The following is a 144,179-nucleotide window of genomic DNA, read 5'->3' as shown; positions in this document are numbered from 1 at the left end:
GGGCACCCAGCACTCATGGTCCACATTCATCCGTGCAGACAAACACTCATACGCAAAATAAAAACAATTCTATCTGCATGTTCACAAGCTAAGAGTAGGCAGGATAGAGTAGGGAGATGGCCCAGTGGTTAAGGGCACCACAGCTCTTCCAGGAGAGCCATGTTTGAGTCTCAGTGCCCACACAGGGTAACCCACCAATGCCTGCAACTTCAGCTCCTGGGATCTTACGCACTCTTCTGATCGCCAAGGGCACCTCTCTCCCCCTTGTGTATGTGTGTGTATGATGCACATAAATAAAAGATTCACATAGTGAAGAAGTGTATGTACAAAACTAGTCAAGATTCTCAGTATGGGGGATGGAGGATGTGGACACATTTCTCATGATAGTAGAAGAAATGCATCATTTCCATCTCCCCCCCATACAGTGCAATTTTGCTACATTCTTACCACTTATCCCAACTTAATTTCTGATCAAACTGATTTCAAACTAACATTAATGAAAAGAGATAAAGAAGGACACTTTAGTCTGTTCAAGTGAACGATTAACAAAGAACACATAGTTCTACAGAGAAGCACCAAACACAGATGCTCTCAGTCTCATAAAAACTGTAATACGAGAAACAGACGAGCCCAACTTAGTATGTGATTTCAGAACCTCTTTTTTCTCCAATAAACAAGTGATCTGGACAAAAAGAAAAAAAAAAAAAAACCCGAGATCATACAACAAGAATAACAGACGATTCCACACAAACACCAAGGAGCACACTGCCTGCCTGTGCTCCCATTCAGCAGCTCAAGTTCCTCTAAAACACAGCACATACCGGGATATAAGACAATTACCCACAAGAAATGAAAGAACCGTGTTTATTCTATCTCCCTCAGTGAAACACAGCTAAAAATTAGCAGCAAAATGGGGCAAGTGACTGCAGGAAGTCACAAAGCCGGAACAACACTCAGTGGAACAATGGTGGGTCAAAGAAGACATTTGGAAAGACATGTAAAATGATCTGGAATTGAATTAAATGAAAACATAACACCTACAAGGTAAATATTATATATATATATGTATATATATATTAATCTTTAAGTAGACACACACACACACACATGCTCACACTCATACACCCAGACACACACAAAGCACAGAGCACAGATAAATGTCTTAATGATGTGAAAGACAAGAACACACCAAACCATAGCCAGCAGATGAGAAGAAAGAAGACACATATAGATCTACGTACAAAGGGGCACCAAGACGTCTATGGCTGGTCAGATAATGGCTGAAGCACGAGGGTATCCTTATGTCTGTCATTGGGTTGAGTTTCTCAGTCTCCAGGAGTCTGTGCACTGACTGCAGACTGGTTTGCCATCAATGTTAAGTTGTGCTGTGGTGCAATCAGATAGGATGCAAAGAGTAATTTCCATCGTTTTGAATTTGTACTGTGTGTGTGTGTGTGTGTGTGTGTGTGTGTGTGCGCCATAAGACATGATCTGTTTTAGAAAAGCTTGGTCTGCTGAGTAGAATGTGTCTTATTTGGTGTCTGGGTGAAATATTCTATACATATGTTAAGCCTTTTTGGTGAAATATATCGATCAATTCTCATGTTTCCCTGTTGGTTTTTGTCCAGATAACCAGTTTATTAGAGAAATTGGGATGTTCCTATTACCTAATATCAAAGGATTGATGTTGTTCGGTGTCTTAACATCCACTAGTACCTTTCTTATGAAACTGCTTGTGCATATGTATTTAGGATAGTAATGTCGTCTTGGTTAACCAAGCCCTTGATTAGAATGAAGTCTCCCTATTTATCTCTTCTGATTAGTTTCAGTGTGCAGTGTCTTTGTTGGGTATTAGAAAGACAGTGCTTGTTGATTCACAGTCTAATTGAATTGGAGTTTTTTCATTTATCCTTTTACTGGAAGGTGGTGACTTTCTTTAAGCCTAAGCTATATTTCTTGCTTTTTTTTTTTAAAGAATTATTTATCTTATGTTTAGGAGTACACTGTAGCTGCCTTCAGAAGAGAGTACTGAATCCCATTACAGATGGTTGTGAGCCACCATGTGGCTGCTGGGAATTGAACTCAGGATCTCTGGAAGAACAGTTCATGCTCTTAACTGCTGAGCCATCTCTCCAGCCCCCCTCAGTTGTATTTCTTGTGGACAACAGGTAGCTTATTTCTTGGTCCATTCAGTCAGTGTGTGTCTTGGAGTACTGAAGCCATTGATGTTTAAAATGATCATAGAAATGTGTGTGTAAATCACAGTCATCTTGATGTTGATTTCCTGTTGTTGTTTGTTCTCAGTCATACTTAGTTTTTTTTTTTTTTTGTAATTATTGGTTTATATGTCTTGCCACACTTTCTCTGCTGTGCTTACTTTCTTCAGAACAAAATTTTACTTCCTGTATTTTCTTTCCGATTGTTGACTATAATTTTTAGGCAGTTTATATTGTAGGAAGTTTCTCTTTCTCCTTTAATTATGGTGCATCATATTGTTGGATATATTAATCTAGGATGGTCACCACAGTACTATAGGAGTTGAGATGCTTAAGTCCAGGATCTCTGGCTTTCTGTTTCTAATGATAAATGCTCTGTTATTGTGATGTATTTTTCCTTATATGTAACTTGTTTTTTCTCTTGTAGCTGTCAATACTTTATTATGTGTGCTTAGTGGTTTGACTCTTGACATACCTTGAGTTTCTTTTTTAGTCCTATTTGATTTTGTGTGCTTCTTTTTGTCTGAATAGGTGCATTGTTGCTTAGTTTGGGGAAGTTTTCTATTGTCTTGTGTATGCCATTGATTTGGGACTCTCCTTATCTATGTCAGCAATTTGAAAGTTTGGGGGTTTTTTGTTATCCCCCATTTCCCTTTTGTTCCTTTCCCACGTTTTAAATTCTTTATAATCTTTGTTTATTTGGCCTTGATCCTCTCCTTTATTTTCAAATCCTAATGGTCTATCTTCTTGATTCATTCTCCTTGTAAAGTTTTGAGTTACTGTGTTTGTCAATTCCATTTTCATTCCAGCATCTGCCTTCCTTAATGTTTCTATCTCCTTACTAAACTCAGTTCTCAAGTTCTGAATTGTCTTCACCACTCCCGTCAGCCTTATTTTGTGTTCTTTTGGGAATCAGGTATTTCTTCTAAGTTCTTGCTCTTTAATTTTGGAGCTTTTTGTTTGTGGCGGTAAATATTAAAAAGTCTGGAGAGATGGCTCAGCGGTTAAGAGCACTGACTGCTCTTCCAATGGTCCTGGGTTCAGTTCCCAGCAACCACATCATGGTTCACAACCATCTATACGCTTTTCTGGTGTGTCTTAAGACAGTGTACAGTGTACTTTCATAAAACAAATAAATAAACCTTTTTTTAAAACTTTCAAATTTAGAAAAAAAAAACATGGAAACCTTTTATCCCAGCATCTGTGGGATCATGTGGCACTGTGGAGTATCTCTAACTTAGCAGCTCCAAGCTGCCTCCAAGAACTCAGTTGTGGTTCACTCCACATCACTGCATGCTGTTTTCACTCACTTTCCTCCACCGCCCAGTAGAAACATGACTCCACAATCATTAATTTATCAAACAGGTTTATACATTAAATCCTCAACCCAGAAACCCTCTACACAATAAGTTTACAACCAGCGGACAAAGATATAAACTGCCCATCTAGATAAAATAAATTGACCCATAGAAACTCCTAGAAATACTCATAACAACCTCATCAATCTAAGAATGCGCCAAGAGAAACATCTACATCTGCTTCCATCTTGCTTCCTCTCCAAACCCCGCCTAATCCCTCCTCTTCTGTTTTCCTAGACTTTTTCTAGACCTAGAATGTTTTCATCCTCCGAGACTTACTGCCAAATAAGGTCACCCTTTCTTATTCTTTCTGAATTCTGGCTGGCTAGTTCAACTCTGCTGTTCTGGCTCAAACTCCTCTCAAGGATGACTGACTCAATCTGGCTTTTCTCTTGGCCTCTTGACTAAATTGTTCTGCTTGGCCTCATACTAACTTTGGCAACATGTTCAAATCTTCTGGCACATTCTCTGGCTAGTTCTCCCTTCAACCAGTCTCTGTACAGCTGGCCTGGTTAAACTGCCTGCTTCCTCTCTCCCTGCACTGCCCCCCAAGTAGCTTCCCTGTCCTCTCTCCTGAGTTGGGTATATCCTATTGTCAAATCTTTCTCTGGTTTGTCTTTTTTTTCTGCCACTCACTTAGACATCGCTTTTAAACATGGATGCTTCTTTCTACAAACTAATTTTATCTTCGTTGTTTGGGATTAAAGGTGTATAGGAAAGGTGTGCCTATATTCCAGCCGAAGGAATTAAAGATGTGTGTTAGAGCTGAGCCACACAACAGTTTTTTTTTCCAGTAACTGACAGCATCTTGAGATTCAATGTTGTGATCAAATATCCTGCAACATGCACGTGTATGTGCATACATTTGGAGACCAGAGGTAGAAGCCAGTTCTCAGTAGCTCCTATCTTATTTTGTGTGGTGTGTTCACACCCAAGGACATTCCTATTTATGAGCAGAGGCCAGAGAAGGGCACTTGAGTGTCCGCTCTATCATTTGATACGTATTCCTTTGAGACAGGGTTTCTCACTGAAACTGCAGCTCATCAACTGGCTTACAGCCAGTGAGCCCCGGGGATTCATCTGTCCACCGCCAGCCACTTCTGGTTCCCACAATGGAGTTGCAGGTGTGTGCCACAAGCGTGGGTTTTTACATGGGTGCTAGGCTCCAACCTCAGGTCGTCATGCTGTCACGGCAGGCACTCTTCTGACTGAGCCGCCTCTTCTCTTACCTTCGCTGCAACTTTGACCTAGACTGTAAATCCTAAAAATAGTTTCTGGATGTGTTGCTCACTGCCAGAAAAGCCAGTTAGGGAAATGTTTAGGAGTGTGGCAGCTGTTACTTCAGACTACAGAGAAGATGCTCTCAGCCTCTTCCTGCGGGCCGTTTGTAGAGGAGTGTCAGAACCAATGCTAAGCAGGTGGCAGGTCAGGAATAAAACGAAGGCTCCTCCAGAGTCCCTTCGGGTCTCTAAGGGTCCCTTACCAGGTTCCTGATTGAAGAATGATATATTTAAAAAAGCAAGCACCAGAAAGCAGCAGAACTCTGAAGGAACAAGCACTGTTTACAAACTAGAGATATAAACATTTATTTCACAACTTTGCCATAATTTTTCAAAGGAGACATGTACTAAGGACAATTAAATCACTGGGGCGGCCAAAGCTGAGACTCTTCCAAGCAACAAGGATCAGATGCACCACCACACTGGCCAGCTTTGCTTCACTTAGAGCCACCTCCTTTCTTGGGGCCGTTAGTCCTTATTTCGTGCCAGATTTTCACTAGAGGCTCCCTGTTCTTCCAAATGAGGTCATGTCCATATGTGATATACCATCTGGAGAAAGACAAATACGTCCAATGTTCAGGCAATGAGACCTCACTCATGAGGTCATGCAAACCTCATACCATTACAGGACCAAGCTGCATTCATTAAAAGAAAGCTTGCTTTATGTGAGTGGGTGTCTTGCCTACATGTATGCCTGTGTGTCATGTGTGTGCAGTGACAGTGGGAGGCAGAAGAGGGCACTGGATCCCAGGAACTGGAGTTACAGACAGCTGTGAGCTGCTCTGCTGCTGAGCTGCCAGTGCTCTTAACTGCTGAGCCATCTCTCCCGCCCAAAGGTGACACTTCAAATAAAATGCCACAGTTACTCTATGCAACTAAATAAAACAGGTAATTTGATAGGAAGCTTTGGTATTTGTGATATATTAAGGATAAAAGCAAGCTGGTCCCAATTGGGCATTTGAAACTATGTGGCAACTTTACATGGTTACTTAAACATTTTTCTTTACACTTTGGGTCTTGGGGAAGAAGGCACGGGTACCACAGTCAGTGTGTGGAGGTCTGAGGACACCCTGTATACCCCAGGGATTGAACCAAGTTTGTGAGGCTTTGTGGAAAATGTCCAAAGAAATGCCAGGTGTGGGACTTGCTAACAAGGACTGTAATGGTACATACCTCCCGCCATTTGCACCTGCCTATGGGCAATGAGTGGGCCTTGATGGGGAGAGTTTAACACATACAACTGCTCAGACATCTGATTAGGAATCACCAGGTCAAGAGTGGAGCCCAAACTCGAGAGCCCCACGCTCTAACTGCTGCACACTAGGCAGCATGCCTTCACCACCACTGCGAGGCTGTGCAGCTAACTTAGGGCCTCTCAGCTCTTCAGAGAAAGAGGGCGGCTTCTGGAGGTCTATGGGTGATGAGAATGGCAGCCTAGGAAAGCACCTGCTCCTGAAACCTTGATTTTATGCTCATTTCCCAACAGCCTTCACATTCCCAGAGGCAGACACCAGACCTGACTGACCTCATCTTTTCCTGGACACCTGACGTCATATTAACAGGCACGGGCATGATGGCCGTGATCTATGCCGGCAGGGCAGGGGCAGGTGAACGTGAGTTTGAGGCCAGCCTGATCTACATACTGACATCCAGCCAGGGTCTCAGAGCTCATGAAAGATTTCAGGAGCTGGAGGTAGCTCAAAGACTAAGAGCACTCAGTGTTCTTCAAGGACACCGGGGTTCCATTCTTAGCATCAGCGTGGCAGCCCACAACAATAAGAAAGTCCAGTTCCAGTGGGTCTGATGCCCTCCTGTGGCCTCCGTGGGCACTGGTAATGAATGTGGTACACAGACATACATGAAGGTAAAAGAGTGATGCTCATAAAATAAATATACCTTGAAAAGTGCAGTATCTTACATTGGTACCAAAATAACAATATAATATACACGTGTAAATTTTTTAAAGGGTTTGACTTACACCAGAATCTTAATTCCTGAATACAGATGAAATCTGCTCATGAGAACCGGTACAATGAAGCACGTCTGTAATCCTAACACTCGGGAAGCTCAGGCACGAGAACTGCCATGAGTGAAAGAGAGCCTGGGCCGAATACTGAATAAGAGGTCAAGAAGGAGCTACATGAAAGACCTAATCTTGGGGCTGGAGAGATGGTTCAGTGGTTAGAGCACTGACTGCTCTTCCAGAGGTCCTGAGTTCACTTCCCAGCAACCCCATGGTGGCTCACAACCATCTGCAATGGGGTCTGATGCCCTCTTCTGGTGTGACTGAAGACAGCTACATGTTCTTACATAAAACCTTAAGAAAAAAGAAAAAAGACCTAATCTTAAAAAGAAATAAAAGACACCAAAAATAGGCAATTAATGCAACTCTTTAGCACTAAAATTCTCTCATGAGTGCAGAAAAGAAAATAACTGCCCCAATATCCAAATATAGCTGTAAAACTCCTCAGAACTCTCCATAAACAGAGATCTTTCCAAATCTTCTGTGCCTACTACTAGAAGAGGAACCAAGCACTCAATGTGACAGATAATCGGTCATACTCATGAATACGGATTAACTGGTGAGGTGGCTAAGCCCAAGTTAGGAAGACACTGTTTTGTGTCGGGGACTGAATCAAGGCCCCCCTGTGCTGGGCTGAGCGCTGACACTGAGCTACAGCAGCATTTAAGGTGCTCTGCCGTGTGCATGCTTGGACAACCCACCCCTCTGGTGTTTTGGTTTTGATTTTGGTGAGGAAGGGGTGGGGGTTGAGACAGGGTTTCCCTATATAACCCTGGTTGGCCTCAAACTCACAGAGATTCACCTGCCTCTGCCTCCTAAGTGCTGAGATTTAACATGTGCAATAACACACCCATCCAAAATACCCACTGTTTCTGCACTTTCCCTATCTGTAGAACAGAACACCTCAGTTTTAAGAAGGTACATTAGCCCTTAGCTCATAGAGTTCTATGAGAATAACAGAACTAGCACCCCACACAGCAGGTTCAATAGCTTTGTTGTAACTCCACAGTGTAGTGTGAGAGTGCGCATGTGTGTGAATGTACACATGTTGGGGGGTGTGTGTGAGAGGTGTGCATGTGTGGGGGTCAGATGATAACTTGTAGGATCTAGTACTCGACTTCCACCATGTGTATCCAGAGGATTACGCTCAGGGTATTAGGCTTGGCAGCAAGCAGCCTTACACACTGAGCCCTCTCGACGGCCTCAGATTCTGAATCTTTTCTAAAGGCAAAGATAAGTCCTTGAACATGACTGAGATCCAGCACATGAAAAATAGTTCAGATTAGAACAGCAAAGAGAGAGGGTTCCTCGGCTTTTCATGACACGGACTTTAAAGTGTATTTGACCCTATTTTTGTGAGGATTAAAACAGGCCATGTTTAGGATAAGAAAAGCCTATCAGGGAAAAGATGCGATGAGTGCAGGTAATTGTCAACTTCACAAAGCACAAGTTTGTGTAGGTCGGAGTGCCCCAGACTGCTGACGGTGCCCTGCGTAGCTAGAGCGCACGCTAGTCCTCGCTCACGGGAAGTTGACACACAGCAGCACTTGGCTCCAGGGCACTGCCTCCTGCAGAATGACTTACCGTCCCCTGGAGCGCAGCAGAGGAGCTCTGGTGTGTGCTGTAGGAAGAGGCTGTGGGCCTGTGTTCCATTCTGTTCTACTGTGGCAGAGCCACTGCCATTCCCGAGACTCGGTTTCTATCCAACAGGAACCCAAGGGCCTATCCTGGTACTTGCAGGCAACGGACACCCAGCAGCATCGGTCTGGAATACGGTCCTACCCCAGCCTCTACCCAGACACACACATGCAGTCCAGGGGGAGAAATGGCTGCACCAGCTCAGTACAGCAGTCAGATGGGACCAGTGGGGGGGGGGGGGAACGGGACAAACAGTTCGGCAATTGGTTACCCTCAAACTTACATTCCAAAGAGAGCTCCCCCAAGATGTGCTGCATGATCAAAAAATTTCCATCCCAGGATCATCCCAGCTGTATCCATGGCAATGATGGCTTTTAAGGCCTAGAAGCCAGGAAGAAAAAACAGAAATGGTACAATTTCAATCCCTACTTCCAATTTAAGGGCAGTATTTCAGTCCTGTGTGAACTTTAGCCAGGTACTCACATTGCCCGCTGTGAAGGTGAAAACGGGGAGGAAGATGATGGCCAGCCTCCCCTCTGGGATCTTGGTGCAGACAGCTGCAAGCACGGTCATGATTGCTCCCGACTGCAGGGGAATAAACATATTGATGAGGGTGGCACAAAACATGTGACCAAGGGCTGCCTCAGCTCTGAGCACGCTGATGCACTCCACATCTGGAGGGGAGCACAGATCTTAAAAACGTTCTAATGTGAACGTGCACAGTATCAGGGAAAGGGACCCAGGTTGTCACATAATGCTGCAAATGCTCCCTGGGAACGGACTGTGCTCTTGCTACAAAGAAGTAAAATACATCTTAATGAGCACGTGAACACTTAGTTAAACATGCTGAGTACTGGCTGCTCTTACAGAGGACCCAGGTTCAATCCCCAATACCCACATAGCAGCTCAGGCTGCCTGAAACTCCAGTTCCAGGGAATCTGACACCCTCACACACATACAAGCAGGCAAAACAATGCACATAAATTAAAAATGATAATAGTTAAAAAAAAAATGAAACAAATAAACAATTATCTCTAACAGCTCCCTAACCAGTAGGAATAAACTATGGGACAATTTTTTCTTCCTATTTAAATTTATAATAGCTGTGAGGTATTTTTTCGGGAATACACCAATTTAACAAATTTCTCTCAATGATAATCAAATTTCTAATTCATCTGAATGATGAAAATATATCAAAAACCCAATCATATGCCCTACTTGACATGATACACATTCATTCAAATATTTGAATTCTAATGTAGCAGGTGAGATATTATATATTAGGGGTTACAGAAACAGTTCCCACCTTCCTGGAGTTTATAGCAAGGCAGGAAAGACATCTAAATAAAGGCAAGCAATACTGAGATCAGAAGCAGAGATGCTGTGTGCAAAGAGCACAAGAAAACCCCAGGCTTGGGGCAGTCAGCTCCAGCCAAGCAGAGGACTAGGAGACAGGAAGAGCATCCTGGAGAGCACTGTCACAGAGCCAAGGCTGGACGTGAGCTGCACAGCTTGGCAGAGGACCACGATGGATGGGCACGTGCAGAGCAGAGCAGGTGACAACAGCACACAGGCACTTGCTCCAGGGTCCCTAAGGAAGTTCACAGCACAGACACAGCTGTCCACAAAGTGTTTTCCTGCCACTCATCTCAGTGTCAGGTCAGGGAAGACGGTAACTGACAGACTAAAGGAGTCCGCAGTGGAATGTCTCAGCACAGACTTGGTAAGAACCCGCTTATGGTCTACAGTCAACAGTGTGCCAGTGCTGACCTGAGCTGTGACAAGTGAGACGTGGCTGCTGGAGACATTAGCTATGACATACACTGCCCCTGCCAATAAGTATAATGATAAAAACCAACAGGCCAGAATAATCAAGAGGTAACAGATCCCAACAGAGCACACAGCATTTATAATTAAAACATCTTCTTACACATGATATACCAACTTTAAAAGAAAAACACAGTATAAAAGTTGGACAAGAGTTGAGACATTCACCACAAAAAAGGACAGACACCATGTACCAGTAATCCTAGGACTGGGGAGCACCACCTAACACTCCCACTCAAGACAGACAAACTGACTGAATCTTGAGGAAAAAATTAAGCCCATAGTTGCTTCCCTGTTTTGTTCAAAACCCTGGTGGCACGAAAAACAAGGATGACCTATGGGAATGTGGCAGCTTTTAAAAGCCAAGAAAAACAGAACAATTCAATGTAATACTTGAGCTTAAGGGAAACATTACTGAGACAACTTCCATAATTGAAATATAGATTATAAACCAAGCCGAATGGTGCTATGGGTATATAAAGATATCTGTGTTTCTAGAAAGAATATGTCCAGTATTTAGAAACAAAGAGACACAATATAAGAAAACTATTCTTGAGGATATATTCTTGACAATCTGTCTCTGCCTGTAGAAGCACTTCCCACTGATACCTGACGACCTGAATCTAGCTCCGAGAACCCAGAGTAGAAAAGAGAAACAACTCCAGAGTTGTCCTTGGACATCACATGCACACCATGACCCATGTGTGCATAGGCCATGCCCAAGTGCACACATATTTTGCAGGCAAGGTGGCACATGCCTATAATCCCAGCACTTGGGAGGTAGAGGAAATAGGACGAAGAGTTCAAGGTAGCTACTACATCTGTCAAACATCACCCTGACTACGCACTTGTATCCAGGATATATCAAAAATACATTAACAAATTTAATTTAAACGTTAATGAGCAAAATATACATCAAAGATGATGCATAAGGAATAAACACAGAATCATTAATCAGCTACTGAAGAAACAAAATTGCCAAGCACCCCAGAACTGTGAATAGGTAAAGGCGTGGAGACTGGGGCTCTCCAGCTCTGCCAGCAGGAAAGTACAGAACAGCACTGTCAATGTGCTGCCAAGTCTATAGGTTCTTAAAAACTGACATATGTACCATATGGCCTGGCCATTCAACTCAGAGAAATCAAAGTATATGTCCACTCAAGGGACTGTACACAGAATGTCCACACCATTTGTTGGTTTGTTTTGTTGTTTGAGACAATCTGACTAAGTAGATGTAGCCCTCACTGACCTGGAACTCACTATGTAGACCAGGCTAGCCTAGAATCCACAGAGATCTGCTTCCTCGGCTTCCCGTGCACACCACATGCTGAGCACAATTTGTTTTTGCTTTTTGTAAATAACAGCCAACCCAAGTGTACAGCATTTACTAAATGGAAAACTACCCACAGAATAGACTTAACACCCATAGAGAAATACTTTTTATTTATTTATTTTGAGATGAAGTCTCACTAAGAGCTCAGCCTGGCCTCAAATTCAGTCTTCTTACTTTATTCTCTGAGTAGCTAGAATTATAGGATCCACCACACCCATGTTGGGATAAATGATTGGTACATACAGCAATGGACACACCTCAAGATATCAAGGCAGCACCTTGCCAGGTGGTGGTGGCACAGGCCTTTCATCTCAGTACTTGGGAGGCAGAGGCAGGCAGATCTCTGTGACAACTATAGGGTCCAAGGACTATACAGTCAAACCCTGTCTCAAAAGGACAGACAAAACAAACAAACAAACAAACAAACAAACAAAAAAAAAAAAAAAAGGAAAGAACCCGATTCCACCAGGTTACACTCTGCTCTACACACACACACACACACACACACACACACACACACACACACACACACACACACAGTGGCACACCTACACATGGATGGACACCAACACAGGTAAAAGCTGAAGTCTAAAATTCTCAGTGTTACAAGTGTGTAGGCTTATTACTGCACTGACTCTGCAAGATACAAGGTAAGAACAGGGTGAGAGTGTGGGATCTGTATTCATTTGAAACTTTCTTATAACATAATCAATCACAATGAAATTTAAAATTAAATCAGAAAATATTTACAGTAGAAATACTTACTGCACCAAGTGAAGGTCCATATCTTCCTGTGGCAACTTTACACACATAACTGACAAAATTGGAAATAACACCTATGAAATAAGCCACATTTCAACAATTTAAATATGAAAAATATTTTTTCCTTTTAGACATACTAGGGATTGAGCCCAGGCCTTATCCACACTAGGCAAGCCCTCGTTTACTATACCCCAGCCCTGAGTTTCTGTATTTTACACTCCACTCCAAACAGTTTAATAGTATTTGGTTTGCTTCTCTTCTTTAGATTGTGTCTTACTTTGTTCCTCGAGCTGGCCTCAAACTTGCTAACCTCCTGCCTCAGCCTCCTGAGTGTTCGTTCGGTTTACAGGCTATACTCAGCGATGGTGTAAAGTTTCTCTGGGATCAATCTAAGGGTAGCAGCATGAACCAAACCCTATTAGCCCTTCAGCTAATTTACAGGGCAAGGTCCTGGATGCTGTGCCCTTTCTAAGACCCTACCCACATTACTGAGTGACACAGGGTATTAACTTTCCCTTCAGTTATCATTCTAATCCCAACAGCCAGTGCCCACTGTATCAACTACCTCACAACAACCTGGGCTGACTCCAGACATCAGGCCACCATAGGTCCTGTTGGCTTTCATTTGTCATTAGAACTAATTTTCTGGTGCTAGCGATCCACTCCAGAATCTTGAGCATGATGGGTAAGAGCTTCACACCATTCAACTGTATCATCAGCCCAATACACATGAGCCTCAGCACGCACTCTAATGGCTAATCTAGAGAAGTCTGTCAAGGAAACACACTGGGAAGATGAGCCAAATGGCTAAGATAGCTGGGAATCTGGAAACCATCGATCTATAAGATGATTTGTCTGAACTGAAAAAACCAAGGTCCAGTGAAATTAAAATGTTGTTTAAACAGTACTCTAGTCCTGAATCTCTCCTTTACTAATTTAAAACAAAGCTACCCAAGTAATTAGTGGGAACCTATCAGATGAGAAACAGAAGGAACCATTCTATTTGTCTATCTCTTCTCTACACACAACTTGATACATGAGTCCATCCTGAGGGTGCACTGTGTACTGTGCACACACTCATTATACACGTGTCCATCCTGAGGGTGCACTGTGTACTGTGCACACACTCATCATGATCAATCCTCTGTCCCTTCTGCAGAGGTGACTCTTACACTTCCGACATTTCCGGGTAAAGCTATTACCTGCAGACAGGTACACTGCCACAAACTGCTCTTGACCCAGAATGTTCACGATGCTGGATGAGAAGCTCCACAACACATACATATTTGCTGCCATGTGGAACAAGGAGAAATGACTGAACGTCGACAACAACATTGGAGAACAAAGAACCTCTACAAGAGAAGAAAATATTTGGTAAACATGCAACACATGGTCATTACACTTTGTTTTAAACTTGTCTGATTATTGTTATTAAATCGAACATAAGAATTCAAAATGGTCGGTTAAAACTTAAATAAAATGGCTTAACAAAGCATAATTCAAAGGATAAAAATGATCTTAACAAATGTTTCTACTTAGTAAGTAGCCAATTATTTCAATTACAGACACAAAATTACATGCAATACTTTCCTCAAAGAACAGGCTTGCAGTAATTATAGATCTTAACTAAGAAAAAAAAAACTGTTTTAATTTAATGGGTGCCTTGCTTGCCTGCCTTGTATGTCTGAATTTGCTTGGTACCCATGGAGGCCAAAGAAGACAATGGATAACCTGGAATGGGATTACAGGCAGTTATGGTCCACCATGTGCTGCTGGGAATGAACCCTGGTCCTCTGACCATCTATTCTGGAATGCTCTATGTAGACCAGACTGGCTCCCACTGTTTCTCAAGTAATGAGATTAAAGGCTATACCACCACGCCCTGCCCAGATCTTAATTTATTAAAAAAGAAAAGCATCGACTATGTGTAAAGTGCCTTCCAGGTATCTGGGGATCGCAATAGAAGAGAAACAAATAGGCTTCACCTCTGTACTCTGTCCATAATTACTGACAAATAACTCACTTTTGTAGCATTTTAACCAATAAAAAGCTTATTTTTCACATTATTTGTATATCAAAATAAGTTCACACAACTCAGACTTACTTGATGCTGGGTTGGATGTGAAGTATCTGATCATAGTTCGATGCAGAGCTGGCACTCTCCATAAGCAGAATACAAGGGCATTTGCAGCTATGATGCCTAGAGAACAGAATTGAAGGGCACTAAAAAAAGAGCCAAGTCAAGTCCACCTGACCTTCTTCTGCCACAGCCACATGACCACACTATATATTTAGTAAGGGACAGCAGGCCGAGGAAAGCAAATGCTAGCAGTGCTTTTAGAGTGTCAGGAGGTCAGAGGGTTTGTGGACAGTTGCAAACACTATGGAAGAGCTAGCTTTCTTAAAGGTTAGTTACTTATGGTGCCTGTGATACTCTGTATATGCTCAGCCCAGGGAGTGGCACTATTAGAAGTGTGGTCTTTACCCAGAGCTCCCAGGGACTACACCACCAACCAAAGAGCACACATGGAGGGAGCCAGGACTCCAGATACATATGTAGCAGAGGATGGCCTTATCTGACATCAATAGGAGGGGAGGGAAGTTTGATGCCCCAGCACAGGGGGATGCTAGAGGGGTGAATGGGTGGAGGAGCACCCTCACAGAGGCAAAGGGGAGGTGGGATCAGGGATGGGGGTTGGTGGAGGGGGAATGAGAAAGATGGATATCATTTGAAATGTAAACTCATATAATGATTTTAAAAAAAAGGAAAGTGTGTTGGAGTAGGTGTGCCACTGTGTAGGTATGGGTGTGGGATTTAAATTTAAAACCCTCATCCTAGCTGCCTGGAAGCCAGTATTCTGCTAGCAACCTTCAGCTCCCCCTGCACCGTGCCTGCCTGGATACTGCCACGCTCCCACCATGATGATACTGGACTAAACCTCTGAAACTGTAAGCCAGCCACAGTTAAATGTTCTCCTTTTATAAAACTTGCCTTGATCATGGTGTCTCTTCACAACAGTAAAACCAGCTAACTAAGACAGTGCCACATACACAACTTTATGAGTCATTCTTGCCTTCCTTGCTATTCCTGTTGGGTTGTGTGCTCCAGGCATATAAACTTTTGGAGCCACTATATCCAACCCGATCTATGTATGCCTTTTTATGTATAGTATAAACCACTAAATTTTATACTTCTAAATAGTGAATTAAAAATACATGAACTAAACCTTATTTAATCTCAGAACTTGTAAGGCAGGTGGATCTCTGGAGTTCCAGGCCAGTCTGGTCTACACAGAAAAACTCAGTCTTGAAAAACAAAACAAAAAAGGTATAAATTGATTTAGACACCTTTAGTCTCTTGCTTTTTTCCTTTACTTAAGACTTACGATCCCACTTTAACAGCTAAGCACAGGATCACATTTTGGGGATAGACTTTTTGTTGTTGTTGTTAAAGATTTATTTTATTTATAAGGCTACACTGTAGCTGTCTTCAGACACACCAGAAGAGGGCATCGTATCCCACTAAAGATGGTCATGAGCCACCATGTGGTTGCTGGGAATTGAACTCAGAACCTCTTGAAGAGCAGTCAGTGCTCTAACCACTGAGCCATCTCTCCAGGACTCATCTACCCTGTACATCTTCTCTACTTGAAGGAGTTGCCAACTATCTCCACTCCAACAATCCAGTTGGTAGCAAACATGAATGTCTACAGCAGCCAAAGAACTGAACTCAGGTTTGGCAAGAAGGCAGGTTCAGGAGTCGCCTACTGAAGTCACATTGTGACTAAGTGATAGGGGGCTCAAGAGGAAACCCAAAGAAATCCACCTTCTACCCCACAACGGAGATGGAGAAAAAGTATTAAATTAAGATAAGAAAATAGAAAAATACTAGGGAACAAGCCCACAGCAGGGAGGCAAAGCCCACCCGAGTGACAACTTCCTCCAGCAAGGCTCCTCCTTGGAGGTTTCAGAATCTCCCTAAACAGCAGCACCACCTGCTTGGGGCCAAACACAGAAGCCCATGAGTGATACTTCATACTCAAACAACACCACCAGCAAAAGCCTATTCGGCTCCCTGAAAAGCCAAAGAGCAGGAGAAATATTCTTCCTGGGGCTAGTTTAGGGTCCCTTCCACGAGACGGGCTGAAAAGTCTGAGCAGAATGAGAAAGTAGCCGAAATGCGAAAGCAGCAGGGTCAAGTGTAATGGAAGAACAGCAAGAGCACATATGCCTTTTCCCTGAGCTCAGAGTAGGCTCAGTCAGTAAACTGCTTGTTAGCGAGTAATGTATAAGCATGAGGTCCTGCTGTTTAAAAGAAACAGCACAAGAAAGCAGCGGTGATCCCACATGGATACACGGAGCAAGTACGCACCATTTTTCCCTGAGCTACTTGAAGTCTAGGGAGATATTTCTGAGTATAGAACAAGAAAACTTCTGAAGCCAGGTATGGTATTTCCCACACACAATCCTTCTTGGGAGTCAAAGGCAGGACAATAGCTGCAAGTTCATGGCCAGCCGGTACTGTACCAAAAGACCCCATTTAAACAAATAACAATAACAACGATTAAGTTTCAAAACAAATGTAAAAGGAGCTTTCTTTCTACCCTACCCTTAAAAAGTGCCTTTTCAAGAACGGCCTGAGATAGAACAGCTACACAGGGATGCCAAATGGAACATGGGCTACAACTTGTCCTTGCCCAACAGACTCTCTGCCTCTAGAGATGGGACACAGCGCAGGCTCCTCACCAACTGCTCCCATCTACACACAGGCTGAAGAAACACACTTCTCTGAACTAAGAAGGTAAATGCTTTGCAAACCTTTGCAAACTCTCCACTATCTAGATTTGCTTTCTCTCTCATCCTGCCATCTGAAGAGCCTGCTTTCAGTCAGAAACCTTTGGCGTACTGGTGCTTTTGTGCTTTTGCTCTGTATGTGTGAATAGTCTCAGACAGCTTAAACTCTCTAGGTCAGAACTTGTTGAGTTCTTTAAAAACAGAAAAATGAAAATAAATATCCCACATGTAGCCATCAGAACATTAATATCCCAGGGAAGAAAGTGAATATACAGGCTCTGGGCTTGGCTCCTGGCACTCACATGGTGACTCGTAACCACCTGTAAGTGCACTCTTCTGACGTTCAAGAGCTCTCACAAACATGGTGCTCACACATACACTCAAGATACACATAAAATAAATATGTATATTTTTAATTCTGGGTACAAAGTTAACTGATTATTACCCCAGATGTTGTAAAGCTAGAAACACTATTAAGCATCGGGTGATATCAGCTCGAAGACCATTTCCTCGGTTTTTCCAAAATCTTGTAGCTAATCAATTTATCTGATGACCATCTTATTTGTGTTACTCAAAGTGCGTTATATTCAAGTTGTGCTGAGTATAAGTGCTTTCTCTATGGCTATTTTCCTCATGACAAATCTCCAGTTAAGGGGGTAGAGGGACTACTTAATCAATAAACTGCTTGTACAGTAAAGGGCTGAGATCAGATCACCAACACCCACATAAAGACAGATGTGACAGTACACACCTGGAATCCTCACGTGACAAAGTGTAAGGATAAATTAAAAACTTAGAGTAGACTTTTGGTTATTAGTGCTGTGTGTGCCCTCAAGGTACTAGGTGTTATGAAAACGTGGCAGTGAGTTCAGAACAACAAAAGCACCTTCCAGAGAGAGCAATGCTAGTTATAAGCTTCAAGGCAACATCTAGTTCCAATGTGAGAAAAAAGTAAGCCTTCACATAGAAGAAATGGTTGGAATTTTAAGTATATATAAATATATGCCAAGGACATCAAAGGAGACAATATACCAATAAGCCTGCCCTGTTTGAGCGTAGGCTGCATCTGGCTACTCTCTAGAAATCGTGTTTACTATTTACGTAACCATACAGAACCTACAAATCCATTTCCTTGAGCTTTTAAGTCCACCAAATACTGTGAAACTGTTACTTTGAGAACTCAGATCTGTCTTTCCACAGAACACAGAGAAGTGGCAAGCGTGTGGTGCACTCCTTTGCCTCAGCAGACTGGGGCAAGCAGATCTCAGTTCTAGGCTAGCCTGGGCTACAAATTCTGTCTCTTAGCCCTCAAATTGGGGGAGAAAAAAAAAGAACAAATCAGCACAGCGGCAACAGAGTATGTGACTCACATTCACGTTTAAGGGAACCGTCTGAACATGGTTTAATAGGCAGGAATGTGGGCTTGGGTTTAAACTCACCTCTACTCTACTAGCAGCTGAACTTCAAAGGGTTCTTTGTCACCCATTATACATGTGAATAAAATTCTCAAACAATAAAAAGGGGAAGAAAAGTTCTTTCTCTGGAAGCCATGTACAAAACAGAGACAAATTCCCTGCACCCAGCCTGAAAGTACAGAGACCCTCGTGCACAGAAAGCACTTCAATGTCTCCTTTGGCCTTCTGTATTCAAGGCTGGCTTCAAACTTGTTATGTACCATTAAACTTCTGATTTGGCTGCCTCCACACCCCAAATGCTAGGATTGCAGGGACATGCCACTTTGCCGTTTTTGTGCAGTGCTTGCAGTTGAACCCAGGGCCTTCCCAGGCAAGTACTCTATCAAACTAAACTGTATCTCAGCATTCCTTCATCTTCTTAAACGGTAAGTATCAATGACCCATCAACTATGTATTTGGTCAATAGTGTGTTCTGTGTAAACTAGAACCATTCACACCACACCCCTCTGTGGGTCTTGGCAAGGCCTCTGATCTGCTACAACCCAGACTGGCCTTACACTCTTCCTGTTCCTGCTACAGACGAGTGTCACCACACCCATCTGCACACTGTCCTACACTATCGTGTGGGCGTGTAAGTACAAGGATTCCCTGTCTTCTAAGCCACCAGTAAGCACGGTATGGAAGCCATCGCCTGTGACATACTGTACCTTTTGGTTTGATTTCTCCTCCCTTGAATGGCTAAAACGTGTAAGCTAACACAAACCTGTCACAGTCCGCTGGCCATCACTTAGGCTATTCCACCACTTGTTAATCTAAAACAGAAGGAAAATTGCATATGACTCTGTGAAATAGTTCAGACTCTGGGGAAGCTTGTCCTTTTGTTTGTTTTGTTTTGTTTCTTTAGGACTGACACTATTTAACAAAAAAAAAAAATTATCTATCAAACAAAATATTTTTCTTGTATTATATAATCTTCAGAAATCTTTAAAGTAATTGTGGCTGTGAACAAGAAACCTATTAGCCCAAATTTATCTACCACTGTGATGCCTTTCTGTTCCAGCATTTGTTTCTCAGTTTTAATCTGAAGGACTGGAACTTCTTTAACAATGTTAATTTCATGTCCCCTGAGCACCACGATCCTTTATTACTTTTAGAAAAGGTTTACTGTCCTTGATCAGTAACTGATTGCATCCAATTGTCATGATCTCCCTTTATGTTCACATATAATTTTCAGTTTAACACTGCTTTTACTGATGAAGAAGGCTTGTAACAATTTCCTAGTTATAAGCGTTCATATAAATGAGGAACTACAGGAAAAAGAAGCTAAATGCTGAAAAAGGTCCAAATAACATCTGTAGTAAAAGAACAGCCTGTTAAACATAAAACTGAACACTGAACAATAGAATGTGTTGAGAGGCATAAAACTACAAAGCATAATGGCTGGAATCAAGAGTTCACCGCCACTGTCTTTAGACACTGTCTTCTGTGCCGCGGTCACGTGGAAACATTTAGGTCTGCACTGCCATCTCTTTCTAGAAAGCATGCTTTAGACTCAGACACTCTCCACAGCACCGCTGTTCAGACATTATTTCTAAACTCCAGTTTCTGCTAGAATGAGGTCACAGGACAGCCACAGCACTGTCATGACCGACCCACAGTGAAGCATGACTGTCACGCTGCATGTAGCAGGGACCAAGTGGGAGTTGTCCTGAGTTTAAGATTCTAAGGACAGGGTGTGGTGGCACAGGCTTTAATCCCAGCACCAGGGAAGCAGACACAAGCAGATCTTGGAGCATCTCAGGTCAATTTGGGCTACATTGTAAGCTGCAGAACAACCTGAACTACACAGACAGACTCTATCAAAAACAAACAAAATTTAACTTAAAAAAATAATAAAAGATCTAACAAGGAAACTGGAGACACGGCTCAGTGGCTAGAGCAGTTGCTTCACAATTAGGAAAACTGGAGTACAGATCCCAATACCTTTTTAATAACAAGTTTCAAGTGATCCAACACCTACTACTGTCTTCTGCCACACATACATGTGAGCATATGCTCATATTCTCTTCATACGTGTTCCCACACGCATACCCACAAGATATGCATCTTAACATAAAGATATGTATCTTGTAACAAAAAAAATGGAAAAAATTTACAACAGTGCTAGGCATGATAGCATGCTGAAATCCCAGTTATCCAAGAGGCTAAGGCAAGAGGAATGCTCAGGCCTAGGAGTTGGTAGATCTGAGCAACATGGCAAAACTCATCAAAACACGAAGGGGTCGAAACTGCTTAGGGGTCAACAGCACCAGCTGCTCTTACAGAGGACCTGGGTTCGATTCCCAGCACTCACGTGGTGACTCACAACATCTGTAACTCAGGTTCAAGGGTGACCTATTCTGACTTCTGTAGGTGTCAGGCATGCGTATGATACACACACATACAGGCAGGCACGGCATTCATACATAAGCATAAAATAAATTTCAAAAATAAAATTCTAATTATAATTTTCACTAAAATTGCACCTTTTCCTTTTTTTCTCTTTCTTTTTTTGGAGAATAGGGGTCAGGGGTGGGGGAAGTATCACCGTAGAGCCCTGAAACTCATAGATCACCTGCCTCTGCCACTGTACCTGGAGCCATGTTTTTAATGCAATAACATTACTCAGTCCAGAAGATCTTACATTTCAGAAGGCATTTTGAAATAGTTAGGGATCAGACATATTCACGGCTTGCTTTATAATAATCTAGTAAGGGTAGAGAAGGGACATGAAATATAAAACTGGCCATATGCTGGGAACTGCTCAGTGTGCACAAAACGGGCTTCACAGACTGTCCTCTACTCCCAATCTCCAGCTTTCCAGGTCTGACACAGTACCCAGTTCCCTCCAACACAAGGACACCCGTGTGCTGAAAGCCCAGCTCTTGGGAAGAGGAGGCAGGAGGATTTGAAGTTAAAGGTCACTCTTGTCCACACTACAAATTCAAGGTCTCAAGAACAATTCCAATTATGAAACTGAACGTGACTTTTATGCAGAAAGGCATCCAAAACTAGCAAGCACTGACACATTAGTATGTATGAGATCTCACTTCTGCAATTGTCACTGTTGAGTTCTCAGCACTGCAAGTTCAATGATTTCCAACTGACATTAACTAAGAGCTTGCTGTTGTTGAGGCTTTCCTCAAATTCCTGGACTCAGATATCTCCAGGTAGCAGAGACAAAGGCCCATGCCACCATGTCAGGCTAGGACATCATTTTCCATACTGTACTCATAATTGCTTCAATTTTCTTTAATGGACATGGATTTTAAATACCATAACCTACCATTTACTTAACTATTACTTAAAAAGAAATCTACTTTGGGATTAAGGTTTTATATAAACATCACTTACAACGCTTTCAGCATGTTAAAGACTGAGACATAGCTCAGCAGTCAGGTGACTTGCTGGACTATTCAGGTCCCAGTACTCATGTCAGGTGTGGCTCACAATCCCCTGAGACCCCAGCTCCAGGGGGGCAATGCCCTCATGGCATCCACACAGGAATAGGAACAAATCTTTGGGAGTTGGAGAGACAGCTCAGCATTTAGAAGCACTGCTCTTCCAGAGGACCAGGTTTCAGTTCCCAGCATCTACGCGTGGGTCATAACCGCCTGAGCTCCAGGTCCAGGGGATCCAATACCTTTTCTGGCCTCTGAGGGCACCACATACACATGGTACACAGATACGCATGCAGGCAAAACCACCACACACATTTATTAAAAAGAAAAAATTTTAAGAGCTCAAGAAACAGAAACCAGAAGGTTTGTTGAGTCTGTGCAAAGCCCTGAGTTCAAGCCCTAGCACCAGGGAAGAGGCGTTGAGAACAAATGGCTGTGGAACTAAGTGTGTCAGCCCATGGCCTCCGTGCTCAGTATGGAGTGTAGGTAAAAACAGGTGTGTGTGGAATGTCCGGAGAACTCAGGTAAGAGAAAAGAAGGCCATCTGTTTTATACAAAGTAGATGTAACTCCACAAGCTCTGAATGCGTCTCTTTCTCAGACTCCATCCCTGAACAGTTAGAACATAATGCAGTGGGAACTGACCAGTCATAAACCCTGTGTCACTGGGCAGTCTTTTGAAATCCACTTGATGGCCGTCTATAAGGTCCATAATCATAATCACACACACACACACACACACACACACACACACACACACACAGAGAGAGAGAGAGAGAGAGAGAGAGAGAGAGAGAGAGAGAGAGAGAGAGTCTTTTAATCCCTGAGACCCTCACTCTAAACTGACTCAGTAAGGTGAAGAAAGTCAACACTGGCAGAAAAGGGCCCCAAACCTTTCTTAACAACTTGGGTAGAAGACATAATTGTAACGGTGTGGGTACAGCACTGCCAAACATGCACTGTAAATACCCACTGTGTCATCAACTTCACCTCTATGGACTGAAAGCTGCCATTCAGTAAGGACACTTTCTAAGGCCAGACTGCAGTAAGTAGACTCTTGCTGTGTAAGCCAGTCAACCCACAAAACCCACCACAAAAATGTGTTCTTCAGCTGGGCCTGGTGGCACATGCCTTTATTTACAGCACTTGGGAAGGAGAGGTAGGTGGGTCTCTGAGTTCCAGGCCAGTCAGGACTACAGAGTGAGACCCTGCATCTAAAATAAAAGCTCTCTGACCTCCACTTAAATGCAGTGGTACTCACACCACCCTCGCTTCCTCCAACAGATACAATAATAAAAGCTTAAAAATAATAAGAAAGAATACTCTCTAATTAATCACTTAAAAATTTCGGTTAGCTAGGATAAACAAAGCAGTGTTTATTCTTACCTCCTTTCTGAGGTTTCCTTCCTTTTGTGGCCGTATGCTATCCAGCCAGTCAGCTTTTATGCCATCAAAATAACTCTGAACCCTGGATTTCAGTGACTCATATTGCCAAATAGCAGCTGACCCAAATGCACATCCTGTGAACTAAAGAAAAATATTTAAATAATTTGAAAAAGAAATACATGTCCCAGATAATATTTCAGCTAGCACAGTAAAACCTACTGTGTTGATTTATTAATGTTAAATACTCAGAGGCCTGTTTCCAGGAACAAATCTCCAGAGAAAACAAAAACACCAATTTAGTGCCACTTGAACTGCTCTATGAAAGAGGAAGCCCATAAACACCATCCTCAGTACTTAAGCAATGGGGCCAAATTCTGAACACAAGTATTCAATTTATTCTTTAATCTGAACTCATGCAGCCAGCTCCCAAGTCACTGCACCCCACCCTGTCCTTCCTCCACCAGAGCTGCCTAGAGCATTTCTTGACTGCAGTGCTAGCAGCAAGCTGGAAAAACAGGACTGGCCTGAGCTCTTACCCCGATGGTGAAGAAAAAGGGCTTCACGAGTGTTCTGATGGGGTAGGGGGAAGGGTAAAAGACTGTTTCCTCCAGGGGCGGGATCAAGGCACTCCTCTTGTATGCTTCTCCACTTGACCCTGAGTCCGACCTTCGAGGTTCAACCTTCCTCGGTGCTTTTCTAAAGCCACATTTTTGCTGAAGAAGTAAGTTAAACCTGTGGAGTGTAAGCAAGCATCTGATTAGAAACAGTGCATCTTATACACAATAGACCCTAGAGACCTGCACTTGGCCAGTCATCCTCATGTCATTTGAGTTCCTAACAATCCAACAAGAGCAAAGACTCCTAATCTCAAGTAGGTATTTTTTTCCTTTTTTTTTTTTTTTTAAGATTTATTTATTTATGAGTACACTGTAGTTGCTTATAGACACACCAGAAGAGGGCATCAGATCCCATCGCAGATAGTTGTGAGCCACCATGTGGTTGCTGGGACTTGAACTCAGGACCTCTGGAAGAGCATCAGCCCTCAAGTAAGTATTCTTCACCCCTCTGGGGAAATGGGGTACAAACTACAGTAGTCCAGAGAGTGCACCACTGGACTATTACTTCGTATCAATAAAATAATTCCTCCATTCTCCACAGGGATTCGCTGGGGGGGGGGCGCTACATAAATGGCAAAGCGTTTTTGTTTCAATGTATTTATTATGTGTGCATTCAAACTAACATTCCAGACTGAGGAGGCACAGTTTCCTACCTGCTTCTGTCTGCTTCAGTAAAAATAAAATAACCTTGTTTTGTCTTGAGTTTTGGCTAGTTTTCAAAAGAAATATTTAAATGTGTTGCCCTTGCAACCCTAACTATTTCCTTTGATAAGTACTGATTGTTAAACAGTGATGAATTTCTCTCACCTCTCCCCTTACTGCACTGTGTTAGGGACATCTTGTTTGAGTCCTTATAGCTTGGCCTTCTCAAGGCATTTGGCCGTGTGGATCGCAGCCTCCATGCCAGCTCTGAGTCCACTCTTCAACCTGACCTTTCACTCTGACGCTTCTGATCCTGAACTCCTTAATAGTAGAAATGCACTCAAATGCTCTAACTCCTTTATCTACGAAACTCAATCCATGCAAGTTCTTGAAGTACACTTGCCCTCTGCAATATTCTCATCACACCCTAAACAGGAGGCTGAAATAGTGAGCCCAGACTACACAGGAAGATCCTGTTTTTAAAGAGAGAAAAATAAGACGAGAGAACGGAGACTGAAGTCAGTAGAACACTGGACTAAATGTGGGCAGCCCTGGGCTCAATCCCAACTCGGTGCAAACCAGGTATGGTAGCACACACCTGTCACCCAGCACTCAAGAGAAGGAGGCAGGACACTATCAAATTTGAGGTTAGATTGGCCTTGGTAGGACCCTGTCTCAAAATAAACAAAAGTTTCCTTTCTAGTCATTCCCTTCCTTCATGTCTGGATTCCATTTAACAACTTAGTTTCAGAAGATTACCCACTTATTATAAATAGTGCTGAACTCCCCTCAGTGACATCATCAGTCTGATAAGCAAACACCATTGAACAGCCAATCCCAAATGCTACTAATCCTTTCCCCTTGCCTACTTTTTCCTAGTAACTGGTTAAGAAATACCCTTGTTTTCTAGACTACTGTATGGTGATGTCTCTTATCACTGGCCTGCCTCTCTAACATACAGACACACACAACCAAACACACACACACACACACACCCCTTTCTGGCTTGAATAGGATGCAATACCTAAAGCTAAAACAGTTATCTTTAAAGCCAAGAGAAAAGAGAAGGTCAAGAAATTTATACTTAAACCCTGACATTTTGGGACTACAGAACAAAGATAACAGCCACTTCCTTCCCTCAAAACATCTTAAAAAAAAAAAAAAAAAAAAAAAAAAAAAAAAACTTCCATTTATCTGAAAAATCATCAGTTTTATAGCCAAATGCATTCCTAAGTAATTTTCTTTCTTTTTTAAAGCTTTACTCTTGTTTTAAATTCAATTACTTCTATATATGGATGCTTTGTCTGCATGTACATCTGTGCAACTCATGTGTCTGATGCCTTGGAGGCCCAAAGAGGGTAACAGATTTCTAGAACCAGAATTACAGGCAATTGTGAACCATCATGTGAGTGCTGGGCATTGAACCTGGGTCCTCTAGATGAGTACAGAGCGCTCTTAACTGAACCAGCTCTCCCAAAAGCTTTTAACTTTATGTTTATGGATGCTTTGCCTATATGCATGTTTGTGCACTACATGTGTGTCCGGTGCCAGCAGGGGACTGAAGAGTGATTTATGCACAGGAACTGGAGTTCCAGACAGTTGTAAGCAACCATGTAGAAACTGGGCATCAAACCCAGGTCCTCTGCAAGAGCAGTGACTGCTCTTGAGTGCTGAGCTAAGAGCTCATGAAGCCCAGGAAGAGTTCAAAGTAGCAAAAGTAGGTCTAATAAATAAAGTGATAAGCAATCAAAACAAGTAATGTCACTCTGAGCCAGATCAAATGATCATTATCAAAACAAACTCATTATACAGAACTAAATGTGTAACCCAGTACTATTGGCTTCTCTGACTAGAACAAGAATTATGAAGGCTATGAATAATTGCCTTCCTAAACTTGCCAACCATTCTTCCGTCATGGTATCATAAAATTTTACAACTCCTATAAAGTAGAAATGCATTTGCTGGCAGGGACTTTGTGTTTGTATAAGTCTTTTTGTATCACCACATAAAGTGTTCATAAAATGCAAGTATTGGGCCCTCTGTAGAGCTGCCTGGCCTGGCTCATTGTACATGCTAACTTTTGAACCACAGCAACTCAAAACAGACTAGTGATCACAAAGAAAGCAACTTCCATTCCCTATGAGGTTCATACGTGAGGAGACAAGAGCAAAGGCAGTACTTCAGGTTCACCCACATTCTCATCTAAAGCACTCTCCCATAACCACAAGAATGTCAGTTTCAAAGTTTCCACATAAATCCCATGTGTGTGTGTGTGGGGGGGGGGGGGGGGTTAGACAGGGTCTCAAGTAACCCATGATGGGCTTACATTTGGCTCCTACTCCTCATCCACCTCCCAAGGGCTGGCCTGAGCCACAATGATAGACTGAACTGTCTTGACAAGTGTTGTGTGTGTGGCATTACTAGTTGTGTATGCTAAACAAGCACTCTACCAATGAATACTCCCAGGCTTTAACTAGAGGTTCCTCATGAATGAAGTGTCCAGTTCTTTTGCTGCCTTTCCCAAGGCTATCACTATTATTCCCAAGGCAAATCAACAGGATCACTGAAATCTTTAGCTATTCCAAGTAATCTTCTCAGATGTACCGAAGACTTCTTTCTTTTTTCAATCAGTCTTCTGCTGCCCAGACAGGCCTTGAACTCCTAATCATGCTTACAGGCAAGTCTGACCACACCAAGCTGTTTAAAATCAATGCCCGAAGAACCATGAAGAACCACATTAGGAAGTTAAGCTACACCACAGTAAGCTCCCCTGTATGCAACCTTGCCCCAGATGTAATAAGCTTCACTTGGGGAGCAGGTTCTTCCACTTTCACCATCTCCACATTCAGATTTTGGGTGGGACCTGGGAAATGACTCTACAAACAGTCCAAGTTCTGTGTACGAACGTATGTATGTACGTATGTATGTATGTACTTATAATTCAAGGTTTTCCCCAGGTTGGCTCCAACTAACCAGACTACTAAGAGTAGAGATTACAGACCTGTGCCCTCCTCAGGTGAATTTTAAGATTAGGTGGTGCCTTCAACCATTGTCAATCTTAATTATCTCTGGCTAGGTCACAGGTTGATAAAGACTCGGGCTCCGTGATTTACCATATACCATCAATTAGGTAGAAACTGCAAAGCTGACATCTTCAGATGAAGTTTCAAAGTCAAAATTAACTCTTCAACTATTATAAAATTTCTCTTCTTTTATACTAAATGTAAAATCCGGCCGACCTGGTTGGCCACGTGTTTCCTTCCTACCGCAGTATGAGAATGACATCCTTTCCAAAGCTCTCTGATCGCTAGGAAGGCAACGAGGGCTTTACAAGGACCGGCCACAGAGAATGAAATCATAATTAACGCTACTCCACCAGCTCTGCAAACTGCTTCACTAAAATGGGGGTCAGACCTTTCGAGAACATGAACCGGAGAAGCAAACGACGCTCAGAAGTCAGCTCCCCCTTCCACCACGTCCCTCGCAATTACTAGGAAAGACACCGCAGGTTTGGAGAACAGGGCCGGGCTCGGCCAGACTCCGCTCGCGGCTCGGGCGGGGCGACTTCACCAGAAACCAGAGGAAAGGAGGACGAAGGAAAAGCGCGGCGGGGAGGAGGCAGCTTAAGGAAAGACCTCGTAAACAATGGAGAGCGGGAGCCCCGGGCGGCTGCCTCCTCCCGAGGATGTGCGCGACCCCAGCACAAGGGACACCCGAAAAGCCGGAAGCGGCAGCCATTACCTGCGTCCGAGCAGCCGCGGGGCCTGGGTCGCAGAGAGCTCCCGGTAGCCGCCACCCAAGGGAAGCGCCCACGCCTGACCGCAGCGCCAGCCTCGCTGTACCCAACCTCGCAACGCCATCTTCCCAACCTCTGCCCCACCATGGCCCGACCTCACTAACCCCGGCTTGGAAATCACTTCCGGGGCGCGGAGGAGCGGCCCTAGAGCACCACCTGGTGGCCGAGCGGGTTCCGCTTTTCCTCTCAGACCGACGCCCGCGTGGAAACCTCTGGTGAGAGTGGCCGGGGACAACTCGAGGCTTTGAGTTGGGTGTTAACAGACACCCTCGGGTTATCACCTTTAAACACAAGCCACCGTTTCCCGGTGCCTCCTAGTCTCGGAGAAGTGAAATGGCCTTGTACTCTGACAACCTTTACATGGCAGGGCTGGCCACCCGATAGTGAAAAGCAGAAAAAGATTTGTTCGACGGGGCCACGCTGGGAGGAGGAGAGCCAGTGACGCGCCACGTTCACCTTATAGATCTAACATGAGGATAAGGTTTAAATAGAAGGCAAGAGGTGTTCAGTATAAGGAAATTGTCACCCGTCACCCCCTACCCCTGATGCAACTTCCTTCTCCAGGTCCGCGCCCTTGACAAGTTGCAAATCTTTCTGTAGTTTCTGGCTGCCCCCCAAAACTCAGCGGTTTTTTGTTTGTTTTGTTTTGTTTTGTTTTTGTTTTTGTTTTTTGTTTGTTTGTTTTTTTCTTTCTTTCAGCAAGAGATTTCTGGGGTGGTTCCATTTTCTTAGGGTGCATTACTTCGGTTTGGCAGCCAAAGACACACACACACACACACACACACACACACACACACACACACACACACACACACGAGAAAGTTAAGGAAGCAAGGGAAGGCAGAGGGTCTCCTACACCTGAGTCTGGTTGCTCTCCAGCCAAGTGAGAGTCAAGTATCCAGCACAGTTAACATTTGCTTTGAGAACAATGTTCCCTTTCTATGGGGATGTTTCAAATAAGAATGCTACAGTAGCGGCGAATCATGTTTAATGCCTAAGCTTGGCATGTTTCCTTTCCTAGCTATAAGTCTGCAGTTTTCTAGAACTCACAAGAAACCTCATTTATAGTAAGAAACTTTTTGGCCCTTGGTTTATATTATTAGACTGGAATCTATCAGAAGCACCTTCAGGACTACTCTGTCAGTTCATTTATTTCAAGAGGATGATGGGGTTGGGATAGGGTCCCTCAGAAACTCGTCTGGTACTGGTGCTAAAGTCTGGGCTGGGTGTTTCTAGGAATCAAAAAGAATAATGGCCCATACAGAATGTAAGGCAAGGGGAGAGCCCTTATTCAAGGCAAGTTGGAACACACTGCAGAACTGTGGGTGGAAAGATGCTTAAGGGACCCCAGTGACTGTAGCTTCTAGATACCGGATGCAGAAGAGTTTGGTTGCTAAGAGATACCAGCTTTGTATGGCTCTATGTTTTCATTCACAGATTAAATATACAATTATGTTTTATTGTGCACATTCCCAAAGTCGTTCTAAGCTGACTGAGTCCACTGAGACCAGACCAGTGTAGGCCAGCAGCCTGTTTGCGTCTGTCTACTGCCACTTCCCATTCCTTTATACTACCCAATGTCATCTTAGCAGGCCGCCTCTGACCTGCTCCATTCTTGTAGCTTCTCTACCTCATCCCTTGACCTCCTTTTTTCTGTTTTGATTTTCCTTCTCCTGAGTTCGCCAGACACCACAGGATTCATGGGGCCTGTACCACAGGCTGGCCTGTGAAGACTCCGCAGAGTTTGGCTGCATTGCTCTACCTCCCTTCATTCTGCCTTCACCATGACTTCTCTACCACCTTCTCCTGACTGCTACCCCCGTTTACTACCCTCCTGTATGTTTTCTATCAACCTAGTCCCACCTTCTCCTGACTGCTACCCCCGTTTACTACCCTCCTGTATGTTTTCTATCAACCTAGTCCCACCTTCTCCTGACTGCTACCCCCATTTACTACCCTCCTGTATGTTTTCTATCAACCTAGTCCCACCTTCTCCTGACTGCTACCCCTGTTTACTACCCTCCTGTGTGCTTTCTATCAACCTAGTCCCACCTTCTCCTGACTGCTGCCCCCATTTACTACCCTCCTGTATGCTTTCTATCAACCTAGTCCAGCTGCTTGCTTTTATTTTCTCTCCCCATCAATGTTTCATTTTTCCTTTTAGGTTTTTGGTTTTTTTGAGACAGGGTTTTGCTGTGTAGCCTAGGCTGTCCTGGAACTCACTCTTTAGAGCAGGCTAGCCTTGATCTCACAGAGAGCCACGTGCATTGGCCTCCCTAGTGCTGGGAGTACAGGCTTTTTTTTTTTTTTTTTAAGTATTTGTGTGTGTGTGTGTGTGTGTGTGTGTGTTTTGGTTTTTGTTTATTTAATGAAAGCTGGAGAAATGGCTCATGGGAATACAGACTTCATTCCCAGAGGACCCCAGTTCAGTTCCGTTCCAGACACTCATGTTGAGTAACTCACAACTGCTTAAAATTCCAGCTCCAAATGATCCATGCCCTCTTCTGGTTCCTGAACACACACACACACACACACACACACACACACATACACACATACACACATACACACACACACACACATACACACATACACACATACATACATACACACACTCATACATACACACATACATACACACACACTCTTATATACACACACACATACACACATACATACACACACTCATACATACACACATACACACACATACACACTCATACATACACACACTCATACATACACACATACATACACACACACTCTTATATACACAGACACATACACACATACATACACACACATACACACACACACATACATACACATAAACACACACACTCATACACATTTCAAACCACTCATGATAATGCATGCCTTAAATCCCAATACTTGGGAAGTAGAGGCAAACAGATCTCTGAGACTTTGAAGCTAATCTGGTCTACATAATAAGACTATCACAAAAAAATAATAAACTACCACAAAATAGTGGCAGCAAAACCTTATAGAAACCCACTATTTTGGAAGCTAATTTAAAAATATAATTTAAAAAGAAGCTTGAGGGCTGGAGTGCTGGCTCAGTGGTTAAGAGCACTGGCTGCTCCTCCCAAAGTCCTTCAATTCCCAGCAACCACATAGTGAATCACAACCATCTGTAATGGGATCCAATGCCCTCTTCTGGTGTGTCTGAAGATACAATGTACTCATACATGAAATAAATAAATCTTTAAAGAGGGGCTTGAACACAGATACCCCCAAAAGACATAAGTATTAAATGAACACCTTGGTGCTACGTGTGTTTCCATCCTTTAGTTACTGGGTAGGAGTCCTGCCCCCCAAACAAGATAGCCGATTATCATTGTTCTTGCTTTCCCATCGCAGCTACGGGAAAGATTCTATGCTGAAGACAGAGTTTGGTTGCAGGACAGAGAAATCAAGCTGCTTTCTTGCAGGCTAGCTTTCATAACGCCAGAAAATGTAATGCTGGCCACTGGAGGAGAAAAGTCCTCAAAGGTATTACTCAGGATGAGTGCTGACTAATGCTGACCTACCCTCTGGGCCGGTAGTGATAGGGAGTTTATGAGGAAAGCCAGTCCCTTTCAGATTAGATCTGAGGCCTGCTCCACTGGAGGAAATCCATGCCTTGTACCACAAACATGATCCAATGCCATGGCTGCAAGGCCATAGGCCCTAATGGGAACCTGTAATCAATCTGCCTTCTAAATACCCAGTTGATAGCTACAGATTGGTACAGTCCTCAGCCTCAGGCGGAGGAGCTTCTTACTGCAGTGGGCAGCTATGTGGTAGCTTCTCGTTTTTAATTTCCACTTAATACAAATAATTCTCTTTTTAATAAGATTTGTTTGGAGACACAATATTTCAAAGCATTGCAACTGTTTTAGTTTGGAGCCAGGGTTCTTGATGGAAAATTTTATGGGAATAGTTATCTCCACAGATTTAGATACTTCTTTCCTCTGGTCTGAGGGCAGGGAAGAGACAGAAAATGGTGTGCACCTACCCCCACCCACACCCTAACCATTTACCGGACCCCAGATTTTGCATGTACTACTGTTTATAGTATTGTGGGAAAGCCTTTCCCTTTAAATTTACTTGGCTGCTACAGTGTAACATTTGATTCCTCCCAAATGAACCATGTGAACTGATTCAAAGTCAAACCTTACCAGATATTATAAAAATCCTCCTCTGCAAAAGCATAATTATCCTACTCTAAGAAACTACCCAAACCCAATTAGTTACTGTTGCAAGATCTTGTTAGGTCCCTTTTCTGGTTTTACCATCAGAGCTAGTGTGAGAACTGTGGGCAGCTGAGCTAGGGAAAGTCTACTGCCTAGTTCCTGATTTTTCGGGGCTGACAAATGGAAACCTTGTGTGTTGGGAGGCTACAGTGGCAGGCCTAGGGCTCCCTAGGGCTGAGGCTGCTCGGGCGAAACACTGCACAAATCTTCTGGGGCTGAGGCTGCAGTGTTCCACCAAAGATATACTCCATCCTGAGGCCCTGGCTCCCTTCTGGTAGTTGAAACCGAAAGGTCCTGAGGAGGGTGGCAAACATTAGGAAGAGCTCCATCCGGGCAAGCTGTTCCCCAGGACACACTCGATGCCCTAGAAGAAGAGAGAAGGGTCAAAGGAAAACAGGGGACTGTGTCTGTCCCAATAATCTTTCCATATACAGCATTCCAGGCCCCAGCACAGTTCTGATACCTGCAGAGAAGGGCAGGAAAGCCTCATTGGTCACAAAGTTTCCATCCTTGTCTAGGAAGTGGCCTGGGTTGAACTGATGAGGGGTCTCCCAGCACTCAGGGTCATACAGCACAGAGGCCAGATTGGGTAAGATGATGGTTCCCTGCAGGGAAGAGCTGATGTAGCTTGAGGAGGCCCAGACTGCCCGGTACCCAGCCTTGGCCTGGGGCTAGGGCAACTCCAGTATATGGGTGGGGGGTGGCCGCAGTGCCCAGGACCCAGAACTTCAGTGGCCCTCCCTCCATGCTCACACCCAGTAAGAAGCTGAGCCATACCTCTGGGTTCAAGGTAGCCCACAGCGGGGGAAGGGAAGAATGGATGGAGAGAATAAAGGGGAAAGAAAGATCAAGCATTGGAAAGACGGAAAATGTAGAGCCAGAGATGGACATTTGACTGGTTAGTAGTTGGGAGAGGAAACCATGAACGCTGTCTTCACCTTCCCACTAACCACAGCCCTACTCCTAACCCTTACCTACCTGCAGCTCTAACCCCGGTGTCTACTCTGTCTCACAGGGGATGTGAATGAGTGACTAGAAAGAAAGTCACATTGAGCAAGTAGGATCAGAAAGGGTCAAAGGCTTCAGTCCAAATAAACTGTGCTCCTTTCCATGTGGACCCAGGGCTAAAGAGAAACACTGTTAACAGCTAAGGATATAGATCAGTGGTCCAGCACTTACTTGCCATGCAAGGGCCTGAATTTAACCCTGCAGTCCTGGCACAGGAAGGAAGGAGAGAGGTAGAAGGGAGAGAAGTGGGTAGTAAGAAGGCCCAAGCAAAGATAAGGATTAGTTATGGTACCAGGTCTTAGGACACTCAGAATTCTGGTATCCACGACTTCAGGATTCCTACCCTATCTATGGGCTATTTATCAATTCCATAGAATCGGGCCAAATATCCCATGGCATCCAGGAGACTTAGTGCAGGATTCTTCATTTCAACAAAGAGAGCTTTGAGTTTAAAACCAAAGCAAAACAAAGCTTCTGAAGAGTATGAAGTCTGCATCCTAAGCAAAAACTGAAGAATGCAGAACAGAAGCTGACCCAAAGGCCTCCAGTAGGTGTGTGCCTTTGTTGAGCAAGTGCCTGTGCGGGGCGGGAGTGCTTTCTGCAGGTGCTGGGGCTGGCACGGGCCTATTCCAGGCCACTTACCTTAGGCACATAATAACCGTGCATCCAGGTGGATGTCACACACTGACGTACAGCACCCACGGCCACAACGCTGCTAAGTCGCTGGACCTCCTGGAGGACAGCACGGGTGTAGGGCAGTCGCTCTCGATCCTCATAGCGGATGGTCTGTGCAGTGCCCAGCACCTCATCCAGCTCCTGCTGCACTCTCTCTGCAGACAGCTCAGTGAAGGTCTAGGGAAGATGCCAGCGGCCCAGCCTCCCCACACCACCCCCACCGTACACCACTATCCAGTTCCCTACCTAGAAACAGCTGCTAAAGTTCACAGCCCTCGGTCATACCTCCACCCCACCAGTGGCTGTTTCTCAGGAGAGAATTTGCTTCTGTGTAAGGTTCGCTCCTGGAGGGAGAGGTTATGAGAAGGGAGAAGACCTGAACCTAAGTCTCACAGCCTAGGGACTATCTTCATTTGACAGATGAGAAAACAAAGACTCTACAGAGAAGGTACTTTCGCCCTCGCAGAACTGGAGCTAGTTCCTTTCAGAACTCCAGATACTTTTGTTCCTCACAACTGGGATCTTATCATTCCTCCAGGGCCTGGCACTTAGCAGGAGCTGGGGCATTACCGAATGGGGGAAGCCACGCCTCTTTGGCTACCAGTTCTGAGAGATAGAATGATTTGCTAAGGTCACATAGCAAGAAAGTCCATCCTGTGTAACTCAGATCTGCCACTGAGATGAGAACAGGTCCTCTCCCATGCGCTCAGAACAGGGATGGTTGCACGGTACCTGAAGCCCCATCGGGACTAACAGACTGGAGAAGTTAGGCATAGGAGAAGTATCACTGGGGGTCCCGTACCCTGGATGGCTCTGTGATGGACCAAGTATATGAGTGCCCAGTGCAGCGTGGTGGCCATGGTGTCTGTGCCTCCCAGAAACAGGTCAATCACCACTTGGATCAGGTTCTCCTCACTGAATGTGGACACAGGGTCATCCATGGCCTGGTGAGAGAAGGAATAGTTCTGACCCTAGGGGTTAATGGCACACCCCTGGTATCTTCCTAAGATCTGATTTGTCCCAATACTTGTAAGATCAGAGCTTTCTTGAGTGTGAGGACCCCCGGGGAGGGCCAGAGTCCCAGTACTGGGTTGGTGTCAATAGGGGATGGCTATGGAGTTCTGCCCCCTGCAGAAACTTTGTAGCAAAACCAGCTCTGGCCTGGAAAGACCCTTTCTTAGCCCAAAAGTTTGTGGAATGAGGCAAACATGAGAAACAGGGCTCGCAGCTGAGAAATGAGTGTTCCAGACTAACCTTGGTGATTTGTGACAGGTAGCAGTTGATGAAATCCTTGGGGGCCTCAGGTGTTCTGAGCTTATGCCTGATGATTTCATGGCGGATGAAGCCCCTCACCACCTCATGGTACTGAAATATCTTCTGGTGGGGTCCTGAGAGGTAGCGGAGGGCCCAGGGAAACATGTCGTACAGCTGTGGAGAGAATGGCCCACTCAGGGCTTACTCCAGCACCAGTCCTGAGTCAGGACAGCTGGGCCCTGTACCAGGGGCTCCAAAATAGACTGGGCTGCTGATTTAAGAGGGTCAGAGCTGCCTTTTGTTTGGGGAGCCCAAAATTGTAGACAGAAATGTGAGCCTAAGAAATCTAGTATTAGGGGCTAGAGAGATTGCTCAGTGGTTAGAGCACTGATTGCTCTTCCAGAGGTCCTGAGTTCAATTCCCAGGAACCACATGATGGCTCACATCATCTGTAATGGGATCTGATGCCCTCTGGTGTGTCTGAAAGAAGCAACAGTGTACTCACATAAAATAATTTTTTTTTAATCTTAAAAAAAAAAAGAAAAAAGAAATCCAGAATCAGACCCAGCCATGCCTCCTGCCTACTTTTTACTGTTCCAGTCAGACCCCGGTGGAGGCTCCTGTCCGAATTTGGATCCAGACAGTCCCATGGCCTACACACCAGCCTCCCCAAGAGCCAATTACCCGGCGCCAAATAGTGCTGGCAAAGGCTAGACCAAGACTGATGGCTTGAATTAGTTCCAGGAAGATGGGCTCCTCAGACAGGGAGTGATGGCCAAACACCAGGGCCCCAATAACTCTCGTTGTGGCCCGGATGATAGGGACCCGAGGATCGAAGGCTTTCCCTGTGAGGAGAAGGGAGGCCGAGTATGAGGAGGCACAGAAAGCTCCGTCTCAGGATTCATCCAGCCTCAGAAACCACCAGTCCTCTCGTTCCTCATGCAAGGCCCTCTTGGGTGCTTCCTGACTTCCCCTGTGAGCCATGTTCCGTGAGAGATGCTGTGAGAAGCATGAGAGGCTAACTAGACATAATATGTTCAGGCGTGTTGCTGCTGGGAAGAATTAGCTGGGCCCAGGATTGGGGAGACCGGAATTTCAGGTCTTTTGAGGCCTAAAACAGTGAGTATTGGTTCTCCACGGGAAAGGAAGGCTTGGGACCTATGAAAGTCCAGAGGGAAGATACCTGTGCACAAGGCAAGAAATATGAAAGGCCCTAGGTGTTGACTGAGAGCTCATCCAGAACTACAGAGTAGGCCTTAGGCTTTCCACTGACTTAGGCATGCTTAGGTCTGTTTCCACTCTCCTTGGGGAAACTCCTAGTGAAAACCACTGGCACTGTTACTAGGCTTCAGTGACATCACACACATACACACACTCAGACCCACACAGGTTTACACTCCTCTGCAGGGATGTGCATGGGTGTGCAGGAGCACAGGGATAGACAGGCTTGTCCTGGCCTACGTCTTCTCACCCTGTTCCTGGTGAAACACCTTAGCCAGCTCTGCTGCCTCTTGCTGCAGCTGCAACTCTAACGCCTGCTTGCCAAGGCCCAGCTCTCGAAGAGTCGTCAGACAGAAGCGTCTCTGTTGTCGCCATGTAAGTCCATTGCTGCAGATAACACCTGAGTCCAAGGTCAGAGAGGATGACCATCTGCCCCCACCCCTTGGTTAACCCCCACCAGGCCTAGAGATAAGACCCCCTGCCCTGAGGAAGAGAAGAGGGCCGTTGTGGGGTGGTGGTCAGTGAGTCTAGGGTCCTTAGTATGGGTTCAAAGATGCCTGTTCTTGAGCTCCAGTTTGATTCTGCAAGTCCCCACAGAAACGGAGGAGAAAAAAGACAAAAGGGCCTAAAAGGAGAGACAAGCCCTTTCTGAGCTGGCACGTGTGGGCCCTCTCGGGCATTCTGGACGACTTATTCTCCAACACCCAGGGCAGCGAGAGCAGTTTCCCATCTGAAGATGGGCACGCTGGAAGTTGGACTATGAAGCCGGCTCATTCAAGGACAGGAAGCAGGAAGCGGCGATCTGGGCTTTTATGCAGATCTTTTTTTTTTTTTTTTTTTTTTTTTTTTTAACAACTCCCCTCACATGGAGGGGTTTGAGAATGTCTTCCTGGTACAGCCCCGTCTGTTCAGTTCTTCACAATCCCTGCCTTCTTGACTGCACTGATGTACAGCCAGACACCTTCCCTCCCTCATAGCAAGGGCAGACTCACCTTTTTCTCCAAATAGGTCTCGGAAGAATGGGGTGAGGGGCCTCCCCGAGAACTGTTCTGAGTTGGAGACCAGGGCTTCCTTCACCGCCTGGAAGCCGCTCAGCACTATAATGGGTGTAGAGCCCAACCACAAGGTAAACACACTGCCATGAGTCTGCGCCAGCTGTGGAGACACCAGGCGTCCCACAGTTCTGCGTGAATGGATCCCCAGCCCCATTTGCTGTGATTGCCCTCTTGAATATGAATGCCTAACTTCCTGCATCCAACTCTCACCTTCAGAGTACCTACTAATTCCTTGAATGCAGCCCAGGGTCACAAGAGTCCATGGGCATTTAGAAGAAATCGGGTCTGAGCATTCAACACCCCATCAATCCTGGGAATAGGTATGTTCTAGTGTTGTATGTGATATAAACAGCCACAGTTTCTTGAATGAGCTTCCCATGTTTTGCCTGAACCCCCTGGGATACCCACATTCTTCCACCCTACTTCCTATGTGCCCCTGCATTCGGCTCAAACTTCTGAGCTGGCAAGTGACAAGACCAGAACCTCCCCATTCCAACCTATGACCCTAACTCTTGCTTCAAGGTCCCTAGGCTAGGAAGATAGAGTTCTTCTGTCTATTCCTTTAGCGAATCATAGTTGAGGCCCCGCTCCATACCTGGAACAGCATATTGGGGTGTAGCTGAAAGTTTAGTTGCCATAAATTCCCAAGGAGGGGGAAAGGGAATGGACCAGGAGGAAGGTGGCTTCTTTTCCAGTACAAGGTGGCAAGTTTCAGGAACAGAAAAGAGCCAGCCAGGAAAGCCATCCCACTGAATAGAGAGAACATTCCTGCTGTCCTGGGTCTCTTCTTCTTTCCTTTGCTCCCAGTCACAAATCAGGCACCTTGCTGCTGTCCAGTCTGCCTTTTATGCTCCCAGGATGCTTTGTGATGGGAGGCAAACGAGCAGAGTAAATCCACTCAGTCACAGTGCTCACACAGGGACCATGTCACTCAGCAGGGCCGCAGGGCTCTAGGAGGGGACAAGTTGCATCATCTGCCTGCATGAACACCAGCCTAGCTGCTGGCCCATATAGCTCCATCTTGGGGAGGCTGCCCTCAGCCTCTGCTCAAGTTAACTGAATATGTTAGCCAAAAGGACAGAAGCAGGGCTGGTTAATGGCAGCGTCTCCTCTGGAGACAAACTGTTCCACTGGGATACAGAGTAAAACTGAGCTCCTGTATCTCCTCTCCACCCAGGTCCACAGCAGCTTCTCCTGAATGCCTCCAGCTGTTCTGCCTAGCATGGCTTCTTGGATCCCCACGTTTGTCCGGTCATGTCTGGAACCTTTTATGTTTTAACTGTCCTGGGAGTGGAGTTGTATGATCCCCTTGCCTCAGTTTCTCACGTGTGATGGAGACACACGCTCGGCTTAGCCAGTCCTCTCAGAACCCTCATGCCTGACAACAGAGCAACACTACACTCCAGCCGAGGAAACTGAGGATATCTTCCTTAAGAGACTGTTGGCAAAGGAGCGCAGATGGGGTAGGGCATCCACAGATATGATGTTAGCCACAGTGGGAATCTCCACCACTGCAGGCCTCCATCTGAGAAGGCAGAAGAGTTCTGGAGGTGGACGGTGGTGGGTGCACAACAGTACAAATGTACAACTCCTTCTGGTACCCCAAACACAGCACCAAACCACTTTATATCCTTTTAAAATGATGTTTTTGATTAGCCTACGACGCCCAATCACTGATGCTCATACATGTGTGGAGGGACAGCCACTGGAGCACAGGCAACCTGCCAGTGGTGACAATCCCACAGAAATGATGCTCCTTCCCCAGTAGCCGTCACTGGCAATAATTCCCAAAGAAGAGCTGAGACTTCATGAGCCTGTTCCCTCTCTGTGCTGGAGTAGCTTGATGGTGTGCAGGTCACCACAGCTGTGGTGAGCTCATGGGTGCCAGAGCCACACATGTGTAAGAGATGACATTTCACAGTCCTCTCTTCTACAAGGCATCCCCTGAGCCCTGAGGAGAAAGGCACTGACACAGACGTCCATTTGGGGCTGGGTGCTCAGCAGTCACCTGCTCTCAGCACTCAGACCTTTATATTAACTGCAGCCCACTGCGGGGTGGGAGAAACTGCTCTAATATGGTTTTGTTTTGTTTTGAGAAGGGATCTCAGATAGCCCAGACTGCCCTCAAATTTGCTGCACATGTAGATGACCTCCTCCACCCCAGTGCTGGAATTACAAGTGTGTCACCCTGTTCAGCTTCTACTACTATTTGTTTTTTCTTTTTGAGACAGCATAAGTAGCCTGGTATTAAACTCTAAACAGTTGGACCTGGCCTTGAACTCCTGATCTATGTAATTCTGCCTCCCAAGTGCTGACGATTACGTGCCAAGCTACTGTGGTGGGCTTTGTGCTACAGTTTTTAAAAGTGTCATGATGGGCACTGATGGAGGACAACAGCGTTCCATCAGAGGCTCTAGTGTAGATGAAAGTGCTCATGCAACACCTAAGGCGATGACTGGGGCTCCAGAGAGAGAGGTGAGAGAGAAAACGGCTCTGTCCTGTGCCTGTGTGTTGCACCTGGGCACCTCTGATCCAGCCACACGGAGCAGGTATGTTTTTCAGCCTTCTCAACAGACACAATATTTAAAGACTCTTCTTTATGATAGAAAAGCCATCGCCCTGCTGGGAAACGCTTCTTCCCAACCCTCCCAAGTGTGGTGGCCTTTGACAGGCTTCCTCCCTCCCTTGCCAAGGGTTACAACATTCTGGCTGCTGGGAAACATGTCTGCCCAACCCTCCCAAGTGTGTTGACCTTTGACAAGCTTCCTCCCTCTCTTTCCCAAGGGTTACAGCATTCTGGCTGCTTAGGGCAGGACTCAGTTTCTACAACAGAGACATACCCAGCACACTGGGCCACCATATTTCAAAGATGGCAGGTGACAGGAACATGGAAGCCCCCAGGAACAAAAGCCTCTATTTCTCAGCCTCAGTGACTGAGCAGTGGTAGAGGGTTCTTTTTAGGGGACTTGCCACGTCGCATATGGTTGACCTTGGTATAGCTGCCGACAACTTGTTCCAGGCCCCTGGTGGACTCCTTAGTCAGCTACCACCGGAACCCAGGCCACGTGGCTATTTTCATTTTAGAATTCTGGAGCAAGAATGGACAAAACACAGACTGTCTCCCATGCCATTATTACTCTAAAACCTGTGGTAAACCAGTAAGCCCTTTCTGAGGCATGCATGCATATTTCTAAACTAATTCATAAAGTACTGGGAAGTATGTTTCATTTCTATTTACACTTGGTGATGTTAAGTCACTTGCAAGAGGTAGGAAGGCTGTAATTCAAACCCAGATTGTCTGTATCCAATTCAGTGTTCTTTCCATGGTTGCCTCCAGATGGAGCAGGGGAGGCTCTGAACCAACACTGGAAAAGGAAATACCTAAAGGTGAAGAGGAGACACAGAGGAACCCAGAGTTTACCATACTTGTGGGATTCTAATGCAGCCACAGCAGAGTAGGCTGCTGTCTGTCTCCTGTGAGTAGCTACATCCATAATTCTTCTCCTAGTGCCTGGAAGGTAGAGAGTTCCTGGACGGCCACTCCTTCCTCTTCACCTACAGAGTCAATCAAGGGCCCTTTCCAGAGCTCTAGATAACATGGATATGGAGAGTTACAGCCCGAGCCACAAGAGCTGAGTCACTTCTCTTCATAGATGGTCTAAGGGTAGAGTCTCTCAAGTCGAGTCCCACCGAAAGGGAAGAGGGTAAGAGATGGGCAAGCATAAAGGCATAAAAAGACAGGTCAGTAGCTGTTTTTTCAAATTTTTATTTTCAGTTTATCTGATGGTTCAGGACACTGAGACTGTAACTGTAATGAAAAAGAAAAGGGGGGAGGGCATCCTTTTCAGGGTGGGCCGAGGAAAGGAGTGGAAGTAACTGAAAATGGAAAAGGGCACTGAGGGTTGCAGGGACACAGGGACAGGAGAGGTGGAGGTGGCTGAGGGCTGCCAGCCATGACAATAAGGGCAGTAGGGCTATAAAGCAAAAAATACTGTTGAGGGGCCTGGTATGTGGGACATACCTAGTGAAATGCCTTAGCAGCTAGTTAGGAACAGTACTAAGAGAAACCACACTCACATCTAGGGTGCTTGTCCACTTACTGGAGAGCAAAGGACACAGGTATAGGAGCCAGGAAAGTACTTCGTTTTGTGGCATGAAGCACGAGGAGCAACATAAGAGGGGAACCAAGAGATGAGAGAACGAATCAGAAGAAAGCTGGTGTAAATGTTGCAGCAGGTGGATCAGGGAGAAAGCTGTGGACACCCCTCTGATGTTGCTTCCCTTGGAAGATGAGCAGTCATAGCAGCAGTGGTTCAGGTGTAGATCCGCACTGACCAGCAGCACTTCTGTAAGAATGGAGAAGCATCACACCTGCACTGTGTAACACAGGGGTCACATGCCATCTGCGAAACGAGCTCTTCTCTCCTTGTCCACAGCTCAGGTCCAAGTGCATCAAAGACCTCCACATAAAACTAGGTATGAAACTCATAAAACAGAAAGTGGGGGAGAGCTTAGAACACATAGGCACAAGGGAAAATTTCTTGAACAGAACACCAATGGCTTATGCTCTAAGAGCAAGAATCGAAAAATGGGACCGCATGAAATTACAAACTTTCTGTAAGGGTAAGGACACTGTCAAAAGGACAAAATGGCAACCGACAGATTGGGAAAATATCTTTACCAATCCTACATCTGATAGAGGGCTAGTATCCAATATATACAAAGAACTCAAGAAGTTACTCTAGAGAATCAAATAATCCTATTAAAAATGGGGTTCAGACCTAAATAAAAATTAACTGAGGAATATCGAATGGCTCAGAAACACCTAAAGAAATGTTCAACATCCCTAGTCATCAGGGAAATGCAAATTAAAACAACCCTAAAATTCCACCTCACACCAATCAAAATGGCTAAGATAAAAAACTCAGGTGACATCAGATGCTGGCAAGGATGTGGAGAAAAAAAAACACTCTTCCACTGTTGGTGGGATTGCAAGCTGGTACAACCACTCTGGAAATCAGTCTGGTGGTTCCTCAGAAAAATGGACATAGTACTACCTGAGGACCCAGCTATACCATGCCTGGGCATATAACCAAAAGAAGCTCCAACATCTAACAAGGAAACATGTTCTTGTTATGACATCCTGCTGATGCCAGGTAGTGCTTACTGGCAGCAACCTGTTATGAATGCCTTCTTAGAGGCTTTGCCAGAGCCATAATGATACAGAGGAGGATGCTTGTAGCTAATTATCAGACTAAACGTGAAGGCCCCAATGAAGGAGCTAGAGAAAGAACTGAGGGAGCTGAAAGGGTCTGCAACCCCATGGGAAGAACAAAACGATCAACTAACCAAACCCACCACAGCTCCCAGGGACTAAAACATCGACCAATGAGTTAGCATGGAGAGACCCATGGCCCCAGGTACATTTTTAGCAGAGGATAGCATTCTCTGGCATCAATGGGAGGAGAGATCTTTGGTCCAGAAAAGGCTCATTTTCCTCGGTGTAGGGGAATGCCAAGGTGATGAGTGGGGAGAAGGTGGTTGGGAGAGGGAGCACTTTCATGGAAGCAATTGGAAGGGGGATGGGGGAAGAGATTGGGGGAAATGATATAACATCTGAAATGTAAATACAGAGACTATCCAAAAAAAAAAAAAAAAAAAAAAGGAGTACTTGAAATCTGATAATTAGCCAAGTGGTGGTGGCTTAGGAGGCAGAGGCAGATGTAACTCTGTGGATTTGAGGCCAGCCTGGTCTACAAAGTAAGTTCCAGGATGGCCAAGAGATACCTGTTCTCAAGAGAACAAAAACAAAAATGAGAGAGAGAGAGAGAGAGAGAGAGAGAGAGAGAGAGAGAGAGAGAGAGAGAGGAGAGAGAGAGAGAGAGAGATGACAGTTTTGATTTTCCTCCTTGGAAACAGGCTCTCTCAATGTAACCCAATCTGCATGGAGTCTGAGATGGCTCTTGTCTCAGACTCCCAAGTGCTGATTCTATATATAATTTTTATACTTAAAAAAAGATATATTTATTTATTATACATAAGTACACTGTATCTGTCTTCAGACACACCAGAAAAGGGCATCAGATCCCATTACAGATGGTTGTGAGACACCATGTGGTTGCTGGGATTTGAACTCAGGACCTCTGGAAGAGCAGACAGTGCTCTTAACCACTGAGCCACCTCCCCAGCCCAATTTTTATACTTTTAATTAAAAAAAAAACAAACGTTTTTTCCATACAGTGTATTCTGATCATAGGGTCCCCTCCCCCAGATCCTCCCAGATCCTCCCCATCTCCACAGCCACCCAACTCCACATCCTTTCTTCCACCTTTGAAAACAAATAACAAACCTAGAACAAAATAGACAAATGGGGAAATCGCCCAAGAAAAATAACAAGAAACACATACACACACACACATAAACTCATATACACAAAATCCCATAAAAACACAAAATCAGAAAACATAAGCAAAAGATCTCTAAGGTAAAAAAATGAAGGAAGTCGGGGAGGAATGGAGGGATGGAGGGAGGGAGGGAAAGGAGGAAGAAATAAGAGAGGGAAAAAGAAAGGAAGGTAGGCAGGTCTAGACAATGCATTGCTTACCTTTGTTCTCTGGTAAAACTCTCCAAAAGTACCACTGACTTTGTTTTGGTAATCAACTGCCGGGCATGGTGCCTGCCTTTAGGTGTGGTTTGTATATACACTGTTGGAGAAAACTAATTATTCCTTTGTGAACAGGTGACAATTGGCAATAGCCTCTGGGTTAGTGACGGGAGTTTGTGTCCACGTCCCCTCTCAGGACTGGGACTCCATCTGTACAGTACAGGCCCAAGGCATGTCTATAAGTTCATGTGTCCGTCTGTCCTGTTGTATCTGGAAGACACTTAATTTTGGTGTCTTTCATCCCCACTGTCTCCTACAATCTTTGTGATTCCTCTTTCATAGAGTTCCCTGAGCCCTGAGGTAAAAATTGTCCTTTCAATTTCTGTAAAGAATTGTGTTGGAATTTTGATGGAAACTGCACTGAATTGCTTTTGGTAGAATGCCATTTTTCTGATCTGATTCTTGAGCATGGGAGATCTTTCTGTCTTCTGGTATCTTCTTCAATGTCTTAAAGATTTTATAATGCAAGTCATTCACTTGTGTCAGGGTGACCGTGACCTTCCTAACATTGTTCTTGTTTGGCTAGAGTTAGTTATCTTAAAACACACACACACACACACACACACACACACACACACACACACACACACACTTTGAGGTTATTGTGGAGCATGGTGCTTCACTGATTTGTCATTTGTATATAGGAAAACTACTGATTTTATGTGTTAATTCTGTACCCTGCTACTTTGTTGAAAGTGTTTATGAGTAGCAGAAGTTGACTGGAGATTTTAGTGTCATTTATGAATAAAATTATATCATCTACAAACGTACTTTTTTGGAGAGTGGACATCCTTGTGCTGTTCATGGTTTCTCTTTGTTGGGGTTAATGTTGCCAGTGGCTTGCTGTAAAGTGCGTTTATCATGCTGAGGATGTCCCTTGTCCCCAGTCTCTCCAGGACTTTTCACAGGTGTTGGATTTTTGCCAAAGGCTTTCTCTCTCTCCAGTGAGATGCTCATGTGGTTCATGTGAGTTTTCTCTTTCAGTCTATTTGGTGGATTACATTTTTCAATTTATGTATGTTGAACCACCCTTGCATCTCTAGCATGAAGCCTATTTGATCTTGGTGGATGGGTTTGTGTTTTGTTTTGTTTTGTTTTTTTTGATGGTTTGTTTTGCATGTGTTCTTAAATTCAGTTTGTATTTTATTGAAAAAATTTGCATCTATGTTCACAAAGAAATTTGGTCTGTATTTTTTTCCTTTGTTGGGTCTTTGTGCAGAATCAGAATAACTGTGCCTCATAAAATGAATTAGCCAGTGCTCCTGCGTCAATTTTGTAGAATATCTTGAAGAATGTTGGTATTAATTATTCTTGGAATGTCTGGTAGAATTTAGTGCTGAGTCTATCTGCACCTGGGCAGTTTTTGGTTGGGAGACTTTTATTTACTGCTTCTATTTCACTAGGAGTTACTGGTCTGTTCAAATTGCTTGTGTGATGCTGATTTAACATTGATTTAACATTGGTATAACATTGGTAAGTGGTATGCATCAAAAAATGTATCCATTTTCTCAGGTTTTCCAATTTGATGGAATGCATATTTTTATCTGGACTCCCTCCATGTCTGTTGTTATGTCCCCATTTTCACCTCTAATTTTATTAATTTGGGTCTCCTCCATCTCTCAGTTACTTTGGGTAAACGTCTACCTTATTTTCTCAATGGACCAAGTCTTCCTTTCATTGAATCATTGCATTTCTTTAGTTTCTACTTTATAGATTTCAGCCAAGCTTGATTATTTCTTGCCAGCTACTCCCTACTCCTTTGGGGCGTTCTCTTTGTTCTAGAGCCTTCAGAGATGCTGCTGAGTTGCTGATACAAACATGCCTTTTAGAACTCATTTCTTTGATTCCCACATGTTTGGATATGTTGTTTTCCTTTTCATCCAACTCTAAAACTTTTTAATTTCTTGATTTGTCTTGACCAGTTTTTCACTCAGTAGTGCACTGTCCAGTTTCCAGGCAGCTTTAATTGTGGTGGCCAGATAGAGTGCATGTCATTTGAATTTTCTTGTATCCATTGAAACTTGCTTTGTGTCTGAATGTAGTCAATTTTGGAGAAAGTTCCATAAAATGCTGAGAAGGTATATACTTTGGCTTGGGTGAAATGTTCTGTAAATATCTGCTAGGCCCATTTGGTTATGTCATCATTTAACTACAGCATTTCTGTTTCCTTTTCTCTGGCTAACCTGCCTACTGTAGAGTGGGGCTTTGAAATTGCCCACTATCCCTCTGTGATTGTCAATATCTAATTTTAGCTGCAGAGGCAGTGTTTCTTCTGTTAACATGAATGCTCTTGTGTTTCTTTCACAGATGTTAGAAATTGCAGTATCCTAATGGCCATTTTTTTTTTTTTTTTTTACCTTTAGTGAGATAAATAGTGTCCTTCCCTGTCTCTTATTTTTGGCTTGAAGCCTATTTGGTCAGAGATTAAGGTAGCCACACCTGATTGCTTCTGGGGCCCATTGACTTGGAATATCTTTTTCCATTGTTTTTCCCTGAGGTGATGTCTATCCTTAGTGGGAAGAAATGCTTCTTGGATGCAGTAGAAGAATGGATTCTGTTTTCTAATACAAACTGTAAGTCTGTGTCTTCTTATTGGGGAATTGATACCACTGAGGTTGAAAATAGTCACTAAGCAGTTTATTGGCTTTTTTTTTTTTTTTTTTTTTTTTTTTGCTATTTTGTGGTGGTGGTGTGTCCTCCCCTTCCCCCACCCCCTTTTATTTGCTGGTCTGGAATAATTTACTGCTTATGTTTTCTTGGATGCAGTTAACCTCTTCAGGTTAAATATTTTCTTCTACTACCTTATATAGAGCTGGATTGGTAGATAGATAGATAGATAGATAGATAGATAGATAGATAGATAGATAGACAGACAGACAGACGGACAGACAGATAAATTTGGTACCATCACATCTTTTTTTAAATCCATCTCTTATGATTGAAAGCATTGCTGGGTAGAGTAGTCTGGGCTGGCAACTATACCTTCTCTTAGAGTTCATAGAACATCTGTCCAGGTCCTTCTGGCTTTTAGTCACTGTTATTCTAAAGGATCTATTTTTGTTGTTGTTGTTGTTGTTGTAGTTGGTGATGGTGTTTGTTTTATGTTATTTGTTCCCAGCTAGTGGTCTGCTATAGGCCTGAAGTTGAGATGGGAATTCGCAATGGAGGACAGAAAGGTCTACTTGATTCTTAGACTGGTAAGGTCAGTGGTGTCCCCAGATAGAGTGCACCTCCAGGTAATGGCACCTCGCACAGGGGATGGATATGTGTTATGAAGGTGGTGGTAATGAAAGGGCCCAGAGCAAGGAGCAGAGCTGGCTGGGCTGGGAGGGGCAGCAGGGACCCCATAGAACCTTTTTATGTTCTAAAGATAGAGTATCTTTACACATGTGCCTTGGTTAGCCTGGAATTCACTTTGTAGATGAGGCTGGCCTCAAACTCACAGAGCTCTGCCTGCCTCTGCCTCCCAAGAGCTAGGATAAAAGGTGTATGCCCACCACCCCCTGCCAATGCTAATTTATTTTAAAAATCATTAAGACTAGGTCTAAAAGTTAATTTCTACTAGTTGGTGGCAGAATCAATATTAAACTAACAATTCAACCACATTTTTGACTGAATTCAATACAATACAAAAGTTTTAGGATGAGTGAGTGACCTCTGAAAGGACACCGCCACTCATAGGTTAACCTGAATGAGACAGATGAAAAGACAGTTATATCCTCTCAGTCGCTAAAGCGCTCCACAGTGACTTGATTTCAAGCGTACACACAACTTCCCACCTTGGCCGGCTCACTCTTCACACACTCTGGCCTCTTACAGCAGTGTGGGCGCTTCATTGGTGACCAGGCAGAGCAGGCTGTAGAGACTAAGGCCCAGCACACAGGACTGGAGTACCTGGGGCCCTTGGCCCTTGCAAACAACCCTTTTGGGGATGAGATTCCATCATCAGGTAATAGTATCCAGAGCTCCAGTACTACAAAGCTACCCAAAAGCACCTCACGCCCTCCCCAGACAACTATTTTATACAACGAGAGTTTTACAAAATCCAAAATAATTTTATTCACTTTTTCAGATTTTTGCTTTCATAAGGTGTTTAGCAAACATGCTAAGGCGACAGAATGTCTAGTTGGTCACGACATGCGACGCTGACCACTTGACTGGTGACAGTGGCAACCACACCCACCCAAGCTGCCAGCCCCAGAGCGCAAGGGGGTCTGCAGGAGCGCACCAAACACACAGCAATCAGCAACCTGAGGTAGGTCTCTTTACAGTACAAAAACTTCTACACCAGTGTGAGACACTGATTAGCAAGAGCTGCTGAGGGGTGCAGACTTTGCAGAGAAGACTGACGTGGGGAAGAACAGACCCCACAGTCCGGAGCTCTGTTGCTGAACTCTGGAGCTGTGGGGTCAGGCAAATGAAAACGCCACCTACAACAGCAGCAGTGGACCCGGGGCTGGGAACCAACTGGCCGGTGAGCTCGGGAGCTCTGTGGTGGCCAGCCTTAGGAGCCTGAAGCATGGAACACTGGGCGCAGACTGGACCTTGCTTAGAAATGACAGCAGAAGAAGGAAGGCAGAAAGAAGCTCTCCCCTCTGAGGAATGCTGGGGTTCTCATTCCTGAGAGGGAAAGGGGGTGGGGCTTTGCCCACTGCTCTGACATAAATAGCAACTGACACCAAGACAGGAAAGCAGGAGCCCTGAGAATCCACGGTGCTCTGCAAGGCCTCCTGCAGCCCACTGTACCGGGTTTCCACTGGGGAGCCCAAGAAGCAGGCCATGGCGGGCCCACCGCTGCCTCGGGTCACCCCCGGACACCTAGAGAGCCCAGCACCGTGAAGCGACCAGCTAGAGAAGGAAGTGCTGCCTCCCAGCTAAGAGCAAGTGATCTGTAGTGCAGTCAGCTGTACAAAACAATAGAAAGGAATGTGCACTGCTCTTACCACAGTGCTCGCTTTAATAGAAAATAAACCGCTTACATTCTTACTGTAAATATAGGCTATGTACAGAACCATACACAGACATAGCTACACATATAAAGCTCCGTCGTAGGCCACTGGTACATTTATAGTGATGGCTCCCTGAACCTCTTAAGAGTGCAATTGAGAACAAAAACTAAATTTCATTTAAGTGAATAAATGCAATAATCAAAGTATGACTTTCCTTAAAAGTGGAACACACAGCTAATCCTGAAGTGTTGTGTGAAGAGAAAACTGGGAAAGGTGAGGTTTCAGCGGGACAGGATGAGGACCCCAGACTAGGAAGAGAATGGCAATGCTCTGAGGAAGAGACTTCGAGGGTGAGAGGAGTCAGCCCTTGACAGCCACCTTGTTCTCTGCAGCAGCAAACATGGCATAGAATCTCGAACTGTCATTGGACAGAAGGACCGATGGGGTGTCAAACTCCACCACCTGCAAAGGAGGAGACATGTCAGGGTGTGATTGTGGGATGGCCCCACGGACCCAAGGGACAGACAGAGGATGGAACTGGCCCCACAGAATCCAGGGACCCAGGGAAAGGATGGAAAATGGATGGATGCTTCCTTCACAAACATCCTAGTTCTATCATCTTTGGAGGAAAGAAACCTCAGTCTGGCTCTACAATAGAAACTACAGAGGAAATATGGCTCAAGGTGAGGGCAAGTTGATCTGACTGTGGTCAGAAGAGGAAGAAATCTGTCTAACTGGCAGAGAAAAGGGAAGCGAGGGGTCAAAATGACAGGTATCCATTGCTATGCTGGACTTCATGCAGAACTGTGCATGCGAATGAATGAGTGACCAGCAGAGCTGTCTCCTGTTAGAGCAGCTGCAAACCTATGTCTTTTTCTATATCCTTTGCCTAGATCAGTGGCTCTCAATCTTCCTAATGCTGAGGCCCTTTAATACAGTTCCCCCTCACGTGGTGACTGCTAACCATAAGACTTTGTTGCTACTTCATAACTGTAAATTTGCTGCTGTGGTGAGTTGAAATGTAGATACATGATATGCAGGATATCTAACACGTGACCATCAAAGGGGCCACAGCACACAGGTGGGGAATTTCTGGCTTAGAACAAAGGCGTAGCTAGAGAGATGTCAGGGGGGTCCCTCTCAGTGCTCTGAGCAAAGGGCAGCTGCTAATGGAGAGGAGCATAAGAACAGTCTGTCCTTTAGACACGGTGCGGAGGGGTGTGGGAGGTGCCAGAGATGGCACCCTGTACCTGGAGAGAAAGGGCAAGCACTGATTGCTAGTGAGTCAGAGCCTGGGCTGGCTGAGCTTCAGGCTGACCATGTGCCCACTGCCCTTGAGGCTGAGGGACCTTTTTTTCCAGGTTTGTCTGTGTCTAGGGCAATAGCATATCACCTGCGGGGTGGGGGGATGATGAGAGAACTGCAGGGGTGACTGTTACAGGTTGGCCTCGTGTCGGGGTGCTGCTGGTACTAGTGGCAGTGGTATATGAATGACCTGTAAATTTAGTTTTGCCTTTAGACTTGTATATTCTTAAAATTTGTGATTTGGCAGGAGTGAGAGCCACACGTGTTAATGACAATGGCACACAGCACCTGCTTTTGCTGGATGTCTGTGCTGGGTGCTGTGTTTACTGACCCACAGTGCACCACTCAGCTAGGGTTCAATCCTTAACACTAAGGAGGATAAAGAATGCTGACTGATTTCAAGCAAGGAGATCAAGGTTCAGGAACGTGACCTATACACAGTCACAGGGAGTGGTTTAGTTAAGAAGAAACAATCAAGGGAAGGAAGGAGCGAGTTTCTTTAACTCTTTGAGACAGAGTCTTAGGATATGACTCAGTGTGTAGCTGAACCAAAACTCCTGCCTCTAAATCGCTGGGCTGCAGGTCTACACTAGCACCCCCACTGTATGCAATACACCGGGGCCTCGTGTTAGGTAGGCAAGCGCCTTACCAACTACCCTGCCTTCCTGGCCTAGAATTCTTCTAGGACCAGGCATGGTAGCACTCACCTTCATCCCAGCACTCGAGGCAGAGGCTGGACAATCTCTTTTGAGTTTAAAACTAGCTAACCTAGTCTACATAGTGTGTTCTAGGCCAGCTAAGGCCACATAATAAAATCCTGCCTTTAAAAGAAAAACAAAAAACAGACAAAAACAAAACAAAACAAAAAACCAAAAAAAAAAAAAAAAAAAAAAAAAAAAAACCCAAAAAAACAACAACTTGGCTTCTCCTGATCTGGATCTGAGTCTTTAAAAAAACATTTCCTGGGTTTTCTTGGTTCCTTCAACCTTTTAAAAAAGTTGGTACTGTTTAAAACTTACATACACAGTAATAGCTCTGCATTTCAAATGTATGAGAACACTAAAATCCTACAAACAAATCAGTGTCCTGGATAGTTTTATGTCAACTTGATACAAGCTAAAAGTCATCTGAGAGGAGGGAAGCCTCCTAAGATGGTCCTGAAGGCAAGCCTGTGAGACATTTCTGTGCTTCTCTTAGTATGTCCACAACCACCAGACAGTGGCATCAGAGTTACCCGTCTTGGTTCTGTGCCAACTCTTCTGAGGGAAGTCAGAGTCCTGAGCCTGGGCCTCCTGCTCCTTCTGGGTTGTAAGAATTACTGAGTACTGAAGATGAGACACAGCTCACTGACCACGCCACAGACTGAACACTTGATAGAACCACATACCGTGGAGCCATCAGTATTATATTTATAATGTATATACTAATGTATGATAATTTCAGGGGCTTTCCAGGGAGACGGAGCATTACAGATGAGGTGTAAGGTCTACAGTGCAAAGACAAGGCGAAAAAGCACGGAGGCTCCTGCAGGCAATGGCGGCTTAGAGGGACGTACAGAAGGTGAGTTAAGACCAGACCATGTCAAAGTTTAGAGAACCTGGGTGAGAAGTCTGGCGCCCCTCTATGGTCACTGCTTTGGTTTTGGGCAACTCTTATGTGTGAATAAGTCACTGAAGTGCATGTGCTCTCTGGCCTATGTCACGGCTTATGTGCCATAGAAGAGTAAGAGCACGCCTGGGGCACAGGGGCCTGTCTGATCAGCACTCGCCAGAACTAAGTCGCCATAGCTGCTTGGTGAATGCCCAGGAACATGAAGATGACAGGCAGCCCCTCCCCAGCCTTTTTTCTTCCCACACAAAGCCCCATGCCAAGTGAGAGCTTTCTGAGGAACTTAGTACCTGTCCCTGGGCCAGCACCATGATCCTGTCAGAGCCCAGGACGGTGTGCAGGCGGTGTGCAATGGTCAGCATGGTGCAGTCGGCAAAGGCTTCCCGGACGGTCTCCTGGATCAGTAAGTCCGTCTCCGTGTCCATAGCGGCTGTAGCTTCGTCTAAAATCAGAATCTGTTGCGGAGTAGAGGGCGGGTCACTCCCCGAAGCACTCTTGTCCGCCTCAGCTTACTAAGAAGCATTTCAGCATTCAAACCCTGTCCTGTGTACTATCTCCTGCATAGAAGTGATCTATAGACACACCCACTTCCTCCCTGACCTTCATGTGTACATTAGCTTCTCTGGACTTCTCTGTTCCCCTTTGTTCCATCAGGGATGCAGGAGAGGGCCACGTGATGACGTCTCTTGCAGTCCTTAATCTGCTGGGTCTGCAATTTTATCCTTTGTCAGAAACAAAGTTGTCCTTGAATTCCAAGGGCTTGGGGGAAGTTAAACAAAATGAAGCCTAGCCATGGTGGCCCATGCCTTTAACTCCAGCGCTTGGGAGGCAGAGCAAGGCAGGTTTCGGTGAGTTCCAGGCCAGCCTGATCTACAGAGCGAGTTCCTGAGCAGCCAGAGCTACACAGAGAAGCTCTGTTTCTAAAACCAGAAAACCCCAAACAAACAAACAAACAAAAATACAAGGGCTGGAGAGATGGCTCAGTGGCTATGAGCACTGACTGTTCTTCCAGAGGTCCTGAGTTCAAATCCCAGCCAATATGGTGGCTCACAACCATCTATAACGAGATCTGATGCCCTCTTCTGGTGTGTCTGAAGACAGCTACAGTGTATATATTGTATTATATATTATATGTATATTATATATATAAAACATATATATGTTTTTTAAAAAATGAAACAAAACAAAGTGGACATGATGGGGAATGTGTTCAAAATATAATTCATACATATGCAAAAGCTTGAAGAAGAAAGGAGAAGCAAAGATCCCTGGGAACAGTGTGACAGCATTGTTAAGACTGAGAATCTGCTGGTTAGAAAGTGTCACTGGGCTCAGAGGCAATGAGCCTCAGAGTGTGGTGCCTGTAGGAAAGCTGCACCCCAGGCTCCAGCTCCTCGACACTGCCCACTTCACATCAGCCACCATGCAGCTCACCTTACAGTGACGCAGCAGGGCCCTTGCTATGCACAACAGCTGCCTTTCCCCAACAGAGAAGTTGTCCCCGTTCTCCATTACTTCAGATTCAAGTTTCAGAGGTAGCTGGGCAATCTAGAAAGACACCAGAGGTTACAGGGTAAAGATACAAACCAAACCTTTCAGAACCCACAGTAATCTCATATTTAGGAGGCTAAGGCAGGAATACTGGAAGTTCAAGTCAGCATGTACTATACAGTGAGACACTATCTTTACACACACACACACACACACACACACACACACACACACATACACACACAAACACATGCACACACACACACACCCTCCACTTCCCACCATCTAACCCATGCACGAGAAGAAAGAAAATATTCTGAACAGATGAAAAAGAATTACTCTGGCTCATCTGAAATACCTACGTGGTCACACATGTATAAGAATCTATATTATCTAGGGCAGTTCAAGTTTGCAATATGTAATTCTGTTAATTTCCATCCCATGAAAATATCTCAGAAATGTAAAATCCTATTAGATGGTGGGTCCTTAGGTTTGGTTCTAAAATACAGTTTTATAAGAAATGGAGGTTGTACTGGCTGGTTTTGTGTCAACTTGACACAAGCTTCAGTGATCATGGAGAAAGGAGCCTCCTTGAGAAAATGCCTCCATGAGATCCAGCTGTAAGGCATTTTCTCTGCTAGTGATTAAGGGGGGAGGGCCCAGCCCATTGTGGGTTGTGACATCCCTGGGATGGTAGTCTTGGGTTCTATAAAAAAAGCAAGCTGAGTACACTTAGACATTAAATCATTAATAACTCAAGAGCTAAGAAGATAGCCTTGTGGCAATTTTTGGTATTTTAAAATCATTATGTTTAATCTTTACACACCGAGAAAACTTTGACTATTTCCATGTTACATTTTGTTTTACATGTACTTTATGCTTATGGTAACTAGTAAAATTTCAATGCATACAATCAAACCTTTAAAAAAATCAAGTACTGACAAAAATATACACACATAGTTTTATGCCAAAATGCTTTTAAAAATCTGTACATGTATTTTTTTAAAATAAAGTTGTAAGGGGAAAAAAAAAAGCAAGCTGAGCAAGCCAGTAAGTAATATCCCTCCATGGCCTCTGTATCAGCTCCTGCTTCCTGACCTGCTTGAGTTTCAGTCCTGACTTCCTTTGGTGATGAGCAGCGATATGGAAGTGTAAGCTGAATAAACCCTTTCCTCCCCAACTTGCTTCTTGGTTATGATGTTTTGTGCAGAATAGAAACCCTAACTAACCCAAATTGGTACCAGAAGAGGGGTATTCCTGTGACAACCTAACCATGTTTTGGGGAGGACTTTGGAACTTTGGGCTAGAAGAACCATTAGGTGTTAAGAGCTCTGTGGGATGTTCTGTAGGAGCTTGGAAGATAATGTTGAGAACAGAAGTTTGTAAGTGGACCCCAGACATTGGATGGTTAGAATTTGAATTTGTTTTTGATTGTGACTGTGCCCTGATATTTTTCCCTCTTGAAGGAAGAAAGTATTTTAGTGGAGCCCACAGTTTGAATTGAAAAAAGACTTTGAATTTCAAAAGAGATTGGATATTTTAAAGGGATTGAAAATTTAATATGTAAGAATTTATAAAGACTGTGGGACTTTTAAAATTATTTAGATCTTAGGGATAAATAAAAAAGTAAGAGTTGAGGCTTAATAGTGATATGTTTGTGTGTCAAGTTGACACGGTGTCAATTGTACTGGCTGGTTTTGTGTCAACTTGACACAAGCTGGAGTTATCACAGAGAAAGGAGCCTCAGTTGAGGAAATGCCTCCATGAGGTCCAGCTGTAAGGCATTTTCCTAACTAGTGATCAAGGGAGGAGGGCCCAGCCCATTGTGGGTGGTGCCATCCCTGGGTTGGTGGTCCTGGTTCTGTAAGAAAGCAGGCTGAGCAAGCCAGTAAGCAACATCCCTTCAAGGCCTCTGCATCAGCTCCTGCTTCCTGACCTGCTTGAGTTCCAGTCCTGACTTCCTTTGGTGATGAGCAGCGATATGGAAGTGTAAGCTGAATAAACCCTTTCCTCCCCAACTTGCTTCTTGGTTATGATGTTTTGTGCAGAATAGAAACCCTAACTAACCCAAATTGGTACCAGAAGAGGGGTATTCCTGTGACAACCTAACCATGTTTTGGGGAGGACTTTGGAACTTTGGGCTAGAAGAACCATTAGGTGTTAAGAGCTCTGTGGGATGTTCTGTAGGAGCTTGGAAGATAATGTTGAGAACAGAAGTTTGTAAGTGGACCCCAGACATTGGATGGTTAGAATTTGAATTTGTTTTTGATTGTGACTGTGCCCTGATATTTTTCCCTCTTGAAGGAAGAAAGTATTTTAGTGGAGCCCACAGTTTGAATTGAAAAAAGACTTTGAATTTCAAAAGAGATTGGATATTTTAAAGGGATTGAAAATTTAATATGTAAGAATTTATAAAGACTGTGGGACTTTTAAAATTATTTAGATCTTAGGGATAAATAAAAAAGTAAGAGTTGAGGCTTAATAGTGATATGTTTGTGTGTCAAGTTGACACGGTGTCAATTGTACTGGCTGGTTTTGTGTCAACTTGACACAAGCTGGAGTTATCACAGAGAAAGGAGCCTCAGTTGAGGAAATGCCTCCATGAGATCCAGCTGTAAGGCATTTTCTCAATTAGTGATCAAGGGGGGAGGGCCCAGCCATTGTGGGCAGTGCCATCCTGGGCTGGTAAACCTGGGTTCTATAAGAAAGCAGGCTGAGCAAGCAAGCCATGGGAAGCAAGCCAGTAAGTAACATCCCTTCATGGCCTCTGCATCAGCTCCTGCCTCCAAGTTTCTGCCCTGTGTGAGTTCCAGTCCTGACTTCCTTTAGTGATGAATAGCAATGTGGAAGTGTAAGCTGAAATTTTTCCTCCCCAGCTTGCTTCTTGATCATAATGTTTTGTGCAGGAATAGAAACCCTGGCTAAGATGGAGTCTCACTCCCAAACTTCAAAGCCTGGCCCACATTGGCAATCTTTTCTTTTTCTAAGCATCATGGAATCTCTTCTTCATGAGACTGAGGTTATTCTATGAAAAATGGAAGCAAGACTCATCTAAATGCCCTGGGCAGTGGATACTGAATTCAGGCTACAGTTCCACCCAAGACCAGCAGTGCCCATCTACATACTGGTAACTGACAAGGGTCTGCTGGGTTGCTCCATTACATCTGTGATCATTGCACATATAGAATCAGCCATAAATTGTAGACCTTTTGTGCATACAGAATCTATTAAGTTCTGACTAGCCATCATTAGTATATTCTCAGTCAATGGTGAGTACGGTGCCAATATGGCCATGAGCAGTATGGGAGGTAGGGCTCAGAGACCAACTTCAAATTTTTGTTTATTACATTTATTTGTGTATATGTATGTTTGTTTGAGAGTATGTGTGCCTGTATGTATGTATGAGTTACTGTGTGTATATATGTGTATTATGTATAAGTATGTGTACTTCCCTGTGTGTGTATTTGTGACTGTATATGTATATGTGTATACATATGTGTGGGGGGGGAGGAAGGGAGGGAGGGAGGGAGGGAGAGAGACTGTAAATATGGCAATCAGAGACAACTGTGGAGTTGGTTCTCTCCTTTCTCCATATGATGCTAGAACTTGAACTCAGGTGATTAGAGACCTGGTGACAAGCCCCTTTACCAGTTGAGCACATCACTGCAAGAGACACTGACTTTGGGATGCATGTGAATTGCTGTGAACTCTGCTTAGAAGTATTCTTCCACAGACAGCCTGGAGTGGGAGGAAAGGATGGCTGCTAACGAGAGGGAGCCAGACAGAAGGCAGCACACCCACATTCCCAGCCTTGTGATGTCAGGGCGACCCTCACTCTGTCCCACTTACACATTCCTTCATGTGTGTTCTCTCTAGAGCATCCCAGATCTGGTCTTCCGTGTACTGGTTGAAAGGGTCCAGGTTTGACCTAGGGAGAATAATGGAAACTATCAGAGGTCAATGTTTAACAGACCACACTTGGTTTTGTTTGAGACAGGGTTTCTCTTTGTACTCCTGCTGTTGTGACACTCACTCCGCCGGCCTGACCAAGCTGGCTTCGAACTCAGAGACTCGCCTGCTTCTGCCTCCCAAGTGCTGGGATTAAAGGTGTGCACCACCGCCACCGCCTGGCAACAAACCACATTTTAATGGCTGGCTGTGGTTAAACAGCACACACAGAAAACTGGGCATCAACTCTGAAGGTCACAGGCCCCCATGGAGTCACAGGACAACACCTGAGATTGGGACTCCATGTTTTATAAAACGTAACTTAAAGTTTATTATTATTACTCAAGGTAAGTTAGCTGTAAAATTTATAAATGTACGTATGAAAACACAAAAGAAACACCAGTGTATTTTAATCACCTCTGACACCTGGAAACATGATTTCCTTCAGCTATTCCTCTTTATGTACACACGTAGAAAATGCCTTCTTTTTTCTCCCTTGTTATCTGGGAACTTCATGTAAGTATTTTGGTCACACTCTGGCTGTTTGCTCTGACTCCTCCCAGATCCAAGCCCCTCACAACCCAGCCAACTATGTCCTTTAAAACCCCATCAAGTACAATTTGTGTTTCCCACATACTCCTGGATGTATAGCTTCCACTGGAGAATGGTCTCCCAGCAATGCCCACCACCCTCTCCACACTGAAACTTTGTCTGGCTTGAGCTTGCCTAGGTCTTGTGTATCCTGTTTCAACTGCTGTTAATTCCTATGTGTAACTACCCCGCTACGTGCAGAAAACATTGTTTCCTGTAGTCATCCTGTGGCTCTTACAATCTTTCTTCCCCTTCTGAGCCTGCAATGATCCTTGGGAAGAGATGTTTCCCATTTAGGGCTGAGCACTCTATAGTCTTTTATTCTGCAGTTTGATCGTTTGTGGGTCTCTGCACTAATCACCATCTTTTCTGATGAGGGATAAGAGATGGATTAATCTCCAGGTGTAATGATGAGTCGTTTCTCTAGGACCTATGACATGTCTAGCCACAGGTTCTCAGAATCAATAAAGATGCCATGTATAGGTTTCAACTTGTGGAACAATCAGAAACTGGCTGGTTACTCCATGCTATTAGGGTCACTACTGCACCTTGGGCATGTCTGACCAGACAAGTCTTTGTTGTATGTAGTTCATAGGGTTCACATATGAGCAAAACTGATGATTGCTCTGCTTCTCCAGTAGCATGTTCTGTAACTCAAATGGGTGGTGCCCTCAACAATAGTGTCATACCCACAAGTTCTGAGGGGCAGTCAAGGGTCTGTAATGACTGTTAGGGTGTGAGGTGAGGGACCTCACTTACCAACATCTCCAAAAGACACACTCCATTCCTTGCATTGGCTTTTTATTTGTTAGCCTCTGGTGTCCAGTAAGGGCATTTTGCCCTGTTATAGGGTAATTCCATTTAGACATTTTGTATATACAGGTGGCTTCATGTTTATTTATACTGGTGGCCATCTCCCTCCTCAGTCACCCCTCCCCGTTTCATCACTCCCATTTAACTCACTATACTGCTGCATTGCTCCCCTCCCTCGTAATACACCCACTTAGTTTCCTGATCTCTGTGGCTGTTTCTTATGGGACACACATATCTGAAGACTCAAATGAGAAAAATGTCTACGACATTTGTCTTCCTAAGTCAAGGCTACCTCACCCAGAATGACTAATTTCAGCTCTACCCATTTACCTGGAAATTTCACATAAAAAAATTAAGTTATTTTACACGATGGGTAAATGTGGTTTGTGCACTGGGTGCATGCTGGTGCTCACGAAGGCCAGAAGAGGGTGTTGGATCCCCTGGACTTAGACGCAGTTATATGCTACCACGTGGGTGCTTGCAATCAGAGCCGGGCCCTCTGAGAGAGCAGTCAGTATTCCTAACCATTGAACTGTCTCTTTCTAGCTCAGTTTCATTTTTTCTGGACAGCTGAATGAGAGTCTATTGTACGAATGAACCACACCCATTCATCACCCGTCTTGTAGTGAATCGAGCAGCAGTGAACACGGATGAGTAAGCGTCTCGGCCACTTCAGTTTTGACTTTTGAGAACTCTTTAGTTCCTTGCCCCATTTTTAGTTTAGTTTTGTTTTGAGACAGGCCTGGAACCAGAGATGCGCTACCTCTACCTCTCAAGTGCTGGAACTAAAGGTGAGAGTCATCAGGACCATCAGGACCAGCTTCCTGTGCCAGATTTTAAAAATAAGTTGTTTATTTTCTTGGTGTTGGGCTTGGGTTTTTGTTTTGTTTTAGTTCTTTTATTCTAGATATCTATTAAATATAATATGTAAAGTCTTAGCTAGAGCAATAAGACAACTGGAGGAGATCAAGGGGAAACAAACAGGAAAGGAAGAAGTCAAAAGTATCTCTATTTGCAGGTGATATGACTTTATACGTAAATAACCCTAAAATTCCACCAGTAAATTTCCATAGCTGATAAACACTTTCAGCAAGTAGCAGGACACAAAATTAACACATAGAGCCAGTAGCTTTCCGATACACAAAAGACAAAAAAACGTTCATTATCTTCTGTCAGTGGTAACAGTTGTTGCCTGAGTACCCGGGGCCTGGTGGAGTCTAGTCTGGAGCTCCAGGGTATGACAGCAGCAGGAGGAGAAAATGCTCAAGTACTGAGTGTCTGTGTGAGACTTTGTCTACTCCATCACGCCTTCACGGACGTGAGACCTGTAGGAAGTGAGGAGGGTTCTCTCTAAGTATGGGGCCTGGAAGCACTCAATCCCAGCACTCAGGAGGAAGAATCTGAGGTTAGCTTGGTTTGCATAACCAGCTCCAGAGCCAAGACCACAAAGTACGTGAGATGCTGTCTTTTTAAAACGATAAGACAAAAGAAGAAATAAAAGAAAGACTGGGTCATAAGGATGGGGCCTTCACGACAGGATTAGCATCCTCCAAAGAGGAAGAGACAAAAACTTACTCACATTGCTTTCCTGCATGAACACATTAAGTCCACGGAAAACGTGACAAGACGAGGAAGATGACCCCTTATTACACCCCACTCTTAGACTTCTCACATGCATGAACTGTGAGAAATCTGTTAGTTCGGCTTTCTAGGACATGGTATTTTATTACAGCCGCCCGATCAGATGAAGGGTCTATCTACAAAGCCTACCTTGAATGAATGAGTTCAAATGCTATTCTGAAGAACAAGACACCAGTTTTAAAGGCAAGTCTTGGGTTGTCCCTCCCGCTTTTGAAACTGCTAAACTTAAACAAGAAAATCAACATTACGTTTGGACAATTGTAAAATAAAAACAACCTAGTTCCTGTATATAGTTTTTATTTCCAAAGAAAGGCAACATGACAAGAGATGGACAGAAATCATGGAAACCCCTGTTTTAGGAGGCAATTTAAGAAAAAGATAGAAAAGATGATTTTCTTTTTAATTACTATTCAACACACAAGAAGGGAATTTTATATTAGATATGTTAAAACATATTTAATATATAATATACATATTTAAATTTCAGAAGAAAAAACATTGGAGACTAAATATCAAAAATGGAAAAGCCTGAAACATATCAAACTATGTGCTCGCCAAAGGAAGAATCAAACAGCAGCACTGCTCGCTGAAGAGGGGCAGCCTCGCAGAATCCTGCTTGAAGTAGACCGAGGTAGACAAGTCCGCCTCCCCCATACAGGTCCCCTGGTTTACTCATTTGGGCTGCACAGCGCCCACTGCCATGCATGACTGTGGCCTGACCTGAAACAACAGGCCACTGCTGGGCACAGCCATGTCCACAGGAAACGACCCAGTCACGAAGCCAGCGCAGCTGTGGCAGTTCAGCAGTGCTGACCCGAATGCGGCCATGGCTGTCAGTCTGTCTCTCACTTGGGGTTTGGTCTCTGTGTACTGCATTCCTGGGGACTTTCTGCATTATCCTCCATTGTATGTCTCTTCCCAAGAAACGTCTGAGTCTTTAGGAAAAAGACTCTTTAGGAAAGTCCTAAACTTACCTTTATCTGGCCACTACTTGGAAGTCTTCCTTAGGCTCTGAAGATTGTTAAGCATGGATAAGCACAGAGCTAGAAATTCTTTGGGGCACTTGCCCTAAGCAAACTCAAACCATATAATTGGTGTGGGATAAACAGAGACAACTGACAAAGCACAGCTGGCCAGGAGAACAGGCTACAGATTCAAGTCCTCCTTTTACAATATGCTTAGAGCTCTCTGAAAATGTACTTTAAAGATGGGGGAATCATACAGGGTATGACACAGAAAGAAAACTCAATAAGACAGACCGACTAAAATAACTTCCTACTTTACAGTGTAGATGTTAAATAATATAGTAAAAGGAGTTAGTGTTTGTTACTCATAAAAAACCAGTTCAGCTATTTTGTCTGGAATGCTTTCAAACTGCATATAATAAATAAATAAAAATGTCCTATAACAAGTGTGTTTGCTTTGGAGGAGACATTCTTTAGAGTCTTTGAATTGGAAGTTATAGGGCTGATAATGATAAAAATCTGTCCTATTTGTACTTTCTGTGATTGGCCTTGTAACTCTAGACATGTAATAAAAAAAAAATCAAGCACATAATCTGTACTTCTTGGATAATCGTTATTCTGTCTTTGTTCTGTAAAATCTGTATTAATAAATCAAGCAATCTGATTGCTGGTCAGTCAAGAGTTGTAAGATTCCCCTGACCTGTCTGACCTGTCACCATCTCTGTATCTCCTCTGTGGGCCAAAGGCTGGGGAAGGGCCCTGCTCCCTGCCCTTAGCAACCAGACCACAAAAGCTTTCATCTGTGACCTCTACACCTTTGAAAGCCCAAAGGCCCCAGTCCAGCGGCCATGTGTGCTGCTGTATGCTACGCTGCTGGCCCCACCTTGAGTTTAGAGTATAAAGTGAGAATACAAACTGGACTCAGGACCAAAGCCTTTCAGGAACTGCCCTGGCTTTTGTCTACCAGTGACATCTCTGTCCCACTCCATGGTGTCAGAGTGCTTATTCTAGGGATTCCCAAAACAGTTCTCCAGCAGCAGATAGAGTGGGAGGGGACCAGAGCTAGCAGGACATGAGGATGGACAACCGGGTGACAGTGGAAGCCAACAGGGGAAGGCACTACTAGACCGCATAGCAGAGGTGGCAGGACATGTGCACATGGGTGGTGGTACTCGTGACAGCAGCCACCATTTGTGCTCCTGTCATTGGCCAGGCTTGGAACTTACAGTATGCTTATGAATGTATTTAATCTACATCACAACAGTACTTAAAATATCCCCATTTTAGGAGTGAAAAAACAGGCTAATGGGAAACACAGGACCCAAGACGATGAAATTCCCACCCCATGTGGTGGCTCTGCCACCATGCAGTCCTGGCCAGGCTCTCACCTGACAGTGCCGCTGAACAGCACTGGCTCCTGGGGGATGATGGCCAGTTTGCTCCGGAGGTCAGCCAGGCCGATGTCACTGATCCTTACTCCATCAATCTTGATGCAGCCTCCAGACAACTCCACCAGACGGAAGAGGGCCATCCCCAGAGAGGACTTTCCTGGGGAGAGACAAGACACACAACAGTAGCTCTGTGAGTAACTCTGGAAAGAGGCTGGCTTGCTGTGATGGCTAACGTCGACATTGACTACCTAGCAGTCAAGCACCTAGGTGAGGCGTTTTCTTGATTTCATCCTTTGAGAGCCCCTAAATCTGGGCCACACCTTCTGGTGAGAGCCCACATGAAAGGACGTGGAAGAAGGGAGCTTTTGCTTTTTGCCTTCCCTCCCATGGAAAGTTCATCTATCCTGCTATTAAGATATTGCTTTGCCTATGTTAGAACTTAATTCCCAGGGAATTCCATGTAGACTGATGACCATCTGAAACACACAGCCTTGTGAACTGAGCAACTACCAGATTCTGTCATTCCAGCCATTGATGGATTAGCTAGCCCACACTTTATAAGTTCTGTACACATAGATATCCATCCTATCAGCTCTGTTCCATTAGAGAACCCTGACTAATACAGATTTGGTACCAGGAATGGTTCTAGAGAAATAGAATTATAAGGCTAAAATTTTAAAGTATCTTCTGGAATAGGCTTTTACAATCTGCCAATACTTAATAATTACTGAAGGCTCTCCTAGAGGCATGCAGCATGCTAGAAATGCATGTTGTGAACTATTTAAATAACCTATTGAGTTTCAATAACCTCCACCTCCACACTCTATACTCAGGTGTCCTAGAGTCCCTTCCAGGGTCTTGGGAGACGCTCCCTGACCACCTCAGCCACATCTTTTCTATAAATCAGCAGATCTAGCCTGGGACCGACAACCAGAGCAGTGGCCTAATGTGGGGTCAGGATCCCCCTTATCTGTCTCCCAAACCACAAGGCTCCCCCATATCATACTCAATCTTTCTACACAGATCTTACCACCCCACACCCCTGGCTGGAAACAGAAGCACTGCTTTTGTACCAGGCCAGTCTCCTCTGCCCACCCAAAACACCCCATCCAAGCACTTCCAACTTCTACACTGAACCCACCCCAATATCTTCTCTTCTCCCTGATCCTGTCCAAAATAACAAAGAAAGTATACATGGTCAGATCTCACCACAACACGAACACCAACAACAGGAGCAGTCAAGCCAGTATCTTCTCCACAAAACCGACCAGCCCCACAGCAATGCTTGCCCACGAGAATTACACAGATGAACTACAGGACACAGAACTTAAAAGAGCAATCAGAAACCTTCAATGGGGCTGGAGAGATGGCTCAGTGGTTAAGAGCACTGACTGCTCTTCCAGAGGTCCTGAGTTCAATTCCCAGCAACCACATGGTGGCTCACAACCATCTGTAATGATCTGATGCCCTCTTCTGGTGTGTCTGAAGACAGCTACAGTGTACTCATACATAATAAATAAACAAATCTTTAAAACAAACGTATCAACAAATGAAACCAAGGAGAACAAATGCCAGAAAAAAACACAGAGGCTGATGGAGGTGATCCAGAACTTGAGAATGGAATTCAATCTGGAGATAGAAACGCTGAAGAGAACTCAGGCTGAAATGAAGATGGGACTGAAAAACCCCAAAGCCCAACTAGGAAACTAAAAAGAAAGCCTTACAAACAGAACAAGTCAGGCAGAAGACAGAGAATCAGTTCTAGAAGATAAAACAGAATCTAGTATCTGAAGAATAAAATCCATCTATCTGCAGTCTATAAGAAACACAACTTAGCTTTAAATGTCATTGCCTCAGAGTGAAAAGATGACAGAAGAACCCCAAGGAAACATGACCAGGGAGCCATAAGGCGTCATGATCTTAATCTGACAAAATAGATGTCAAACTAAAACTGATCAGAAGAGGGGAAAATGGCACTTCATCCTAATCAAGGGACAGTTAGCCAAGATGACATCACTATCCTAAACATGCACACCAAACACCAGGGCAGCTGATTTCACTTAAAAAAAAAACTACTATTGGAGCTAAAGACACAGATAAACATCAATCCATCAATAGTAGATAACTTCAGTACTTAAAAAGAGGACATTATGGAAGAAATAAACTCAGAAATAAGCTCCCTGAAATTAAATGAAAATTAAAATACAACACAGCAAAAGTTCTGGGACACACTGAATAGTCCTACAAGGGAAATTTCTACTTCAACATGCCTACATTAAATAAATTAGAAAGTACACAAATGCTCAATGATACAACTCTGGCATAGCACACTTTCAGGGTGAGCTTGTCATCACGTGGCTCCATGTTCTGGATCTTTGCACTCTAGTAAGCTTTCTCATGACTCCTCGGATCAGCCTCCGTCTGACGCACATTAGCTGTTGTCCCTTCTACACTGACTCTTTTGCCAACCACAAAAGAGTTAAGAATGGTCTCAGCCTCCAAACCCTTAACAGCGGTTTGGGTGACTTCTGAAAGGGGAGTGATGGACCATCTAACTCATTCCTCTTCTTGCTACTCTGGACATTCTTCTAGGATTGTGATGGCTAATCTTGGTTGTCAATTTGATTACAACTGGAGTTAAAACCACAAAATGGAGGGCTCACTTGTGAGTGATTTTTGCCTAATTTAATCTTCTAATCCAAGTCTTTGAGGTAGGCACCACAAGATGGTTAATCCAGATCTTGAGGTGGGAAAACACACCTTCAAAACAGATCTAGTCTAGGCCATGTTCTGTGCTAGAAGCCAATATATTATATAGTAGGTAAGGACACAGAAGAAGGAAGTGCTCTCTTGCCTGCCTGCTTGCCACTGTCCTGTGAGCTAGCCCATCCCTTCACTAGCATTAGCGCCTATTTCTCCAGGATTTCAGCAGACACTGGGGAGCAGTTGAGACATCCAGCCTCATGGTCAGAACCACTGATGCCTAGACTTCTGTTCACAGCCAGCCATTGTTGGATCAGCTAGATTGCAGATCGCAAGTCATTCTAATAAATCTCCATTCTATACAGACTCTGCATTATGAATTCATTCTTTAAGTTCTGATACTCTAAAGAACCCTGACTAATTCAGGAACTCAGAACTAAAACTGTTGGGGTAAGGCTCCTTTACATCAATTAACTTTCTGTCTCATTAGGTCTTAAAAAGAAAGACAGAAAGAAAGACAGACAGACAGACAGACAGACAGACAGACAGACAGACAGAAAGAAAGAAAGAAAGAAAGAAAGAAAGAAAGAAAGAAAGAAAGAAAGAAGAGAAAAAAAAAAACACCTTAGAGAAATGTCTGATCCCCTTAACATCCTTCAGGATTGACGTGATTCTCTGGCTGCTATGGTCCTCCAAATGTAAAGAGAACTTCATCTGAGGACTGCTCAGCATGGGATCTGTGCCCAGAACAATGATGCTTCACAGAACATTCTACCCTGTCTTTTAAACGTTTTAGTGATGTTCCTCTTGGATCCATTGGCTGTCATTGTTAGTCCCACATTAGGACAATGGCTACCCTGGCTAGGTCCCCTACAGGTACCCTAAGGTCTGGTCCAGTCTGACTTTTTTAGCTCTTTGTCTGATTGTCTGTTTTCAAATGTTTCTCCAGGAAGGCAATGAGGACAACCACATAATCCACCACAGTCAAGTTGAAACTCTCCTCCTGCTACATGAAGTCAACACAACCTCCCTGAATTCCCACACCCTGAAGACAGACCCCAACAACCTTACTTTGTCCCTGCCCAGCAGGAAACAGCCAAATGAACATAGTATTCCTTTTTCTTTTGATGTCCTATGGCCTGGCTAATAACCCAGAAACCTCAGAGCAGAGATAACATCTACAGGCAGTTCCAGATACAGCAAGTTTCCAGTGAACACATCAAATAGGTCCTTTGGCATTTAAACCACTGAGACAGCAGGGAAACAGATCTTCCACCCCTAAATCTCCCCTTATTGACTGTGGAACACTAAGTCCTCAGCACCTACACATAGGATCTCCACTCCAGCCAAGAGACAACAGACCACCGCCCTTCACTGTAAGTCTCTCTCTTTTAGTTCCTGGTCTCCACATCAGTCCCACTCTACCTACTGCACATCTGAAGGCTTTCATCATCACCCGTTCCTTGTAGCAGACCTTAGGGTTGGAATGGGGCTACTAAACTGGATGAATAATTAAGTTCCACTGGTTTAATTGAGCCCCTGAGTGGCAGGGGCCAGGTAACACCACTGGCTGTGAGAAGGCGGTGAGTATACTTACCATAAAATGCAACATAAGCAAAACCATGTCCACAGTGGCCTGACCTGTCGGCAGTTTTATTTTATATTTATTTATGTTTATTTTTATTTTTATGGTGGAATGAGTCACATGGACCTTTGGTACTAGCTAATCAATCATGGTGTTTCTAAGTATGGTATACCTAAGAAGTCAGCTGCATTTTTTTCTTTGATCTGTATAAGCAGAAACATTCTTAAACAAATGGAAGAAAGACCTCACTGGATCACAGCAATAAGGAATCTTGGCCCATGAGTCAATATCTAGATTGGAGTCACTTTGCAGACCCAAACCCCTTGAATGAGAGATGGACAGGTCCCCAGAGGAAAGATCTTGAGGTTTACTGTTACCTTTCCCCTATCCTTTCCCAGAAGGACCTATGGCCTTTTACAAGGATACCTGTACACTGTGGGAAAATAATATATCAAACTTTCTGGTGTCTATTGAATACTGGTTCAAATTAGCATCTTGAAGACACCAAGAAACGTTTTGTCCCTCTAGTTAAAGTAGGAGTTTGTGGCAGTGTACTGGCTGGTTTTGTGTGTCAACTTGACCCAAGCTGGAGTTATCATAGAGAAGGGAGCCTCAGTTGAGGAAATGTCTCCATGAGATCCAGCTGTAAGACATTTTCTCAACTAGTGATCAAGGGGGGGACAGCCCATTGTGGGTGGAGCCATCCCTGGGCTGGTAGACCTGGGTTCTATAAGAAAGCAGGCTGAGCAAGTCAAGGGAAGCAAGTCAGTAAGTAACATCCCTCTATGGTCTCTGCATCAGCTCCTGCTTCCTGACCTGCTTGGGTTCCTGTCCTGACTTCCTTTGGTGATGAACAGCCATGTGGAAGTATAAGCTGAAGAAACCCTTTCCTCCCCAACTTGCTTCTTGGTCATGATGTTTGTGCAGAAATAGAAATCCTGACTAACTAAGAAGGCAGTGAAACCCTTAGATAGGCCAAATGGAAGCCACTGGAGTTACCTTTACTAGGGAAAATAATACACCAAAGTCAGAGTCTACTTGTTGGAAGAATGGGAACAAACTATTTGAAAGACCCAGTGGTGATGGTCACCACATATCTCCCTCAAGTGCTCTGTTCCAGGCTGTGCAAAAGACAGATCCCAGAGGGAAGACACAGATGATTTTAATCAAGCAAAGATCCCAACTGCAGATGCTGTACCAAATGTTCTGTCCTAACCACTACACTAACATCTCCTGCTGCGTGGTATGCAGCTATTGACCTAGCAAATGGCCTTTCCTCTGTGCCTATCCATTAGTTGGCAAAGCCAACAATATACCTTCACAGTTTTGTCTTAAGGATGTATTAACTCTCCAGCCCAGTTTCATAACTTAGCTTGAAGGGATATCTGTTTCTTCTAGAAATATCATATCAGTCCACTATACTGATGACGTTACACTGATTGTAGCAAGTGAGCAGGAGGGAGCAAACACAGGATTTGTTAGTAACACATATGTGCATCAGAGGACAGGAAATAAATACAACAAAAATGGAAGGACCTTCTACCCCAGTGGAACTTCTAGGAGTCTGGTGGTGTGGGCATGCAGATGCATTCTCTCCTAGATGAAGGATAAGTTATTGTGCCTGACTCCTCCTACCACCAAGAAGCACAATCCTTAGTGAGTATCCTGAATAAGAATGCCTCCCAACCCAGGCTCACAACCATCTGTGATGAGATCTGATGCCCTCTTCTGGTGTGTCTGAAGATGGCTAAAGTGTGAAGGAAGGAAAGAAGGAAGGAAGAAAGGAAGTGATCTTTGACGAGCTGCCATGTGCTGACCAAAGATTAAATCTGGATCATTTCCAACATTTCACCAGAGACCAGAGCAGTCCTTACCTGACCCTGTCCGGCCCACAATGCCTATCTTTTCTTTGGGCTTGATGGTGAAGGACACTTTCTTAAGGACCAGGGGGAGATTTTCCCGGTATCTCATTTCTGCATCCTCAAAGGTTACTTCTCCTTCCTGGGGCCAGTCGTGGGGAGGAGCCTTGTTCTTGATTCTGGCAGGTGCTTCCAAAGAGAGAGTCTGAGGAGAGAGTGAGGGCTTCAGATCCCTGTGGTGGAGCAAAGCTTATCAGAGAGGACAAGCACGGCAGCCAAGGCAGCTGCCACCATCCACTCTTGCTATAAAAGAATAAAAGGTAGTGAATGTTCACACCCACCAACCCAGACTGAGACACAGCACCTGGACACTACTATGGCCAGCAACTGCCTGCTTGCTCAGCATTGCCATGCCTAAGGGAAGACCTTCCCATCCCTCAACAGGTTTCACTGCAATTCTCTGACAATATTCCACTTGAGACAGAATTACATCACTGGCCTGAGCTAAAACGGAAGTAAGGTATTGACCATTTATTGAACATCTAATGTGCTGGCCAAGCCAAAAACTACAGACTGTACCAGCTTTGCCACCCACACATGCCACCCACAGTGCAACCTACACAAGCCATTTTGCCTCTCTGCTCCTTGGTTCCTCATTTCAAACTGTGCAGAACTGGTCTGATATGGCCCTGGGAGCACATGCCTACGTTAAAAGGCTGTTGTTAGAATGCACTGTGTAGTTCTGTCAGAGCAGCAATCTCCTGTTGCAGTAAATATTAAAAAATGAAAGGCTTATCTCTTATCAGCCCCATGGTTTCACTCCATCCACACGACTCCCTTCCCTGGCGGTTTACTCTACCTGCCCTACTGCCCCCATCCTGGGTGCTTCTTTACCCACAATCCCAACACAAGCACAACTCTAAGGCTCGATAGCTTTTCATACATGTTTATATGTCCAACTCTCAATCCACAAACCCACTACACAATAAACTTACATCAAATAGACAAAGACACAAACTGCCCTTCTATATGAGATAAAAGACTATAGAATCCTTAATGTTCAGAGCTACCTAATGCCAATGAAGTCCACCTGGATCCAGTTCACCCTGCTCAAGCTCCATCTTGGTCCTTCCCTCTGTTCTCTTCTCTCCCGTCCTCTCACCTCTTCCTCCGCCCCCTCTCTCCACCTCCCTTCCCCTGCACAACCACTGGCTCTCACCTTTATTTTACTAATTAAAATGGGAAGGTTCAGATGAAGTCACCTGACTACGTGACTAGGCAGCCCTTTGTGAGGAAGTGGAATTAATACAAATGCTGCAGGACCATCTACAATCCCTCAGTATTTCAAAACTTCTCTGGCAGGTAGTCACTGACTTCATACCATTAAGGTGAAGAGCACAGGGGAATATGCATGCAAGTGTGTGTATGTGTGTGTGTTCATGTGAGTGTGTGTGCATGCAAGTGTGCATGCATGTGTGTGTGCATGTGAGTGTATGTGAATGTGAATGTGTGTGCATGTAAATGTATGTGAGTCTGTGTGAGTGTGTGTATGTGAATATGTGTGTGCATGTGAGTGTATGTGAGTGTGTGTGTGTGAGTGTGTGTATGTGAATGTGTGTGCATGTGCGTGTGTGTAGAGGAATGAAGTCTGACACTGTGCTAGGGCTCCTGACTCTCTTCCAGTGAAAGGCTCATAGATAGCTACATTACCCACCCGTGCTCACCACGGACCACAACACTGTTTACAGCAGCACCAGCTACACATGCAGAACAGCTGTTAGCAGGTACATCACATTGGCAGCTCAACTTTTTACCAGAATAGCCATTTGTTAAGTTTAAGAAGTATCTGATAAAGCCAGGTGGTGGCAGTTCACACCTTTAACCCCAGGTCTCTGGAGGCAGAGGCAGACAGAGGTCTGAGCTCAAGGACAGCCTGGACTAAACAGTGAGTTCCAGGGTTTTAGGACAGCCAGGACTACACAAAAAAAACCTCATCTCAAAAACACAGAAAAAAGGAAAAATATCTGATAGGGACTAGCAAGACGGTTTAGCAGGTAAAGGTGCTTACTGCCAAGCTCAACAACTTCCACTGGGTCCCTGGAACCCATAGGTTAGAAAGAGGAAACCAATTCCTACAGGTCATTCTCTGACCTCTACATGTGCAGTGTGGCCCATGCACCACACACTAACTAAATAACCAAATAAATCAATGTATATTTTAAAACTCTTCTAAGTAAGCCACATATGGTGGAGTCAGCCTGCCTGTGAAGCCCACACTTGGGAGGCTAAGGCAGGGGGATCATGACTTCAAGGCTAGCCCAAGCTACACAGAAAGACCCTGTATCAAAAGAACAATGCATAAATAATATCTTCTGATAACCAAGGATGTTCATTTCCAAATGAGTGAAGATATATCTGCTAGAACACACAGTTGTCAATGAGAAAGTTCATCTTTTCAGAGCGTGAGGTGTAGCGTGAGGTGTTTCCTTCAGTGTGAGTAATGGTGTAAATGCTGTGACTCTCAGGGCACTTTACACAGTGGGTGCTCATGAGAAACAAGCAGCCCTGAGAGGCCTCATAGCCTCATACACTTCTTTCTGCATAAAATTGCTTGTAGAGCTCCAAGGAGGACTTGAGCAAGACAAACTGAGAGGCCCCGGCAGACGGCAGCAAGAACCAATATTCTCAGTAGCAGCCAAGGTATTTGTTTCTGTGGATATTGTGGATTAGAATTACCCACGCAGCTGTTAAAGGCACTACAGCACCTGGCTCGGGCCTCGGAGCTCACTGGTCTGCTGAGGTGACACCCACACTAATCTCCAACTGTGAATTCAGATGCAGATTTCTGGGCCCAGAGATCTAGTTACAGTCTAGACATGGGCATTGTAATGAATATTTGAAGAATCTCCTGTTAGTGTGGTATTAAAAATGTTCCCCAGTTATCTCTCACTGGTTAATAAAAGGCTGAACAGCCAATAACTGGGCAGAGGAGATAGAAAGGCTGGACTTCGGATCCTAGCCAGGGTCCCAGGAGAAGAGCTTGAGAGGCATGTGAGCATCCAGGAGAAGGGCAGGTGGAGAAAGAATGTCGCCATGGTTGGGTGTGAGCAGGAGTAACGGGGAGTCTGCCATGAGACACAGGTGTAGCAGAGCAAGACAAAGCACTCAGCTGCGTGGCTGAGGAAGTAGCTAGATAGCAGAGGGTTAGGAATACGTGCTCAGTTAATTGTGCTTAAAGCTTGTTGAATAAACTTAATAGGTCTCGGTATCGATTATTTGGAAGTTCTCTGGGTTTGGAAAAATTGCCACCTTTAAATTTCATCCTATACTAATCTCTACCAAAGGTTCAGCAAGGAATCCCAGTGGCCATCCTTGGTCAAGGACAACTAATCTAGACTAAAACTTAAAATAATATATTTTACTTTATTCTTTAATTTATTTCACAAACAGGGCCCAGAGCCCCCTGAACTGAAATTTACCTGGATGCCCCCTCCCTGAGGGTACAGCTACAAAATATTTCCTTCCAAGCCTAAGGCCTGGGGAACTTTGTAGAAGAGGGGGCAGAAAGACTGTAGGAGCCAGAGGAGCAGAAACTTTGCTGTGAGATTACGTCTCCTAGTAATATCAAAAGCTACACCCATAAGGTCTCACCAATATGGCTCCCCAAACGTGAGCTGAACAAGATGACACCAGCACACATGCCAAACTCCACAGGAGAGGCAAGGGAAGCCTCAACCCTACACAAAGAACTACGGGCAACTGATAAACTGGGAGTGGGAGAGGTGACCTTCCCCAGGGCATGCCAACTAGTACTCTTCCAGTACTGCCAACCAGTCCATCCCGAAAACATACATACAAGTAACATACATACATGACACTGTATGACCTCAATTAGACCAGATTAATAATTAAAATGATGTATGGTTTGTACTTCAGAAACAGGGCCCAGAGAGACCCCCTGAGCTGGAACGTACCTGGATACTTCCTCCCCGATGATACAGCTACATTTATATAATATATATATATATCTCACATATGCAATTACAATTGATGATAAAAGGGACCATGAACTTGAGAGTGGAGAGGAACATATAGGGAGTGGGGATGGATAGAGAAAAGGGAAAGCAGAAATATTGTAATTAAAACACAGTCTCAAAAATAAATTAAGTGTAGAAAATGGTATGTGGTGTTAATCAGTATAAGGAAAATGTTACATTAGCTTAACTCTAGAAAGCGGCCAGTGAACATGAGTTCCTGACCAAACAGAATTTATCAGTCTGTCCAGGAACTCCTATGGTACTATTCTAAGCTCACTGTTGAGACTGCTGATCCTCATGAGTGGGGATGAGACAGGTAGAGAAAGTGAGGCTCCTCACCCACATTCATGACAGAAAGAACAAGGAGCCAGAAAGGCCTGCCTCATCCTGACCTTTATGTAGTGGTTGATCCTCTCCACTGAAGTGAACCGTGCTTCTGTCTCTGACGCCAGTCTAACAGTGAACTGGAATAGTCCCGTTAACTGAAAACAAGAAACAAAAGCGGAGGAGAGGCTGTATCAGTACCGAGCACTCAGAGAGCTTCCTTAACCTGCAACACAGAACCAGTGAGTGCTCACACATGCCGCACCGATGTTCCCAGGCCCAGTGGTTTTCTTGCACTTTACACCACACCGGCTATCACATGGAACACAGTGCACGCAGATGTACCATGCTCTTGGCTTCAGTAGCACACGCCTGAAGCTGTGTAACTTGAACCACACACCTACTTTACCTCAGCCTGTTACTGGCAGCCAGAACAAATGGAGTAAGCAAGCACTGAAAACACTTCCAGGGAAGTGCCACAGAGACAACGCCTCAAACCGCAGAGTGGCACAGGCAGCTAGTAGTTCTAGACAGAAGCCTGGGCATCCCACAAAGACTCTTCGGAGTTCATTTGCCTTATTTTTATCTTTCCAATACGTTAAAAAAAAAAAAAAAAAAAGCCAAAATCACACAGCAGAACAGTAGCATAACAAGCTCCTGGGAACCAGAGCTCTCCCATAATACATAATCCACTTATAATCAATACTGCTTCGTGTACACTTGGCCACTCCTAACCACTAATAATCAATACTGCTTCGTGTACACTTGGCCACTCCTAATGGCTCCATTCCGCTTTGTGGAAGCAGAGCCCCAACACTCTACCATGATATTGTTAAGTGTTTTAGCTCATGTCTCTCTAAAACATAATGACCCTAAAAATACAACGCCTATAACACTTTACTGATGTCAAACGTCTTTAAACAGTCAGTGGTCAATTTCTCAGCTTTGTTTTGAGCTACTCAGGGACCTTTAATCACCTCTAAGGATGAGAAGGCCCATTGCTTATTCATCATTTTGGGAAAAGCAGATTTCTAAACAGAAAGTACATATAAGCAGCAAACAGGGGATGATATCACACTCAGAGAACTAGAAAGGTACCAGAGACGAGATGGTGGTGAACACACCTGTAATTACAAAGCCACGTTTACACGTTTCCTTATAAAGATAAGGTGTATCGCTTTCCTTTCTTTTCTTTGAGACAAGGTCCTATTTGGCTGCCCTGGAACTTGCTATGCACACAAGGCTGGCCTCAAATCACAGTCATCCCATTGTCTCTGCCTCCCAGCTACTGGTACTGAAGGATTATATTTCTGTGCTAGGCACGTGGCACACAGCTTTAATCCCAACACTCGGAAGGATGGGGCAGGCAGGTTTCTGAGTTCAAGGCTAGCCTGGTCTATATAGTGAGTTCCAGGAGACCCTGTCTAAAAACAAGTAAACACATGGGTTTAATACATACAGCAGACTATTTTAATTCTAGATTTTACTCCCCAGCTCTCTTCCCTAGTCAAATGCCCACAACCCAGACACTGACCTGCACAGCGTAAGAGATGGCGAGACCTGCATAGGCTGAGGGAATCTGCCCGTGCATGAGAACGATCATCAGCCCCGTGGTGGTAATCAAGGCGATGCTGATGAGGTCCAGCCGCACTGCCAGCCACCTCATCGCACAAGTGAACAAGAAGAAAGGAGCTTGGTTGTCATCCAGAAGCTCCTGATACCTGTGAGAAAGAGGGAACGGCAAAAGGACAAATAAAGTGCCACACAACCCCACTCGTGGGCTGGTGTCAAACCTCCAGTGGACCACACTTTCAAGGTCTCCAGAATGACCCGGAAGCTTCAGAAACACAGACCTTCATTTAAGAGGACACACGCAGGGTGTTCTAACGGTACCCACACTAGAGATGATAGGGAGGGTAAGGTTCGGTGGTGCACAGCTTTTATCTCATTTAGGAAGCAGAGGCAGGTGGGTTTCTGTGAGTTTGAGGCAAGCCTGGACTAAATAGGGAGTTTCAGACCAGCCAGGGCAACATAGTAAAACTGTGTCTTTTTACCCCTCAGATACAGTTTCTCTGTAGCCTTGACTGTTGTTAAACTTGATCTGTGAACCAGACTGGCCTCGAACTCACAAAGGTCCTCTTACCTCTGCCTCCCAAGCACTGGGATTATAGGCGTGCAAGCAGAAAGCCTCGGGGCTGCAGAGCGAGCCCAGAGAACTGTCCGTGCAGAGGAACTGCACATAAGGCAGTTCACAATCACAAGTGCCTACCTACAGTTCCAGAGTAAGCAATGCCCTCTCCTGGCCTCCCAGGGTTCTGCACACACACAGGGCACGTACATTCATTAAACTTATTACACACACACACACACACACACACACACACACACACAGAGAGAGAGAGAGAGAGAGAGAGAGAGACAGACAGACAGACAGACAGACAGACAGACAACATGAGGGAGAAACATTTACATGTAAAAAACATGTGCAAGGAGGCCAAATCCAGAGGCTAGCGCTGAACTTTAGAAAGATGTTTTGAGGTCAGGGGTCATTTCCTCAAAGCAAGAGGGTTCAAAGGCAAGCAGCAGCGGCAGCCCAAGGCTAAGAAAAAGAAACTCAGAGCGACTGCAGATCACTCTCCATGTGTGGCCAAGGGGATTGTTTCCCAAGGCCGCATAGTCATGAAGTGCAGCAAGACTGTGTACGGTGCCACCACCATGAGGCGTGAGGCCAAGGGCAAGCAGAGCTCTACAGAGGAAGTCTTACTGGCACATACGTTTTACTTAAAAATTTTTTAAAAAGTCACTCTTCCTCCTCACAGTAAAATATAAAATCTTCAGAAAATGCAGTAAAAAAGAAAATCCTCCTCATGGAAACACGTATACAGATAATAATCCTAAGTTGAGAAGGCTCTTTCTGGATCATTTAATTTTTCCTAACCTCTTTTTCCCATGTGTCTGTGTGCAGTGTGCATGTGTCTGCATGTGTGCTTGTGAAGGCCAACTGACCCACGCTGGAGTTATCACAGAGAAAGGAGCCTCAGTTGAGGAAATGCCTCCATGAGATCCAGCTGTAAGACATTTTCTCAACTAGTGATCAAGGGGGGAGGGCCCAGCCCATTGTGGGTGGAGCCATCCCTGGGCTGGTAGACCTGGGTTCTATAAGAAAGCAGGCTGAGCAAAGCCAGGGGAAGCAAGGCAGTAAGTGACATCCCTCCATGGCCTCTGCATCAGCTCCTGCTTCCTGACCTGCTTGAGTTCCAGTCCTGACTTCCTTTGGTGATGAACAGCCATGTGAAGTGTAAACTGAATAAACCCTTTCCTCCCCAACTTGCTTCTTGGTCATGATGTTTGTGCAGGAATAGAGACCCTGACTAAGACACCGAGGAATCTTCCTTCATCTTCTTCCACCTTATTTACTGAGTCAAGGTCTCTCAACCAAAGCTAGAGCCGGGGCCTATGGCTAGTCTACCTTATCAGCTCCCTCAGAGATCTTCTGTCTTAGCGTTTTAATGCAGAGATTACGGCGAGCAGCCACCCAAGCCTCTCTAGCAATCACATGGGTCCTAAGAAACCGGCCCTCATGCTTGTGTACAAACTACGTAGCCCTTGAAGTTTTACAAAGTTCACTACAAAGAGCCGGTGTTTTTCTTACCAACCTCTGCCTGCCCAGCTCCTCTTTCCGTAGACAGCTATTTCTCACATACCCTTTTGGAGGTATCTAAACCACACATACACATTCCAAAGGGGGCATGTCACACATCCACGTTTGTCTCCTGGTCTGTGTTTCTGTTTTCTCATTTTCTCAGTAAAGGTCTTAGTGAGTGGCTAAGCTTAATCAGAGACAGTTCCGCTGCATCAATAAGACTTTTGGGGTGAGTGTTCCAATCCCAGGCTCTGGTCTTGAATGGCCCCTTAAGGTAATTCTAAACTGTTGAGATGCCAGATCCCCTCTGAAACCTTTGGTCCCCAGCAACACTAACCTGTGTAGAAACTCCTGCCTTTTGTTATAGGCATGGATGGTGGCGAGGCCCTGAATGCTGGATGTGATGTGGGAGAGGAAAGGAGATTGTGTGATGTTGTCCAGACGCTTCAGCTCACGGATCAGGACCCTGTGAGAGAATGGGTTCTGTGTCACAGCAGGAGACTAACAGTCATGGCCTCATCTCTGGTCCTGCACACATCCTGCTTACCTGGAGACAATGTGTAGAGCCGAGAAGAGGATGAGGAGAGGCCCCACTGCCACAAGGAACCACGGGAAGACCCCTGCGATCATCCCAACACAGAAGAACACCAGGATCACATTCTGGATAAACATTTCCGCCTGGAATGGCAGGCGCACGTCCACTGCAGAGACCACAAGAGAACAAGCTTCAAACTCTTGGAACCCACAAACAAAGAAAATGGAACTTATTAGGCTTTTTTTTTTTTTTTTTTTGAAAGCTTTATGAAATTTCTGAGCTCTGTGATATTTACTTCAACATTTTATCAAGGAAGAATGAACCTGGCTGCTGTCACTGTCCTGTGATTGGTCTTCCTCCTCCACCCTCTCCTTCTGGGTCAGTTTCTCCTACTCCTCCTAAACTGTTCCCCTATAATACTCTATAAAGTATTATATATTTACATAAAATGCCTGGGGAAACCATGCAAAAAGGAAAATTGAGATCATCTATGTTCTTACCAACACAAGAAAACTGAAACATATGTACTCATCAAAGGTGTGCACAGAACCTTCAACAGCAACATCTCTTCTTTTAGCTCCTTTCCCTCTACCCCTTTCTTTGGGTGGAGGAATCCTCATGAAAACCACAGCCATGTTACAAGCACTGTTAGTCTTCTTTCCATCTTGAGATGGCGTCTTAGTATAAAGCTCAAGATTGCCTCAAGCTCACATCCTTCCTCCTAGAATCAATAGGTCTAGTTCTTTTGTCTTTCTGCTTGTGTGTGTTTCTGTGCATGTGTGTATCTGTAAGTGCATGCATATGCATATGTGTGCTGTGTCTGTGTATGCCGGTATGCATGTTTGAGTATGTATGTGTGTTTCTGTGTATGCATACATGTACATGTGTATGTGTGCAGGTATGTGTATGCATGTCTGAGTATGTATATGTCTGTGCAAAAGTGTTTGCACTGTGTGCCTGCATGTGTGTAGAAGTTGAAACATGTTATGCACCAGTTCTGGTACTGAGCCTGCTCCTGGTTCCTTTTACCTCCAGCCATAGCCTTCCACTGGCCTACTAACCCTCAAACAAATTCCTCTTGAGGTTGACCACTGAGCAGAAGATAGATAAAAACTAACAACTTAGTCACCCAATAGCTGTATGTATGATCTTGGGCACAATACTTATCCTTTCTAGATATAACCTTCTTATGCACTGGACAGGTGAGACAAAAGATGCCTCACAGAGCTGCTGTGTAAATTAGGACAAGTACATAGAATGCCCAGTGTTGTTCACTGCAGGATGCAATAGATTCTGGATGATGGATACTGATGAGTTGTGGCACTGGCACAGACAGGCTGCATACAGAGAGCCCGTCAGAGCTGCACACATCCCTTCCAAAGCCCCTCTGCTAGCTCAACTCTCTGTCCTTGTATTCAAGCTAGATAGGCAGAAGAACTCAGACAAAATACTGCTGATGTGTTTGATATATATTGTAACCCAAGTCCTGGTTGCTCCCAGAAATGAGAGAATCGCACATACAGTGTGACCTTGCTCCTTGATTTAAAACTATTAGTTAAATAAAGATGCCAACAGCTAATAGTTGAATAGAAGAAACACAAGCCGGGTTTGGGGTTCCTGGGCTGGGCGTCAGATGAGACTTCAAGAAAAGAGAAGGTGGAGAGAGAAGACATTATGGGCTAAGAACCTTAAAATCCTGGCCATAAGGGCGGCCTATTAGAGTTAAGAGCAGCCCAGATGAAACACAGTAAGTAATAACTGGGGTTATCAATAGGAAAGATTCTAATAGCATAGAGAGTAGATGTCTGCCCAGCTTTAGTGCTGATAAAAGCTTAATAGTAAAGTTGTGTGTCTTTTATCTGGGAACTGAATGATCAAAGGCAGGGTAGAAGCTCTGACTGAGATTAAATATATCCACAACACTGATGCAAATGCCAGGCTCTGTTCTTAGTCTTAGGAGAGACAAAGCTTATATTCTCTTTTTATTGGGGGAAGTGGTGGTGGGGGTCAAGGAAGTAAGAAAAGTAAAGGGACTGGGGGGTTGACTCCCAGGAAGGCGGTGAACACTGGTTGTACTCCAGAGTGTAGAAAAGGACCAGTGAGAGATACCTTCATCCATGTCCTTGGAAAACCTGTTGAGAATCCTTCCTGTTGGAGTAGTATCAAAAAACTTCATGGGGCTTCTAAGAATCCTCCGGAATAGCTCATCATGGAGTCGGGAGGAGGCTCTCAGTGTGCCCTGGGGAGCAGAGACAGAGTGATCAGGCCGGGGTACTCGAGGAAGGCTCACTTCCTACTCCTGCACATGGCCACTGTGCAGGACACCCATCCCAACGCTGGGGAAGTACAGTGGTCAGAAGTCACGGGTGACTATCAGGGTCCACCCTACTGCACACACAGGCCACACCAAGCTCTCACGGGCCTTGGGGAGGGGGATGCACCATAGCCCAACAATTGTGATACCTTGACAAAGACAACTCCTCGAATGGCTTTCAAGATCAGCATGACTGCCATGGAGAGGGCGTAGATGCTGGCGTAGTACTGCATGAAGGGGTTGTCCCTCATGCTGTCACTCACAGAGCTTCTGTTCCCTTGAGACTCTGTGCTGTTCTGTTTGGATGTAAGGTACCATGGAGTGAGATTCCTGAGACAGCTAGGTCACTTTCAGTTCAAGGAGAGCCACAGGAAATGGCCTGGGATCTGGTCACGGCAAACAGTCTTGCCACACACTTATTTTCTAGTGGGTAAACACAAAGAGCTGGCACTGCCCTACTCAATGACTAGCCCTATAGCCCCTGGGTTGGCTGGGGACTTTTTTCTGTTCTGTGAGACTGTTTTACGCATCCGTTGCCCAATCTGAGAACGTCTCTGTCCACTGCTTTCTCTCCTTAAATTATCTTTTAACTGATACACAGAACAAAGTTACAAATATTACTGGGGTATCCCATGATGTTTCTAAGGCTTCTTAGTGAAAACTACAGGAGTTTCCCTAAGAACAGTCAAGGACTAGGGAGGCAAGGCCACATTATCAGACACATAGCTCTCAGCAATGAGTAATCTCACCCCACTTCCTTGCTTGATCCAGTAGCTTAGCCACCAGGTGCTGAAGGCAGTGCTGCCCACATTCAGCATGAAGAGAACCATGATGACCAGGAAAGCCAAGGGACCCCCTGCAGCCTGGATGTAGACCCAGTAGACTGACCAAGGCACAGAACCTTGCCCTTTCTCCTCCACCTGCACGAGCTGCCCTGGGAAAGAGGAAAAGACACATGACCTTAGAATAGTACTCAATAAAACTATGTGGGAAGCTGTGGATTAGTCATGGAAGCTGAGTTTAGTCATGGAAAGCAGCCTTGGTGGACTGCAGGAAGACTCTCATAAGCTAACTAGCTAAGCTACAACCAAATAGTGAAAAATTGGTAAGTACAGTCTGTTACACTGTTCTCTACTCTTCTGAACATTGTTGGCACAAGTTTCAGAACCTGGGTCTGGAACTGTCCAACTGGTGAATCCATTTTCCCCAAATAAACTCTATTGCTTCCACCTGTCTAGGGAATTTTCCCTTATAGGGCTGTTCCCCTCACGATAAGGCAAGGATAAAGCAGTGGAATAATAGAACCTCTAGCCTCAAAGGACACTAGATTAGAACTGCCTCCTCTCCATCAAAAACATTTGTTCACTGAACATTTTTTCAGTACATCTACAAGATGAGGCCACACGGGGAGTTCACTGAGGACAGTGTCACAGCCTGCAGACTAGGCCTGCAAACATAGGAACATGTCCTAAATGCAGTGGCAGAGTATCTTGTCCACCTTCGGTCTGAAGGAACAAATAGTAGGCCACTTCCCTGAACATTTGTGTAGTAGCTAACATGGTATTTTACCTTTCAATCACCGTGCTTAAGAAGTCTACAAAACAAAATTACCACTTGGTAAGTTGTCAAAATCAGGACTAGTAACTAAGGTGCCTCTTCAACAAATCAAAGCAGACCTGGCCTCCAGGTTCTCCCAGCCAGTATCCCTCAGTCCCTACCTGTTACGGAGTATGGCAGGCATACCCCACTCTCTACCCTGAACTCTTGATCCAGGCGCTCGGCTGCCCTTCCCACAGAGGCTCTTCCTTATCTAATCCAGGCATTTGGTTACCCACCCCTTTTGTACCTTTTCCTTCTGGCTGCTCCAGGTTCCCTTCTCTCCTGTCGCCCAGTCCAGAGTCAAGACCAGTCAGGACTCTGCCAAATGTGTCTGCCTCTGGCTATGTCTCCTTTTTATCTAAAATAAACTTGCTCCTGCAACACACCCAGGAGCAGCCAAGTCCTTTCCTGGACTTTTTATCATTCATCTCTAACCTCCAAGCCTCAATGGGCCTAGGGCAGGTAGCTTCCTGGAATGTTAAGGGCCATTCTTATCTTTTTAACAAAATTCTTATTTGTGCAAAATGTTAACCTCAGCGTCTGCAAAATATGTGCTTATACTTAAACAAAAATATGACCTTTCACAGGCAGGATGCATGTCTGCACAGAAATGGAATGTAACTTTTTTGTCTTTATATCACCTTGATTTCCTGTGACTTGATGTTGCACCCTGGGAATACCAAGTGCTGGGTGCTATAGTCCCAGCAGGTTAGTATCTAAATAAAAAGCCTCTTTGTTATCATTATCCTTGGTCAGACCCAGACCCATACATAACATCAGTCACAAACCTCACAAGGCAAGCAGTTCCCACCCAGAAGGGCAATTATCCATACAAGCAGGGTTGTACCCTGGAACAAAGTGACCATCTTGTAAAAAACAGGCAGATCCCCTCAGAATCAGGACCAGGACGGGCACAAAGCACTCTGACTAAGATTATTTTACTGTGTACACCATGTGCCCCAGGTCTCCCTCCATTTAATCCTAAAGCTCATACCAGGGCCCTACAGGTTAACTTGGAGTCACTGGACCCTGTAATCCATACCCCTTCCCAAGGCAGCTATATTGAATAAATGTCCTCTCTTGGTTTTTATCATTACTTGCTAAACTCAGGACTGGTGGTTGACATTTATTGGTGCTACCAGAACCCAGGCTTTTATCCTAAAAACTCAGTTACAAGGTAAGGAAGTGATGCAGCAGAGAAATCATCAACAAACTGCATTTTCTTCTGGTTTCAAAGGTGATGTATGCTTTACATTCCCAGTTGTAAAAATGCCTACATCACTGCAAACAGCCTCTCAGACTCTCCGGATCTGGTAAGAAGTCCAAGCAAGAGAACTTCCACCTGTAACTTCTGTAGAGCTCTCTGCACAGGCTCTGCAAACAAAAACTGAACTTTGACTCCAGCTTTAACTGTGATCCTAACTATAATACGCATAGTTAAAAAAAAAAAAAAAAAAAGATGCCTTTTAGACACGTAAAAATTCCCCACTACGTCAAAGGCTGCGTTTGATAAACAGAACTCAGTGACATTACTCATTCAAGATAACCAGACACAGGCCTAGAAGCCTATGGTGGCCAATGCACAGCATATAAATAGAAACCCAAACAACGTTCTGCACAACTGAAGAAAGACCACCTTGATCTGTCCCGTGGCTGAAGAGACTCCCCTAGGATCCTGACCTTGAATTCAGAGACGTCAGCTAGAGACTAGACCTGCCCTTCAGCTAAGGCGTGTATTTCTAGCTCAGGGCACCAATTCAAAGGCAGAGGTGAGGGAAGGAAAGAAGGTGGAGGGAGAGCAAGAAGAAGGGAGGGCGGGTCGGCAGGCTCAGTCATCATGACTCAGCTGTAATTACCCACAACTGACTCCACCCCTTGCTTGAAGAAAAGTCAAAGTATCAAAGGTCATCTGACTTCCCCGGTTGGAGCACACCCAAGGTCCCTCACCTAAATTATCTTGGAACGTTGTTATTCTAGAAATGTAGCACTCAGGGGCTGGCAGCATTATCTCCACATGGCATTACTCCTGAAGTGACAAACCTCTCAAACATGTCCTTACCTTCCTCCGACTTCACGGCCTTCTCCTTCTTCACTGACCCTGGTTTAGGGCCCTTGTCTTGTGATTTTTGTGAACCACTAGCTTCCTTTTTTGAATTAATCTAATAACATAAGAAAAAAAAAAGTTCCAGTCGCGAGATGTTCAATCAGATGAATGTCCACAGAACTCATCCTAGAGAACCATTCATTGAGTGACAACGTTAATAAGACACACAACAGTTCTTGTTGTTGATACCAAGTGCCCATGTCAGGCCCACACTCCCCCTCATCTGTCTCAGTCTCCTGAGTGGTGGATCACAGGCCAGATACTATGTCCGAATACCTCTCTTAAGACAGCTTCCTACAATAACACTAATTTCCTGTACTAACAAGCTTGTAAATTTTGGGGGATCCATGTTCCTATCCTGATAGTTTACTAACATTTATTCTCCACTAACACGGTCAGGACCTAACTTCCCAAAACAAAGCGTTTATTATATTATCCTCTAACTTGTCCCAGTAACAAAGTTAGAGTCACGCCCATTCCTGGTATCTCTGACCTGCCACATTCTCACGAGATCCAGGGTTGCCACCATTTTCCTCTGCAACCACAGAACACCAAACTTGTCTGCAAGCTCTCTGCACTCTGGCCCTAATCTTTGGGCTGTCGTGTCCTCTCCAACTTCACAGCTTCCCAGGGCTCCATTCTGCAGCCACACTTGACTTCACATCATTCCTTAGTCACAGTTCAACTTCCCAGAGCTGTGCCCTCCTCCTTCCGATCTCAGTCACAGCTGGCCCTACTCGGATGGGTTCAAATGCTACATTTTTAGTGAGGTGGTCTACAGTCCTCTGCAATGAAGCTCAGTGCGTCCTCAGTACCCTTTGAGCACACGGCAGTATCTGACCATAAGAGCAGGAAAGCCCTATATCACCTAACATCCCTCAAAGACAAAGGTAAGTTCTCACTGAGGGTCCTGTACTCGGTGCCCGCTGCCAGAACTACCCAGAACAAGGCCCAAGGGAACCAGTGAGCGTTCATCAGACTGAATCTGTGATCTTTGCCAAGGCCCTGCTACATTTTTAGAAAATTTCCTCCATATAGGTCACTGAATTCAATTTTACATAATATAGTATACCCCCAGCAGGCTTACCAACTAGACTTTCAAAATATACAGTGAAAATTTAAAAATACGAAATCTATCTAGAGCTGAATCTGGGACAGAAGATAAGGCTTTAAGTATATTTAGCACAGTCCATGAGAAAATGCACTGTCTAAAATGACATTACCATCTGTGGACCCCCTACATTATTACCAAACACAAGAACTGTGAGCAACCACTATGATGTGTGTGTCAGGGCACACATGGAGGTCAGGGGACTGCACTCTGGTGGCCAGGCTTGCAAAGCCATTGCCGGTATCCACTGAACCACCCTGCTAGCCCCGTAAGTGACATTCAAAGAGCATTGTCTCCAGCTAACAGTCCAGCTGTTTAGTATCTGGTTTTCCTTGGACAATCCCATATTTTGATTTCTCCACCTCTGATTTCCCTCTCCAAGTTAACAAAGACAGGGGAACAATCTGAAGAGGGCAAAGCTTCCCAGAAGTCACTGCAGACCATACAACTTAAATCTGTATCGCGGTGTCTCTTGGGATGTCACTGCTGATCCCAGCAAGGCAGGACGTCTATCAAAAGGCCTAACAAACCAGTTCTGCAACAGTTGGCTGCGCTGCATGGGAAACTGCAAAGGTGAACCGCTGAGGTAAACTGAGGTAAGACTGGGACGCACAAACCCAGGAAGCCTCACCTCAACCGGGGGCGTCTCTCCCAGCAACAGGTTATTAAAAATCGTAGCGTAATCCCCATTTAAGTTCATTAGCTCCTCGTGGGTACCTCTCTCTGTGACACAGCCTTCTTTCATGAAGATCACTTCATCACAATCCACCAGGTACTGCAGACAACGGTGAGGAAACACAAATTCACTCATATCCGTGCAAATATATTCAAACGTCTCATCTTAACTCGATGTGTCTCAACCATAGGTGGTTTGGCTGCCCATTTGACAACACGAGGATATTTTAGGTTGTCAAAATAAGATACCACTGGGTATATGGACCAAGACCTGAATGCACTCAGCAGGCCAATGAATCAACAGTCTACAGTGCCTTTGGTCTTTGCCATCTATTGTAATGCTAACTGAGGGCACCCAAGACCTGGCAGTTCCAGAGACAAGAGAGTCCACACATAGACCTTGCCCCCAAGTTTATTCTGAATAAAGATGCCAACAGCCAATAGCTGAGCAGATGAGACATAGGTGGGGTTTAGGGTTCCTGGGCTTGAGAGTGGGGAGAACAGGAGGAAGAGGAGAGAGAGGCCACTATGGGGTAGGAGAGTCATGAAAACACCATCCTGAGGACTGGCCAGCTGGAGATAAGAGCAGCCCAGATGAAACATAAGAAGTAATAACTCAGGGATATCAATAGGGATTAGATTCTAGTAGCTTAGAGGATAGATATCTGCCCAGCTTTTGCGCTGATGAAGGCACATTATTGTAAATATAAGGGTTAGTGTGTCTTTTATCCAGAAACTAAATGGTCAAAGGCAGGGCCGCAATCCCAGGACAGGACTGGATAATCTCTACAACATTCTGATGGTGGAGCTATACAAGTTTCCCAAAACATTTTAAATCCTGGCTGAGTGTGGTGGCACAAGCCTTTGATCCCACACTCAGGATGAAGAGGTGGGTGAGCTAGCCTAGTCTATAAAGCAAGAGCCACAGTCACGGATAATCAGCAAGTGTCTCAAATAAATTAACTAATTAATTCAAATCCTTTCACTGCATGCAGAGGTAAACAGAACTTACAAAGAAGGGAAACTGGGCTGGGCCCCCAAACTTAGGCTGACAGCCCAGACAGTGATAATCTCAAGTGGATTTTAAAGTATCTGCCTGTCCTGATTGATGGGGAGAAAGTACAAACTGTGCCTCTCCCCTACAGATGCCACCTCGGTGTTTTCTAACTCACTTCCAAACTCTACTTCTGTCTGCTCTTCTCGGCTGTAGTGCAGAACCAGTGTGTTCCAAGGACCTCCGATTCAGACAGCCAACTGAGAACTGCTAGCTACATTGGCTATTTTCTGAGGAAATGAAGAGCCTCCGGCCCAAGGCCACCTCCTTATCAAGCCCACGTGAGCGGCCGGAGAGAATGTACCATACCTGTAGCTGGTGTGTGACAAACAGAACCGTCTTAGACTTGAGGCGCTTCCGGATAGCACTGTTGAAGATGTGGTTGCCCACATGGGCATCTAAGGCACTGAGAGGGTCGTCCAGGACGTAGATGCTCCTATCACTGTACAAGGCTCGGGCAAGGCTGACTCTTTGGCGCTGCCCACCGCTAAGGTTGGCTCCTCGCTCTCCAATCTATGGACCCAAAGGAAAGGAAAGTCCTATCTCAAATCCAGGATAGTGCTTAGCAGGCACCCCAGTCATCTTTCCTCTTGCTTTCCAAAGTCTACACAAACTGCCAGTGTGAACCTTCTAGGGGCTGAGGGAGTCGAGTCGCCCTACAACTGTCAGAGTGCCAATCAGACAGACATCCACGTCGATTTGACACTGCCCCAGGTCACCCTCTTCTAAAGGAAGAATGTCCTAAAACAAAAAGTCCTGAAACAAAAATCCACAGGTACCCTGAGATTTAAAACAATGTGTCAATTATGAGCCCCCATGTCATCATGCCTCTTTCTACATGGTGCCTGCATGTCTTCTGGGACACCCTCCTCTAACTCTTCCCACAAGAGGGCCCTTCTTATTCTGTGCCAGTTTATCTGTCCTATTCTTTTACAGTTTAAATACTGGGCAACTGCAGCACACATCACTAGCACACACATCTGACAAATGCCAGTATCTAAACAAATGAATCATCCAATCGTCAAGTGCTACCGGTTTATCCGCTGCTTTCTAAAGTGTTATCCTTAGAATAAAAACAAACAAACAAAAAAACAAAAAAATGCTGTCGATCAGAGGTTCTCAAATTTGGTATGTGTCAGAATGAACCTGCATAGGTTATTATAACAGACTGCTCACGAGTATACCCTAACAATGCATTTCTGGCAAGTTCCCAAGTGGTACTGATGCCACTGATCTAGAGACCAAGAGTTGAGAACACAGGAACTAATTAATCCACTACCAAATTTGATTTGAGGGTTCAACTGAAGTCAGCTAAGCAAAAGCACCAGACCCAGAGACCACAGGACAGGTCACAGGGGAGAAACACCACCAAGGAAACAAACAGCAGGTCCTAAGACAGTGCTCCAGAGACTGCTCAGGACAGAGGAGAAGAGAGAGTATCCTGAGGTCTTTCTATCTAGTGGAAGGTACTGGAACCTGGGAAAGAAGCTCAACATGTACTTGTTTGACTTGCAGTTTAAACAATATCTACCCAAGTCTTTGCACCTCAGAGGGGTCTCACATATAGCCTTGGAAGCTGATATGCAAACCAGGATGCTTCTGCCTGCCTCTGCTTCCCAAGCTCTGAGTTAAAGGCACCACTATGCTCTGCTAAAATAGCATTTAAACAGAGCAAAAATAAGACAAAACTATTTGGAATCCAAATGGCATATGCTGAAGATCTGCAGGACATACGAAATACATTAGTATTTAGGAATATAAACACCTAAAACAGGCAGGGCCGACACCAACAGATGTTTTACTACTATAATGGCTCAGGAATGATAGCTCCCTTTGTGGTTCTGTCCGAGGAGGGTCTGTCCTAGGAAGGGATGTCCTTGCAAAGCCTCCAAAGCCTTCCCTGCTGACTGCTACTGTAGCCTGTCAAGGACAGAAAGCTTGTACCTCAGTCAGGTCGCTGTTGGGAAGAATGGCCAAGTCAGGGCGCAGGCAGCAGCTATTCAACACTGAGTTGTATCTGAAGGACACAAAGTCACAGAAAATTAGGCACTTGGTTTAAAAAAAAAAGTAGCCTACGGATGGGCTGCCGTCTCTCACACACAGCCAAAGGAAAGGTGACAGAAACCAAACATCTTACCTCTCTTCATCAAATTCCTTCCCAAAGAGAATGTTGTCTCTCAGAGTGGCATTGAGAATCCAGGCCTGTTGTGCCACGTAAGCAAAGGTCCCATTGACGGCAATGCTGCCCTCTAAAAGTGTCATCTAGGGAGACAGACATCATCCAGTGGTATAAATCAAAACACCACCCTAAACCAACACAGTACCCACACTAGCAATGGAGTCTAAAGCTTGGCAATTTTTAAGCCTTTTTTCTTTTTGGACTCCAGATCACACATTTCTTCTAAAGACACCCATAGCAGCAAAGAACACCAATATATACGTACTTGTGTGAGATGGGAGCCTATCATAATTCACAACATGACTGCACACACCCTGCACTCAGCAACCCACAGCGGCTTCATACGCTAACTGTAAGTTAATGTCACTATTGTCACTATAAGAGTATGACTGATGACTGATCTTGGCTATCAACTTTGCTTATCTGGAATAACTAAAACCCCAGTACCTGGGCGCATCTGTTAGGGACTTTCTTGATCAGATCATTTGCTATGGAAGGACCTACCCCAAAGTGGGCCACACTCTGGTGGCAGCCCACACACAAGGAATGGAAGAAAGAAGTTTTTCCTGGCCTGCTTGCCCTCGCTCCTGCCGTGAAGTTTACCATCCTGCTGCTGAGGCTTTCATTAGAACCTATTTCCCTGGGACTCTGAAACACACAGAAAACGAGCTGGGACACTTGGCCTCCTGACTGAATAACTACCAGGCTCATGGAGAACAATCTAGTAAGATCCCACAAACTACGCTTCTCTAGTAAATCCTGTGAGTGTGTGCGTGTCACACATACCTGGAAAATGTCACTACGTGAATAAATGCATACTTCAACAGTCAAATGATGCCTGGTTTTCTGTTGTATATATATTTATTGATCCTATCAGTTCTGTTTGTCTGGGGAAGCAAAACTAAGACAGATTGGTACCTCGAATGATTCTAGAGAAACAGACGTATGAGGATGAATTTTTAAGTACCTGGAGTAGGCCTTCCAGTTTGCCAACATCTATGGTCAGCGAAGTCTCTCCAAGAAGCACAGAAAACACCTAAAATCTACGGTGTGCACGCTAAGGAGAGTTTATCAAGATAGATACAATTGATTATCCTGACTCACCTATTGTAAGGAGCAAGGAATATAGTGACTCAATATATAAAACTTTTGATAATTTGTGGGAAAATCAGGAAAATGATGGTACTGATTGGCTGCTTCTAGCATATGGGTAAACTGACCAAAGAATGAGCCCATTGAAAATAATTAACCAAGTTGTAGCATCCTGGGATACGGGACAAAGAAAAAGAATGAACTCAGTGAAACAATGGACCAGCTAGAGATCAAGTAAGAGTCTAAAGCAGCAGTTTTCAACCTGTGAGTCAGGACCCCATTGGAGGCTGAGTATCAGACATCCTGCATAACAGATGTTGACATCACAATTCATAACAGTAGCAAAATTACAGCTATGAAGTAGCAATAAAATAAACTTTACAGTTGGGAGTCAGCACAGCACGAGGAATTGTATTGCAGGGTCCCAGCATGGGGAAGGCTCAGAAGCACTGGCCTAAAGATTTCTAAGTGTGCCCCAGAAAGAGAAAGTAGCCACGAGTGTCTTATTCTACCTTATTCTAATTTTGCTGAATAGTAACAAAGCTCCAAGCCTCAGACTTGGAGGCTATCCATGGTAAGAAGAAGGATCCTATAATTTTGGATTGAGGTGTGGAGAGGAACCCTACTGAGGCTGAGGACTTTGAACCCTCAGATTCTGAAGGATTTATCTCACCTGATACAGTCTCTTCAGCCTCAGCAGAGGATGCATCCCCATCTCTACCACCAGCAATACTGTCCTTTCACCTTTGCCTTAGGGAATTAATCCTACACTGTCTACAGAATGCCCAGTGACATTCCCTGAAGGAGATGCCAGGGAGGTGTAGAGGAGGAAGTGTAGTCCATGAGAAAGTACCCTACACTACTAAAGAGCTTAATGGATTAAAAAAAATCATCCAAGAAGAAGTCTGGGAAATATGTGTAGAAAGACATTTTTAAAGTAGTGGGATAATGGTGAAAAAAAAGATAAAACTGTAACTGGTTGAGTTTTTCAATGAAAGCTATTCAGAGATAAACTTACTACAGCTCTCTCTGCCTTGTGTTTGATGACCAGGACATAGACCTCTCAGCTACTGCTCTCCCACCATACTCCTGCCCTGATGGTCATGGACTCAGCCTCTGAAAATGTAAACCCCAGTAAACTGTTTTCTCCATGCCTTGGTCATGGTGTCTCTTCACAGTAACAAAAAAGCAACCAGGACAGTGGGCCTATTTGGATTCTGGAAACAGCATGTTCCTCACTTGAGTGTGTTACTCAGGCCCATTCACCAAGTGACTCAGCTGCTAGCTGAGTGGCGCCTGGAACAGGAGAAGGCTCTTCAACAGATCCGGGGTGCCATGCAGGTGCTCTACCACTGGGACCATACGATCCAGGAGACCTGATAGTACTTGAGGTGTAGTGGCAGACAGAGATGCTGTCTGGAGTCTTTGGCAGGCCCTTGTAGGTGAATCACAAAGGAACCCCTCAGTATTTTGGAGCAAGGTTCTACCATCATTTGTAGAGACCTGTTCTCCCTTGGAGAGGCTGCTCTTGGTTGCTATGGAGCTTAGTAGAAAATGAACATTTGACAATGCAACTGAGATCATGAACTGGGTGTTATCTGACCCAACAAGTCATAGGAGGTGCATAGCAGCCATCCATTATAAAATGAGGCAGTATATATGTGGGTGGGCCTGAGCAGGTCCTGAGGATACAACCAAGTTACAGGAAGAAGACTCCCATTACAATGCCTTCTGCTCACGAGCATGCATCTGTAGCCTCATGGCGTATGCCGTAAGATTGACTGGCTGACAACCAAAAGCCTAGGGCCTGTTTTACTGGTAGCTCAGCGCGATATGCAGGCACCACTGGGAAGTTGACAGCTGCAGCATGACAACCCCTTTCTGCAACGAAGCTGAAAGACGCTGAAGGGAAATATCCACAGAGGGCAGAACCTCAGGAAATATACAGGATTGTACATTTGGCCTGGAAGGAGAAATGGCCAGAAGTGTAATTTATTATTCATGGGGTACATCCAACAGATTATCTGGATGGTTGGGACTTGGAAAGAACATGATTTAAAATGTTAAGGAAAACACTCGGAGAAGTAGTATATGGATGAATCTCTCCAACAAGCAAAGGATGTAAAGATACTTGTGCCTCGTGCAAATGCTAAGCAAACCTTGACTTCAGCAGAGCAGTTCAATATTCAAGGGACACGGTGATCTGTTCTATCAACAGGTGGCCTGCGCTAGCCACTCCTTTCACTGCCTTCTGGGTCTATGAACAAAGTGGCCACAGTAGCAGTGACAACAGCTCTGTGTGGTGGTTTGAATGACAATAGCCCCCATAAGCTAAGTGTTTGAATACTTGGACCCCAGTCATATGGAACTGCTGGGAAAGGGTTAGGGGTTGTCACTGGGAGTGGGCTTAGAGGGTTCAACAGCCCAGCTCAAAAGGCTGTAGTTAGGGGATCATTAGAGACCATTCTTGTGATATTTTAGCAAAGAAAGTGGCTAGATTTGTTTTGTTTTGTTTCCCTCAATGGAATAAAGGGAGTGGAGACCCCAGAGCAAGACCCACCCAGCGAGTCCTGCAGTTTATAAAGAGGAAAGCTGAAGTAGCAGAAGATGCCGTCAGGAGGGAAAGGTTATTAAATGTAATTCATTCCTAAAGAGGACCAGATACCAGCGAAAACAAGCAAAGGCCTTGGCAGGTTGTGGGCTTAGAGTCAAGAAGATACAGCTGTAAAGAGGTTCTGCAGTCTTTCCAGTTAAGGAAGCCCACGGAGGCCAGATGTGTCAGAGACGTCTCTGCATGGAGGCCCAGAGGGGTCACTGTGTCAAGTTGTGGAGGTGAACCATGAGTTCTGTTGAAGATGCCAGCACCATGGAGTATGTGCCAAGGAGAGCTGCCAGCAGCTATGGAAACAGCCCAACAGAGAGAAGTGTGCTGCAGCCAGCAGAGCTGGGAAGGAAGAGCCATCTAATAAATGCTTTAACATCAGACAGTGTACAGGACAGTTTTATGTCAACTTGATATAAGATAAAGTTATCTGAGAGGAGGGAACCTTAAGATTGGGCAGTAGGTAAACCTGTTAAGACATTTTCTTTTCTTTCTTTCTTTCTTTCTTTCTTTCTTTCTTTCTTTCTTTCTTTCTTTCTTTCTTCCTTCCTTCCTTTCTTTATTTATTTATCTTAAGATACTCTACTCCCATTTCCCCTCCCCCTTCATTTGTCTTCACAAAGGTGCACTCCCTTCTGATCCCCCTCTCCACCCCATTGCTTTGGTGTTCCCCTACATTGGGAAAACATGTCCTCTCTGGAACAAAAACCTCTTCTCACATTGATGCCAGACACTGATACCTTTAGCTACATATGCAACTGGATCAATAGGTCTCTCAATGTGTGAACAAAGGTTGGTGTTTTAGTCCATGGGAGTTTTGGAGGGTTTGGTTGGTTGATAATGTTATCTTCCCATGAGGTGGCAACCCCTTTCAGCTCCTTAGGTCCTTTCTTTAGCAACCTCATTGGGATTCCCGAGTTCTGACCAATGGTTAGCTGCAAGCATGCTCAGCTGTATCTATATGACTCTAGCATAGTCCCTGAGGGGGCATCTCTGTCTGGTTCCTGCCAGTAAGCACTTTTTGGGATCAGCTATAGTGCTTGGATTTGGTGACTGCATATGTGTTGGATCTCCAGGTGAGGCAGCTTCTGAGTGATCTTTTCTTATATCCCTGCTCCTCTATTTGACCTTGCATTTCTTCCCATGAGAGTTTTGTTCTCTTTTCTAAGACGGTGTTGGGCATTTTCTTAATTATTAATTGATGAGGGAGGGCCCAGACCATTGTGGGTGATGTCATTCCTGGGCTGGTGGTCCTGGGTTCTATAAGAAAGCCGGCTGAGTAAGCCACGAGGAGCAAGCCAGTGAGCAGCATCCCTCCATGGCCTCTGCATTGGCTCTGCCTCCAGGTTCCTGTCTGCTTGAGTTCTTGTCCTGACTTCCTGTGATGATGAGCAGTGCTGTGGAAGTGTAAGCTGAATAAACCCTTTCCTCCCCACCTTGCTTTCGTCTTGGTATCTCATCACAGCAATAGAAACCCTAAGATAAAACATAGAGTTGTGGTATTTGCCCTGGTTTTCAGAACTAGTTTGGTCAGTATTTCCTCACTATGACTCCCTTCCTCATTTTTGGAATGATAATATATATTCTGGGCCATTTTATGTTAGAAGTATGTGGTCTACATAGGATTACAGTTAAGAGACTGCTCTGAGTCAGAAGAGACCTTGAACTTTTATGTATTCTTGAGGCTATGAAAGATTGTGTGAACCTTGGACTAAATGCATTCTGTATGGTGGAGGCCAATGAGCGGAAGGTGGTGTTTGAGTGACAATGGCCCCCATAGGCTCTTATGTCTGGATGTTTCGTCCTTAGTTGGTACAACTATTAGGAAAGGATTATGATGTGTGGATTAAATATCTTCTTTTAGAAGAGTTGTTATCTTGATCATGGTATCTCTTCACAGCAACACAACAGTAACGAAGACACCATGCATGAACGACATGGACTTCCACTCACCAAGGCTGACCTGCCTACAGCTGTGAGTAGGAAGCAGATTTGCCAGCAACACCTAGCACCCCCAGTGTGACACCATTGTCTGGGGTGGCCAGCCAGTGACCTGGTAGTAGGTTAACTACACTGGACCTCTTCCTGTGAGGAAAGGGTGATGTTTTGTCATTACTAGGACAGAAACTCATTCTGGTTACAGATTTATCTTTCCTGCCCATACTGCTCTGCTAAAACCACCAGCCATGGAGAACACAAATGCCTATCATCATAGCACTCCACACAGCATTGCTTTGACCAAGGAACTCACTTCACAGCCAGAAAAGTGGAACAGTGAGCACAGGCTGATGGAATCCACTGGCTGTACCATCCTGAAGCATCTGGCCTGACCGAACAACTGTCTTTTTAAAGCACAGCACCAACTGGGCTGCGATCGGCTAGAGACCTGGGTCAGGTTCTCTACGAGGAGGCATATGCTGTAAGTCATGCTCTCTATATGGCATGGTTTTCCTCCAGGCAGGATTCGCAGGGCCAGGAATCATGGGGATGAAAAGGAAATGGTTCTACTTTCTATCATTCCTAGTGACCTACTAGGTAAATTTCCAATTTTGTTTCTGAGACTTTTGGTTCTGGGAGCCTGGAAGTTTTGGTTCCAGAGGATGGAGTGCTCCTGCCAGGAGCCACAGCAAACATTCCACTGAACTGGAAGCTCAGACTTCTTCCTGGCCACTGTGATACTCTCAAGCCAACAGGTCAACACAGAAACAACAGTTAAGAGGGGTGATCGATCCAGATCACCAAGAGGAAGCTGGATTGATTCTCCACAACTGATGTAAGAAAGATTATCTGAAATGCAGGGGATCTTTTAGGGCATCTCTTGTTAACATGACCTGTGTTTAAAATCAGTGAAAACCACAACCCAATCCAGGCAGAGTGAGAAAGGGCCCAGATCCTTTAGGAAGGGAGGTATAGGTCACTCCTCCAGAAAAAGAGCCAAACCTACTGAAATGCTTATAAAATAAATAAAATACAGAATGGGGATGAATAAAATACAGAATGGGGAGTGCAGAAAAGTAGTTAGAAATACTGGTTACATCAGTGGTTCTCAACCTTCCTGCTGCTGCAACGCTTTGTAGATAGAGCTCCTCATGTGGTGTGACTCCCAACCATAAGTTATTTTCTTTGCTACTTCATAACTGTAATTCTGCTAATGTTATGAATCATCATGTAAATATCTGATATGCAGGATGGTCTTAGGTGATCCCTGTAAAAGGGTTGTTTGATTACCTCCAAGATCCTGTGATCAGTTGCTAAGACCTAGACTGTAATTGGCCTGAGTGTTTCTATTGTTTTGTTAAGAATGTATTTGTGCATGCATACATGTACATTAAATGATATTTGTGTTTTTTATTTCTTCATCATGTAACACTGAGTTTACCAACAGCTAGCACACTTGTTATAAAACAGTAAAAGGCCAAGATCCCTCAAAGAAATCACCACCTACTATAAAATACGTAGTTTGAGGCTGTACATGGGATAGTTACATCACATTATGCAAAATTATGATCTAGTTATTGTTTTTCTGTGGAAAGTAAGCATGACATGCGATGTAAGTGTGGGTCAAGTTGACAATGGGTGATCTTGGTTGTCAGCTTGACTACATCTGGAATTAACTAAAGCCCAAGCAGCCAATGCTGTTAACTGCTAAGCCATCTCTCCAGCCCTGATGTGTTTTCTATCACAGCTTGATACCAACTGATACACCACCTGTATCATGGTTCTCTTTTTGATAGCAACAGTAGACACCTGTTTGAGTTAAGGATGCCAATGCTGTTTCATTAGTGAGTGCCTGGGATGCTTGACAAGTAAGCTTGCCCTCATGAACACCATCACACATGGTGTGTATACAGGCATATTCTCCTACAAACTGGCAATCGCTGTGCTGTACACATCAGAAATCTACCTCTCCTGGCTTCTCACAGCAACGCTGTCAGCTAAGAGTTAAACTCTAAAGAAAGGATGGGGCTACATGCTGACAGGATTTGATCCACTGATGACAAAACCCACTTGGTTTAGGCTTAGCCACAGCCCAGTCACCCCCTGGAAAAGCAGCACCTTGCAAATGTTCAATAGCACTTTGAAAAAATGACCTTTCAAACTCCCAAGAGCCCCGCTTCAAAACTCGTTCTCAAATCTTGCTGTTTACCAGAAACCACCTGTGAGGCTTTTTCTTTGTACTGTTTAACAAGACCCATAGCTGGGCCCAAGAACCAAAGCACACAATAAGGCAGAACACAGTCCTGTGTCCTAAAAGGACCACAACACACTACAATGGCTAGTACAAAACAAGATGAGGAAACTGTCCCCAAAACACAGGTCCCACTGTCCTCAACAGGGTAGATGGAGTTCAAAAGACCGCACCTGCCAGGAAGTGGCACTAACCGCCCGCCCACCTTCATCTGCATCTAAGTCAAGCTGTCTGAAATCTTGTTTAAAGGTATATGGGTACCTGTTCTTTTCTGATGACTGGGTTCTACATACTCAAGGAATCTATGCTCCCCCTTTCCCCATCACTCATGGTGCCACATCCTTCTCTTGCTGTCTCATGGTGTACTTGTGTATCTAGATCATTGAGCCTCTCTGGACATGAACCCCCTGAAGGAGTAACGGTGTCAGAGTTTAGGCTGAGATCAAGTGAGACCGCACTTCTGAATCTGCAGTGTGGGGTGTTTAGTCATCTCTCCTCTCTGCTAATTCCTCTCCTAGCATACCCACAGAACCCAGTAACTCTTCCTGAATGAGAAAAGGCACGGGGAACAAATGGTGCTGGTGGTCTATTAGCCAGTCACCAGGCATTCACTGCACCTTCCAGACGGGAGGCTGCTAAAGGTACAGAGATGAAGAAGCCCAGCCCAGACCACAGTTCCTTCATTTCCACCTCTGTGGAACCATGCAAAGAAGCTTGGTGAGGTAGAGCAGGCTGAGACTCCTCCCCACGCCCCCCCCCCCCCCGCCAGACTCCTCACATAAAAGAAATGTGTCCTATGGTCGCATAGGCCCAAAATAGAGTTCTCCATGCTAATGAGGGATAAGCCAATCAGTTTCCCTTCCCTGCAAAAGGTCCACCCTGAAAAGTGAGTACAGTATAGTATGCACCCATTTTCCACCATGAACAGCCAATAAGTTGTTTAGAACCACAGACTGTTTATTTCACCAAGATCTGCTGTGGGGAGGCGGGTTCTCTTCACCTACAGAGTTGCAGCTTAATCCTCCTGTGGAAGGCCTCTCTGTGCTCCTAGCCACAACCATCGCCAAGCCTGCCTCCACCGAGCTAAGGACAATCATCACTGGGACAAGCCAGAGCTCTTTCTCCCACCCCTCACCCCAGGCTATACCTGTGCCCAGCCCACAGTTCCCCCCCCCAACCCCCCAGACTCCATTCTCTACTCTTCTGTGACTTGCAGCAGCACCTGAATGTCGGGTCACAGGCCCAGGGTCCCTGAACAGGCTCTGCCATTTCCACATCTCAGACCTCACTTTTCCACCCTGGAGTGGAATGTGGCAGATGTCCTACAGCACGGTAGAGGTCACCTCTACTGACTCTTCAGCAACTGAGCTTGTTGTTCCTCAAATGTTTCCTAAGCCAAGCCCAAGAAAGAACCAGAAAATGCTAATGACATAACAAACATCTTACCTGGCCTAAAATGGCTGAAATGAGGGAGGTTTTTCCACTTCCCACACTGCCGCAGATTCCAACCAGTTTGCCCTAGACAAAGCACACAGAGAGAAGAGCATCAAGACACTACCAGCCACTCACCCTAAGAACCTGCTATTGGTCCATCAGTATAGGGACACAGAAGCCCTTCTGAAAGACTGTCACACACAGAACACCACAATCACTTTTAGGAACTCTTAGCCTCTTACCCACTTTGCAAGAAATATAATATTTTTATTTTTTAATTGTTTTTTTTTTTTTTTTTGCTAAGGCAGAACTCTTTAAAATTACTTTATTATAATTTTTATTTTAGTAAGAACTACATGTAGTATTATATCTATTAAAATAATTTTTATTTATTGTTTTATGTATTATTCTGATTGTTTGGTTTTTAAGACAGGGTTTTTCTGTGCAGCCTAAGCTGTCCTGGAACTCACTGTGTAGACCAGGCTGGCCTCGAACGCAGAGATCCACCCGCCTAATATATGTATGGGTGTTTTGCCTTCCTGTATGACATAGGACTTGTGTGCCTGGTGCCTACAGAGGCCACGAGAGAGTGTCAGATCCTCTGGAACTGGAGCTAGTTGTGAGTCACTTGTGGGTGCTTTGCTTTGAATCCAGGTCCTCCGGAAGAGCAGCCAGTTCTCATAACCACTGAGTCACTGCTATAATCCACAGCTGACTTTAGAGCCACTTGCTTGGCTGCTGTGTGATAGTAATCAAGTCCCCAAGAGAAGGAGCGAGGATCTGGCAGTGGTGCAGAAGGATCCCAGACTGCAGGCAGGCAGAATGCAACAGAGTTCCAGCTCTACCCACATCCGCTACTCATGTGTCCCGGTACTCCAAAGCACCTGTGTCTGCTTCCCTCCCTGGGCTCTGGGCTCGGGAGGAAAGGTGAGTTCCATGCTGAATCAAGTATCACATTACCAAATGGAAGAGTAAACTTCAGTTGAGTATGAGAAGCCATTATCTAAAAGAGCTGACTAGCAAAACGGTGGGACCGCCTCGTAATCAATAATAGTCATCAAGTAAGCTTGCTGCTAAGAGTGAAATAAAAGCCGGCAATGGCCTGTGAGTGATAACCTACACGGACAGTTTCAGGTGACCACCGAGAACTGCTCTGCATCAGCCCGAGGTGGCCCCAGTCAGTCACCCACACTGCTATTTGCTGCCTGGGTGCCTCCTTCCAGCGCTGCAGATGAGCATTTCTCCCCAGCTCTGCCTTCACTCTTCCATCTTCCTCCTGCGCAGGAGCATTGCGTATTCACAGGCACTTCTGCGAATCCCTGTCACCCTTTCTCCTCCCAGGGTGAAGTCAGAGTCGTGGGAGGCCCCACCCCACTGTGCTGTATCTTCATGGCCTGCCGTCCTCTCCCACACTCATGCTGGTCCTGTAACCAGCACACTCCAGATGGACAGCCTCTGCTCCTTCTTCTGCTCTCTAGCTATGGTCCTCTCCTCTAGACAGTCTCAGATTTCTGCTAAATACTGGGGCCACTGCTTATCTCCCACACCCACTCACACTGCCACCTAGTTAGGGCACCACTATGTATCCTGGCTTCAAATTCGTAGTGATCCACCTCAGCATTGCCCAAACCAGGACCACAAACATGTACTACCAAGCCTGACTAAAACATCCTCCCAGTGGGGTCTTTTCCTTAGGACCTGTTAAAAGCGCAAACACACAGCTCCTTTCCATGGTCCTTATCACAACCTGACACCATTCTTCACTTGCTCGTTCTCTGTCTGTCCACTAGGGATGTAAACTCCAGAAAGGGGCTTTGACTGTGTAGTTCTCCTGCTGTGTTTGCTCTCAAGCCTTCACTAGGACTTGGTGTAAAAAAGGCCACTGAACGAATGTGTGATGTCCACCTGGGCCCTCAGATGACGTGGCCCTCTAAGCAGGGAGCTACTTCCCAGTCATAGTTTGAATCTTATGTCTTCAACCTGAAATCTATGTTCTAAGCAGCTCTCTGAGAGTCCATGTCTACACTAGCTGAACTACAATATTATATACCCAAATCACCCTCCACCAATATCTAAAAAAATTATTACAATATAGTTGTTAAGAGCAACCCTAAGGAGGCTGGAGAGATAGATGGCTTAGTAACTAAGAGCACTTGCTGCTTTTTGAAAGGACCCTACATCAGGTAGCTCACAACCACTGTAACTCTAGCTCCAGAGAATCAGACACTGGCTCCTGCACTCATGTGAACACACCTACAAACAGATATGGAAAGTATTTTTTTTTTAAAGGGCAGCATTGAGAATACCTTTTACATGCCAAATTCCATGATGTGTGGGGTGTTAAGAAGGAACCGACAGTTACAGCAGTGAATTTAATTAGATCAGCCATCACAGCCAGAAGCCAACAGAGCAGGATCTTGGAAGGTGCACCTGAGTCTTCACCTCCTTATTAGTAAAGCTGGCGTCTGGTGAGATAGGCTGACAGTTCTGTCACTGGCTTTGGAATCAGAGCCCAGTGTGCTCTTTATTCAAGACTGCTCACAGCCAGAACACTCCAGAGGGGGAACAGCAGTCAGAGCTCAAGCAGGCAGGTAGGATGCAAAAGGTGGCTTACCTCCTCTATCTCAAGGTCGATGTTGTACAGTGTCCTCTGCAGACGCAGGCTCCCTGTGTGGATCTGCTTGCCTTCTTCCTCCTCCGGACTGGGCCGCTCGTCACTGTCCAGAAGGAGGTGTCCTTTCTGTTCAGCCAGCACTGCCTGGTGCTCAGTGCGCTGCAGCTGCCTTGACTTCTCTTTCTTGCCCCTGGTAGCCCTCTTGTCTTTTTTCATTTTGGGGGTCAGCTTGGGCGAGTTCTGTATACTGGAGTGGGAGGAGTCCCATGCCAAGGTGGCATTTTTCATCTCTATCTTGATGTGAGGACTGGCCGGTTTGTTCTTTATCATGTGAACCTCTTCCATTAGAAACAAACTCTGATAGGAGTTGTGAGAGAGGTGCAAAGATGAGACACTGGATCAAGACCAGGGAGACAAGCTTATGGCGTACACTCACGTAGCAAAACACATCAGGCTATACAGTGGAAGGAAGCTGAAGAGCAAAAGGTAGCTCATTAGTGTAGCCTCGCCTCAGGACTGACAAGGGTCTCAGGGTCGTCCACAGACCCAACCCTCTATGCTAGATTACACACTACAGTACCCTGCTTCTCCTGCCTGTCTACTGTGGACAAAAGGACGTTTAACACCTGATAGGGATATGGTGCCCCGAGTACATAAATTTGCAGGTTCCAGTGTAACGGTTAGAAAACCCAAGTATGCTGACCCTTTACACACACATCACCATACCAGGAACTTCTGAACCACTGCTGTAGAGCTAATGCCTGCATAGTGTCCTCACACATGGCCAAGCCCCTCTTGAGAGACAGAGACTGCACCAGCTTAATGTCTGGGCTTGGAAGACACCTGACCTAAGGCCCTGTGTGCAGGAGGCACCTCCCCAAGAATCGCTCCATGGGAGAAGAATTCGTCTTCTCCCCACTCATTTCCAGAGTACCACTGAGTTGTTTCAAAGGGCAGAAAAATGTAATATCAAATGGGGAAGAGTCTTCAAAGTTAGATCTAAAATTCCGATTTTCTAGTTATACTTGAATCCCTCTTAAGCCAGGAAATCTTTACAGAACAGTACAGTGTGGAGATTTTCAGAATGCCTTTGTGAACTTAAAACATTAGAAAATCTTTAGAGAAAAGATGGCTTACAGGATGAGGACTCTGCTCAATTACTAAATATCCCAACTAGTTTAAGGTTCCCAAGTACTACTGAATAGAATATATAATTTCCCTCTTTCTCCTGGATCCCAGCATCTGCTTTTAAGAATTAAGAAAGGGTCTAACTGAACAAGAACAGCGATAGACAGGCTAACATGGATCAGGGTAGGGGAGTCCACAAAGCCTCAACCCTACAGAACTAAGGAATGCTAAGAGCAAGAGAAATAGCCTTCCCCAGGGAAGAGCCCTCCCCTCCCCCACACCACTGGTTATCTAGTCTAAAAAACATACACATAAGTAACGTTACACAGACTGAGCAGGTTGATTTATGTATTTAGGAACATATATATATGTATATATATATATATATATATATATATATATATATATATATATATATATATATACAGATAGATATACATATATGTATAGAACAACAATTAGTGACAAAATTAAGTTTGAAAGAGCAAAGAAGGGTATATGTGAGAGTTTAGAGAAAGGGAAGGGATGGAGGAAATTATATAACTATAACCTCAAAAATAAAAGAAAAAATTTAAATCAATCCTAAAAGATAAAAAGAAAGGATCCCGTATAACCCTAGGCATCTGAGAATGACAATGAGCCCTGACCCACCTGTCACCACCTTCAAGGGCCGGGACCACAGTCGCTAGTCCTGTAAACCGTGTCGGAAAGCTTACATGAAGCTCCTGTCTCCGAGCAGCTGTGGACTCGTATATCCAAAGCCTTCTGAGAGACTGGGCTGGAATATGGTCAACTATCCTGATCCCCTTCACAGAGCAAACCCACAAGTGGATAGAATCCACCACTTCCTTTCCTAAAGATCTGTTAAAAGGATGGAGACTGTGTAGGCCCTATAAACTATTCAGAACACCACCTACGTGCTGTTCCTGCTTCCCACAGCCCTGACAGGCTGGGCCTCACAGCCCCTGACTGCCGATCAGCTGAGATGTGCACATGACGCCCAAACCTCTCCTTCCATAGGCTGTTGCCCACTGACGGTGAAGCGTACGTATGCCAGTAACCTCAGCACCAAAGAGGCCAAGGAACCAGTCCGTCTCAAAACAAACACCTCTAATAAACCAAAGAGGAAAAACAGCTTGCTTTTACTCATTAGAAGAGGGAATACCCAGAGAGCTGCCGGATATAACACGGCACACTGTTTACACTAGGATCCCAATTAAAAAAAAATTTAAATCATTTTCCAGTATAAATATATCTAGGCTACCAGCTAACACTGTACTCACTTAAAAGGAGACAATTCAAAAACAAGGTCACAAAACCACTTTTTCTCCATTAGTTCTTTATCTAAAACTCAACAGAAATCTATCCACTACCGAGGACACAGAAAGCAAACAAGGAGCACTTTGGACAGAACTTTCACTTTCTTCCATGACTGGGTACTGTGGCTTCAGAGAGACAAAGCTCTGAGTATCACTGCATCAGTCTTGTGGCTCTGGTCCTCTGAGCAGCCAGGAGGAGGAGGAGTACAAGAGAAAGGGGCACATTCTGGAGGAACACTTGTCTTGGCCCAATGCAAGTCGCCTGAATAACTGTAGAGGCAGCAGCTGAGACAAATCCCAGCCAACTACCCCCTGCTTACAGGGCAGCCTGCTGTGGTTCCTGAATCTCTAAGGTAGTGAGAGTCATCCTTTCAGCCCTGGGCTTCAAATCTACATACCACCAGAACTGTCCCTGAATTCCCCTCACTGGCCAAGGAAGGCCATCCGGAGTGAGGCGTTGCTGCTGAATTCCAGCCTACACAGGAATGAGTGTTAGCCACTTTCAAATAAGTATCTGCTTCCCTCTACCCGCCCACGTCATGCCCGGGTCACTGGGTTGTGTAATCCTAAAGGTACAAAGAACACAAAAGAAGGGTGGACCGACTAGCCACACTGATACGAGAAAGGAGCTGATACTTGCTGAACTGTACTTCTCAAAATAATCTACTTCTAAGACTATTTCTATGACACTGCATTCCCTGCCTCGCGCAATAGCAATCACTGAGTAGGAAAAGGAAATATCAAAAGGACTCAACATAGCAACCAATCAGAGTGGCGCAGGCAAGAGAAGAGGTGGGGGAAACCCCAGCAGGCACCTGCTGTGCTTGTCTACCTAAAAGCTCCGTAAATGACAACGCACGTCATTCGCTGGCAGAAGTGCTCACTATAAGATGAAAATGCACATTAATTTTAAGAGGCATTGCTTTCTTCCCTTCATACAGTTGTCTCTGCCATCTCCTAAAGGCAAACCAAAATCAAGTGCGGTCGGCCTATGTGGACTCTGAATACAGGCAGCAAGCGAGTTGGACCAAGGATAGCTCCTGGGACAGAGATGGGCAAGGAACCACTTACCTTAAATCTGTCAACAGCAACCGATGCTTCAGAGAGGGACTTCACTGAGAATGGTGTTACTTTTAAAGCAAAAGTCATGGAATTGAAGACAGTCACCACTGTGAAGGCCTTAAAATACAAAAAAGAGGTGAGAGCAATCCTCTTGAGGTCGCATGGTAGACAAGGCTCCACTCTCCAACATTAGTGCAAGCAGTCACACTAAAGAAATTTGTTTTGTGTGCAGGTGCATTTGCGTCTGTCACAGAGCATGTGTGGAGGTCAACTTAAAGACGCTGGCTCTCCTTCCCCGTGTTCTAATGACTGGACTCAGGTCATTAGGCTTGGTGGCAAGTGCTTATGTCCGACACCAAGTCAGCCTCAATCACCGTGTAAAGTTTCATTTTTACATAATAAATGTGTGTGGGTGTGTGTGTGTGTGTGTGTGTGTGTGTGTGAGAGAGAGAGAGAGAGAGAGAGAGAGAGAGAGAGAGAGAGTGTATGTGCACGTGAATGTGGTGTCCTCGGGACCCAGAGGTGTCAGATCTCCTGGAACTGGAGTTATCGATGGCTGGAAACTGAACTAGAGCCCTCTGCAAGAGCAACATATACTCTTAACCTCTGGGCCACTTCTCCAGCCCACAGTTTTATTTTAAAGGTAGGGTTTTTGTTTCTTTCTGAATGAGACTTTCACCTAAAATTCTTAATAAGCATGAAGCACAGGTTCATCTGTATTTACAAAATTAAACCCAAACCCGGGCTGGCTGAAAATGAAGCACATTATTCCTGTCTGAGGGAGAGCCGTATTCCTCCTCCTGTCAGCTTAGAAGCTCCAGCTTGGCAGTCGTCCCGAATGAAGTAACAAGAGGAGCACGGTCTCTGCACAGAGCGCTTCTCACTGCCCCTCACCTGTGCTGCTGTCAGATCGAAGCCCAGGGTCATGTGAACGGAGAACGTCACCACACTGGCGATCACCACGACAATCGGAGCCACTCCCACAGTAATGCTCTGAAAGTACCCCGCCTTCTCCAGTATCCGACGCTCCTCCTCTCGAATTTCTATTAAAAAGCAACCCATCCTCAAAGCAAATCAAAACACACTTCGGAAAACTCACTCCTCCACCGAACAAGAATCAGGTTTCAAGTACAGATACATCTTTTGTATTTGGTTTTTTGTTTTGTTTGTCTAAGACAAGGTCTTGTTAGGTAGCCTAGGCTTAACCTGAAACATAGATTTTCCTTCTCCAGCCTCCCAAGGGCCATGTTGCTAGGATACAGACAGGTTTTTAAATGACAGGTTTTTAATCCTAATGATGGAAAAGAAATCAGCTTAACGGACTATTGTGTTTTTTGTGGGATGTTTGGTTTCTGGTTCTGTAGGTTGGTAAGTGAGGTTAGCACTGCACATCCACCCTGGGACCATCAGGTCCGTCATTATGACTGAGGCATGAACGGACGAAAGCATCCACAACACTGGTACTCTGGTCCCCTGCCTCCTGGGTTCCGATGGGAAGAGCGCTTTATTGGCGTCTCCACCTGTTTTTGTGCACCTGGTAGTACTTATTACTCACTCTGGGAACGCTCCCTCACCTTATAAGATGCAGAGGCCAGATAAGCTCCTGAAGGTTTAATCGAAGAAAGCAAACCAGCTGCCTTGATATTATTCCATTTAAAATGTTGCCGTTTATAGCATTCATAGTCAGTTACCTATCCATTAACTGCCCATATAAACTTCTGACTGAAATTTAGGTTATACATATTCTTTTTTGTTTTCTTTTAACTTCCCCTTCTTAAATGCTAATGGTTTTAAGGCCCAGCCTTCCCGTTCATGCTGAGAAGTGTTTAAATGCCAGTGTCAGGTGAGTGACCCTGACAGGCTTGCGCTGACACTGCACTTCACTGTGCAGTGCTGAACTTACACTGTAAATGGAGCCAGCACTGAGAGAGAGCACTGTAACTAAATCAACCATTCCGAAGATGACAAAAGGAGCCCCAGCAAGTAACAGAGGCAGGTGCTGAGCCCAGGCATCCCGCATAGTGCCTTCTGCAATAGCTGCTTGGCCAGGCCAGAGGCCATGCACTGGGTACCAGGAGGACCTGCATGCATTATCACTGCCAGGTTTGTCCACACTAGTCTAGCTAGCAATGGCGTCTGGGAAAAAAATCCGTTTCCCGGGTTCACGTCCCTGAGATCTCTTTTAAACATGAAAGATTCCATATGCGGATATTCAGCACCACATGTCTAGTTTCTAATATGCTTAGGAAACAAAGTACATGAATGAACAGATCCAAAGAATCCAAAACCCCTCTACCACATACACAAGAGAAATCTTTAAACTCACTTTGAACACACTGAGAAAACGCTTTGACCCAGGCATACATTTTAATAAATTTAATGTAGGTGAGAACTTCATTCATCTTCTGGACACGGTCATCTGTGGCAGCTACACACTTCCTCCTGAAATACGCAGTCAGCCGTGACACGAACATCTGGAAGTGTAAGCAGCGCGCCATCAGACCAAAGCATCCCTAGATCTGCCTCGAAATAGTCTCAACCAGACGGGCACATAGCCCTGTTCCTGAGACAAACCTGACTTCACATGGTTGTGCTGTTGTTTAACTAAAGGGAGCTCTGGAGTTAGAAAACATGTAATTCTCATCTCCTTGTAGGGCGATGAAGGCAATTACTGGTCAGAGCTCACAGACACTGGCAACACCATGGTAGAATTAGGTCAGTCAGCAGCTCCTGTGTTACCTTGGGGTGGGTTCTACCGGAGCCTTCCATTCCACCCAGACTCACTCTGCCTCCACACAGCTCGGCTCCTGTCTTTTATGCAAATAACACCTTACTTCCTCCGAAGACAAAATTCTGCCCATGTGAACTGAGCCCTATCTAGCATCAGACTTTTCCAACTACTTTCTATGAGAAGACATCTATCCCCTTTCTATAACCCAGTACAAGTACTTTATCTATCCCTAAGAAGAGGCTGCCACAATACAGCCAAGAGGCTCACTCACCATTGCTGGATAAAAGAGGATAAAAACAGCCGATCCCAGGAAGCCCGTGGGTCCTAGAATGATTACATTATAAACCATGCCCAAGATGGCAACAACAGGTCCTCCAGCCAGCAAGCTGCCCACAGCGGCTGCCTCAAACATCCTTTGCCCGTCATTGGAGCAGATATTGATGAGCTGTAAAATATGACAAGCAGTGGGGGAGCCTGTAGGACACAGGTCACTATATGCAGGTGAAAGGTTAAGGACAGAGCAGGGCCCAAGGAAAAGAGGAACTCAGGCGGAGAGCTTGCTCTGGGCACAAAGCATGGGCTCTGAACTCACCTCCCCCAGGGATTTTTCTTTAATGTTCTTTAACTTCAGGATCTTCTTGAATGCCATGGTCAGGATGGCCCCCCGCAACCGAACACCAGTTCGATAATTCAATGCCCAAGTCAGTGCAAGTGACCAGGAACGTACAACTTCTGTCAGGAGGAGGCCTAGTACTAACAGCAAGCTGTACTGCAGGTTAGACTCTGTTGCCTGGGTGTACTCCAAGAGGTGCTTCACCACGAAGGCCTACAGGGAGAAACACACAGCACAGTCAATGTCGCCCATGGTAACCCCACACAATGCCACAGTATTATGTTAGGTTAGAAAGAGCAGGGCTGCTCCACGGCACAGTGATCAATGCACAAGCAAAGAAAAATTGTGTTGTTGGACCAAATATTACCGGCAACCTGCCCACGGGTGAAGGACAGAGAGATCATTTGCTTTTCTCCTGAAGGCGCCATCATGACCGGTACTCTTTCTAATGTAACATAAACCTGTCCATGAGCTGCAATTCATTGTAAACACATGGTCATCAAAGGTATAGATTGACCTTACTCCAGTATCGCCACACATGGCTACGTCTCTGACATGAGACCAGGACCTTTCTCGGACGCTTTCACACGTGCTTGTTTGATAAAAAGGAACAGTGTACCTACAGTTGTACGGGAGAGTGGGAAGTGCAAAACATCCCTGAAAACAAACACGGGCAGTTTAATAGGACAGAAGAGAGCAAACAAGGCAAGCTATCAAACTCCAGAGACCCTCCCTCGGGCCCTCCCCGCACCCACTCCCTCTCAAAAACAAAAACATGTTACCTCAGGTAGCATATGTCTAACACCACCTGCAGGGAGGGAAGACAGCCAGCCCCCAAGAACCACGAGTGTCACCTCCAGCTCTGAGGTCCTGCAACGCCGGAGCACACACTCACACAGGCACATTCAGCAACAGCAGTAAATACCAGGAAGTGGGAAGCAGTGTATTTTTATTGAAAATGAAATATATATATATATTTAAAGATACCATCTTCAAAGAGCATCTCATAAACACTGTACATTAGCAGGGGCATCAGGAACATTCAGTTGGGAACATACAGAGTCATACAAGAGTAGCCATCACACAGATGGGCCGGCCTCCCACTTGTGACTATACACAGTAGAGGAGATGCGTGGCAGAGCCACATCTGCTTCCAGAGTCTGAAGAATAGCACATCAGGATGGCCCTTTCACTGAGGTGGAAATCCTGAAGCTGCAATGAGGTAGTCTCTAGCGATAAAGACCTTGCTGCTAAAGAAAGAAGATTAAGAAAAGAAAAAACTAAACTAAAAATTCCCTAAAGAGGTACCCTGCTTAAAACTGCAAATGCTGTTGGCATGCTAGGCTGCGAGGAAATACTCTGCTGCCGACAGACTGCAAGATTCTAGGCCTGCTGGGCAGGATGCTGGCATCCTTCGGAGTCTTTTCCAGTCCTGGTAGCTAAAGTTGATGTTGGCAAAAATGAAACCCAACCATAACAAAGGAAAGCCAAACCAACGCCTACCTTAAAGCAAAAAGAAAGAAAGAAAGAAAGAAATGAAACTCATGCACCCATCTACCCTGGTTCCTACAGCAAGCAGTCCTGTCTGCAGCTGTGAGATACTAAATGGGATAAACAGAGGCAGATGCGTCAGCCTATAGTGCCTATCGCTGATCGGAGGCCAGATTTCTGGAGTAATTAGTCTCTTTCAGTTTTTCTGAAAGTAACTTAATACCAAATGGTCTATTAGGTCCTAGGAGGTCCCCTAGGGTCATGTCAAGCCCCGGTGAATAACCTGATCATATAGGGGATTTCAGATTCTGAAGACAACTGTCCTCCACCTTTACCCTCCTGCAGAATTTTAGAACCCGTGTTTGGTCCTCGCTACTTAGATTAACTAGCAAGAAGATTGGCTTCTTTTCCAGTATGCATCCAAAATGTGGAACTGGGTCATGAGGCCAAAGCCTCTTCTCCTGTGGTGAAGCGTTTCCCAGTCTCCGAGGGCAGGGCGGCAGGTGTGGTTTGGGCTCTTTCCTTCCTATACCTTAGGGTGCCCCCTTTGCAGCCCCTCCCAGAGAGAAGGAAAGGTGAAAGACATAAGTATGTTTTATTCTATGCAGAACTTTCCAAGGGGAAAAGATGGAAGAAGTGACAAATGTCCAATACAGGGTCTTAAAAAGCAACATTTCAAATGAGCTTGTATGGGAGAAAGAAAAGCAGGTTTTCATGAAAAATCCAAACAAACTCAGGTTTTTTTTTTTTTAAGTCATGTTTATCATTTATGTCTAAGCTCATCAGGAGGAAACTGGAGATTATCAGCATAGCTGTCTTGCTGGGGAAGGCATTCCCAGTGAATAAACATTACCTTACCTGAGCTCTTGCCGAGAGACTCTGCCCAGCTTGACTCTCTCATTCTGACCGCAGAATACAGCCATCCTGAAAATTCTAAAGAACAGCTTCTGTCACTGGTCCCACTACAGAGATACTCCCCCCAAGTCCAGATCCTGACAGCATCGAGCAAGCTGTGGCTGGAGAGAGGTTGGAGGGTGGGAACTTACCTCTCTCAAGGCTTCCCAATGCTCTTTACCCACAAGGCCTGGAGCAGAGTTAGCACTCACTAAGCCCTGGCACTGCAGAAAGCAGTCTTCTCAACAAGTCTAGGGTGGGTGCTAACTCTTCAGACTCAAGTTCGAGGTCAGGCCTGGACTTCTAAAACTAAGTTAGTCTAAGAAGGCCCCAAAGCATCTCTATAAATGTAGTGATTTGGTTCTGCATTTTGTGTAAGGCCTCTGTACCCTTATAAATGCTGGCACTGTGCTATGATTTTCTTGGTCCTGAGGTAACCTACATAGAGGGCTGGTTGCCAGACTATTCTGAGGTCAGCATCAACACCACGTTTTTAAAAACAGTGCACATAAACAGAACCTGACTGTGCTTCATTTCTGTGTATGCCTACTAAGGCTCAATGAGACCCAACGGGATGTCCCATGTATGGCGCCTACAGTTTAGGGCAAGATTTTGGTCAGAACAGAACAAGCCAATCTGAAAATCACGCCCAATTTAGAAAATGTGCAAAATCTAACAATGGATTTCCTCAGAAGGTTTGCTCACTGCTAATGTTAATTTCATCCCCCCCCCCCAAAAAAAAAACCAGCCTGATTCTCCAATTTCCAGTCAGAAAAGAATTTATCAGGATTAGGGTTCCAAAACAGATGTCGACACTGTTTATACTCACACATCTATTTCACAAAAAGAGACAACAGACAAGCCCATAGCTCTCTCAGAAATGCTGACTTTCCAGGGTTCTTCCCAAAATGGCGGCAGAGGGAAATGTGCCACATGTCCGTTCCCGTTAAGGAAAAGGTACCCAGCTCTCAAGGGATCTAGAAACATTCTCTAGAAGTTAGCATCCTGGTTGCTGCATCAGAATTGAAAGATTAAGAGCTAAACAGATGCTCAAAGGAATGGCCCTCAAGACACCAAAGTGAGCATGCATTCTTCAGTTACTTTCTGTGGAGGAGACACTTTACCCCTGCAATCCAGGACTCTTTTCTTTTCTTTTTTTTTTTTTTTAAAGAAAAGGTGAACCAATAAAGAATTAAGAAAGCCCATTAAGATGTTACTGAGAGATTCTGTTTTACCCCGTGAAAGGACATTGTGAGGAGTCAGAGCGGCCACCAGCTCTGTAGTGATACAATGACAGAAGCTCTTCTTGGGGATGCTGGCTCTGTGAAACACGTGCCATTTTGGCTAATAACATTTCAGTTCCATGGTCCCTTTTATTTAAAACTTATATAAAAGTGTTAGTTGGTCAATTAAGAAACCTAATACCAAAACTTTCTTTTAAAGATCATACATTAAAAAGAAGAAAAGCAAAATAAAAAACAAAAACCCTCCAAAGTGTAAATTAGTTTTACCTAGTCACCATGCATTAGATACATACTTACCCACACATGGAAAACGAACAGTCTAAACAGTACTACTGCTCCGATGCCTCAAGGCAAATGTGTAGAGAATAAATTCAGTCACAATCTCAAGTGTCAGGCAGCACAGAAATACAAGAAATGATGCCCTGAGAACTCCTGCTCAAAGCTCCCTTAGTTACGGCATCCACACAGGCTCGGGAGAAACCACAGCAGCCGCCCCAGGCTGCCACAATTAACACTATGTCTAAGACTTGAAACAGACTCTCAAAAACCCTGGTAGGTTCCTAGCTTCTTTAGGGATCCTTTGTTCTGGAGTCAGTAAACACAGCAACTATGCCTCCAGGCATCTGGTCCACCAACAGAGGCTTGCTAGACCACGTCACACAACGCTCAGCTTACTCACTCACAGCACTGCTAAGACATTGTCCTGACACTGTTGCGGATGCTGTGTAGAACCAGGACCAGTTCAGATGCGTGCAGCCCCAGGAAAACAAGCCAGCAGTTTCTTCTTCTGCAGCTCTTTGCGGTCTACCTGACAAGCTATACCATTCACTCCCAAATCCACCGGCCCTATTCAACAGCCCTAGAAGCATCTCTACGGCTGCTAACTAGCTCAAAAATAATCATTACTTCTGCAACGAAGAAACGGGGTTAGAGCTGGCCGTGGCCGGGCCTGGAGATGTTCAGAAAGGATAGTCAGAACTTACTGGTCCACTGAAGCCAGCCAACTGCGTGATCATCAGGCACACGATGGACAGGATGAGCCTGGTGCGGCAAAAGATCCACACAACCCTTCGCAGGGAGGCGGCGTCTGGCCCAACTTCATTCAGCTCTTCTTGCCACAGTCTCTCCAGTCTTAACAAGGGCACATGTCCTATGTTACACATCTCCCCAGGGAAAGGACACACCCTAGCCCACTTCCTGCCATCGCAGGCTCTGTTGTTGCATACACAAATCTCTCCTTTAAAATTGTGCAGATAGCCTACATCTTGTACAGAAAAACTCCCATCCTGGCCTGTGTGTATTTACTCCCAGAGGGAGTTTTAGAAATACAAAACACAGAAGAGCAGGAGCCCTGCTTCCACTCCCCAAAGGTCGCTCCCTGAATAAAGTTTGCAGATAAAAACTTCCTTTTGCAAGGGCAGCACCAAGCCTTTCTGAAGGACCCTGTGATAAAATGCAAAGCTACAAACTAGACTTTCATCACACAATCAGCTACCACCAAAAATGTACTCTGTCACAAGGCGGCAACAAAATCTCCCTGGAGGCTCAGAAAGCTCTAGAAGTGGGGCTGAGAGAGAGAGAGAAAGCCCTTGGTTAAAACACAATTAGAGGGAAATAGAGATAAGGCAAGGGGAAGAGAGTCCACAGGCTGCCCACCCTCAGCTGAGAGTCTTAACAGGTATGGAAGGAGCTTCAGACTCCACACTGCTGGCCCACCCACTAGCTCAGGCCTAGCATCCAGTATGTGGGGTGGACCAGAGACGCCTACCTTCTGCAGTTCACATCAGAAGACTCATACTTGGACAAAGGCCACACATCCTCCATTAACAGCTCCCCCTTCTTATGAACCACTTGGGCCAGAGGAGAGAGCCATGAAAAGGTCATGTAGGAGAAAAGTCCAGCATTGTCCACTGGGTGCTGGTGCCTAGAGGAGAAACCCAACCACAAGGTGTCAACACAGAGGCTGAGCAGAAGTGACGAGCACCTGTAAACAGTTCCTGACAGATGTTGGTCCTCCCCAGCCGTCCTCACTTTAGCCCAAGATTCCAAAACTGCTTTTAGTGCTTTACAGATGAAACTTTAGCCAACAAAGCCTTACTTGGTAGTGGTCCGAAAGGGCTTCAGGGCACTTAAACCATGGTGGTATTTTCCCTTGGTATGCTCCTCGTCCAGAATTTGGAGATGAGAATGCACAGAGATATCCAGGGAAAGGCCCTCAACTCGGGCTGCTGTTTCTAGGGCATCCTGGCATTCCAACTGTGGTGGAGAAAACAGTTACAGAAACTTAATATATAAAGAAGAGAGGCAAATCCAGCTGACCTCAACTCAAAATACACCAATAGCAAACCACTCCATCAGCACTGGAAAACCCTAGGACGCAGGGTTAGACACTAAATCTGCATGCTAAGAACCTATTAAAGAACAGTCAACTGCATGCACACACCAAGTGTTTTTAGGTTTGTAGAATGGAGTGGAAAGTACAGTTCTCATATCTGGCCCATCGCCTCCATCTCCTTCTCCTATGTTAGATCTCCCATTAAATGGTACAATTGTTATGACAGGCCAGTGCTAACACAGTAACTGAAATCCACCTTGGACTACGTTCATTTTTTGTGTTATGCATTCAATATATATATATATATATATATACACACATATATACATACATACATACATACATACATACACACACACATATATATATAATACATACATACATACATACATATATATATATATATATATATATATATATATATACACACACACACACACACACACACACACACACACACACTGTTATAGCTCAAACCTTTTATCATGGACTAGGGATGTAGTCCCTAGTTTGATCCCTGGGTTTGATCCCTCGCATGAAACATGAGGGAGGCAAAAGCACAAAAGGTCCTGAATAATTCCCTGGTACCACACACAAAAATAAATGATTTCTAATAATCAACTATTTGGTGTTCTTTTTCCTGAGAGTCATATACTGAAAGTCAATCCTTTTCTAGTTTTCTACTACAAAATTGCAAAGTCAGTCCCAACTAACGATGAGAGCCAGGATGTCCTGTCTCCCTCTCTCATCAGCAACAGGAGAGCACAGCATGGGTGTTTGGGATCAACCCAAGCACCTGGGCAAGCCAGTCTTGATTGAATCATTGAAGTGAGAGGCCCACCTTAAAGCCAGGTCACGTGAGGTAAGAAGACCTGCCCTAAATCGAGGCCACACTTTCTGGTGGAAGGCCCCACAAAACCACACAGAAGGAGGAAGCATTTGTGTTCTGCCTGCTTGCCCCCACTCTCAAGGTAAGCTCATCATCCTGTAGCTGAGGCATCCCTTCCCTGATGTCCGAACATACTTCTAACGTGGACTGATGTCAGCTAAGACGTCCAGCGTGGACTGAACTACTGGACTCTTGACCCTTCCATTGACAGATACTGTTGGACACACACACACACAGAGACGCACGCACGCACGTACACGCATATGCTCACACACACACAATCAGCTCTGTTTCTTTACAGACACCTGACTGATACAGGTACACAAACCAATTATACAGCTTATGTGTGTTAGCTTACTGTACTAACAGAAGCCTGCTTTATTCAAGGTGGGACTTATGGCAGGGAGGGTAGAGCAAGAGGCTGGGCACATCTGTTCTCCTTTACTCCGCTCAGCAGTCTATGCTTCCCTTGGCTTCCTGCTTTCCTTTCTCTTTCACACTATCACAAATATTTCTAGTAATTATGAGATGGTGACAAATAACAGATCCCCCAATCAACACAAAGTGGTGCAGAACTTGGCATGCCATGCTCCTCATAAAAGTTTCTGGTTGTATATGCTACCTCTTTTCCAAAAAACACAGGGGCAACTCAAATGTTAGAATGTTCTGTACATGGGCGTAAGTTGGAAGCTTCGGATAATCAAATCGAATAGCTTTAATTCATAGCCTAATTATCTGTCCTCAGATAGCAAAATGCCCAGCATCAGGAAATAATACAGTTCTGGGAAACACATTCACTAGCTATCGATGGAAAGACAGACTGAATTTCAAGAAAATAATAGCATAAAACGACAAATGAGTCAACGGGGTCTTCCCTGAAGTCTTCACGAACAATCTAGTGGGTAGAGTCTAAAAGTATGAACAGTGGAAAGAGGATGCTGGGCACAGGTGTGTGGCACCGGGACACATAACCACAGGAACCAGACAGCAAAAGCTCGAAGAAGGAGAAGACTCTAAGGCTCCAAGCACGCCTGGGGCTGTGCACGGGAGTCACACACCAGGTTTACTTGCACAGACATAGCTAAAGAGACGAAGGACATTAGACTAGCACTTCACAGGCTCATAGAATACTATCACATGACTGCATGTTGCCACAGAGCAAACCGTAACATTATTAAAGATGGACACCATACGGTGTGTGCAGTCACATCGAAATTTGGAGTTCTGAACGAAGACTCCAAGAAAATCCCCACATGCCCAGAAGCTACACTTTTCCAAATAATGAATTAAGTAAGACTTTATCAAATAGAAAATGATAAGAATTTAGAACACATCCAAATACATGGACCACTGCTAAAGTTAAGTCTGAAACCGTGATCATTATTTAAAAAAACAAAAACCAACCTGTTGTAAGGCAGGAGCTCAGTTTCAGCAAAGAACCAAGAACAAATAGTTTAGACTTTGTGGACCAAGAGACAAAAATCAAGGACATCCATGTAGGTATTTCTATTATAAAAGAAAGCAAATTTCTAAAAATATTTACTAACAAAATTCAGGTTGTGATAACACTTTTCTTTCCTTCTGTTGTTTTCTTGCATTCTTTTTTCCTTTTTTCTTTCTTGCATTTTTTTTTAAAAACAGGGTCTTGTGCGTCCCAAGTTGGCCTTGAAACCACTGAGGACAACTTGAACATTTGATCCTCCTGTCTCTACCTCCCAAGTGCTGGGATTACAGACTGCTTCACTGTACCTGGGTAATAAGGTGCTGTGGATTGACCCCAAAGTGCAGACACATATAAACATGTATGCACACTGCTTGGGTAGTACAGTATCTCTAACCTTTCCAGAATTGTTCAAGTGATTCTGTTTGGTGATGTTGTTGTTCCTGAGACAGGGTTTCTCTGGGTAGCTCTGGCTGTCCTGGAGCTCACTCTGTAGAACAGTATGGACTTGAACTCACTAAGATCCACCTGCCTCTGCCTCCCACGTGCTGGGATTAAAAGCATGAACCAGCACAGCCTGGCTTGGCACCACAATCTTTACAAATTCAAACATTTCAAAAGTTCAGTCTCTTTAAAATATCCAAAATTGAAAACTGCAAAGTTTCTCTGAAATACCAAAGGTCTCATAACTGTGAGCACCTATAAAATAAAAGCAAGCGACACAATTTTTTAAGAAGGAAGAGCCCAGACACAGTCACAACCAGATCAGAGCAGATCCAAAGTTCACAGGGTAAAAGCTCATCGTCAGACGTGTGGAACTCATGATCTTCTGAGCTACACCGCACACACGTGTGTATCTCACCAGTTTGGGCAGGCTTCATTCCACAGCAGCTGCTGTTCCTGGTGGTCATCCCAAGGTACTAGCATCTCCAAAATGCTAGGGTTTGTGACGTAACTAGGCTGCACCTTCAACAACTGGCTCTCTGGGCTGTCTTCTGGGACTTTGGCTCTGTCACATGATATCAAGCCTCAATTTCTCTCCATTACCCTTTCAACCCTGGACCTTGGACTCAAACAAGACCACACTTTCACCAGTTGCTTCTCCCAAACTCTCTTCAGAGCCACAAAGTGCCAAACATTAGCTAGCTACTTTCCATGAGCCATTCATGCCTTCAAAACTAATACTAGCTGGGTGACCTAGTACCAAATTCAGCTTTCAGCCTAAGATGCAGAGTTGGGCCTTCTGAACCACAGCCGTGAGGAAACAAGGACTTTGACCTCCGTGATGCTGGATCTTCTTAGTCACCACTGATTTCTCGGAACAGACTGTATCAGCAATGCAGAACTCCCATTTTAATGGCTCTGGTCTCGTTAAGTCACAGCAGATTCTTTAGCCCCAGCTGACCAGAACCACAAACTCTTAAAACTCAAAGCATCCTATGGCTCTGACAGAGAATTTGAGAGATTAGCATCCCTCTAAGGATCCACAAGGCAGGCCTCCACCCTCTGCACTGCTCTCAGCATTATTCTTCCAAGCTCCCATAGAACCATCTGGATATTCAATGGCTTCCCCAAGCGCAAAGTTCTTCCGTATTCTCCCAAAAACAATATGGTCAGTGTGTAAGAGTAACACCACTTTCTTAGTTAGGGTTTTTATTACCATGATATAACACTGACCAAAAGAAGGTTGAGGAGAAATGGGTTTATTTCAGCTTACAGATCATCTTAGTTACTGTCCCATTGCTAAGAAGAGACATCATGACTGAGGCAACTTATAAAGAAGCATTTAATCGGGAGTTTGCTTAGAGTTCCAAGCAGGGAGTCCATGAGCATCACGGCAGGAAGACATGGTGCTGGGGAATAGCTGAGTGCTCACATCCTGATCCACAGCTAGGAAGCAGAGACAGTGTGAAGCTGAGCCTGGTGTGGTCTTTCAAAACCTCAAAGCCCACTCCTAGCTAGGGCACCTTTGCTAGGGTTTCTATTGTTGGGAAGACATATCATTACCATGGCTACTCTTATAAAGGAAGAATATTTTTTTTCTTTTTTTTCTTTTTTTTTTTTTACTTTTTACTTGGGGCTGCCTTACAGTTTTAGATGATTAGTCCATTGTTGTCAGGACAGGAATCATGGCAGCATGTAGGCTAACAGAAAGAGCTTCAGGGTTCTACATCCCAGTCTGCAAGGAGCAGGAAGAAAGCCTCTCTGCTTGGCCCAAAGCTCACACACAGTCACACACAGTTACAGCAAGGCCAAAACACCTCACAAGGCATTAGCCACTCTCTATGAGCCTACACTTCCATCCAAACCACCACACACCTCTTCTAATAAGACCATACTTTCTAATCCTTCCTAAAGACTCCACCAACTGGAAGCCAAACATTCAAATATATGAGCCTATGGGGCCATCCTCATTCAAAACACCACAAGCTTGTAGTCCATCATCAGGGAAGTCAAGACAGGAAACTAAAGGCAGGAAACCTGGAGGCAAAAACGGAGTGCTAGTCACTGGCTTGCTCTGCAATTTGAATTTGTAAACTTGCTCACAATTTGCTCAGCCTACTTTCTTACAGCAGCCAGGACCAGCAGCCCAGACATGATACTGCACAGTGAGCTGGGCCTTTCCACACCCATCACTAATCAGAAAAGCATCCCACAGGCTCACCCAGAATCCAAGCTCTTGAAGGGCACTTTCTCAGCTGAGGCTCCCTCTTCCAATGACTCCAGCTTGTTGAAATAAAACTAGCAGCACCAGTGTGCCATCCACTAGTGCATTTAAATAAGGCACATCTTTTACCTCAGGCCCGTAACGAGTCCCTGAGCACTCCTGATGTTGAAGACCGTTCTGCATGATGGGGGAGGGAGCATGAGGATGCTGATGTGCACAACCCATTACTTCATTCCCTTCACCAAAAGGAAAAAAAAAATCACATCCTGGCCTTCTGGCTAAGATTAAATGTAAAATGCCTACTGACACTTAAAGAAAAACAAAACAAAACTATTACTAGAAAACCAAAGGGCCCAACAATAAAACCTGATGGCATGGGGTTTGTTTCTTTAGTCACATTTGATGATATGTTCTTTATCTTTCAGCGTTACACTATTTTCTGTACAGGCATATACCAAACTCAGAAAATAAAGCTTAACTATTCTAGTGAGAGTTGGCAGGCAAGACTGTTTGCTGACGGAGGGTTGTCTACACCACAGCCCCATCAGTCACACAACAAGGCTTGGGCTGTAGGATGTGGGTTCCTTAAAATCTTGCCCTGACGAAGGCAAGCCATCATAAACTGGCTTATCCTGTGTAATAATAACATGCAGTACGCTATGTAATAAAAAAACAGGGAGTCCTATACTTGATAAATACAAAAGACTTTTTTATCTAAAAACTAAAGTTTGCTGCTGTTGCTCCATGTCTGATATTCTTTCACAGTTTGCAGAGGGTCAGCCGTGTTGTGTTACTATGCACTCACACAGAAGGAGAGTGTGATGGAAGGACACACGGTCCTGCTGCACACAGGCACCTGGGAGCTTCAGAGATAGACCTCGTCCAAACAAGGAATACTAGATGCTTAGATTCTGGCAAGAGCTTTAGAATGCTAACATTATAAGAAGGAAGGAAGGGAGGGAGGGAGGGGGAGGGAGGACAAACAACAACAAAACACTCAGAGAATAGAGTTTCTTTACTGTAATAGAACCATTTTCTCTTATGGACTTAAAGGGTTCTTCTGTAACTGGAGGCCACAGTAACGTGCAGAGAGAGATTTTGAATATAGATTTTAGAAGGCAGGTGTGGGTTGAATGCTGAACCTGCCACCAGCCAAAGCCTGTTACTAGCCACACTGTGAGCTTCAGTACTCATGTTTACTTGTGTGCGAACCTATTACGCCATATTAAAAGCAATTTATGTTACATAAGTGCTTAGCAAACATTTAATACACAGGATCTATATCACCTTTCAAACAAGGGCAACACCAACTATTTCCTCCTTCCTTAGGTTATCTGCCCCTCAGTCACCCACTAAGTTCACCACTGCATGTGTAACATGGGGTCCTGCCAGTCAGTGCCTGCAGGGTGTCTGTATACAGATCCCTGTTATTGAAGTCAAAGGTTGCCTCACAGACAGTGTAGCCAAGCATCTAATGCTATATGATAAACACCGAAGAGATTTTTACCCATTCCACTTGTGCTTAGACTCTTAATATTTTGCTTATGATAAATAGTTGTGCTGGCTAGCTTTTATGTCAGCTTGACACAGGATATGATTATTCTGGTGGGGGAACTTCAATTGAGAAAATGCTTCCACCAGACTGTCCTGTGGGTAAACCTGTGGAGCATTTTCTTGACTGATGATGTATGTGGGTGAACTTAGCCCACAGCAGGAAGTGCCACGCCTGGGCTGGTATAAGGAAGCAGGCTGAGAACGCCAGAAGCAAGGCCTCAGCATCAGTTCTGCCCTGGGTTCCTGCCCTGACTTCCTGCCCTGGGTTCCTGCCCTGGGTTCCTGCCTTGACTTCCTTAGATGATGAATTAACATGGTTCTCACCTTTTCTCCCAAAGTTGATTCTGGTCATGGTAGGTGTTTTGTTTTGATTTTGTTTGTTGTTTGTTTTGCTTTAGCTTTTGTTTTTGTCTTATCACAGCAACAGAAGCCCTAACTAAGAAAACAATGTAATAAACAACTATTCATTTTGCTCTTTCTTAATTATATAGAATACACTCCACAAGCCTAAAGAATAAAGACCTAACAATTATACAGCCACTCATGGTGCCGCAGTTAACTTCATTACCACGTAGAACACAGACCTACTGTTACTGCAGAAGAAGACTCTCTTATCTTTAAACTCTCTGCAGTCTGAGGTTGAGCGGATTGAGACAGAAATGAACCAGGAGAGAAACTTTACTATATTCAATATTCAAGTAATATGTGCTTATACATGGAAGCATGAACATCAGAGTAGGGCAGTGATGAGAGCCGGTGAGTCCTGCAGGACAGGCAGTGCCCAGTGAGGCTGTAGTAAGAGGCCTGGGTTTTACAGTACAGTAGCACGTTAGGAATTAAGCCTAAAGGGTTACATTAAAATAATTAAGTAAATGGGAAAAAAATTAAGTAGTAGCTTAAGCTGAATGGGAGAGAGCTTCCACTTACCCCAAAAGTCAAAAAACAAAACAAAAAAAAAAAAACAAAAAAAAACAAAAAAAACAAAGGTAAGATGAATGGGCTTAAATATAAAAAGAAAAACTTATTAAATTAGCACTGAAGGAGGGGGATAAACTTAAATGGAGAAGTAGATAGCTAATATGTTTATAATGGTAGACATCTTTTGAAAAATGTACTTTAACCTATTCATTGAGTAGATTCCTAATTAAGGGCCTACTATGTACAAATCGTATTCTAGGGGATAAGGATATAAGAAAGTAGAAGCAGACACACTGTCACCATCAAGAAACATACACTGAATCTCAAGATATAACTACCTACTTCAATGAAAGCAGAGAGAAGCCCAATACCAAAACGGGGGCGTTTAAGCAAGAGCACACTGCTAGAGTACCCAAGTGAGTTTCTGTCACTGGAGGAAGAATATTGAAAATAGTTAACGTGTTCTGGATGACATGTCTCCAAAGTTCCAAAGAGCAGGACATCATTTACACCCAACAGCTTCTGGAACTTGAATGCAAGAAGAATGGTTAACTGCACGCCATCATTGAACTCAATGCTGTCAGACAACGCAAGTCTCAGCCCGTACCTGTTCATACCGTCTAAAATTCTCACCATCTTTAGAATAAAGGTAACGTTTTAATATCTTTTACTTAACCCACCATAAAAAGTATCACCTTTTTAACATATACCCACTATAACATTATTGAAGTTTTCTTAATGTGAGATTGTTTTCTGTGGTAAAATTTAGTATTTTGTTCATGGGCAAGCTCAGTTTACACTGGAAATGTTTCAGATGTTCAAGAGTCACATGTGGTAGCGACTCTACTGGGCAAACCAAACCGTTCTCGAGTGAGGGTGGTTTTGTGTTGTTTCCCGAGGATCCATGGAGACGTGTGGCCGTCACCAGTACAGACTGTGTGCTAGGCAGAGCAGGGAAGCTGATGAACATTCTACACGGGGCCACTCCACAGCAACAACTCCTTATGCCACAATGGTGCTCATGTTACAGGCACGACCACCACACCAGGCTTATGCAGTGCTGAGAAAGGAACCCAGGGCTCCCCACATACATAAGCAGGCTAGCAAAGGAACACACCTTCAGCTCCCAGAAGTAGCTCTGGAAAAGCTTCTCCTGAGACAAGACGGGGAGTACAGAGGTGTCAAAGGTTCTCGGTGGCCAGATGCCTACCACACGCACAGACACTGCAGCAGTGACATCCAAAGGGCACAGGGGGGTGGCACGGACCCAACAAGAAGATGCCGCTACTGGCTGTGTTTGCTCCACAGCTATGTGACTGGCACATACTGAATGCCTACCACTGGGGTGAGAAGAAGGAGGGAATAGAGACACCGCAGAGCTAACAAGGGACAAAATTTAAAGTCCAGATTCTGCCAAAATGCACCTAGAGGTCAAAGGCCTCATGGGCCTAGCTGGAAAGATCAAGAACCAGACGACCCACAGCACGCAGAGGGGCTGGCACACAGACCTCTGCCCTTTGTGGTATTAACACCATCTTAAGTTTGTCATAATTCGTGCACCTGTCACATGCACAGCCACTGCATGTCTGGGCTGCCCATCTCATTCTAAGCTGCCAATCTGATGACAGGGTACAGTGTGCTTGCCCTGCAATGATCAGGGACCAGGAATCATTTCCCCTTAGAACAATCCAAAGCCCTCTTGACAAGCCACCGTGGGAAAACAGACCCATGTAAGCTCACATCCCATGCCCACCTGTTAGCACAAGTCAAAAAAGGGCAAATACATAAAGCCAAGGGACACAATATGGTGTTAGCATGGTAAAATAGGTATTTTCTATGGGCTATAATCTGGTATTACCTCACCATGAGGAAGAACTTAAGTTGCTGCATAAGCTTGATCTGAAGCAATTAATTCAAAGTTCCTATCACAATGGGGGAGGACGGTCTGAGATTAAATTTATTAATACCATGATTAAGTTTCAAATGATTAAACTGAAAATGAATCACAGGATGAGGAAATACTTGGAGCTCAATGTTCAAGGCAGTGTTTTTCACCCTTCCTAATGCTGCAACCCTTTAGTACAGTTCCTCAAGGTGTGGTGACCCCCAGACATAAAATTATTTTTGCTGCAACTTCATAACTGTAATGTTGCTACCATTATGAAATGTAATGTGAATGTCTGATGATAAGCAGCCCCTGTGGAAGGGTCACTGGACCCCCCAAAGGGCTAGTGACCCACAGGTTGAGACTCTGGCTTACGGAGTGAGAACTGCTTTTACTCTGTGAGATTTCAGGGTTCACAGTATAATCACACCAGGAGGCTTTAAAACTCCGCTGCAGACACTGATATATCTAGACCAGGGCCCTATTACTTTTTAATACTTGACATTTGACTTTGATACACAGTCTGACTTGAAAACAACTGATTTAGATACTAAAACTTATAAATGTTGATCTTGATGAAAATGCCTTCAAGATTTTCAGTTTTGAGCTTTGAAAACACAGAAACACAAAAACAGAACTTCCTTCATGTCAAAGGTCAGCCCCAGGTCTCACTCCTCAGGACCCATCTATTTGATTTTCTGAGCTAGGATCTTTCACTGGGACCAGGCTATGACAACCAGCCCCAGGGGTTCTCCCATCTCTACCTCGCCACTGCTGGTACCTACTTTTTACATGGCTTCTAGGACTCATGCTCAAGACCCCACACCTACAAATCAAGCACCTTACCAACAGAGCTGTCTTCCCAGTCTCTGCTTCGTGGACTTCTTAAAAGTCACATGACTTCAGCTTTTATAGGCACTCAGAACGTGGACCTATTTCTCAAAACCAAATATTTCTATGACACAGCATAGCACACAAATCCTCTTGGCACTGTTTGCTCCAGAAACAAAGACATCTTAAAGTTAAGTACCACGCACTGTCAATACTGTTGACTTTGGCTGGCTGTTCATTGTTCTTCTGATGGTCCCACTCACTGGGCCAAAACAATAGTCAGGTAAAATTAATGTTTCAGAGAGGCCAACAGTTCTGCTCTGAGTCACCTAAGTTGAGCCACACTACAGGGAGATGAGGTCACAAGGACAGCCTGGCTGTCCTGCTCCTTGCGAAGGGCACTCATACGTAAATCAGTCCTGCTTCCAGCCTTCATGAATGGACTATGTCAATCATGTTTTCTCTAATTTCTGCTGAGATCAAACTGATCTCTTTGAACGGCAGATGCAGAAAGTAATCTATTTGTTGTTTAGAAACATGTGTTTACTATACTGCCCAGGCTGGCCTTAAATTTGGGATTACAGCCCCATGCCCCTCCAGAAAAACTCTTTAGTAATGAACACATACATGACATCTAAATAGCTAACTCCATTTTTTTTTAAGGTAAGGAAGGAAGATCGAGGCAAGTTTAATTCTACTTTTAATTCTACTAACTACTGGATTCAGTGTCCCAGAAGAACCTCATGCCTCTATGTTCAAAATATTCAAACATTCAGCCACTGAAAGGACTTGCACAGAGTATGTCTATCCTTTGAATTTTAATTTTAATTTGTGATCAGACATGAGGCATGAAGGACAGCAGGAGCAAGAGCTACCTGCCACAGAGACAAGCTTTACCAAGAGTTTCACTGGCCATTTATCGTCTCCAAATTGCTTTAATGACACTTAAAACTACTTTAAAACAGTAAGCTGTGCCTCGTGTCATGGCACACACCCCTCGCACTCTGGAGACAGAGGCAGATACATAGTGAGACTCTGTCACACACAGAAAAGAAATGAACAAAAACTAGAGCAAGCTCCTTCAAACAACTTTCCTTTCAGGTGGGAATCGGTGAGCTGTGGCTGTAGACACAAGCAGCTCTCCCCAACAACAGCACTGCGGCCATCTCTCCTGGGGCCATGGCCAGCACTGAGACTGGCATCTGACTCGGGGCCAGCTACCAAGCCATGCCACTGAGCCTAAGAAACTCCAGAGCCTCACAGAGCTGACAGATGCTTACATGGAGGCATTGGGGGCAGGAAACGTACTGCTACTGCGAGACACTTGTGCAGAGATAAGAAATACCAGTTGTTGTCCTGCCTTCTTTCCTAAACCAGGCTGACTCGCCGGGCACTGTTTCCACTCTGAGAATGTAAGAGCTGAAACAAAATCACATGCCCTTCAGCCGTAAAAGCCTTCGGGGTCAAATTCTCCAAAAGTGTAATGTCGAACGAAGTATCCATGAAAACAATTATATAGCCGAGTAGAGGTCATTTATTTTTCTGATATAATTGATTATGCTTCACACAATTCTACAAGGCTTCTATTTCTTTCCTAATACTGTCTCAGAATAATTTCTGTAAGAGATTAGATTTACATCCTTAATCCCTAAAATACACCTCGAACTCACCAAGAAGATATCTTGAATATAAAAACTATAACGCATGCCGAGTCCATCTAAGTGTTAAATGAAGACCCTGGACTTTTAGAATGTTGATTCTGTTCCTTTCCTAGATGCAGAATAGTCTAACTTGAAGGAAAGTTCCACCAATGAGAAAAAATATTAAAATCATAACAGCACATGAACTCAAGCTGACTTCTGGTTATTTTCCATTCTTCTTCTTGTCCTCAATTTAACATGCTCATGAGAAACAAGTCACCCTGAACTTTAGCCTGAATCATCAAGAGCAACCACATAAATCAAGTTTCACAAAGCACCTGACAGCTTTATCTCACTTAGGTCAAACACCTAGGTCCTTTTATCTCCATGGTCAATTGTTCCTCTTTCTCTGTTCTCCAGCTAAATGCTACCTTTCCCTGATGTCTTCCCTGAAAGAAGGATCTTTCCCTTGCTAACTTCCAACTGTATATGGATCTGAGTTAAAATTCTATAGGAAGGCAAGCCCTGTATCAATTCAACTGCATCTGCACCAGATAGGTGGTACCTCGTCAGACATGCATACATACAAGGAGTGTTACACGCTCACTGTCTTAGCCACCGCTCTTCTGCAGTGAGGACACACCATGGCCATGTCTACTTGTAAAAGAAAGCATTTAATTGGGGGCTTGTTTGCAGTTCCGGAGGGTGAGTCCTTGACCATCATGGCAGGGAGGGTGGCAGCAGCTGGGCAGCAGGTGCTGGGACAACAGCTGAGAGCTTGCACCAGCAGACAGAGAGCTAACTGGGAGTGACATGGGCTTCTGAAACCTCAATGCCCACCCCCAGTGACACACATCCTCCAACAAGGTCACACTTCCTGATCCTTCCCAAACAGCAACTGGGGACCAAGCATTCAAACACATGAGTCTATGGGGGCCATTTCCTTCAAACTACCATGCTTGCTAAACAAATAAAAACATCACACAAAGCTTTACAAAAGGACTTGGGAGGAGTAACATGTGTGCCTAATATGCGCAATTAGGACAAGGGAGGAAGAGTATGCGTCCCTAGTGTGTGCAATGCCACGCACGGGCTTACTATATTACCAGAACCAAAACTCTCCTGGACTTGTGCATTCTCCGTGCACACACAATGCCCTCACTCTCCATGAGAACATACAGTGCACTCTCTGTGTGCACATACGAACACAATGCAAAAAACAGGCTGTGCTGGAAGAACCATTCGTTTCAGACTAAGGACAGCAGTGGTCCAAAGAGAAGTCTACACATAAGCTCAAATAATGCCAACCATTGCGCACTCTTAGACCAAGGAACAGACACAGGAGATGCAATTAGCTCTTGAGAGTAAAGCATGTCTGCTAAGCCTCAGATTATATGTGGCAATCCGCACTAACTTATAGTTCTAAGGGGTACAAATGTTATTTTTACCCTAATTAACTCCAAGCATTTGTAATAAACTATAGATACTCAATATTACTGATTCACACAATTTTTCCAGAACATTTTTTTAAATCACATACAATACCAAGAACTGTGCAGAGTGTGGTTTTTGGGTCCCTTCTAACGCACTGGCTTCTTGGTCCTTTTCAGTTCTAGCATCTGTTTCCAATGGTTTGTACTCCTATGTTAACTGGAGATCAAAGGTCAACAATGGCCTAGAAAGCCTTCTTTTCAAATTAAGGAAGCAAAATGAACCCATCTTCTGTTGTACAGAGACCCAGTGCCTTTCTAATGAGCAGCCGGAAGAATGCTCCTGGCAGAACCTCTCTCTAAGGACTGAGCTGATACTCAGGAAGTGTGGCAAGAAACTGCACTCTTTACCCAATCAGCTGTTCAGGGGTTTTGTTTGTTTTGTTTTTAAAATATATCCTCTTCCTTAAAAACTGAAACAATTGCCACAAACATCATTCCAAGCCTGAAAACCTCTGGAATCCCTCTAACTCCTCGGCAAACAAGCTTACGCCACCTAACAAGCTTGAAGTGAGTGGATTTGAAAGTCACAGTTTCCAGAGAGATATGGAAGATTTCAGAAAGCATGTGTGCTTCTCAAAATACTGAACAGCTATACATTCATTATCATTTATGTACAGAAATAAGTTGAATAAGCCTATGATTTTTATTGCTTAGATCAAGGATAAGAAGAACTTTTTGAGAATAAAAATTTCTTAAATATTTTAAACCAAAAATGTTAAGAAAAGAAAGAAAAGGACAAACAACACCTTGGGAAACAAGAAAGAATTCCTGAAACTTAACAGACTTACTAACTTTCTTGTTCAAGGTTGGCTTCATTTGCAGTACCTAATTTTAGCCAACCTCAGACATCTCATCGGCTTCCAGAGATAACCCAAATCTCCCCTGTACCTCGTTCCTCACCGGTGTTTGAAAGCAGACCCCAGATCTGCCCACACGGTCTGTACAGTGGCCACCTGGTGCTTGTATTTATTCCCTGTCTCTCCTCTATGATTTTTCCCCATTATTTCAAGACAAATCCAAGAGAAATAAATATAATTTGTATATGTATGAATATATGTATATTTACTTTTTAAAAAATCTCTTCTTAGCTGGGCATGGTGACACACACCTGCATTCAGTAGGCAGCAGGCAGTGAGTTCAAGTCCAGTCTGGTCTACAAAGTGAGTTCCACGAAAGCCAGAACTACACAGAGATCCTGTCTCCAAAAGCAAAAAAACAAAAACAAAAACCTTTTCTCAGGTGTGTTGGCCACACGCCTGAAATCCTAGCATTAGGGATTTTGTACCAGGAGTTCAAGACCAGCCTCCAGCTATATAGGAAGTTGAAGGCTGGCCTTGGCCTTAAGAACCCCTTAAAACAACAAAAAGGAAAACAAAAGTTCTTTCTCAGAGGCAGCAGCCGTGACTCACACCTGCAACTCCATTATTTAGGAGCCTAGGTGGGAGGACAAAGGCTGGATGTCAGGGACTATGGGATGCTGTCATTCCTACAAGGACAGGTAGGATAGCAAGGCCTGATGGCACAAGCCAGATACCTGGGTACAGTCCAAGGTCGGCCTGGACCCCAGCACAAGCTCACAGACAGAGTGCTGGCCTAGCATGCAAACAACCCAAGGATCATCCCTCAGTTTTAGGAGCAAAACAAAAATGAGATTTTAAAATCCCCTTAGTGAAATGCAAATGAAAACCACAAAGAGGTTTCAGAAGCAGCTACCAGACTGCCTAAAATGAAAATGATAACTTCCCCCAATATGGGCAAGATCAGGAAAAACCAAATGACTGCCCGAGGACATACAATAATACAGACACTTTGGAGAACCAGTGTCAGGTAAACTCACCTACGCCTGAGGGGGTGAGAGTAGAGGCGACTCTGGGCACCATACTCTACTCTCTAGTTCTTCATTTACTTACATGTGATTTAGAAAATTCCTTTGTCAGGTTCCCCAGTATTAACATCTTGCATAACTACAGCATAACATCACAAGAAGCCCTTGTCTCCTCAACCCAAACTCCTGAGCTTTTAATAAAATCAGTGTCCTATGTCACTGTCCATCCTGCAGTGAGTCTCACTATTGTCTTTTTATAACAGCACATAAATTTTGTTATCTCAGAATTACAGTTTTAAATTTCATTAATTTCCAATAGTTCCCTAATGCCTCCCTCCCCCAAGAAGACGTCTTAGCATGGCACATAGACATTTCCCTGACACAGCCTCTTTACACATTCCACACTGTAGACAACTAATCTAAGAGCAAATTACTTACTGACTATGCCAGACATTGCTCTCAGTATCTTAAATGTATTATCTCACTTAATCCTACTGTACGTAAAGCACAATGACACAAACCGCTTGTTCAAAGCCCAACATGCCACGTCCTTGTTCTATACCTCCATCTCCACCTCTGTTGCCTAAGAAAATTCTCACCCTCCATCAAAGCCCTGCGCCATCTTACCTTTAAAACGTTTCCAGATTTAACTACCAGACAACTTCCTGACAGAAGATCTAGATAGTGAGATACATAGTTACAAAACTGGTACCAAGAAGCACTGGATACTGAAGGATGAGGGTCTCTAATTCTCTACTATACAGTGAGGGCAGCAGCAGCAACCGAAACAAACAAACAACCACTGGCCAACAAGCATTGGCTCTCATCCACCCAAGACCCAAAGCCATGTCAGGCTGAGACACCAATGACAGCTCCAAAGGCCAGAGCATCAAGTGTTCACATGGCCAAGGTGACAGGTGCTCCCATGCCAAAGATGTGACCAGTATTCACACGGCAAAGGCATAACAAGTGTTCACATGGCCAAGGCGACAGGTGCTCCCATGACAAAGATGTGACCAGTATTCACATGGCAAAGACTCCCTGCAAGTGCACACACGGCAAAGTCATGACAAGTCTTCATATGGCAAAGAGGAGACAATTGCTTACACAGCAAACACTCAACAAGTGTTCACATTTCATAAACCTGAAAGTTCCTCATCCTAGATGCTTACTGGTTTTTTTTTTTTTTTTTTTTTTTGTGCAATTCCAGAAAAAATATGCTTGATTTTAACCAAAAAAAAAAAAAAAAAAAAAAAAAAAAAAAAAAAAAAAAAAAAAAAAAAAAAAATCCACTAACTTAAAATTAAAATGTATTTTTAGTACTTCTATTGAAGGAAATTTAGGTTTTTACCAAAAATGCCTTACATTCATAAATTTACATGCAAAACTTGCTGATTATCTAACAACGATCTAGAATAATGATTCCAACCATTCTCTGAAATCTGAGTAAGTCTCTTGAAATGACTCCTTTTCTTGTTAGTTCTGTTAACTGGGTATACCAGCTAGTTTTATGTCAACTTATCCAGACTAAAGAGAACCTCTATTGAGAAAATGTCACTCTAAGATCAGGCTGATCAGATAGTAATTGATCAGGAGAGTCCAGCCCATGGTGGGTGGAACCACCCCTGGCCTGGTGTCCTGGGCTCTATAAGAAAGCAGGCTGAGCAAGCCCTGTGAAGCAAGCCAGTGAGCAGCATCCCTCCATGGCCTCTGCATCAGCTCCTGCCTCCAGGCTCCCGCCTGAGTTCCTGTTCTGACTTCCTTTGGTGAATGACATGGAAGTGAAAGCCAAATAAACCCTTTCCTCCCCACCTCACTTTGGTCACGGTGTATCATCTCAGCACTAGTAACCCAATTAAGACACAGGGTCTCTCTGTGTAGCCCTGGCTATTCTGGAACTTACTATGTAGAGCCGGCTGGCCTCACACTGACCTCTTGTTTCTGCCACTGAGTGCTGGCATTAAAGGCATGCTATGTCATGCCTGGCAAAATAATTCCTATTTTAAGCACAGAAAACAAAGACAGGAGAAAAAAAAATAAGAACAAAAGCAAAACAAAACAAAACATTTGGGGTACATGAAAGAAGTCGAATGGTCCACATTCCCAGTGTCCTCTAGCTTTCTCCCCGCTTAACCCCACCCTAACCTGCCTGTCCTTTCCTTTTGTCAGTAATGGGTACTGAGCCCAGCCACGGCTTTATATATGCCAGTCAAGAGTTCCACCATTGAGCTCATACCCATTCGTCTTCTTAATCCAGGGATTTTCAGCAAGTAAGAAAATAGAGTCAATGAAAAAGAGAGAAGCCAGGCATGATGCTACAAGCCTCTCACCTCAGTGCTTCCGAGGCAGAAACAGGCAGATGTTCTACATAAGAAGTTCCAAGGAAACCAGGCTACACAGTGTGGTCCTGTCTGTCTCCCTGCCTCTCTGTCTGTCTGCCTACCTACCCCCCCATCACTCACACACACACACACACACACACACACACACACACACTCACACACACAGCACAAGACAACTTCTCAATCCATTAACTGAACCAGCTCCTTCTTGTGGTGGAGACTGAACCCAGGGCTTCGTGAAAGCTAACCCATGCACTGGACCACTGAGCTATATATACTGCAGGGCTAAGGAGTCATAAACCCTACCACTGACCTAAAGCCAATAAAATAAAATGATAAACTATGTACCATGCGAAAAAAGGAGATATGCTGTAGGAACCGAACCTGGGGAGGGAGTCACTCACCGATCTTGTTCTCCGGAACCTGGGTTCATCACAGTCTCTGTGTTGCCCTGGTACAGTGCTTCTGTACCCAGGACTGGGGATGATGTACTCTTTTCCCATGTCAATATCCTTCATCTTCACTACACGGAGGACCAGGACTCAGATGCCTCCTTTCACATCAGAATTTCTGAAATTAAAAATTTACACACGCAGACGCTTTCTAATCGTGCTTACAGTAATATGCCAAAGTGCTTTAAAACAGGAAGGAACAGAAGTATTGACACTTCTTTACCATTACAGCTATAAAATCATTTTAAATACCCCTTCAGTTTTGTTTTGTTTTTTTTTTAACAACAAAAAGTTCTAGCTTTCAAGAAAAATTACCAAGCCAGGCATAGTGGTGCACAACTTTAATCCCAGCACTAGGGAGGCAGAGACAGGCAGACCTCTGAGTTCAAGACAAGCCTGGTCTACGGAGTTAGTTCCAGGACAGCAGGGCTACACAGAGAAACCCTGTTTCAAATCAACAAAGATCTATGTTCTACCTTTTTAAGCATCACCGGGTCTATTCCTAAAACTCTGCTCTGTGTTTCTGTACCCACTGCTTGCCTGGCTGATTCCAGTCAACACTCTATATCAACTCTGGTCACTTTCAAAAAGTTTACATTTGCTTTATTTACTCTGTGTGTGTGCGCGCGTGTGTGTGTGTGTGCAAACACACAGAGACAAACAGACAGACAGACAAAACAAAGGCAATCATGTGCACTGAGATCGAAGGACAACTTGCAAAAGTCAGTTCTCTACCCTCCAGATTCTGGGGCTGGAACCCCAGTCCTCAGCTGGGCAGCAGTCCATCTCACTGGCCCTCTGGCCATTTCTTAAAAACCAAACACACACTTGCTCCTCCTCTAAAAGGTTCTCCCATTGTCAGAAACTCAGATTCCCAAATGCCAGATATGAAAATACCACAGTGGGCTGGAGAGATGGCTCAGAGGTTCAGAGCACTGACTGCTCTTCCAGAGGTCCTGAGTTTAATTCTCAGCAACCACATGGTGGCTCACAACCATCTGTAATGGGATCTGATGCCCTCTTCTGTGTGTCTGACAGCTACAGTGTGCTCACATACATAAAATAAATAAATACATCTTTAAAACAAACAAACAAAAGAAAACAGCACAGATACCTGATGTGTCGCCTTGTTGCTGTACGGTCCAGACCCTGACGGAGAGGGCTAAGGACTGCGTTTCCTGCAGCACAAAATCTTGACAAATGTAATCTATTTGCTGTTTGACAAGGAGGAGCTCAAGCAGCCCAGGCTGGCCTCCGGCTCTTAGTCTTTCAAGGGTGACCTTGAACTTCTGACCCTACTGACTCTGCATCACAAAGCCTGGGATTTCAAAACTGAACGACCAGGCCAGGCTTATCTGGTGCTGGGGATCAAACCCAAGGCTTTGCACATTTCAGGCCTCTGCCAGTGGAGGTGCATCCCAAGCCCCTATTATTCACTTTTAACTCATCAGAAGAAAAATACTTATTAATCCTTGAAGTAAAAAAAAAAAAAAAAAAAAAATTAAAGCCCCTTAAATCGCCAATGAGGGCCAGACATTTTGCTTATCAGAACTCTGGCTCAAGCACCAGAAATTTTACAGATAAGTTGTTTATTTAAAAAGCACCTAGCCCAATGACAGTGTGCAGTATAAACAAAACCAGCTTACTAAGCAAAAACAGTGCTCGCGTCTCAGAGGCCTTACGAAAGCTAAGCTATAAACAGATCTGGCATCTGCCATGGTCATCTGGAAGAGGAAGATTACTGCTACTTTAAAAACAGGCAAGAGGGGGTTGGGGGAGCTTAAAAGGGAGGACCCAAGGGAACCCATTCACAATACCAAACACGTCAGGAAGAACAGGAAAAGTTATCCAAGAACTGTATGAGGCAATGTTTTTCTCAGTTGTGTGTTTTCAGTCATATATTCTCAAGTGGAACCTGTAGCATGTATACACGCAGATGTGTATGTAAAAAGAGCAAGCTTTTTAACAGAAACACTGTTTTCCGGATGGTGAGATAAGATAGGACTTCAGTGGCCTATTCTAACTCCCTAGCCTTCCAGACACTGCCATAGCTCTAGGTACAGCTAAGTATGCAAACACCTGAGAAGCCATGAAGTTACAGTTCCGTCACAGGGAGGACAGCATCTTCTGTGTGTCTGGGATGTGACAAGAACACCACACAGAAGCTGGTGGGGCGGTGCTAAGATGAATATGAAGCAACCAACTAGGAAGGATTACTACACCAGGCCCCTCTCCAGTCCCAACAGGCCATTAGCACTTCCCTATTTTCTGGGCTTTTCCTTGCAGTTAATGTAAAGTCTTTGTTAAAAACTAATGCTAGCTTAGGCTCAGTGGTAAAGCATGTAGGCCAGAGGTTCCTTTCAGTCCCCAGCCCTGCCAAATCCAAAGCCAAGGGCTCAAGTATCAGGACTAGGAAAACCGGCATGGTCTAAGCCAGCGCTGTAAAGGGAGAAAGAATATATCAAGTGGGGACTCTCACATTAGTACCCCGGCTCAGAACTGACAAGGTTAAGGGCCACCTAGTTTTGCCTAAAAATTCTCTTTCCAGTGATAAAGGGGTGGATGCGACGATCCTGCAGGGGGGAGGGGCACTGCGTAGGACTGGAGAACTGTAACTAGCCAGGCTGCTGATTCCAAGTTGTGTTTTCACAACATCTCTCAGGTTTTGGGCGCCTCAGGAAGCTTCTTCAGGCCCTGCAGCTACTGAAGCAAGGAAACTGAAGGTTGTCCTTACCACGCCCCCGGGACCCACCTGTTCCTCCAAGCTCCCTCACCTGTCACTTACTCCAGAGACCCCAGTAAAACCTACCCATTTCTCCCTTCCGAACTCCAACTTCCCCGGCCATTCCTATGCCCATCGGCATCGAGATTTCCACACCTGTACGAAAACACCTGATCCAGGTGTTATAAACACAAAGCCACTAGCTGCTCTGCATGTCAGCACCGAAAAGGACAACCGTGACAGAGCTGGGCTCCCATCCCGGGTCTGCCTCGGCTTCGCTGTGCGTGCTGATGCCACGTACCTCTACATATCAGTAGCCAAAAACAAAAAACAAAAACAAAAACAAAACAAAACGTAGAAAATGACTTACGTGGTGGCTGACAGTAGGCCTCCGTCCCGGAGGGAGGTCGAGGCTTCTCTGTGGACAGCTCCGCCACCCGGCCCTAGGGCGTTCCCACCCAGCCCCGGCCTGGCGAGCTCCACGACCCGCCCAGAGCGAACGCAGCTCCCCCTGGTGGCCGCACCAAGAGTGGTGCCGGCTGCGACCACCCATCAAACCTCCCCCCCCCCCGGCTTTCTAACACTTAGACCCCGGCACAGCCCGCAAGGTCGCCCACAAACCCGGCACCACGCGAGATCGGGGCGAGACAGGCACGGTTTCTCCCGTCCAAGGCTTCCCATCTCCCTCCACGCCTCGGAGAGCCCAGAGAAGTGAGCCCGTGACAGCTTCCGACCCTGCATGGAAAAGGCGAGAACCGTCACCTACCTGCAACCCAGCCTCCCCTCACGAGAGCAAACAGCCCGGGCAAGCTGGCTAACATTGGACCCGGAGCAAAACAAGCCTTTATAGCGGCATAGTCCCCGACAACGCGCAAGCGCGATGCACAAAGCTTGCGCAAGACCGAAGGGAATCGTAGTCCCTCATCCGGCAGCCCCCGGCGCCACACACCACAAAAGACTACGTTTCCCAGAAGCACCGCTGGTGCCCGGGATGGGGTGCAGGCTGCTCACCGTACCCGCGCACATCCCGTGCTGCCCCATCCTTCCCCGGCTTCTGATACCCAGTCTGGAGTTCTCTCTGTGGTCCTGAGTCACCTGGGCTGGGCAGCAGGGTCGGGGTGGCCGGTCGTGCTGTATTCTCTGGCAACTACAGGTTCAAAGTCAGGAATTTCCAAATCTATGCGGCGGTTCCACGTGCCAGAAAACAACGTGAAGGTCATCGTAGCCTGTTTCTGTCCAACCCCAACTCTTAGCTGTGGTATCACCTAGCTAGTGCATGAGTCCACGTTCTGAATGAATAATACCTTTGGATCTTTTCTCTTACCCGTCACAGCTGCCTGGCTTCTAACTAGTGAAATGCCAGAATCGCAATTTCCAAAGTGGCAGGGGATGTCAGGATGATATGCTAGCTAATCAATCTATTTTTATAAATAAAAGTGAAGCTCCCAAGGCATTAGTCGTTTTGTTTTTCTATTTTATCTATTTTAGTATCATAATACTACTTTATTGAGTGTCTCTCTACCTTTAAAGTACCCAGGGTTTGTTTATGGTTACCCATTTAAGAGACTTAAAAGAAAGCGAAAGAATTGTCTTTCATACAATACCTAGTTGGCTACTGTGAACACTAATGTCATAAAGCTGGACTTATTGACAAGGTGTATATTTGACACACAGAAGGAGTAATAGACCAGTTCTATAGAATTAATAGCCTAGGAGCTGGGAAAATGGTTCAGTGATTGAGTGCATGCAGATAAAACATGTGAGTTCAAATCCTCCACACCTTGGAAAAACCTAGGTGTGGCTGCACTTTTATTGTAAGCCAAGGCTATGTGGAGCAGACACTGAAGGATCACTTGAACTTTTGGGCTATCAGGGAAGCTATAGAGTGAGAGACCCTAATTTAAGACAGTAACAGGATGCCACATAGAAAGTAAAGCCAGATGGAGCATTGTAGAGCATACCTTTAATGGAAACACTTGTAACACAGAGGGGCAAATGGATCTCTGTGTCAGGGTAGCCTGCGTTACATGGTAAGACACTGTCTAGAAAGAGGAGGGAGGTCTCTAGGAAACAGACTCCTGCATAGCTGTAAATTTCAAGTGTCCCAGAACTTTACAAGTTAGCAAGGAAATAAAGCAAGTAGTTAAAACTCGAACTGTTGATTATCCATATAAAAGGAAAGCTCTGCTCAATACCAGGTTTCCAGCAAATCAAACGTCTAAATGTGAAGAAAACATTAAAGTTTAAAACTTTTGGAGAAAAGATGAAATACCTTTATGAATCCGAGAATAGGGGAGAGCCCTTGAGGTTGACAAAAGCTAGTGATGGGCATTGTGTGTGTACACTAAGCATCCCAGAAGACTCAGCAAGCTGGGCAGTGTTCAGAGCTTGCCTTTCAGGAAGGTGGGTCCTGAAGACTCTGACTTAATGAATGGTTTACTGTTGATCAATGCATGATCCCATGTCGCTATTGCAAGCTAGTGAACTGTTAGGACTTGGAGTCTTGTTAAAGGAAGTAGGTCATTAGAAGTATTGAGAGATGTATGTTATTCCTGGCCCCTTCCTTTCTTGTGTGCTCCTTGCCAAGCCTAAACCAGTAACTAAACCAGTACACCATGGATGAAAACCTGAGCCAAAGTAAGTATTTTCTTCATTAAGTTGATGTTTTCTTGCCTCCAGGAAACCCTCCACAAAGAATGGGTCGGATCAGTCACCTTTGTGGCCCCAGCCCTCCTCCAGTGGCTGGTGGATGAGGAGGTAAATGTCTGCTCTGAGAAGCAGACAACTAGACATACACATGCGAAGAAGGAAGCCATCAAGAGGTGAAGAGCGGCTCATGCAGGAGAAGGTGGTGTATGTCCAAACAAGGATTGCTCTGTGTGCTCACAGATGAATGAGGTCATGCTGGGAACTCCCTCTGCAGGATCTGGCATGACTGACATGCAGTTCTATAAATGATTATACCCAAAATCTTTGATCTGGAAGAAATAAAGGCCATGTATTTAGTCCTGAAAATAAAATAATGTCAGGGGTTGGTGCTTGTCCATGGGATGGGTCTCAAGTTGGGCTGGTTATTGGTTGGCTGTTCCTTCAGTCTCTTCTCCATCCCCAATCCCTGCTTTTTTTGTAGACAGGGTAAGTTCTGGATTGAAAGTTTTGTGGGTGGGTGGCTGTCCCTATCACTCTGGGGTTACTGACTGGCCATAGGAGACAGCCTCCCCTGGCTCCACATCCCCAATGTTGCATGTCACGGGTAGGGACAATCCCATTGATTCTTTTGGTGCCTCCCATATCTCAAGTCTCTGTTTCTTCCTGGAGATGCCTGCCCCTGTCAGTTACAGATTTCCATGGATTCTCATGGACATCTGCTCATCCTCCCTGCCCCTCCCCACACATAACCCTGAACCCTGCCATTCTCCCAGTTCCCTCCCTTCATCGGCCTTCCACAACCATTCCATTTCCCCTGTGCAGCCTCCTTGGGTTTGTGGAGTGTATCATAGGCATCCTGTACTTTATGGCTGATATCCACTTACAAGTGAGCATATACCATCCATGTCTTCTGGGACTGGGTTACCTCACTCAGGATGACATTCTCAAGATCCATCCATTTGCCCACAAAATTCATGATGTCTTTGTTTCTCATAGGTGAATAGTATTCCATTGTGTAGATGTACCACATTTTCTTTCTTTCTTTTTTTAAATAAGTAAGTATATTGTCTTTTTTATTGGGTATTTTACTTATTTTTTTCTCTCTTACAACTTTATTTTTAAAAAAGAGGAATACATACACAGATTTTTAAGGCATTTTGGTATAACATTATATGAATATTTTTGTCAGTACTTAATTCTTTTAGAGGTTTGATAGCATGCATTGAAATCCCACTAGTTACCATAAGCATACAGTACACGTAGGACAGAACATAACATGAAAACAGTTTTCTGTTATATGAGTTTATTTCTTGGTCTTTGATTAAATTCCGTTGATCAATGGGTATGTTTCTGTACCAATACCATGCAGTTTTTATCACTATTACTTTATAATACAGCCTGAGGTCAGGAATGGTGATTCCTCCTGTAGTTTTTTATTGTTCGGGATTATTTTGGCTATCCTGGGTTTATCATTTTTCCATATAAAGTTGATAATTGCTCTTTCAAGGTCTATATAAATTACACTGAAATTTTGATGGGGATTGCATTGAATCTGTAGATTGCTTTTGGTAAGATGGCCATTTTCATTGTTAATCCTACCTAGTCATGAAAATGGGAAATTTTTCCATCCTCTGAGATCTTTTCCAATTTCTTTCTTCAGGGATTTGAAGTTCTTGTCATAGAGAACTTTCTTGCTTGGTTAGAGTCACATCAAGATATTTTATTTTATTTGTTTTAAAGATTTATTTACTTATTATATATAAGTACACTGTAGTTGTCTTCAGACACACCAGAAGAGGGCATCAGATCTCATTACAGATGATTGTGAGCCACTATGTGGTTGCTGAGATTTGAACTCAGAACCTCTGGAAGTGCAACCAGTGCTCTTAACCGCTGAGCCATCTCTCCAGCCCACCAAGATACTTTATATTTTTCATGGCTATAAAGGGTATAAAGGATGTTGTTTCCCTGAGTTCTTTCTTGGCCAGTTTATCATTTGCATAAAGGAGGGCTGCTGATTTCTTTGAGTTAATTTTGTATTCAGCCAACTTGCTGAAATCAAGTTTGTTTGAAATCAAACTTGCTGTTTATCAGCTGTAGGAGTTCTCTGGTAGAATTTTTGGGGTTGCTTATGTACACTTCCATATCATCCAAAAATAGCGATACTTCGACGATTGCTTTCCCAATTTGTATCCCTTTGATCTCCTTAGTTGTCTTGCTGCTCTGGCTAGAATTTCAAGTACTGTATTTAATAGATGGGGAGAGAATGGGTAGCTTTGTCTTGTCCCTGATTTTAGTGGACATGCTTTAAGATTCTCTCCCTTTAGTTTGATGTTGACCCTCGGTTTGCTGTATATTGCTTTGATTATGTTTAGACATGTGTTCAGTATTCCTGATTTCTCTTAAGACTTTTTAACCAGAAGGGGTGTTGGATTTTCTCAAAGGCTTTTTCAGCATCAAATGAAATGATTATGTTAGTTTTTTTTTTTCTTTCAATTTTTATATGGTGGATTACACTCATAGATTTTTATATATTGAACAATCCCTGCCTCCCTTGAATGAAGCCTACTTGATCATGATGGATGATGTTTTTGATGTGTTCCTGGATTCAGTTTGCAAGATTTTATTGAGTATTTTTGCATCAATATTTATTTTTTAAAATCTGTCTGAAGTTCTCTTCCTTCATTGAGTCTTTGTGTGGCTTAGGTATTAGGGTGACTGTGGCCTCATAGAATGAGCTCAGCAGTGTTGAGCATTGGTGTTAGTTCTACTTTGAAAGCCTGGTAGAATTCTGCACTAAAACCATCTAGCTTTTCTGGGTTGGGAGACTTTTAATGACTGATTCTATTTCTTTGGGGGTTATAGAGCTGTTTAAATAGTTTACCTGATCTTGATCTAACTTTGGTAAGTGGTATCTGTCTAGAAATTGCCCATTTCGTTAAGATTTTCCAATTTTGTCGAGTATAAGCTTTTTAAATAAGACCTAATGATTCTTTAACTTTCTTCAGGACCTGTTGTTTTGTCTCCTGTTTCATTTCTAATTTTGTTTATTTGGATACCATCTCTTTGTCTTTTGGTCAGTTTGGCTAAGGGTTTGTCTATCTTGTTGATTTTTCTCAGAGAACCATTTCTTGGTGTTATTGATTCTTTGTATTGCTTTCTTTGTTTCTGATTGATTTCATTTCTGATTTTGATTATTTCCTGCTTTTCTACTCCTCTTTAGTATGCTTGCTTCTTTTTGTTCTAGAGCTTTCTGGTGTACTTTTAAATTACCGGTATGAGAACTTTCTAATTTCTTTATGGAGGCACTTAGTGCTATGAAATTTCCCCTTAGCAATGTTTCCATTGTGTCCCATAAATTTGGGTATAATGTGCCTTCATTTTCACTGAATTCTAGAAAGTCTTTAATGTCTTTATTTCTCACCTGACCCAGAGATCATTGAGTAGAGAGTTGTTCAGTTTCTATGAGTGTGTAGGCTTTCTAGTGTTTCTGATGTTGTTGAAGTCCAGCTTTAATCCATTGTGGTCTGATAATATACAAGGCATTATTTCAATGTTCTTGTATCTGTTGAGGCTTGCTTTATGACCAACCATGTGGTCAATTTTGGAAAAGGGTCCTTGTGTCTTTCTATTGGGGAACTGAGTCAAATGATAGTGAGAGATATTAATGACTAGTGGCTGTTATTTTCTATTTTGAAGTGGGTGGAGATTGTGTGTGTGTGTGTGTGTGTGTGTGTGTGTGTGTGTGTGTGTGTGTGCTTCCCTTGTTTTTTGCTGGTGTGGAATTACTTATGTCCTGTGCTTTCTTTGATGTAGTTATCCTCCTTGGGTTAAAGTTTTCATTCTAGTATTTTCTCTAGGGCTTGATTTGTGGATAGACATTGTTTGAAATTGGATTTGTTTTGAAATATCTTGTTTTCTCCATCTATTTGAGAGTTTTTCTGGGTATACTAGTCTAGGTGAGCATTTGTGATGTTTTAGAGGTTGCAAGATATCTGTTCAGGCCCTTACAGCTTTTAGAGTCTGTTGAGAAGTCAGGTGTAAATTTGATTGATCTGCCTTTGTATGTTACCTGCCCCCTTTCCCTTGTTGCTTTTAATATTCTTTCTTTCTTCTGTAAATTTTGTGTTTTGATTAGTATGTGGTGGAAGGGTTTTCTTTTCTGGTCTAGCCTAATTGGAGTTCTATAAACTTCTTGTATGCTTATAGGTTTCTTTAGGTTGGGAAAGTTTTGTATGATGTTGTTGAAAAGATTTTCTGGTCCTTGAAGCTGGGACTCTTCACCTTCTTCTATTCATAGATTTGGTCTTTTCATAGTGTCCCTTATTTCCTGGATGTTTTGTGTCAGTGACTTTTAGATTTAACATTTTCTTGGACTGGATGTATCAATTTCTTTTATTGTCTCTTCTATGCCCGAGAGTCTCTCTTCCATCTCCTGTACTCTGTTGGCGATGCTTGCATCTGTTGTTCCTGTTCTCTTCCCTTGGTTTTCGATCTCCAGGGCTCCCCCAGTTTGTGTTTTCTTTATTGTTTCTATTTCCACTCTCAGGTCTTGCACAGTTTTATTTCCTTCACATGTTTAATTGTACTTTCCTGTATGTCTTTAAGGCATTTATTTGTTTTCTCTCTAAAGACCTCTACCTATTTGGTTGTATTTTCCCATATTTCTTTAAGGGATTTGTATATTTCCTCTTTAAAGGCCTCTTTCTTCTTTATAAAGCTGGATTTAATGTCATTTTCTTGTGCTTTGGTTGTGTTGGGATATCCAGGGCTATGGTTCGGTAACTGTGCTCTGAAGACGCTGCATTGCCCTGGCTTTTGTGGATTGTGTTCTTTTGAGGGCCTTTACTCATCTAGATGGTGTTGGTCCCCGGATGTTCCTGTTGTAGTAGGTATTGGCAGGGAGGTTAACTCTGATGGGTATCTTTGGACTGTATGGTTCAGGAGCTGCAGATCTGATGAAGGTGGGCAGAGAAGCAGAGGGAGAAACAGAAATTCCCCCTGGGCTAGCAGTCTGCTCAGGGCATCTCTGCTCGCTCCAGCTGGATCAGAAAAGGGGAGCTTACCTGCATGGTTCAGGCTCAGAAGGTCTGGTGAAGGTAGGAAGAGAGATGGCTGGGAATGGAGGTCCCCCCCTGGGATTATAAGCGATGTTTTTAATGAAAATTATTTCTATGAGCAAACTAGAATAATATGGCCCAATAACAAAACTAGTTAACAGCAAAGAAAATGGCCACTCAAATTTGAGGAGACACCCATTCTCACTAAACAGGAACACAAAGGTTAAAATAGCAGTTACAGTTCTTCTCAGTAACTAGGTAGGTGGAACTCTGTGAGTTCAAGGCCAGCCCTGTCTGCATAGTGAGTAGCAAGCTCCAGGTCATATAGGGCTACCTAGTGAAACCCTGTCTAAAAAATAAAATTAAAATTACAGAACCATGGGACTGGGGAGGTTACCCACTCCATAAAATGCTTGAGAACTTGAGTTTACATCCCCAGTACCTAAAATCTATGCCTGTTCCCAACTGCAGTGATGGCTCAGCAGGTAAGGGTAAGCACAGGCTTGTTTTTCCATTTTCAGGGGAATCTGATGGCCTCTTCTGCCATCTTTAGGCACTGCATGCATTTGTGTTGCAGGGACATACACACAGGCAAAACACCCATCTACATGAAAATACATTTTTCTTAAAAACATTTTTTCTTTCTTTTTTTTTTTTCTTAAAAATATTTTTAAGGTTACAAAAATAAATCTTGACTAATGAATGCCAAGGGCTGAGAAACCAAAATTTAGAGAGTGCCTCCATCTGCAGACTGGAGAATTAGCTAAAATGAAAGACTTCAGCAGGAAGGACAAGGCTTCGGGGAAAGATCATTGGAGCTCGCTGACAGGAGAGAGAGAGGCTGCTGGCAGAGCCTGGACCAGTGGCTGTAAGACTGTGGCAGATCTCCAGTGCAGCTCTAGACATCACTGCTGTCCCCTGCTCTGCACTCCTGCTTCTGCCAGCTGCCCAAACTACAGTTATGCAGAATGCCTTTGTAATGAAAAGCATTTCTGTGGAATGAGGTGGCACCAGGCTCTAGTAGCTCAAGAGCAAGAGGACCAGTGCAAGTCAGAGGGGAGTCTGGGCTACAAGGTGAATTCCAGGTCAGCCAGGGTTATATCATAAGGCCCTGCCTCAAAAAGCCAAAACAAGACAAACACACAAAAAAAGCTTTCTTCGAAGAGCCAGTTGGTGATTTTTGCCATCGTTCATTTGAAAATGTAAATGGTGTTCAGTGGGACTCAGGTGTCGTCGTTCTACACCAGCATATTCATTTGAAGAGACTGTTTTCACCAGTCTGCATTTTTTACCTCTTTGTCAAAAATTAAGTGGCTGAACTTGCATGCCTCTGTGCGGGTCCTCTATTCTATTTTACTGGTCTCTATGGGTTTTGTACCCATAGTGATAAGATGAAAGGCATTGTTTCAGTTTTCTTGTATCTGTTGAGGCTTGTGGTCAGTTTGGCGAAGGATCCATGAGGTGCTGAGAAAAGGAATATTATTTTGTGTTTGGGTGAAATAGTCTATAAATCTCTGTTAGGTCCATTTCATTCATAATGTCTCTAAGTTTTGTTATTTCCCTGTTTAGTTTGTGTCTGGATCACCTATTGTAAAGGTGGAAAGTCATAACAATATAGCTTTACCCTTGTGGTGGTTTGAATAGATATGATTCCCATAGACTCCTGCGTTTGAACGCTTGGCCCATACTATTAGGTGGTGTGGCCTTGTTAGAGGAAGTGTGGGGGCAGGTTTTGGGGTCTCATTGCTCAGGCTATGCCCAGTGTGGCACAGTCTCCTGCTGCCTGAAGATCAAGATGTAGACTGCTCAGCTCCTCAAGTACCCAGTCTGCCTGTTTGCTCCATGCTTCCTGCCACGATGACAATGGACCTCTGAAACTCTAAACCAGCTCCAAATGCAAGTTCTCCTTTATAAGAGTTGCAGTGGTCATAGTGTCTCTTCACAGCAGTGAAAACCCTAAGAAAGGCAGCCCTCTCCCT

The 144,179-nt window shown here is 44.5% G+C and overlaps 3 protein-coding genes across 8 annotated transcripts; all 3 read right to left on the bottom strand.

Moving 5' to 3' along the window:
* Positions 1–5,135: 5,135 nt before the first annotated feature.
* PARL (presenilin associated rhomboid like) lies at positions 5,136–28,610 on the bottom strand. Of its 3 annotated transcripts, XM_080918715.1 has the most exons (10): positions 28,472–28,610; positions 24,008–24,203; positions 23,472–23,612; positions 19,410–19,458; positions 14,542–14,637; positions 13,640–13,789; positions 12,441–12,511; positions 8,999–9,100; positions 8,799–8,896; positions 5,136–5,403 (listed from the first exon to the last, which is right to left on the bottom strand). In XM_080918715.1, the coding sequence occupies exons 1-10, from the start codon at positions 28,588–28,590 to the stop codon at positions 5,292–5,294; spliced, it is 1,134 nt and encodes a 377-aa protein (XP_080774841.1). In that variant the 5' UTR covers positions 28,591–28,610; the 3' UTR covers positions 5,136–5,291. The 3 variants fall into 3 exon arrangements, with proteins under 3 accessions (XP_080774841.1, XP_080774842.1, XP_080774843.1); XM_080918716.1 differs by lacking the exon at positions 12,441–12,511; XM_080918717.1 differs by lacking the exons at positions 23,472–23,612; positions 24,008–24,203; positions 28,472–28,610 and having other exon boundaries at positions 19,354–19,439.
* A 4,330-nt stretch (positions 28,611–32,940) lies between these two features.
* On the bottom strand, positions 32,941–35,884 carry LOC308422355 (cytochrome P450 2J2-like; the record flags this gene model as incomplete). Its single annotated transcript, XM_080918901.1, has 5 exons — positions 32,941–33,146; positions 33,246–33,387; positions 34,433–34,620; positions 35,268–35,409; positions 35,720–35,884. The coding sequence occupies 5 exons, from the start codon at positions 35,882–35,884 to the stop codon at positions 32,941–32,943; spliced, it is 843 nt and encodes a 280-aa protein (XP_080775027.1).
* A 12,815-nt stretch (positions 35,885–48,699) lies between these two features.
* Positions 48,700–135,371, bottom strand: ABCC5 (ATP binding cassette subfamily C member 5). 4 transcript variants are annotated; one of them, XM_080918910.1, is made up of 30 exons: positions 135,258–135,371; positions 131,722–131,887; positions 113,595–113,752; positions 113,265–113,420; positions 112,480–112,627; positions 107,847–108,080; positions 107,526–107,699; positions 106,850–106,997; positions 105,418–105,566; positions 104,533–104,640; positions 101,015–101,371; positions 98,413–98,484; positions 89,042–89,166; positions 88,849–88,921; positions 87,214–87,417; positions 85,807–85,950; positions 84,020–84,119; positions 81,111–81,295; positions 80,511–80,657; positions 80,157–80,286; positions 78,060–78,213; positions 77,850–77,978; positions 75,404–75,590; positions 73,938–74,027; positions 69,524–69,713; positions 63,359–63,518; positions 57,862–57,940; positions 53,956–54,069; positions 52,812–52,976; positions 48,700–50,070 (listed from the first exon to the last, which is right to left on the bottom strand). In XM_080918910.1, the coding sequence occupies exons 2-30, from the start codon at positions 131,833–131,835 to the stop codon at positions 49,969–49,971; spliced, it is 4,296 nt and encodes a 1,431-aa protein (XP_080775036.1). In that variant the 5' UTR covers positions 131,836–131,887; positions 135,258–135,371; the 3' UTR covers positions 48,700–49,968. The 4 variants fall into 4 exon arrangements, with proteins under 4 accessions (XP_080775036.1, XP_080775037.1, XP_080775039.1 ...); XM_080918911.1 differs by lacking the exon at positions 135,258–135,371 and adding an exon at positions 134,862–134,934; XM_080918913.1 differs by lacking the exons at positions 48,700–50,070; positions 52,812–52,976; positions 53,956–54,069; ... (19 more) ...; positions 106,850–106,997; positions 107,526–107,699 and adding an exon at positions 110,217–110,291 and having other exon boundaries at positions 107,971–109,117.
* Positions 135,372–144,179: the final 8,808 nt, after the last annotated feature.

Source organism: Micromys minutus (genome assembly GCF_963924665.1).
Source record: "Micromys minutus genome assembly, chromosome: 7".
NCBI lineage: Eukaryota > Metazoa > Chordata > Mammalia > Rodentia > Muridae > Micromys > Micromys minutus.
The sequence above is the reverse complement of the archived record's forward strand: the minus strand, read 5'-3'. Positions and strand labels throughout refer to the sequence as shown.

Bases quoted from the DNA above. Each gene is read 5' to 3' on its own strand.
- ABCC5 (XM_080918910.1), bottom strand. From the start codon at position 131,835: ATGAAGGATATTGACATGGGAAAAGAGTACATCATCCCCAGTCCTGGG. The intron at 106,998-107,525 runs GTGAGTGAGCCT...TTACACTTCCAG, and splicing joins TCCTCTTTTATCCAGCAATG to ATGTTCGTGTCACGGCTGAC. The intron at 54,070-57,861 runs GTAAGTGGGACA...GTGTCTTTCTAG, and splicing joins GAACACACATGAAGGAATGT to ATTGCCCAGCTACCTCTGAA.
- PARL (XM_080918715.1), bottom strand. From the start codon at position 28,590: ATGGCGTTGCGAGGTTGGGTACAGCGAGGCTGGCGCTGCGGTCAGGCG. The intron at 14,638-19,409 runs GTTTGTGTTAGC...TCTGTTCTCTAG, and splicing joins TGGCCAGCGGACTGTGACAG to GCATCATAGCTGCAAATGCC. The intron at 8,897-8,998 runs GTGAGTACCTGG...CCTGGCTTCTAG, and splicing joins TCACCTTCACAGCGGGCAAT to GCCTTAAAAGCCATCATTGC.